Here is a 144,179-nt window from a genome sequence, read left to right as displayed (position 1 = left end):
ACGTGGCCAATAAACTAAATGAACAGAGAAGCAGATCCTTTTCCTAATCAAGCCCCAAATGAGAACCCTGTCCTGACTAACATCTTAATTACAGCCTTGTCGAGGACAAAAATAAGCTGTGAAGTCTAACCCACAGAAACTGTGAGGTCATAAATGTGCTTTATTTTAAGATGCTAAGTTAGCTATAATATTGCTATATAGCAATAGAAAACTAATGTATGATGGAAGTAAGAAAATATTTGAATCATATATTTAAAGTGTTAAAATAACTGCCAACCTATAACTATAAACCCAGTGAAAATAACTTTTCAAATGAAGGTGAGAAAGCATTAATGAAAAGATGAAGATTGATTCACTGAATATTAACACTAATTCTGTTCATCAAAAGATGCTGTTAAAAGAGTAAAACAAGTCACAGAATGAGAGGAGATATTTGTAATAATTATAGCTGATAAAGAACTCTTATCCAGAAAATATAATTAATTTACAAATTAACAAGAGAAAGGCAAACGGCCTAATAGAAAAATGCGCATGGACTTCCCTGCAAGAATCTGCCTTGCAATACACGGGATGCAGGTTCGACCCCTAGTAGGGGAACTAAGATCCCAAGTGCCTGGAGCAACTAAGCCTGCAGGGACTCGATATGGCCAAATAAATAAATAATTTAAAAAAGATATAAAGAAAAATAGGCCAAAGACTAAACTGGCAATCTACAAAATAGAGTACGCAAATAAACAAAAAGCAGGTGAAAATGTTCTCAGCCTTAATTGTCATCAAAAAATTGCAAATTGGACTTTGCTGGTGCTCCAGTGGTTAAGAATCTGCCTGCTGATGCAGGGGACGTGGGTTGGATCATGTTGCGAAGCAACTAAGCCTGTGAGCCACAGCTACTGAGCCTGCTGCACCCAGGAGTCCGTGATCTGCAAAAAGAGAAGCCACAGCAGTGAGAAGCCTAGACACTGCAGGGAAACAGGGCTCACCTCTCAAAAATACAGAAATATTTTTTAAATATAAACTGAAACTATAAGTGGGATAATACCAAAACTCACAAAATGGCTTAAAATTTTCTTAATGATAATACCCAGGATTTATGAAGCTGTGGAGCAACTGGACCTCACACATAGCTGGTGAGAATGTAAATTAATTTGGGAAATGTTTTCACAGTATTTTCTAGATTTGAAAGTATCAGAGATTTCAATCCTAAGTATATACTTCATATACATGTAAATGTATGTACACCAAAAGACATGTATGAGAACATACATAGCAACTTTATTTGTAAGAACTTCAAATAGAAGCAACACATCAGCGGTAGAATGGATAAGTAAAACCCTGAAGCACTCTAAAGGAGAGCACTGTTGACAGTTTGAGCGAGATAATTTTTTGTCATGAGGATTACAGTTTTTTTTCCTATTTTTAAAAAATATTTTAAATGTATTTTTGGTTGCGTCAGGTCTTAATTGTGGCTTGTGGGACCTTTTGTGGCTGTGCAAGGGCTCAGTAGTTGCAATGTGTGGGCTTAGCGGCCCCACAGCACATGGGATCTTAGTTCCCTGAACAGGGATCCAACCCATGCCCCCTGTAGTGGAACCAGGATGTCTTAACCACTGGATGCCAGGGAAGTCCAGGATTGTAGTATATTTAACAGCACCCTGGGCCTTTGCCCACTAGATGACCATGGCACTCTCCTAGTTGTGAGACCAAAAATGTCTGCTGCTGCTGCTGCTGCTACTAAGTCGCTTCAGTCGTGTCCGACTCTGTGCGACCCCATAGACGGTAGCCCACCAGGCTCCCCCGTCCCTGGGATTCTCCAGGCAGGAACAATGTCTACAGATATTGCCAAATGCCTCTGGGAAGGATTACTCCCCCGCTCTCCCCAACTGAGACTCACGTGCTGTATGATTTCTAAGACAGGGTGAATTCAACCTGTGACAGAAGCTGGGGTTTTTGTTACCTTTGTGAGAGTAATGACTGGAACGGGGTACACAGAAGGGGTTCCTTGGTGATGGTCCATATATATCCTGATCTGGGTGATGTGCACATGAGTGTGTTACTTTGAAAATTCATCAAGTTATAAAGCCTTATGATTTTGCTGTATGTTCTCTGCTTCCAGAAAAGTTACTTAAGAGAAATACATATTTGCAAACCTAGAGATGAAGAGAAATAATTCTAGAATATAGAGCAAATGTTAAGAGTTACTTTAAAAATACAAAAAAGGACTTCCCTGGGTCCAGTGGTTAAGACTCTGAGCTTCCACTATAATAAGCAGGGCCCGTTCCCTGGTCAGGGAACTAAAATTCCCACAGCCAAAACAAATGAGAAACAAAAACCAGAAGGGAGCCTGATATCTTTAATTGGAAGATAAAGAATAATTGGGCTTTGTTAGAACAAAAATGGCTGAATTTAAAAAAACAAAGAAAGGAAATCTTATTTCCAGTCTAGATTTCTAAAGTAGTTAAAAGCTAAGCAGGGAGACAGAAACATTACAGTTTAGCCAAAAGTAGGTGATATGGAGGAAAGATCTTTGGGTCAGGAAATAAGCAATCTGGGTTCCCAGCCCAACTTCATCAGTGGCTGGGTGTGACATCTGGGCAATTATTTCATTTCCTTGGGCCTCAGTTTCCTTGTCTATAAGACTAAAATTTGGGCTGAACAGTCACTTTCAGTCTAATATACTGTGAATGCATAAACTGCCTCTCTGAGATTGAGGGGAAACTTATTTATCTTTGTGGGCTCACTACCTAGCACAGAGTATTTAATAAAACTTGTGAATAAATAAGTGAATGAGGGCCTCCCTGGTGGCTCAGTGGAAAAGAATCTGCCTGGTAATACAGGAGAAGTGGGTTCAATCCCTAGTCCAGGAAGATCCCACATGCCTGTGTTCTGGAGCCCAGGAGCTGCAGCTACTGACGCCCACGTGCCCTAGAGCCTGTGCTCAGCAGCAAGAGAAGCCACGGCTATGAGAAGTCTATGCACCGCAACAGAGGAGCCCCCGCTCTCTGCAACTGGAGAAAAGCCTGTGCAGCAGAAAAGACTCAGCACAGCCATTAATAAGTAAAATAAAATAAAAATCATTTTAAAAAGATAAATAAGTGAATGAAAGAATAACAGGGCAGCTAGGGCAACTGTTAGATCCATTCAATACCTGAGTTACATGATGTCTTTAAGGCCACATTGCTAGGTAGTAGACGAATTAGGTTTTATGCTCAGTGTCTGAAGATGTGATAGAAAATAGAGCAATTCTTCCTCTCAATGCAGTGGAGGCAGGCGGTCAGCCCACAACCGCCACTGCAGAATGGAAGTGAAAGTGAAGTCGCTCAGTAGTGTCCGACTCTGTGCGACCCCATGGACTGCAGCCCACCAGGCTCCTCTGTCCATGGGATTTTCCAGGCAAGAGTACTGGAGTGGGGTGCCATTAGGAAACAGTAAATATGAGGTCTGAGCACTGTAAGATAAACCTGAAAATAAAAACCTGCGTAGCATGAGAGAAAGCTGTGCTGATATGAAAAGCACATCCATGCATCATAGCACTAAATAAAGCTGGCAGGGCCGCCTCTTTGGGTGGTGTGTCATCAAAACCTGGACATCAGCAGTCCTGGCACAGGGTCAGAGCCAGGCTATGGCGAGCTGGCTCTCACGTGCTCCTGGGATAACTCACAAGAAAAAGTTCCCCTGGCAACCAGACAGGCTCCAAGGACAACCCCACACAATCCTCAGTCTTCTCTTAAAATAGCCTCAGACACATTTAACAAGGGACATCTCTTCATTCAAGCTGACTTCTTACCCAACATTCAGTTTCACATTCTTCCCAAGGAGCAGAAGTTGTAATAGCTAATTCCATTCTGCTGGTAACTCAAGCCCCAGCTGAGGTCATGAGTTCTTAATTTAGTATAGGCAAACGCAGCTCTATGGACAGCACAGCCCCTCCAGGAGGGCAGAACTTTGGGCAAAGGATAGTGATGCTGCAGGGCTTGGACCACTATGTGCAAAAGTCCCTACATTTGTACCACCCTGACTGAACTCACTCAGATGAATTGGGAGGGAGGGGTGGGAAGTTTCACAGACCTAGAAATGCGGGTCTAATAAAACAGGCCCATCTAGTCAAGGCTATGGTTTTTCCAGTGGTCATGTATGGATGTGAGAGTTGGACTGTGAAGAAAGCTGAGCACCGAAGAATTGATGCTTTTGAACTGTGGTGTTGGAGAAGACTCTTGAGAGTCCCTTGGACTCCAAGGAGATCCAACCAGTCCATTCTGAAGGAGATCAGCCCTGGGATTTCTTTGGAAGGAATGATGCTAAAGCTGAAACTCCAGTACTTTGGCCACCTCATGGGAAGAGTTGACTCATTGGAAAAGACCCTGATGCTGGGAGGGATTGGGGGCAGGAGGAGAAGGGGACGACAGAGGATGAGATGGCTGGATGGCATGACTGACTCGATGGATGTGAGTCTGGGTGAACTCCGGGAGTTGGTGATGGACAGGGAGGCCTGGCGTGCTGCGATTCATGGGATCACAAAGAGTCGGACACGACTGAGGGACTGAACTGAACTGAATAAAACAGTAAAGGCAAGATGGTCAAAATCAGGTATCAGAAACTTCTGGACCCAGGTTTCCTGGCTTTCTAACCAGTTTTGTGTTTTTTTTTTAAACCATCAATCTTTTTGGAACAAATAACCAAAGGGGATTCACTTTAGATTCTGGAAACAAGAGGATATTAATAATAATGCTATATCTCTTAAGACAGACACAACTACATACAATGTATGATCTTGGATTGGAAAAACAATTTTTAAGACGCACATAAAGACAACTGCAGAAATTAGAGTATGAACCACATATTAGTTAATAAAATCAAAGTTAAATTTCCTAAATTTGATCATTTTGCTGTGATAATCCAAGAATCTCTCTGTGCTTTGGAGATAAATGCAGAAGTATGTAGGGGTGGGGTTCTCATAGGCAGACACGCAGTCAATATTAGAGATGAAAGAGCAGAGGGCCCCTCTCATTGACACACACCCACACGTATGGGTATATCTGATATTTCCAAGAAGTATGCAGTTAGAGACCTAGAAGTGGAATTAGAGCAAGAAGGTTTAATTAGGGACTGCTTTAGATGCTTGCTTGCTCACACCTCACATCACTCTTGCACATCTACAAATAGACAGACTGTCGGCCTGAGCCAGGCCCCTGACTCCTCCAGGACCTAGTCCATTTTGCCCTCTGGACTTGGGTTTCCTGACTTCCTAACCAGCCTTTTTTGTTTTTAAACCACTAATCTTATTGGAACAAAAAACCAAAGGGGATTCACTTTAGATTTTGGAAACAGAGGCTATTAATAACAACGCTATATCTCCATACTTAAAGATTTAGATGAGGGACTTTCCCAGAGGTCCAGTAGTTAAGTCTCTGCACTTTTAATGCAGGGGACGCACATGCAATTCCTGCTCTGGGAACTAAGATCCTATGAGCCACACAATGCTGCCAAATTAAAAAAAATTAGACGACAAGGTAAATTTCCTAGTTTTTTATTTTTTAAAGAACCACTCTTGGCTTTTTGGTGTTCTTCTCTATTGTACTCATTTTCTGTTTCATGCTTTTTTGCTCATATCTTCATTATTTGTTCATGATAGCTTTTTGGGGTTTATTTTTCTCTTTTCCTATCTTTCTGGCATGGATGCTCACTTGACTATCTCCATTTGGAAATAAAAATAGTTTTACTTCTTCCTTCCTAATCTGTGTATCTTTTCTTCAACAGCTTTATTGAGATATAATTCATACACCATACAATTCGCCTATTTAAAGTGTATATAATTCAGTGGTTTTCTATATATTCATGGACCTTTGTAACAATTAATTTGAAAGGAACTCTGTACCCTTTAGCTATTACCCTCTACCCTTCATCCCTCAGCCATCAATTTGATTTCTATCTCTATATATCAGCTCAGTTCAGTTCAGTCGCTCAGTCGTGTCCAACTCTTTGCAACCCCATGAACCACAGCACGCCAGGCCTCCCTGTCCATCACCAACTGCCAGAGTCTACCCAAACCCACGTCCATTGAGTCTGTGATGCCATCCAACCATCTCATCCTCTGTCGTCCCCTTCTCCTCCTGCCTTCAATCTTTCCCAGCATCAGGGCCTTTTCAAATGAGTCAGCTGTTCGCATCAGGTGGCCAAAGTATTGGAGTTTCAGCTTCAACATCAGTCCTTCCAATGAACACCTAGGACTGATCTCCTTTAGAATGGACTGGTTTGATCTCCTTACAGTCCAAAGGACTCTGAAGAGTCTTCTCCAACACCACAGTTCAAAAGCATTAATTCTTTGGCTCTCAGCTTTCTTTATAGTACAACTCTCCCATCCATACATGACTACTGGAAAAACCATAGCCTTGACTAGATGGACCTTTGCTGACAAAGTAATGTCTCTGCTTTTTAATATGCTGTCTAGGTTGGTCATAACTTTCCTTCCAAGGAGCAAGCATCTTTTAATTTCATGGCTGCAATCACCATCTGCAGTGATTTTGGAGCCCCCCAAAATAAAGTCAGCCACTGTTTCCACTGTTTACCCATCTATTTGCCATGAAGTAATGGGACTGGTCTAGTGGTTTTCCCTACTTTCTTCAATTTAAGTCTAAATTTGACAATAAGGAGTTCATGATCTGAGCCACAGTCAGCTCCCAGTCTTGTTTTTGCTGACTGTATACAGCTTCTCCATCTCTGGCTGCAAAGAATATAATCAATCTGATTTCGGTATTGACCATCTGGTGATGTCCATAGGTAGAGTCTTCTCTTGTATTGTTGGAAGAGAGTGTTTGCTATGACCAGTGCGTTCTCTTGGCAAAACTCTATTAGCCTTTGCCCTGCTTCATTCAGTATTCCAAGGCCAAATTTGCCTGTTATTCCAGGTGTTTCTTGACTTCCTACTTTTGCATTCCAGTCACCTATAATGAAAAGGACATCTTTTTGGGGTGTTAGTTCTAAAAGGTCTTGTAGGTCTTCATAGAACCATTCAACTTCAACTTCTTCAGTGTTACTGGTTGGGGCATAGACCTGGATTACTGTGATATTGAATGGTTTGCCTTGGAAACGAACAGAGATCACTCTGTCGTTTTTGAGATTGCATCCAAGTACTGCATTTCGGACTCTTTTGTTGACCATGATGGCTACTCCATTTCTTCTGAGGGATTCCTGCCTGCAGTAGTAGATATAATGGTCATCTGAGTTAAATTCACCCATTCCAGTCCATTTTAGTTCTCTGACTCCTAGAATGTCAATATTCACTCTTGCCATCTCCTGTTTGACCACTTCCAATTTGCCTTGATTCATGGACCTAACATTCCAGGTTCCTGTGCAATATTGCTCTTTACAGCATCGGACCTTGCTTCTATCACCAGTTACATCCACAGCTGTATATTGTTTATGCTTTGGCTCCATCCCTTCATTCTTTCTGGGGTTATTTCTCCACTGATCTCCAGTAGCATACTGGGCACCTACTGACCTGGGGAGTTCCTCTTTCAGTATCCTATCATTTTGCCTTTTCATACTGTTCATGGGGTTCTCAAGGCAAGAATACTGAAGTGTTATGCCATTCCCTTCTCCAGTGGACCATATTCTGTCAGTGGAAGTGAGAAATAGATTTAAGGGACTAGATTTGATGGATAGAGTGCCTGATGAACTATGGACGGAGGTTCATGACATTGTACAGGAGACAGGGATCAAGACCATCCCCATGGAAAAGAAATGCAAAAAAGCAAAATGGCTGTCTGGGAAGGCCTTACAAATAGCTGTGAAAAGAAGAGAAGCGAAAAGCAAAGGAGAAAAGGAAAGATATAAGCATCTGAATGCAGAATTCCAAAGAATAGCAACAAGAGATAAGAAAGCCTTCCTCAGCGATCAATGCAAAGAAATAGAGGAAAACAACAGAATGGGAAAGACTAGAAATCTCTTCAAGAAAATTAGAGATACCAAAGGAACATTTCATGCAAAGATGGGCTCGATAAAAGACAGAAATGGTATGGACCTAACAGAAGCAAAAGATATTAAGAAGAGGTGGCAAAAAAAAAAAAAAAAAAGAAAAGAAAAAAGAAGAGGTGGCAAGAATACACAGAAGAACTGTACAAAAAAAGATCTTCATGATCAAGATAATCATGATGGTGTGATCACTCATCTAGAGCCAGACATCCTGGAATGTGAAGTCAAGAAAGGCCTTAGAAAGCATCACTACAAACAAAGCTAGTGGAGGTGATGGAATTCCAGTTGAGCTATTTCAAATCCTAAAAGATGATGCTCTGAAAGTGCTGCACTCAATATGTCAGCAAATTTGGAAAACTCGGCAGTCGCCACAGGACTGGAAAAGGTCAGTTTTCATTCCAATCCCAAAGAAAGGCAATGCCAAATAATGCTCAAACTACCACACAATTGCACTCATTTCACACACTAGTAAAATTCTTCAGGTCAGTCTTCAGTAATACGTGAACTGTGAACTTCCAGATGTTCAAGCTGGTTTTAGAAAAGGCAGAGGAACCAGAGATCAAATTGCCAACATCCGCTGGATCATGGAAAAAGCAAGAGAGTTCCAGAAAAACATCTATTTCTGCTTTATTGACTATGCCAAAGCCTTTGACTGTGTGGATCACAATAAACTGTGGAAAATTCTGAAAGAGACAGGAATACCAGACCACCTGATCTGCCTCTTGAGAAATCTGTATGCAGGTCAGGAAGCAACAGTTAGAACTGGACATGGAACAACAGACTGGTTTCAAATAGGAAAAGGAGCATGTCAAGGCTGTATATTGTCACCCTGCTTATTTAACTTATATGCAGAGTACATCATGAGAAGTGCTGGGCTGGAGGAAGCACAAGGTGGAATCAAGATTGCCGGGAGAAATATCAATAATCTCAGATATGCAGATGACACCACCCTTATGGCAGAAAGTGAAGAGGAACTAAAAAGCCTCTTGATGAAAGTGAAAGTGGAGAGTGAAAAAGTTGGCTTAAAGCTCAACATTCAGAAAATGAAGATCATGGCATCTCGTCCCACCACTTCATGGGAAATAGATGGAGAAACAGTGGAAACAGTGTCAGACTTGATTTTTCTGGGCTCCAAAATCACTGCAGATGGTGACTGCAGCCATGAAATTAAAAGACGTTTGCTCCTTGGAAGGAAAGTTATGACCAACCTAGATAGCATATTGAAAAGCAGAGACATTACTTTACCAACAAAGGTTTGTCTAGTCAAGGCCATGGTTTTCACTGTGGTCATGTATGGATGTGAGAGTTGGACTGTGAAGAAGGCTGAGCACTGAAGAATTGATGCTTTTGAACCGTGGTGTTGGAGAAGACTCTTGAGAGTCCCTTGGACTCCAAGGAGATCCAACCAGTCCATTCTGAAGGAGATCAGCCCTGGGATTTCTTTGGAAGGAATGATGCTAAAGCTGCAACTCCAGTACTTTGGCGACCTCATGCGAAGAGTTGACTCATTGGAAAAGACTCTGATGCTGGGAGGAACTGGGGGCAGGAGGAGAAGGGGACGACAGAGGATGAGATGGCTGGATGGCATCACTGACTCGATGGACGTGAGTCTGGGTGAACTCTGGGAGTTGGTGATGGACAGGGAGGCCTGGCGTGCTGCGATTCATGGGGTCGCAAAGAGTCGGACACGACTGAGCAACTGATCTGATCTAATATAATTGCTTTACAGTTGTGTTTCAGTTTCTGCTGTACAACAATGTGAATCAGCCATATGTATACATATATCCCCTCCCTCTTGGGCTTCCTCTCAAACCCCATCCCACCCCTCTAGGTTATCATGGAGCACTGAGCTGAGCTCCCTCTGCTATGCAACAGCTTCCCACTAACTATGTTTTACATACAGTAGTGTATACATCAGAGAAGGCAATGGCACCCCACTCCAGTACTCTTGCCTGGAAAATCCCATGGACAGAGGAGCCTGGTAGGCTTCAGTCCATGGGGTCACGAAGTGTCGGACATGACTGAGCAACTTCCCTTTCCCCTTTCACTTTCATGGATTGGAGAAGGAAATGGCAACCCACTCCAGTGTTCTTGCCCGGAGAATCCCAGGGATGGGGGAGCCTGGTGGGCTGCAGTCCATGGCGTCGCACAGAGTCGGACACGACTAAAGCGACTCAGCAGTAGCAGCAGCAGCAGTGTATACATGTCAATGCCACTCTCTCAATTCTTCCTACACTCAGTCCCCACAACCTCGCCATGTCCACAAGTTTGTTCTCCGTCTGCATCTCTGTTCCTGCCTTCACATGTGTTTTCATTTCTATTGGATATACAGCTGGGACTTAATTTGCTGGGTCATATGATAACTCAATAGTCATTTGAGAACCTGCCAAACTGTTTCCAAGATGATTGTACCATATTACAAGCCTACCATTAGTGTATGAGGGTTCCACATCCTCATCAACACTTGTCATTATCTGTCTCTTTTATCCTTCTTAGTATGAGACAGTATCTCATTGTGGTTTTGAGTTTTATTTTCCTGATAATCAATGATGTCAAGCATCTGTTCATGTGCTTATTGGGCATTCATACACATACACACACACACACACACACACACACACTGGAGAAATGTATTTTCAAGTCCCTTACCTATTTTTAATGGGGTTATTTTATTATTGAGCTGAAGTTTTATAGATTCTGGATATAAGTCCCTTATCCAACATATGATTTGCAAATATTTCCCCACATTCTGTAGATTGTCTACTCACTGGCTTGGTGGTATCCTTTGAAACACAAAAGTTTTTTATTTTCAGTAAGTCCAATTTAACTGTTTTTTTCTTTTGTTGCTTGTGCTGTTGGTTTCATATCCAAGAATCCTTTGTCAAATCCAAGATCATGATTTGTCTCTAACTTTTCTTCAAAATTTTTTATTTTCATTCATATCAAATGTTTTATTTTGAGTTAGTTTTTATATATAATGTGAGCTAAGGGTCTGACTTTATTTTTTGCATCTAATTGTCCCAGCAACACTTGTTCAAAACTCTTCTTTCCCCAAAATCATCTTTGGATGATTTTGGCTTTTTTATTACCATGAACTGTCCATCTTTATTTCCTGTTCTAACATCTATTTTGATAATACTGTAAATTTTCTTTTAAATTGTGCTTTTTAAATTTGTTTATTTACTTATTTTTATCTTGGTTGTGCTGGGTCTTTGTTGCTAAGCACTGGCTTTCTCTAGTTGCGGTGAGCAGGGAGGGGCTACTCTCTAGTTGGGGTGTGTTGTTTGTTGTTCAGCTGTTCAATCATGTCCAATTCTTTGCGACCCCATGGACTGCAGCACGCCAGGCTTCCCTGTCCTTCACTATCTCCCAGAACTTGCTCAAACTCATGTCCATTGTTAGTGATGCCATCCAACCATCTCATCCTCTGTCACCCACTTCTCCTCCTGCCCTCAATCTTTCCCAGCATCAGGGTCTTTTCCAATGAGTTGACTCTTCGCATTAGGTGGCTAAAGTATTGGAGCTTCAACTTTAGCATCAGTCCTTCTAATGAGTATTCAGGGTTGATTTCCTTTAGGATTGACTCGTTCGATCTCCCTGCAGTCCAAAGGTTTCTCGAGTCTTCTCCAGCACCACAATTCGAAAGCATCAATTCTTTGCTGTTCAGCCTTCTTTACGGTCCAACTCTCATTTCCATACATGACTACTGGAAAAACCATAGCTTTGACTATCTGGACCTATGTCAGCAAAATGAAGTCTCTGCTTTTTAATACACTGTCTAGGTGTGAAATAGCTTTTCTTCCAAGGAGCAAGTGTCTTAATTTCATGATTGCAGTCACTGTCTGGAGTGATTTTGGAGCACAAGAAAATAAAGTCTGTTACTGTTTCCATTTTTTTCCCCCATCTACTTGCCATGCAGTGATGGGGGCTTCTCATTGAGGTGGATTCTCCTGTTGCGGGGCACGGGCTCTAGGACACTTGGGTTTCAGCAGTTGCAATGTGTGGGCTCAGTAGTTACAGCTTGTGGGCTCAAGAGCTCAGACTCAGTAGTTGTGGCACACAGGCTTAGTTGCCCCACTGGCTTAGTTGCTCCACAGCATGTGGGATCTTCCCAGACCAGGAATAGAACGGGTGTCCCCTGCAAGGCGGATTCTTAACCACTGGATCACCAGGGAAGCTGTAAACTTTTAATTGCTGTTTACATGTATACATTTTTCATGATTTTACTTTTAATCTATCTGTATCTTTATATTTAAAGTGGGTTGGGACTTCCCTGGTGGTCCAGTGGCTAAGACTTCAAGCTCCCAATGCAGGAGGCCCAGGTTCAATCCCTGATCAGGGAACTAGATCTTACAGGCCACAACTAAGGGTTTCCATGCTGAAAGTAGGACATGATGCAGCCGTGTAAGTAAATAAGTGAGTATTTTTAAAAGAATAGTATTTAACTGAGTCTTGATTTTTTTACTCAAGCTGAAAATCTCTGCTTTTTAATTGGAGTTATTTGTATCATTTGCATTTAATGCCATTATTGATATGGCTGTGTGTAAATCTACCATCTTGTTTTCTATTTGTCTCTTCTTTTTATTTCCTGCCTTCTTTTGGGCTGAGCATTTTTTATGATTCCATGCTAACTCCACAACTGATGTATTAGCTACCCCTCTTTTTGTTTTATAGCTATTGTTATAGGACAGGAGTTTGCAAACTACTGTATGTGGGCTAGATCTGACTTGTCATCTGTCTTTGTAAATTAAGTTTTTTTGGAATACAGCCATTTCCATTTGTTTATGTATAGTCTATGGCTGCCTTCATGTTGGTATGGGTTTTGAGCTAATTCTCACCACCAAGGCAAATAATCTTCTGAGGACACTACTCGGTGTTCTATGGAGCAGGAAGTAGCTCCACTCTGGCTCACAGGAACATGAGATAATCCCAGTCTTTTGCATGTTCCAGGAATTTTTGTCTGTTCCTTTCCAGTGGCTCTTTCAGTGGCTTCAGGTGATTTCCTCCTGTGTGTGCAAATCAGTTTAGACGAAGATTTGAATAAATACCTCTGCAGACCTGCAGATATTTTCTGACATTTTCTTTTGATTTTCTCAATTCTCATCTCTCTCTCTTCAACTAGGCAAGATCACCAGGCTGTTTGGGTTCTCCTTCTCTGAGTTATGAACTTGAAAACCCTGCCCATCACTAAGCTGGGTCTATCACAAGGCTCACCTTGTTTCTTTCTCTTACGAATTAATGTCCTAGGCTTCTTTGTTACTCAATGTCGAACACTATAGTTTCCTATTTTTGTTTTTCTATTTAAAGCCATCTAGTCAGTGTGATCACTCTTATTTCAACATGGCCAAAAGCAGAAATCTATAAGTTTCGATATATAGAATTTTCATCGCCAGTTCTAAATATTTTCTAATTTGCAATTTTTGATTCACAGTTTTAGAATGTATTTCTTAAATTCTAAATGTACAAGTTTTCAGTTATTTATTTTTATCTAATTGCATTGTGTTGAGAGAGCATTCTGTGTATGGTTTCAGTCCTTTTGTAATGGTTGAGATTTCTTTAACTGACCACTAGTTGGATGATTTTTGTAAATGCTCTGGATGCACTTGAAAAGAACATGTACCTGTGGCAGTCTGTAACAGGATTCTTTATATATCCATTATCAAGTTTGTTAATTGTGCTGTTTAAATATCCTGTATCCTTGCTGATTGTTTTTCTGCCTGTTCTATCAATTACTAAGAGAAGATGTAATCTATCTACTATGATTGTGAATCTACCTATCCTCATTTTAAGACATTTTGTTCAAGTACCTTAAATAACTGGAGGTGTTTTAAAAACCTATTCTTTCAATCTTTGTCTTTTATCTAAAACAATTTTCTTACTTACTTTACTATTCTATAAAATTACGTAGGTTTTAGGTTTCTTTTTGATTCTCATATTGTACATGTTTTGCTTTTTTCTTTGAACATAAATTTCAGGTGTTAAGTGTTAGTCACTCAGTCATATCTGAATCTTTGTGACCCTTGGACTGTAGCCCGCTAGTCTCCTCTGTCCATGGGATTTTCCAGGCAAGAATACTGGAGTGAGTTGCCATTGCCTCCTCCAGGGGATCTTCCCAACCCAGAGACTGAACCCATGTCTCCTGTGTCTCCTGCACTACAAGCAGATTCTTTACCTGCTGAGCCATCGGGGAAGCCAAAAAATAAATTTCAAAGGTTACTTTTATCAACTAGCTGCTACAGCCAACAATCAGCCCCAAATTTAAAATAAGCTTCAAACAACAATCATTTATTATTTCTTATGATTCTACAGGTTGACTCTGTGAGCTTCTGGCCTGGGACAGCATGGTTGATCTATGCAGTGTGCTAATAGGGCTGGACAGTACAAGACCTCATTCACATATCTGGCAGTTGGCAACCTGTTTGGTCTTGGGGTGGGAGCAGGGCTCAGCTGGAATTACCTTTCTTTGCTCATCCTCCCATAGTCCAGGTTTCTTCACATGGTAGTCTCAGTAAGAGATGGCAAACTCCAACACATAACAAGTTTTTAGTCCTTGGTTTTGTCCTATTTGCTATTTGTCTCATTGGCCAAAACAAATCATAGGGCCAAACCAGATACAATAGGTGAAGATACAGACTCCACCTCTTGATGCGAGAAGTAGCAAGGTTAGAGTACAAAGGGGGAGAGCACAAGGGTGGGAGGGATTTCGGTGGTTATTTCCACAGTTGACCCATCAAGTCACCTTACCAAAAGCACTGCAGTTAAGAAACAAATGACAACCTTGGAAAATATTCACAATTCAAATTGTAAAAGATTAATTTAGCTAACACACCAGAAGCACCTATAAACTGTTAGGAAACAGATGAAACAATCATACCTAAATGGCTAAAGAATATGGACAGTCTCCAAAAAAGGAAATACAAATGTCTTTTGCATTATATTTAGCCACATATTTGTGGGAAAGGAGAGGGAAATTTTTAAGGTCAATTAGGTAATCTTTAAAAAACTAATTGATTCTTGATCCCATGGTACAAAATTTTTAAAAGTACAAAAAGGTGCAAAGTGAAAAATCTCTCTTTTCTTCTTTAGACTACATTTATCATGGTTTGATTTTATTTATAAGAGATATTCCCATACAGGAAGTTTTAGTGTTTCAAAATTTTAAAATATTTCATTCATTTTATTTATGGCTCCTGGATTTCAGTCATAAGTTTCTGACTCTGATAATTTAAAAATCAAAATATTAAAATTCCTCTATGATTTCTTTTACTGTCTTTTGAAAAAATATTTAAATCTTTGATCCCTTGAAATTATCCTGATATAAGGGGTAAAGTATAGATTTAGCAGCATGTGTTAAATTATCCATCTCTCTATTACTGATTTAAAAGGTCATCTTTTTCATAAACCAAACTCCTGCATATACTAACATTTGGAATTAGGCAGGTAAGCAGATCAGAAAAAACAATAGCAAATCCCAGGAGAAGGGGGCGTGGGAGGAACATAACTGAAGCTGCAGAATCTTTCCCTTTCATTTAGCTGACCTCGTGAGTGACTACATGATGACTGTCATGAGTTCACCTAAGAGAGCTACTGAAGGACATCAAGCCACTAACAACATCGAAAACCAGTTTCTTCATATGAAAACTATGCATTTGCACATAAAAATTCAATACACAACCAGACACCACTATTTCATCAATAATGACATTATTTCATCTAAGAACACAGAAATTAAGTTATAGGAATGTCACAAGGAAAAATTCTTTAAAGTCCTATTCGATCTACTTTGTTAAGAAAGGTGAAATTTATTTGGCTCTGGTCACAGTTCCATCATGTTTACTCTCTTTGTAAGTTCAGCTTCAATAGTATCCTAAAGGAAGAAAGAAACACCATAAATATTATAACTAAGGACATATAAAAAAGTGCTCTAACTTGTAAAGCTCTTTAAAATCAGGGAAACAAAAAGGAAAACCACTAAAGCAGAAATTTTAAAAAATATCATTATAAATGAGATTTTCCTTGCTTTCATATCTTTCCCACTTCCCACACTCCAAGTTTTCAGACTCCTAATAAACATCTAAGGAGGGGGAAAAAAAAACCCTTTAGAGGGGTGAATGACATGCTACATGAATAGATTTTCCTGACCTGTACTCCTCAAGCAATGTACTTTCACAATGTCTCTCACATCGCTCTTTTCCAGTCTCACTGTCACTGTTCTCATTACTTCTCATCTGGCCTAAACAGGCCAACTTGTTTCTGCAATTTTCTTTCTCTATCCTCCAAGCTATCTTATACACTGATTCCAGAAAAATCTTCCTAAATGACTGCCCTGATCAAAAAGCATAACCTTGATCACACTTCACTTTAGCTTAAAAAGCAAGGCAACTCAGAGCAACTTTCAGTGGTCCCCTGCAACAGCAGTCCCCAATCTTTTTGGCATTAGGGACCAGTGGAAGACATTCATGGAAGACGTTTTTTCCGTTGGGATGATCCAAGTGCATGACATTTATTGTGTACTTTATTTTTATTTTGTGGCAATCTCAGCATATTCTGCCTTGACTTTAGGGTTGGCTTTCACACTCCTATGAGAATTGGATGCTGACGTGACGGGGGCAGAGCTCAGGAGGTAATGTGAGCAGCCGTAAATACACATGAAGCTTCTCTTGCTCACTCTCTTGCTGCTCACCTCCTGCTGTGAGCCTGGTTCCTAACAGGCCATGGACCAGTCCTGGGGACCTTTGCCCTACAGGCTCCAAGTTCAACCTTCTTTACATTTAAGGCCCTTCACCTCCTAAACCAATTGACCTACTTCAGTCCTATCTTCCACTGCATACCCCTAAGCAGGCAGATTGCTTTACTTGCAAAAGCTTGGAAAAGTCCTCCATTTTTCAGCTCTTATGGTTTTGTTATTTCCTGACCTCCCTGGTGGCTCAGACGGTAAAGCGTCTGCCTATAATGCAGGAGACCCGGGTTCAATCCCTGAGTCGGGAAGATCTCCTGGAGAAGGAAATGGCAACCCACTCCAGTACTCTTGCCTGGAAAATCCCATAGACGGAGGAGCCTGGTAGGCTGCAGTCCATGGGGTTGCAAAGTTGGACACAACTGAGTGACTTCACTTTCACTTTGTCTAGAATATTCTATGCCTCTCAACTCTCCTTTTCCATCCAGGAAAATCTACACAAAAATTTAAAAGACCACTATGTATTTTTTATGACAAAAAAAACACAAAAAACATATATGCCCCCCCCCAAAAGTATTAAAAGATGCTTGGTAATGATATACCTCAAGTTTGGGACTATGCTTTACCTTTACCTCTGAGTAGAAAGGAAAGAAAGAGGAGGAAGGGAGTTTTAGCTTTATCAGCATTTATCTTTTAAAGTCTGAAGGAAAAAAATGGAACTACTTACTAATTCTCGCTTTGCTTCTTCAATTTTTACCTGAGCAAGAGATGGATTCTTTTAAAGAAAAATAGAATAAGGAAAGGTTATATTGTCTCAGCTAGGAAACAAGGGAAAAAAATATATAACAACCCTTTTCAAAAGGCAAAAAAACTTATAGAAAGTATATACCAACTACATACAATACTGAAATTCAATAAAGACTTTCAACACAGACCCTTATACAACCTAAAACCCCAGAATTGCATTCTATAAGAATTTGGAGCTTATATTTTACTGAAAGAGAAGAGGAGGACCTAGGTCCTTAGACATGGACCCAGTATTTTCATGATCATTTAGTGCCCTTGGAGAAAGCTGGAGGAGATAAACCTTTTTTTTAATTCATAAAAATAATTACCGGCATTAAATCTAAATAGGACTCCAATTTTTTCTTCAAAGGCATAGTCTGTCGTTTTAGTTCTGCCAATTTCTGAGGGTGAAAAAAAACACACAGAATAATAAAGATATTCACAATACAATTAAACACTGCACATAAATAAAACGTGACAAAGCATTAACACTAGGACATTTTAAACAATGTAACAAATAAAAGAGCTTCAAAGGTAAATGGATAACAAATGGACACAATCCTTAGAAGATGTTAAAACAGGAAAGTAATACTCCCATTTATTCAGACTAATATGCTGTCTGGGAATACAAAATAATGTGATTAAGAGGCATCAGAACATCAGGAAACAAGAGTCTCAAACACATATTTATGAACCGTCAATTTTAGATTCCAAAACTCAAAGTACCAAAAAATCTTAAGAATAAAACCATAAAACAAATCTCCCCATTGCTCCCTCTTCCCACAAAAATAGATAAAACTCTTACAGAACCTAAACCCCAGAATTGCATTCTATAGGAGTTGGGAGCTGGTATTTTACTGAAAGGGAAGAAAGATGAATACTTACGTGGTTTAGCACATAATACTTCAATACATTTATTCAATAGATAAATCAATAATCATTGACTCCAACAAATAAAGAAAAAAACAAACAAATGTAAATATATATATAGATAAACAAGTAGTAAAGATATAAATACTGGTAAACATAAAATACAGAGGTAAAGAAAAAGAAATCGGGTCAATAGTGAAAAAAACTATAAAAAGAAACAAGCACATCGCACACTGACGTTTTAAAGGAAGCTAAGTTGGGTAAAGTAAGCGAACCTCTGAAAGTGCTACCAGTGACTGATGAGACAGAGAGGCATCCATTCCTCGGGCTGAAAGCTGCTCCTACAATGACAAAAAAGGGAGCTCAGTTTAAAAAATTATTTTGCAAGTGACCATCATTAAATATTTTCAATATATAACACAGTAAAGAGCTATGTAAAGAGCTATAACATAAAAAAAGAGCTTTTGTAAAAGCTACAAAAAAAAATCACAGATGAAGAACAATACCTGCTTCTAAGCACTTTTTATGTTGCATGTGAGTTATTTCAGACAGTCTGAGATTTGAGACAAGACGGTGACAATATGGGTGCAGGGCTTAAGAGCTTGAGCTTTGGGACCTGCATGTGAGGTGGGATCTGCTGCTCGACGGCTGTGCAACGGTGATGGACAGGGAGGCCTGGCGTGCTGCGGTTCATGGGGTCGCAAAGAGTCGGACACGACTGAGCAACTGAACTGAACTACCTTCACAGTATCCTTGTCGTGAAAAGAGAATGATAATACTGCCTAGTTGTGAGGACGAAAGTTGCAAAGAAGTGTGAAGAGAGCTAAATGTATTGAGTCTTTCATACGAACCTCCGCAGTTCTAATTCCAGATCTGAACTCCTCCGACTTGGCTTTCAGGAAGTCCATGTTCTGAAGACGACTGTCAACTCTGGCCCTTTCCGTACACAGATGTAACTCTGCCTTCTTGAGGTCCCTTGAAAAAGTAAAGTTGAGAACATTTTCTTCTTGATGAAATTATTATGAAAAGCAAACTACTTCTTCTTTTGATTCAAAGAGTAGATAACATACTTGCTGGATTTTCTAGCTTAAATTTTATATCCCAGACTGGCTACTACCACGCATTCTTCCAGGTCATCTTTCTCTCCATGTTGCCATCTGGGATTTTTCTCAAGGAATACTGAATAACTTTAAGATTAATCTATGCTGATTATTCTTGGAGAAAGTAGATCTGCTGCTCAAAAAAGTGACTTAATGGATACTAAATACAATTTGAATTATGGAGGTCACAAAGGCCTCTCATCTAAATGTAACATGACAAGGTGCTTTGCACATACAGAGTCAATATTTATGGGATAAATTTATACAATATCATATTACTTGTGCATATACATACTCCTGTTTCACAGCATCTAACCTCTGGGGCCATAGGGACCTAAAGAAGAGCCAGAACATCAAGAGGGATACCAGAGTTCTAGTAACAAAGGGCAATAAGATAGAACATGACTTTAAGTTGTACCATAGTTTATGACACAGTGGTGGAAGGAGAGAGTGGGACAAATTGAGAGAACAGTATGGAAACATACACATTACCATGTGAAAAACAGATAGCAAGTGAGAATTGGTTGTGTGACACAGGGAGCTCAACCCAGTGTTCTGTGACAACCTAGAGGGATGGGATGGGATGGGAGATGGGACCGGGGGTTCAGGACGGAGGGGACATACGTACACCTGTGGCTGATTCGTGGTGATGTGTGGCAGAGGCCAACACAATATTGTAGAGCAACTGTGCTCCCATAATTGTATTTTGTTCTTTATTTCTCAATATTGTATAATTATGATCTTTGATAATTATTAGTTACTCAAGAACAATTATGAGTATTGTTCAATTGTCATCACCAATAGAATGATACTCAGATGTATTCTTTCTGTAAAACTTTATAAGTAATAAAAAAATTTAAAAAAAGGGAAAAAAGAATCTACTATATAAAAGATAAAAGTATGTACCCAACCACTCCTATCTTCATCCAAGTCATTTTCTACTTAAAAACACATTTTATCTTACCATTTTCTAATGTGTTGTTTTAAATTGTATCTATTGGCCAAAACTAAATCTTACAATGTCCTGTTATTGCCTTTGTAGTAAAAATTGCCACAACTTCAAACTAATTACTTACTCTCGCAGACATTTTTCTAATACTAAAGTTGCTGTTAGATTTTTCTCAAGTTTTGCCAATTCAAGCTTGATTTCTTCATTTTTGGATTTGGTGCGAAAAAGATCAGAGGTCAAATCATTCACTGCAGGGATAAAACTAAAAGAAGAATCTGGTCATGTAAACGGACATTAAGGACAATAATTACAATTATTACAATTATTCCTCACTTCTAAAAATGATTTTACTTCTATGTGAATTCTTCCTTAATCACGCTCTTTTACACCTCTATACTATTTTACACACTGTTCTCATTGGAATACCCTTCCTCAGCTGGCAAATTTCCTTAAAAACTATATTTACTCCCATTCTGGAAGTCACTACCCCTTTCTCTGTGCTTTCTACCTACAACCTGTACATTCCTATACTGTTGCAGCTGTCTTACTATTTTATAATTTTACAAGTCCATCTTCTGCAATTTACCATGAGTGAGATAGTCCTTGCCAGCATTCATTATTTTATTCTATTCACTTCATTTCTGCTTCCCCAGTGCCTACATAGGTAGCTATACATAAATATATATATAGGGAGGGATGGAAGAAGAGAGGGGAACAGAGATACAGAGAGTTATACATATATTTAGTATTTGGTGTCTGCTGACTTTGCTTAATTCAAGTCAATTGATTGAATTAAGATTTCTACTGCCATATAGCCTATATGAACTTCTAGCTAAAACACTTTTGCTTAAATATATATATATATATATATACATATGTATGTATATATATACTCCAAGCTTTTGCATTAGCAGTTAAACAGAACAGCTATACAGTTCTCTGATTATAATCTGTAATGGTAGTCCCTAGCTAAGATTCATCCAACAGGGATAGTCCTAGGACTCTGAAGTCAGATGGGGTTTGAAACCCAACTCTGTCATTTACTAGCTCAGAGATATTATCTAACCCACCCCTCTGAGCCTCAGTTTCTTCTTAAGGTTGTTAGAAGAATAATGTCTTTACACAGGTAAGATGCCTGTCAGAAGGAAGCCTACTCTATCCAGTAGGGTGGGAACATGACTAAAAATCATTATGCTCAACAGTAGGTGATTTAGCCTACTGCTTTTCTTACTGTTTAGGGGAATAATCAGTCCTGAATATTCATTGGAAGGACTGATGCTGAAGATGAAGCTACAATACTTTGGCCACCTGATGTGAAGAACTGACTCATTGGAAAAGACCCTCAAGCCGGGAAAGATTGAAGGTGGGAGGAGAAGGGGACAACAGACGATGAGGTGGTTGGATGGCATCACCAATTCGATGGACATGAGTTTGAGCAAGCTCTGGGAGTTGGTAATGGAAAGGGAAGCCTGGTGTGCTGCAGTTCATGGGGTCGCAGAGTCGGACATGACTGAGCGACTGAACTGACTGACTGAGGGGAATAATGTGATACCTAATCCCTCTTCAAATATACATGAGAACCTACCTTTACAAACCTAATTCTGAAAGAAGAATACATTATAAATTTAACCAAGTTTATCTGAAATAATCAAACATACTAGCAATGATAAGGAGTTGACTAAATTTAGTGTTTCTGCGTATATTTCCTATATAAATATAAAATTATTTCCTATAATTTCTTATATAGCATTACCCTGAGATAAAAAAGCTCCGTAGGTCAACACCTGATAGCATATATGACTGCAGAAATTAAAACAATCATAAGAATTACCTAGCTAGAGAGGTGTCCTTTGTTTCAAGGGCCACTGCACTGTCAACCAAAGCATTCAGATACCTGGAACCAGTGCTGGAGAGACTGGCAGGGGAAAAATTTACACTCTCCATGAGAAGGTCTTGAAGATGCTTGGCTGAAAAGAAATAAGAGTTCTATGGTGACTAAGATCTTTGCTTTGCTTTAATTTTGCAACAGTTTTATTGCAACCACCCACCTAAAACATAATGGCTTTTACTATATTCAGAGTTGTATACCCATCCTTGTAGGTGTGAAGTGGAATGTGGTTTTGATTTGCATTTTCCTGATGGTTACTGATGCTGTGATTACTGGCAGTCCCTCATCATATATATGATTCGCAAATATTTTCTCCCATTCTGTGTGTTGTCTTCTCATTTACTTGATGATAAGAAAAAAATTGAGATAAAAAGTTTTGAATTTTGATGATTTCCAGTTTGCCTACTTTTTCTTTTGCTGCTTCTGTTTTTGGTATCACAGCTAAGAAACCATAGCCAAATCCAAAGTATGAAGATGCACATCTATGCTGTCTTCTGAGTTTTAGATTTAGCTCTTACTTTTAGGTTTTTTATTCATTTTGAGTTAATTCTTGTTCTTTTGTTTAAAACTCATATATATATATATATAAATGAATATATATATATAAATATATATATATAAATGAATGTATTTATTCATTTATTTGGCTGCATCTGGTCTCAGTGGCAGCACTTGGGATCGTCACTGCTCCACAGAATGTGGACTTCCAACAGTTGTAGCCCACAGGCTCTCTAGTTGTGGCACTCAGGCTTAGCTGCCCAGTGGCAGGTGGGATCTTAGTTCCCTGAATAGGGATTGAACCTGTGTCCCCAGCATTGCAAGGCAGATTCTTAACCACTGGACCACACAGAAGTCCCTTAAGTTAATTCTTATATATATTATGAGGCAGGGTCCCACTTCATTCTTCTACATGCGGATATTCAGCCATCCCGGCCCTACTCAGCAGACACCAACTTATAGTTGTTGCTCAGTTGCTCAGTCATGTCTGACTCTTTGCAACTCCATGGACTGCTGCATACCAGGTTTCCCTGTCCATCACCAACTCCCGGAACTTGCTCAAACTCACGTCCATGAATTGATGATGCCATTCAACCATCTCTGCCTCTGTCACCCTCTTCTCCTGCCGTCAATCTTTCCCAGCATCAGGGTCTTTTCCAATAAGTCAGCTCTTCGCATCAGGGGACCAAAGTATTGGAACTTCAGCGTCAGCATCAGTCCTTCCAATGAATATTCAGGGTTAATTTCCTTTAGGATTGACTGGTATGATCTCTTTGCTGTCTAAGGGACTCTCAAGAGTCTCTTCCAGCACCACAGTTCAAAGCATCAATTCTTCAGCCCTCAGCTTTCCTTATGGTTCAACTCTCACATCCACACATGATTACAAGAAAAACCGTAACTTTGACTATACAGACCTTTGTCAGAAAAGTGATGTCTCTGCTTTTTAATACCGTGTCTAGGTGTGTCATAGCTTTTCTTCCAAGGAGCAAGTGTCTTTTAATTTCATGACTGCAGTCACAGTCTGCAGTGATTTTGGAGTCCCAGAAAATAAAGTCTGTCACTGTTTCCATTTTCTCCTCATCTAGTTGCCATGAAGTGAGGGATGCTATGATCTTAGCTTTTTGAATGTTGAGTTTTAAGCGTTTTTTCACTCTTTCACCTTCATCAACAGGCTCTTTAGCTCCTTTTCATTTTCTGCCATGAGAGTGGTGTTTTCTGCATATCTGAGGTTACTGATATTTCTCTGTGCAATCTTGATTGAAGTTTGTGCTTCATCCAGCCCAGTATTTCACATGATGTACTCTGCATACAAGTTAAATAAGCAGGGTGACAACATACAGCCTTGACGTACTCCTTTCCCAATTTTGAACCAGTCTGTTGTTCCATGTCTGGTTCTAATTGTTGCTTCTTGACCTGCATACAGGTTTCGCAGGAGGCAGGTAAGGTGGTCTGGTATTCCCATCTCTTTAAGGGTTTTCCATAGTTTGTTGTGATCCACACAGTCAAAAGCTTTAGTATAATCAGTGAAGCAGAAGTAGATGTTTATTGGATACTTTCGTATGGATAATTGTGTCAAAATTTTGTATATATTAGTAGAAATATTTACAGTTTAATGTGTCACCCTAAAAGGTGCTTTACGACAGACATAAATAATCTTAACTTTTAAAATCCTTAGAATTTTTGGTACATATTAGTATAGACAAAAAAAAAAATAGCTTTTGCAAAAAAGATTTTTCTGGACTCAAAGCCCCTTTCTTCATACTGTATTTTATTTATTTTTTAAAAATTAATTTATTTTAATTGGAGGCTAATTACTTTACAATATTGTAGTGGTTTACTGCCATACATTGACATGAATCAGCCATGGGTGTACATACTGTATTGTAATAATTACTAAAATAAGACTTTTCTGGTCCACCTGCCAATGCAGCGGACACGGATTCCATCCCTGGTCTGGGAAGATCCCACATGCGGTGGGGCAACTAAGCTCCTGCATCACAACTACAGAGCCTGCACCACAGTGAAAAGCCCATGCACCACACCTAGAGAGTAGTCCCTGCTCACTGAAACTACAGAAAGCCCAAGTGCCTCAAGCAAGACTCAGGGAAGCCATAAATAAACAGATTAATTAAAAACCACAGGTATCTTATATGCTTCTTGGAAGAAAAGTTATGACCAACCTAGACAGCATATTAAAAAGCAGAGACATTACTTTGCTGACAAAGGTCCATCTAGTCAAAGCTATGGTTTTTCCAGTAGTCATGTATGGATATGAAAGTTGGACTATAACAAAAGCTGAGGACCAAAGAATTGATGCTTTTGAACTGTGGTGTTGGAGAAGACTCTTGAGAGTCCCTTGGACTGTAAGGAGATCAAACCAGTCAAACCTAAAGGAAATCAGTCCTGAATGCTCATTGGAAGGACGGATGCTGAAGCTGAAACTCCAATCCTTTGGCCACCTGATGCGAAGAACTGACTCATTTGAAAAGACCCTGATGCTGAGAAAGACTGAAGGCAGGAGAAGGGGACGACAGAGGAGGAGATGGTTGGATGGCATCACTGACTTGATGGACATGAGTCTGAGCAAGCTCTCGGAGTTGGTGATGGACAGGGAAGCCTGGAGTGCTGCAGTCCATGGGGTCGCAAAGGCTGGACATGACTGAGTGACTGAAATGAACTGAACTGAACTGATTTTATATGTCAGGCTAATAAGTTTAGACTTATATTTTAGCGGTTAGTATTTTACCATCAGAGTACCAATAAAATATACTATAATGACACAACATATTGTTATTGTTCTTTAGTCACTTAGTTGTGTCCGACTCTTTGCAATCCCATGGACTGTAGCCTGCCAGGCTCCTCTGTCCATGGGATTTCCCAGGCAAGAATACTGGAGTGGGTTGCCATTTCCTCCTCCAGGGGATCTTTCCGACCCAGGGATCTAACCTGTGTCTCCTGCATTGGCAGGCAGATTCTTTACTGCTGAGCTACCAGGCAAGCCTTGTAATATATTAGGTTGCTATAACAACACAGTTTAAGACAAATCTCGGTAAAATAAAGAAGCAATGCTAAAAAGCTGTCTACACTAAATCAATCTTGTGTACTCTACTGTTAGGGCTTTCCAGGTGGCACTAGTAATAAAGAACTCCTGCTAATGCAGGAGACATAATGAGGTGTGGGTTTGATCCCTGAGTTAGGAAGATCTCCTGGAGGAGGGCATGCAACTCCCTCCAGTATTCTTACCTGGAGAATCCCATGGACAGAGGAGCCTGGTGGGCTACAGTCCATAGGGTCACAGAGAGTTCGACATGACTGAAGGGACTTAGCAGGCATGCATACTTTACTCTTTTAAAATCTGGTTACCTCTAGTTAGTATCTCATTCAAAATTCTGTAATTGATCTCACCTTCTGATTCATATTCCTTTGCTTTCTGTTTCAAGTCCTCTGTTACCAGGTAGACATCCCTGTCTCGGACTCTGTTGCGTTCTGAAAGGTTATATAAAATCTCTGTTGTCCGAGCATTCACCTCATATTGTGGAATGGGATGATCTCCAAATATTTTTTTCAGCCATGCAGCGACCTAACCATTACAAGGGACACGAATTTAATAATCCTTGTTTATTTCAATGGCATGAAGCAAATAAGACCAAGTAATGATCAATAGCAAACAAAATGCTTTCTATGAATATTCTGGCATCCTACTAACTCCACATCCTAATTTGTCTTTAGGGAGAGAGAGATCAGATGTCAGGAGATTAAAAAGTGAGCAGGCACAGCACAATCAACAAAATTACCAGAAAACAATCTGTTCTTCCCCAAAGCTACGAAAGCAGTATTAGGCAAGTATTTCCATAGGAAGCTCAATATGCAAGTGCTAACCATTATTATGGGCGCAAAGTCTGAAAAAAGAGTTGTCTCCAACACATCACAAGTCCCTCAAAGCCGGAAAGCTCCTAGAGTTGGGATGCGAGATGCGGAAAACAGGTTGTGTGTGCTAAGTCGCTTCAGTCCTGTCCTCCTCTTTGCGACCCCATGGACTGTAGCCCTCCAGGCGCCTCTGCCCATGGGATTTTCCAGGCAAGAAAACTGGAGTGGGTTGCCATGCCCTCCTCCAGGCGATCTTCCCGACCCAGGGATCGAAACCGTGTCTCTTACACCTCCTGCATTGGCAGACAGGTTCTTTACCGCTTGGTTAAGAGTGAGAAATTTAGTAAAAAGCAGCGGTGAACGGCGAGGTCTGGCTGGAAACTGAGTTTAGGATCAGAAGTCCCCATCCAGTGTCCAGGGAGAGGTTTCACACGATAGGGCTCCTCAACCCTTCTCCAAGCCTGAGTTCCAGCAGGGAAGGCCGGGAAAAGAAGGGAAACTCCCTTTTCAGCGTTGGGGTGGGGTTAGGGGGGAGAGGGGGTAGCTCACAGATGGTGAAAACCGGACTAAAGATGGATCAGCAGAGGAACACAGTAAGAGTGGCTCGCCCAGGAGATCCGCCGGCGGGGCGGGTGTGTCAAAGACGCGGTTTCCCGGAGGCCGCAAAGCCCAGCTCCCGCCCCATCACCTGCGCCTCTTTCTCCTCTAGAGCTTCCATCGCCGCCAGTCCCGCCACTTCTCCAGCAGCTCCTCGCGGAAGCAGCGCCCCGCTTGCTCTGACGGCCCCGCCCACACACCGTTGGGCCCACCCCCTTTGGGATCCGGGATTTCTGGGAGTTGTAGTTTTTACTAGGACTTCAGGGCGCGGAGCTGTTGGACGAGGCTGATCCGAGACTCTAACCCTGCAAGCCCTTGTTCCCTTGCGGCTTTCTCCGCTCTCCATGGTTATCACCTCCAGGAGAAGCAAAGCCGCATGGAACCAGGCTGTGTTTTCTTTCTTTTATATTTTTATTTCTCACTTGAATCACTCATCTTAAAAAGAAAAAAAACAACCTGGAACTTGTTTTTTGATAGCAGATGTTTATTTCTTCCTCACTTACAATTTTAATTTTACCTTGGCAATATGAGCTGGAGCAGTCTCACTCTTTTTATCCCTTAGTTTCCACTACTAAAGAGCTAAATGTGCTGGAAACTGCTTTAAAAAGGTTTACAGCATACAACTCCTGCACTGTCACTCAGCCATTGTTTCATTCATTTCTTTGCCTTTCCTAAAGTTCTCTTCTCCTTCCATCACTCTGTAGTTAACACCTTGAGAGGTTCTTTATATTTCTATGGTAATGTATAGTTTTCTGTGTTTTCCTATTTTTGTTTCATTCTTACAGGAACCCTGCAAAGTACATGGGCACACATTATTTTACCTATTTTCACATTAAAACCACACACATGGAGTATATGGCTTGACCAAGATTAGGTGGTAGACCTGGAATCTGACCATGGTGTTCTGACTCCAGTTGGGTGTTTCAGTCTCCTCAGGTCATACCATACTGCTGTGCACAACCTGCTGTAGTATACTATTACATTAGGAAAAATAGGTCCTGTACTCAAATTTCTGTGGTGATGGTTTGTTCGCTAAGCTGTGTCTGACTCTGTGACCCCATGGACTGCAGCACCCCAGGCTACCCTGTCCTTCACTATCTCCTGGAGTTTGCTCAAACTTGTGTCCACTGAGTCAGTGATGCTGCCTAACCATCTTATCCTCTGCTGCCCCCTTCTCCTTTTGCTTTCAGTCTTTCTGTGACAGGTTTCAATATCAAATTGTGGATCACTTAGCACCAAATATCTTTCTCTTAAGTAATATGGATATTTTAAATGATGAAACTTTTCAATGAAATTTTAGTAAGTAGCCTATATCATATTGTGTGGCTTTCTTATTCTTTTCTTTTTTGTTTCAGTCATATATGTATCTGCTCATTTACTAAACTCCAGATAAGGGTAGGGAAGTTATCTTTATGCCCTTTGTCCACTTTCATCACTACAAATTTTACAAAATATCCTTGAACTTTATTTTTACAAACCCAAATTTTACCTAGTCCTACCCCTAATTCCCAGGAGGACTGTCATATTTACCCAAGGCTCACCTTGAAAAGGAAGTAGGATATTAGATAAAGGGATGGGTGATCATATATTTGCAAACTGTTTTAGGATATGACTTTTTTTTTTTTTTTTTTTTTAGGATATGACTGTTTTTAACCCAGATATTCATATGCCCAACACAAATTAAGATTTGGGGTATATGCCAGAATTTGGTGAATGAAGCTAAAAGATCCTTCTCAAAACAGCTACAAGTACAGTTAATGTAAATACTCTCCACTATCATAAAATGCCATAAAATGGCACAGTGGTTAAAAAAAAATCCACCTGCCAATGCAGGAGACACAAAAGACATGGGGTTTGATCCCTGGGTCGGGAAGATACCCTGGAAGAGGAAATGACAACCCATTCCAGTATTCTTGCTCAGAGACAGAGGAGCCTGGTGGGATACAGGCCATGGGGTTGCAGTCTGATAGGACTCAACAAGCATCACAAAATACCTAATATTTTCCTTCCCAACCCAAATTCTGCACATTTCACAATTATCTCAGTATCTCTCTCTCTCTTTCACACACACACACACACACACACAATCTCCTTGGGGGGAGCAAAAGTCCTGCCCTGATTTCATTGGGTAGGTATAGAAAGTTATTGTCATCATTGCCGTTTTACTTCAAATGAAAGTAGTGTCTATACTGTCATGAAAATAGCTACTTTTAAAGGAAAAATTGAGCCCTAGCTCTTTCTGGAGTGATTCTGGACAATTCTTCCCAGGATTAGCAACCACTCTATTCAAATTTTTGCTTGTTAAACATTTTAATGTTAAACATTGCCCTAATTGGCAGACATAATTCTTTCAGCGAATCTAAAAGAACTACGATTCTTCAATTTGAGTGCTTATCACAGTGAGGGTGCTTTTCAAACGTTCAGCTTGCCCCGAGTTTTTGCCTCAGTCTCTGGGGGTGTGGCTAGCGAAGATTAATCCGCGTTAATTCGCACAGCAGGAAATGCTCTGCTGCCTACACGCCCAAGAAGAGTAACTACTGCACCCACATCACCAAGGTTTAATAGCTGTATCTTCGGGACCCGCCACAGTCAACCCCCCTGATGGTCAAGCTAGCCAGCTGCGCCCCAGGACAAGGTGACGGCAGCATCGTTTTTCTACCAGGATGCGGCCTGGAAACTGCTTCTCAGCCAGTTCCGCTATAACCATGTGGTCGCCCAGGGCAACCACAAGGTCGATGAGAAAGATCAAAGTAAATATGTAACCAGTGCCTGGGTCGAAGCTGGCAAACGTCTGATCAGTCATTTGGAGGTTCAAAATCTAAAAATGATACTTAAAGGAAGAAAGTAATTAACCTCCCACTCGCACGCTGGCAGATTCGCGTCCGGGGGTGAAAGCGAGGGGCGGTACATCCGGGTCACGTGGGTTGACTGCTTTGACCTTCCCCGCAGCTCGGCCATTTTGTCCCAGTCAGTCTCGAGGCTGCGGCTGCGGAGGAAGCACCCGAGGAGGAGCTGCAAAGATGCTGTCCGTGCGCGTCGCCGCGGCCGTGGCCCGCGCCCTCCCTCGGCGAGCGGGGCTGGTGAGCACGGGAGGCTGGCTGGAGAGAGGGTCCAGTCAGCGGCGGGTGGCGATTGCATGGGCTCGGGCTCTTTCTCTGTGCAGAGGGTGAGGGGCTGTGGCGGGCGGCGCCATCTTGCCCCGCTGGCCTCCCGGCCTGGCCTGGGCTCTCGTCGAAGGGCTCTTTTGCTTGCCCGGTGCCGGAGGGTGCAGGGTGCTGCAGGGGAGACAGTGACCTTTGTGCTGTCTGGAGATGGCCCCTCGGGACGATTCCAGTCTTCGTCAGAGAGGCCGGAGAGGGGCCTTGGATGAAGGTCAGGGCTGGGGCGCTAGTTTCTCGAGGCCTGCTCCGAAACGGGGAGCCTGGGTCCCACTGACTCTCCGGACTTCCTCGCTGAAGGTCAGAGTACTGTTGTCAGCCCGGGTTGAAGCAAGGTAGGGAGCATTGCGTGAAGGTCAGCAGGCCCGGCATTTCACCTCCTCCCGAGGTCGGTTCAGAGAAAAGCAATAAATGAAGTTGCCTTTAAGAATGCTTCAATATGCGATCTCTTAGTGCCGAATAGTGAAACGATCGTGAAAACACCGTACAGGTGCAAATATGCATTTCAGTGCGGGCGCCACCCTGACAGCCGAGGAGCTGGCTTCCAGATTGTCTCAGACTGGCAGACTTTCGTTGGTGGTGCTTTGACTTGTTTTAAGATTTCATCCTTGAGGAATGTTAGTGATTGAAAACTCAAGTAAAATAGAACATAGGTTGGGAGATTCTTTTGAAGGTCACTGCCCTTCATCACCTAAATCCCTTGAAGTTAAGGACATTACTCCTAAAGGTTATGTAAACGCTTTGACATTTACTTGTGTTTTCATCTTCAGGGTAATCTCAGTTTGGAAAGACAAATAAATTCGTTGGCCATTTACTGCCCTAACACAACCGCTGATACCATCTTGGATTTCTATTAACAAAAACAAAAAAGAAGTACTCAAGGACATTCATCCTAGTCCTGTAGAAGGGAATGTCTTCAGAATATGCCTTGACCAACCACAGCTGTAGGAGGAGGGTCCGGATTCCAGCAGGATTTGTTGAAGGGAGTTTTTTTTGAAAACAAAGTGCATATTGCCATATCTCTTAGTTTCTAACCAAACTCAACATTTAGAGGCTTTTTAAGATTAGAATAGAAAATCTATTGAGATTTGCCCCTTTTAGGAAGCAGTTTATAAAATTGAGGATTTCCACAACTCAATTGAAATACATTTAAAGTCAAAATAATATTTATCTGGTGCCTTTAAAAGGAAAGATACTTTGTTAGCGGTTGCTTTTTAGAATATGCTTTTTTTTTTTTTTTTAAATGTACTTACAGTGTACCTGGAACTGCATTAACAAATTTTCACGTATATTGATAAATGCTTTCTCACGTGATTAATATTTGTGCTGATAATTTGATCATACTAAGTCTGCATTTGTTTAAGCTTGCTAGTTTTATAAAGGGCTTTTTTAAAAATCAGATTTTTAAAGAAAATTTCTTGCACTAGGTCTCCAAAAATGCTTTGGGATCATCCTTCATAGCTGCAAGGAACCTGCATGCCTCTAACTCTCGTCTTCAGAAGACCGGTAAGTCATTATTTCTGTGTCTGGACCGCACTTACTACCTTGTTACTAAATGAAAAATGTCACGTAGGTTACATACCTGCTGGGAATATTTTTTTGGATTTTTTCCATTAGTGAATTTTTTTCTCAATTTTAGTTACTGTGGAATTTTAGATTCTGAACCCATAATATGCCATTTAGCTCTATTTTGGTAGGTTCCCTTCTAGTGAATTGAACTATATTTATTTCTCTTGATGGGAACACAGATTCTTTTTTTGTTATAATGAATACTTCTTGGTCTGTATCAGTATATGTCAGGTGGTAGGCTCCTTTTTGACCTATGAACCCTTTCCTAATAGACATTGGGAAAACACAAGTAATTTTTATGTGTTTCAAAAACAGGAACTGGTAACCTATACCGGGCAGTCTGAATTTGCACACTGTAAATGCAATAGAGAAATGAGGAGGTAAAGTTAAGAAGATTCTGTAGGTTGGGAAATTTTTTTGAGATGTGCATTAGGGCTTTTGAAATAGTTAGGTATCATCTGTATGCCAAGATGAGGAATATAGTACATGCTTCCCTTGAAAGGGAGAAATACAGCTTTTCATCACTATTTGAAAGTGGGTATTCTAATGAAGTTTTTCCTTGGCTGAAATGATTAAAGTGTGAAGAAGAAATTACCCTTTTTTGTCAAAGTGAAGTGACATAAATGAACTCTCAAAGTGCAAGGGCTATCCGTACTTATATTTTGTTAAACAGTTGGGTTTTTTTTTGTTTTTGTTTTTGGCTGAGTGACTTGTGGGATCTTACTTCCCCCAACAGGGATTGAGCCTGGGCCCTTGGCACTGAAAGCATGGAGTCCTAGCCGTTGGACTGCCAGGGAATTCCTAAGCTGTTGCCTTTTAAGATATACTTTTTATAGAATTTAGCCAAAAAATTCAAATTTCAGATTTCTTAAGAGATTAAACCAAAGAATTAGGAGATAGAAAATATTTATTTTAGGGATATTGCTTAATTTGATTAGCTCCTTACCTGATTTATGTTTGTCTCATGAGGTTTTCTCTCAGTCACTTAGATTCGTTTTCATACTGGTAGGTATCAAGCTTTTTTTAAAGAATGTTAACTTTAGAATACAATTTGATTATTCTGATCACAGCTATAGTTTATATGTTGTTGGGGAAATGAGTTTTGAAAAGATCTTTGGACCAGGCTGTTTTTTGTAATGGAATTGTCCTCTCTTAATAGGCACTGCTGAGGTGTCCTCTATTCTTGAAGAGCGTATTCTTGGAGCTGATACCTCTGTTGACCTTGAAGAGACTGGGCGTGTTTTAAGTATTGGTGATGGTATTGCTCGGGTACATGGCCTAAGAAATGTTCAAGCAGAAGAAATGGTAGAGTTTTCTTCAGGTTTAAAGGTAAATTGTAAAATGAGATTTTATAGTTTTAGCATTGGTGTTTACTCAGTTATTCATTTAGTAATTGAGAGATTGTGTCACATTTTTTTTTTTTAACTTTGAATCTAAATCTGCTTCAGTGATGTTTGTGTTTGTCATTACTATAGATTGTGAAAAGAATATATATTTTTGTTAACCAGACTTTTACCCTCTGGACTGATTTACACATAAGTTGTAACCATTAGCACTGAAATACAAAATTGGGTAAATCTTCAACCAGATTGTGAAAAGCTCAAGTCTGTTCGTAGCTGTTAAGATCATTCTGTACAAAAGCATTTGATGAGTTAAATTCATTTTTGGCAGAAAGTTGGAAGTCATTGACTTTGTGTTTCTTGTAGGAGTAGACCTGTTGTTGAGAGGTGAGCTAGTGGTACAGTTATCAGAAGCACTAATAATAGAAGTGTGCTTTTTTCTATTAGATTATCGTAGTTGGCCAGTAAGGTGAGAAGTCAAAGTTGTAGGAGTCATGGGTTCTCTGACAAAAGCAGAGTATGATATCCAGGTGGACCAGGGGCAGTAGAATTTGGTGTCCAGTATGGAAAAAGAACCTGTTGGTGTGAAAGACTAATTATGGAGCCATATGTTTTATCGGTAGCTCTCAGACCTTAGCTAAAAATTTACCCTTTGATCTATCGTTGTGTGTAACTTTGAATAGGCTGAAATAGAGGAACTCATTTTCGTTTAACTTTTAAAATCTAGGAGTCCAGACTGATACTGTCTGAAATAACTTTTGCCATGATGGAAGTGTTTTATAGATACGGTAACTACTGACTTGGGTAACAGGGCAATTACTAATTTCAATTTTAAATAGCCATATGATGTTAGTGACTACTCTGTTGAACGTTAGAGATTTAGACTAAAGATTTTGTACCTGCAATGGTATTCCATGGTACTCCTCTGTATTTACTCTGTAATTCTTGAGAGCTTTATTTATTGACCAGATTCAGTTCCTGGACTAGCCTTTTTGCATTGATTATGTATGAGCTAGGGACCTAAAATCTTACCATTTTGAAATACGATGAGATGACCCAGCACTGTTCTGTTGTTCAGATTTGTTCTTGATTAGGTAGCTTTTAATTTAATTTTTTACTGACTTGATGGATATAGGTTCTTACTAGATAATCTTTAAAAAAGATTGTTTATGAGTTCTCACAGATGTAAATCAAGTGTGTCTTCCTAGTTGACCCTGACACTTTACTTTATACTGGTCACCTCATCCAAAAACTGTAGTCAAAGGAAATGCAGTGGAAGAAGCTTAAGCAGTTCAATTTCTTTGCTTATTTTAGTTTTTAGAGGATGTGATAAGGTGCATGTTTGGCTTATAATTTTAAACTCTGATTATTCGAGGGAACTTGACAAGTGTTTACTGAAGATTGTTTGGTGGAAAAATAGAAGTGAACCAGATCTGAAAAGTTGGTATTGCTCCCCCTTCCATTTTCATATGTAGTGTAGGTATATGGGAAGAAGTGCCACTCAGGCTTCATGGATATTCAATTATGTCTTTTGTATAGGGTATGTCTCTGAACTTGGAGCCTGACAATGTTGGTGTTGTCGTGTTTGGAAATGATAAACTTATTAAGGAAGGAGATATTGTGAAGAGAACTGGGGCTATTGTAGATGTTCCAGTCGGCGAGGAGCTGCTGGGTCGTGTAGTCGATGCCCTTGGTAATGCCATTGATGGAAAGGTAGGTTTAACTTTATTGGATTTGGTTGTAGCTTCAAAACAAAGAGCCAAATTGATTGTTCTGGGGTTTCTTCTTATTGTTTAACAGGGTCCAATTGGTTCCAAGGCCCGAAGACGAGTTGGCTTGAAAGCCCCTGGGATCATTCCTCGAATCTCTGTGCGGGAACCAATGCAAACTGGCATTAAGGCTGTGGATAGCTTGGTGCCGATTGGTCGTGGTCAGCGTGAGCTGATTATTGGTGACCGACAGACTGGGTAAAGACTTAACAGCTTGTTTAAAAGTTCTAACTAAAACATGCTCTATTGAAAGGTTACTTTTAGACTTGGAATGGTAGATATAAAAACTTTGGCTATACGGCGAGAGTAGACTGTAATATGAGAGTAACTTGTAGTGGAATTTAAGTTGGGGAATTCTTTGAAGTACTTAGTAAGGTTTATGTTTATTTTTTCTTAAAGCAAAACATCAATTGCTATTGACACAATCATTAACCAGAAACGATTCAATGATGGAACTGATGAAAAGAAGAAGCTGTACTGTATCTATGTTGCTATTGGTCAAAAGAGATCCACTGTTGCCCAATTGGTGAAGAGACTTACAGATGCAGGTATTAAGGAATTTCAGTCTCATTGCGGTTATCTGGGATGCTGCAAATCTTAGAATAGCTTATGCTTAGAATGAAGTCTGATTTTAATTACTCCCTAATGAACTCAAATTTCTACTAATACAAGTCAATAAAAAAGTAATAAGTAAAAAACTATATCGGTAGTATAAAGCAGCAGTAAACTGAAGGTTTTGTTAGTTTCTTTAAAGTAGAAGCTATTAGACTGGTAATCTTAATAGTAATGACAGTAGTAAAGTACTTAATTTTTATTCTAGTAATCTCTAATTTAAAATCACAGTATTAATAATCATGTAAAACTTAATGTTTATTTTCTTCTCAGATGCCATGAAGTACACCATTGTGGTTTCAGCTACTGCTTCAGATGCTGCCCCACTTCAGTACCTGGCTCCTTATTCTGGATGTTCAATGGGAGAATATTTTAGGGATAATGGCAAACATGCTTTGATCATTTATGATGACTTATCCAAACAGGTCAAAATAAATGTATTTTTAGACGTGTTTATGTTTGTATGTGGTAGTTGACAAATGTAGCTCCTATCTAATAGGTGCACACTTTTCTATACTGTAGGCGGTTGCTTATCGTCAGATGTCTCTGCTGCTCCGCCGACCCCCCGGTCGTGAGGCCTATCCTGGTGATGTATTCTACCTGCACTCCCGACTCCTGGAGAGAGCAGCTAAAATGAACGATGCTTTTGGTGGTGGCTCCTTGACTGCTCTACCAGTCATCGAAACGCAAGCTGGTGATGTGTCTGCTTACATTCCAACAAATGTCATTTCCATCACTGACGGACAGGTATTATTTTTATGATTAAATGTGGAAACTTTGGGTGATTTCAAGGCAGTAATTGAGACTGGTAGTTTTGAACTAATTTGTTAAATTCCTTTTACTTTGCATTATGGAAAACCTCAATTGTAAAGAGAATAGTATAATGAAACCCCACATATCCCAGCTATTTATGTATTGATGGTATAGTATACTTCATTCTTGCTTTCTTTTTCCCCACGGTTCTCTTGTGTGTAATTTTGAAGCGAATCCTAGAGAGATCACATCACTTCACCAATTTAAGTTTTACTGTAAATATGGTACCTAATTTTTTTGCATCTCATATCTCCTCATCTCAGCAATGGAATATACAGGATGATTTTGAGTTGTGAAAGATTTAAGGAGCTCTTTAGGATAAGAAGCCGTTTAGCATTCTTCAGTTTTGGGGCTTCAATTTTTACTGTAGTGACTTAATTGTGAAAATGATTGATTTCTTTAAGCTTGCTAATATGCCTCTGTATTTTCCTTACATTGTAGATCTTCTTGGAAACAGAATTGTTCTACAAAGGTATCCGCCCTGCCATTAATGTTGGTTTGTCTGTGTCCCGTGTCGGATCTGCTGCCCAAACCAGGGCCATGAAACAGGTAATTTGTATCACTTTGTCATTAGGTTAAAAATAAAAATGTATTTGTATGGTGGTCTGTGTCATTGAAGTATTTTTGTATTGTTTGAGTTAACCATTTCTATGTTTCAGGTGGCAGGTACCATGAAACTGGAGTTGGCTCAGTATCGTGAGGTTGCTGCTTTTGCCCAGTTCGGTTCTGACCTTGATGCTGCCACTCAACAACTCTTGAGTCGTGGTGTGCGTTTGACTGAGCTGCTCAAGCAAGGACAGTATTGTGAGTTGTACATTTGGTCAAGTTCCTACTCTATGTTAGGACCTGGGAATATCACATAGCTCCTTACAAACTGTAGTATGTGCCATTACCTTTGATGAAAGATGTTGCCTTTTGAATGTGATTGATACCTGTTTTAATTAAAGTACAGTCATTATTTCAATGGAATTCCTAGGAAGGGTATAATAATACCTTTCTTTTGGAAATTAAGACATGGTAGATTCTATGTCTCCCCACCATTGCCTTGGCTATATATGTGTGGAATCTGGCAGATTTAAAAGAATGTTGAAGGTGAAGGTCGCTCAGTCTTATCTGACTCTTCGACCCTATGGACTATACAGTCCATGGAATTCGCCAGGCGACAATGCTGGAGTGGGTAGCCTTTCCCTTCTCCAGGGGATCTTCCCAACCCAGGGATTTGAACCCAGGTCTCCCATATTGCAGGCGGATTCTTTACCACCTGAGCCACAAGGGATAACTAATAGATAACTAATATAGAGTAACTAATTAAGAATGTTAGTGTTGGGAATTCCCCAGTAGTCCAGTGGTTAGGACCTCTGTACTCTCACTGCCAAAGGCCTGGCTTCTATCCCTGGTTGGGGAACTAAGATCTCGCAAGGTATGTGGTGCAGCCAAAAAATATATATTATTATAAAATTTCAGCAAGTTATTTATACCCAAAACAATCTCGTTGGGTGATGCATAGTGCTCATGGAATAAGTGCAAAGATTGTACTTCAAGGCTTACCAATAAGAGGAAAAAACTGTTTCTCCAGGGAGGTGGGAAAGAGTACTAATACGGAATTTCTACTTGTGAAATTCCGTGATCTATGGAGACATGTTAATAATTTGTGAAAAAAATAAGTTTCTCTAACTCTGGAAACAATGGCATGCATTTGTTGAGCAACTTACTTCTTTCTTTTCAGCTCCCATGGCTATTGAAGAGCAAGTGGCTGTTATCTATGCTGGTGTCAGGGGGTATCTTGACAAGCTGGAGCCCAGCAAGATCACAAAATTTGAGAACGCTTTCTTGTCTCACGTTATCAGTCAACATCAAGCCCTGTTGGGCAAAATCAGGTATGAACACAACTGATGTCTCCTTTTTTGTAAGCTTTAAAATAGAAAGTCTTGTTAAAATTCTTTTGAATTCTGTAATTAGGTTAATCATTGAATTTTTGCCCAGGTCGCAACTGATCTGCTTTTGTTTTCGAATAGGACTGATGGAAAGATCTCAGAAGAGTCAGATGCAAAGCTGAAAGAGATTGTAACAAACTTCTTGGCTGGATTTGAAGCTTAAACTCCTGTGGATTCACATCAAATGCCAGTTTGGTTTTGTCATTGTTTCTTCTAGTTCCATTTGTAAAAGGATTACTCCAATACTGCAGATGTACAGTAATCACATTAAAATAAAGGTTCCATGTTGCTTGGTGGTTTTCTATAGATTGATTCTTGAAAAGAACTGAGATTACTTTGAGGAATTGGTAAATATGTTTCTTAGCTTTTTGTACTTTATTAAAGTTAGCAGGCCTACATAATATTTATGATTGAGTTCTTTGTACAATTCCAGAGTGTTTTGTGATTGATTAAAGAGAAATTCACTAACTGGCCATAAGAGGCAAAGTTCATATTTGATAATGTGAAAAGCCTGACTGGCTTCTCTGCCCAGAAGACTGATCTGCATGAAGAGGTACTGTAATCAGTTAAAAAAAAAAATAGGGCAACTAAGGTTTTCAAAGAAATGAAAAAAATGCTAAGTGAAGAATAAAAGGACAAAAATTGCAAAAGTAGGTATCAGAATGAATAAAATTGTCAACATGTCAATATCTTTGCTTTAAAATACCTTTCGTACGCTGCAGTTCTTAATTATGAAGTGATCAGGTTTTCATGGTTAGTATGTTTGGTCTTATTTGGGAAATTTTTACAGTCACAAAGATAACTATATTTTCTGTTGAGAGTTGTGAAGATTTGCTGTCACCTATGAGCTTAATTCACATATTAGAGTTCACCAGAGAAATGAAACGTAAGTGTAGTTGTATACAGAGATTATAGTGTTGGCAAATTTGAAAGTGTAGGTGGGCAGGTTGGAGACTTAGGGAAGTGTTCCATTTGGAAGTACAATTCCTTCTCCCACAGTAGACCTCAGGTTTTTCAATGGCAATGAGACCCACCCTTACGGAGAGTAATGGACTTCACTCAGAGTCTAATGCTTTTTTATTAAAGTGTTAATCATCTAAAAAAATACCTTCACATGGGACTTCCCTGGTGGTCCAGTGGTAGATTGTCCTCCCCAACCAAAAAGAAAAACAAAAAACAAACCCTTCACAGCAATACCGAAACAAAAATTGGGTACCATAGGCAGAGTGAAGGACAGGGCTGTTGATGAAAAAAGGGCAATCTGTTGTTTGTCTACCCCCAACTTTTCTGCTCTCTAAAAGCAGCTAACTTTATTTCTTCTGTCAATTGTATATTGCGGTTTTCATTGTGCCATTTTTACATTATGTGTGTGATCTATTGATTTCACCCAGTAGTTAAGAATTTTGCATGTGGACACACTACACACCCATATTTATCATTACAGTATAGATTATGATTTGGGATAAAGAAATTTTGCTTATATAACAGCTGAAGAAAGCCAAAATGTTTATTTTTACCTTCCTCTCAGAATCTGTATAAGCAGAATATTTTGAGATCTAGTTTGTAAAAATGACTGCATTGGGTCTGTGTTGGTTGGCTCGGGCTTTCTCCAGTTGCATGGCATGGGCTTCTCTTGCACAGGCTCTAGGCGGGTGCACTGTAGAGCATGGGCCCAGCTCTGCTGCATGTGGACTCGACATGGTCCAGGGATTAAACCCGTGTGCCTTGCAGTGGCAGGTGGATTCTGATCCACTGTACCACTAAGGAATTCCCTGAACAGTTGTAGTTTGATTTGTCTGATGGTAGTGAGACACACCAAGTATGCCATGCGGAAAGAGTTTGTGAGTTTGCTCATGTAGGCCAGTTTCTGTTGATAAGCTGTATGAATTTGGAAAGTCTTTGATCATGTGGATTAAGAGTTGCGGCCCTTTCCCTGATTTTATTTACCTAAAGATCAGCTCAATCTATTGCTTGCTCAGGCTCATGTCCATTGAGCAAGCCATCCAGCCATCTCATCTGTCGTCTCCTCTTCCTGTCTTCAATCTTTCAGGTATACTTAGTCGCTGAACAACTATAGTTGTTCATCATAGTGATGAGAAGAATTCTGCCTGTGTGATTCAAGTATCACTTGTTTGTAAGTTCCAACACGCCTGAACTCAGTTTAAACTCAAGCCCAGAAAAGGCCATTATTTAACTGGAGCTGATTTCACACATCTGATAGGTATGGAATAGCCCGCAGGTGTTTTACTCCTGTGCCTTGTACAAACATGAGTTTCTGAAGACTGTATACTGGTGCCATGGAGGTGTGTTAATGTGAAGACTGAGTAAAGATTCACGTTACTGCGGTAACCTGAAACCTTTTAAAACTATCAAAATAGCCTGATACTTTAACAAACTCTAGAGCTAGGAAGGAATTTGAAGTGATGCTGTTTATCCCCTGGTTGCTGAAGACCTGTCATTCTATGCTGGAATCACTGAAGGACGATGTGAAACTTCCCACGTGAAATGTACTTTGCTGTAGCTCCTAGTTAAGAAGCTTTGTTTATATCTTGCTGAAATCTCTTTTGGGAAGGATCCAACAGAAACCATTTGTCGTTTCTTTATAGGAAGAAAACTAGAGCTGTCAAATGCCTGTTCTGTATTCTAGTTACAACACAGGGTAGGCTCAGTGATATTGAAAGAGGAATCGCTTATATATAATGCATTGTTTGTGATTGTAATGTTAGGTTGGTGCAATAATTGTGGTTTGCATTGTTGAACTTTGCTCTTAGATATTGGAATACATTGTTAAATGTGGTTATGTTATACATCAAAAAAAAAAAAAAAAATTACAGCAATGAACCAGGAGCAACAAATTCTGAGACTCAAGTGCAGTTTTTTTAAAACCACTCAAACTAATGTGATGGGTTACCTAATGGGCACCTGAATCTTCTGGACAGGCAGGCCTGAATACTTTGCCTAACAGCCTTCCTGTGTGGCAGCCAAGTGGCCTGTCAAAATGTATTTTGTACAGCTTATAGAGGAGTGGTAAATGTCTTAAAAGGTACTTGACCTTTGAAATTTGAGGTTTTATGGCTTTCAGATTTATATTTTAAAATCTGTTTATAATGAAGTCTTTTCATGTCTTTTTCAAGGGTATAATTTATGATTATAGGAATATTAAAAGAGGCATATTTTAAATAGTGCTTAGTTTATGGAGCATCAACTGAGATTAACACTAAAGAACATGCAAAGTGAGCAAGACTAGTACCATTTCATTTAGGTTATTTAACATTTAGAGTTATGGTGGGAGGGCAAAAGACATTTAATGACTTTGTAAATATTGTGCAATTACTACACAGAAACACATACTGAATGCAGTAGATAAAATACCTACTGGTAGAACTGGAAGAGTTCATGGATGAATCGGCTTTTGCCCAGAGGAAAACTTGTTTTATGTTGTTCAGTTGCTCAGTTGTGTCTGACTTTGTGACCCCATGGACTGCAGCATGCCAGGCTTCCCTGTCCTTCACTAACCTCCTGGAGCTTGCTCAAACTTATGTCCATTGAGTTGGTGATGCTATCCAACCATCTCATCCTCTGTCTTACAGTTGATTTACAATATTGGTGTTTTAGGTGTACAACAAAGTATTCAGTTATATTTGAAATTCTTCTGCACAAAAGATTTACATATTGTTTATATATTGTTACCTACTTAAGTCAGTATAAATTAATGGTTAATTATTTTGTACTTTGAATTATAATCCAATGTTATATATTTTTGTTGTTCAAGTTCAGCTTATTTCCTGCCCCAGCTCTAGAAAGTCTTGGTTTTTTATTTTTCTTTTTGATTTTATAAGCTTTATACACACACACACCATACATGTACATTATGTACATACTGGATATGAGTTCTTAACAGGATAAAAGTACCATAAATTTCCTCTTTTTTTTTTTTTGGCCACACTGGGTCTTTGTTGCTGCGTTGCGGGCTTTCTCTAGTTTGGATAAGCAATGGCTGCTGTAGTTGTGCTTGGGCTTCTCATTGTGATGGCTTCCCTTGTTGCACAGCACGGGTTGTAGCACAGACAGGCTTCAATAGTTGTGGTTCTTGGGCTTAATTGCCCTGCTGTATGTGGGATATTCCTGGGCCAGGGATCAGTCTGTGTCCCCTGCATTGGCAAGTGGATTCTGAACCACTGGGCCACCAGGGAAGTCCTCTTCTGTTCTTCAGCTTGTCTGTCTGAAAAAGGTGGCTTTTGTTGGAAAAAAAAAAAAAGTCCTATAGACGGTAGTCTTATGTAACAGTGAATATCAAACTTCTTCCGTCTTTAAATTACTTCAGTCAGGAACACATCTGAGTTCCTTACCTCACTCAAGAAAATTCTAAACTTAAAAGGTGTCAAGAAGGGGGAATTTTTCCCTAGCATTCTGTTTGACTGGCCTACTGATAAAGTTGACACCAGACAGATTAATGAGAGAAGTAACAATTTTAATTGATGCACATGGAGGTCTCAGAAATGGGATATAAGATGTGGCTAAAGCAGGTAAATGTTGTATGCTTTTTAGACAATAAATTTGAGAGGAATTATCAGGACAAACTTAGGTTATGGGTGCTTAATAAATGAGTCTAAACAGAGTTTGGATTTGGGGTTGTAAATAAAAGAAGCATAACAAGTTTTGTTTATACAGACTTGGCCCTGAATTTCCTATCTCTGGGGACAAGGATGTCTTTCAACTGGTACACAAAGGGGACCTTTCAAATGGGAGATTTATTTCCTGATTTCAGGGAGACAGGTGTTACAGTGTCCTTGGATTTGCAATTTCTTAAGTAACATTCAAAATCATGCTCTTGAGGATATTTTGGGGGTGGTCTGCCTTGTGCCCCAACAGTGCAAAGGGCAGACCACCCTCACCCATGCTTTGTTGCAGACAGCTAGCCCCTGGGTACTGAAGCCTCCTCCTGGAAGTTTTCCCTTTGTATACTATTCATGTCCTGTTTTGCCCCTCTGCTCCACTCATGAATCTACTCAGCTTCTAATCTTAGTGATGAAATCCAACCTCTCTGCTTTTGACATTGACTTACTGCTGCCCTCTGTCCCCTGCTTGGCCAGGTCCTGCTTCTCAGATCCTGGCTTTAGCTCCCTGGCCAGGTTTGCGTCTGTCTCCTGGAAAGGAGGGATCAGGCTATGGGAACTGAAGTAAAAATTGGTACTGACTGCTGTTTTTTTAATGAATTAATTTTTGTCTGCACTGGGTCCTTGTTGCTTTGCACAGGCTTTCTCTAGTTGTGGCAAGCGGGAGCTATTCATTGTCAAGAGCGGGCTTCTGACTACAGGTAGTTTCTCTTGTGGAGCTGGGGCTCTAGGCTCACAGGCTTCATTATTTGTGGGGCATGGGCTTAGTTGCTCCATAGCATGTGGAATCTTGCCGGACTAGGGATCGTGTCCCCTGCATTGGCAGGTGGATTCCTATCCTCCATGTCACCAAGGAAGTCCAGTACTGCTGTTAATGATCAGGGAGAGGTTGTTGAATTCCCTGTCTGGTACTATCATTGTCTAATCCATGAGAGTGCATGAGAAAATAGCATCCTTATCTTGAGGGGCTTTGCAGTCTTCTTGGGGAGGTAAGCTATCCACGAGGAACATAAATTAGAGAAAAAAACATAAATATGTCATATTTCATCAAGGGCTAGTTAGTGTAATAAGGATGACATGTTCTAGAAATTAAAGAAATGAGATGACTAAGGGCTGGAGAAGGTGGGGAAGTGGTGCTGAGATAGAATTTGAGAAGAGAGACGAGCAGCGCCCAGGCAGCCTGCAAAGAAGCAGCACAGTTGGGGTGGCAGAAAAGCCTGATTGGCCTAGGGTGGGGACAGGGGAGGAAGCCGGGGAGTGAGGTGGGAAAGGTCAGGGTAGGGAAGGTCTTGACGGCCACACAGGGGCATTTGGGACTTAATTCTGATGGAGAAACATGGCTTTGTGAAGAGAGCAGAGAAAAGAAGCAGGCAGTGCTTCAAGAAAGAACAACTAAGGCGAGTTGGCAGAGGAGGAAGAGGAATGCAGACTGATTTTTTAACGTGTGAAAGGAAAAGTGATTTTAGTGGGCATTTGTTATTTTTGTCACTCACCATCCATTTATCCTATTTCAAGGGAAAGATCCCTAATTCCTTCTGGGGAAGCCTCCCTTTCCTTTACAACTCTTGTGGAAAACAATTTGACAGCTTTATTTCAAAAACCTTAAAAATGTATATTATTTAACCTGTGATTATGAGGAACTTTGTTGAGGTATAGTTGATTTTCAATGTTGTGTTAATTTCTGCAGTACAGCAAAGTGAATCAGTTATATGTGTGTGTGTGTATATATATACACATATACACACATTCTTTTTTAAAATCTTTTCCATTATGGTTTATCAGAGGATATTAAATATAGTTCTCTGTGGTATTCAGTAAGACTTTGTTGTTTATCCATTCCAGTATAATAGCTTAAATCTGCTAAACCCTACCCTCCCACTTCATCCCTCCCCAAACCTCTCCCCCTTGACACCACTAGTCTGTTCTCTCTGTCCACGAATCTCTTTCTGTTTTGTAGATAGGCTCGTCTGTGTCATATTTTAGATTTCACATATAAGTGGTATCATACTTGTCTTTCTCTTTCTGACTTCAGTTGGTATGATAATCTCTAGTGGCATCCATATTGCTGAAAATGGCATTATTTCAGTCTTATTTATGGCTGAATAGTATTCCATTGTATATATGTACCACATCTTTATCCATTCATCTGTCATTGGACATTTAGGTTTCCATGTCTTGGCTATTGTGAATAGTGCTTCTGTGAACATTACATTACGAGGAATCTTAACAAAAATTTATGTAAAAGATTTGTCACAGTAATATTTCTAAAAGCATTAAGAGAATGCTAAGAAAGTATTGGTATATCCACTTGATGGGAAATTATGCAAAAGTTAAAAAGTGATACTGAAGATTTTTCTTTTTAATTTTTTGGAGGTTTGAAATACACTCACATTGTATAAACTCAGAGGTCCAGAGAGCATGAAGTGAAAAGTAGGTTTTCTTCCCTCCTATGTCCCTCTGCCCCATTCACCCCCGCATTAGAGGAACATTTAAAACACACATGTCTATTGTTTTTCCTCCTTACCCAAATGGCAGTTTGTTTCGCATCTTGTTTTTCCCCCACTTTATAGCTGGTGATTGTTCCATATCAAAACACAGAGCTTCCTCATTTTTTAAATGCTTGAATATGATTTAATTGTATAGATATCTTACAATCTATTGAGCTAATCCTCCACTGATGGCATTTAGTTCTTTCAAATCTTTTGCCAGAATAACCATGCTGCTATAAATAATTATATACATATTTCAGTTTGCACATATGAGGATATCTGGATAAACTCTAACATGGAATTGTTGGATCAAAACATAGGAGCACTTAGGAAATTCCTTGGTGCTCCAGTGGTTAGGACTCAGTGCTTTCACTGCAAGTCTTGTGGCCAAAAAAAAAAAAAAGGAGCATTAAAAATTTTGGCAATATGGCAAAATTTCTTTTCACAGAGATTTTCAATTTTTTCATGAAAGACTGTCCTGTCCAGCCAGCACCATGTGCTATCAAACTTTATGTTAGGAAAGGTGTATTAAAGGATTTTAGAAAATAGTAATGAAGTATTGTTAAGTTACAAAAGCAAGACTCAAATCTGTACAGTACAAGCTTAAAAATGCAAATGTAGGACTTCCCTGGTGATCCAGAGGTTAATAATCTGCCTGCCAACCATGCAAATGCATATTATTGAAAGAGATAATGCCAAAATGTTAACAGTGGTTTATATTAAATGCATTGACTCATTGTTCCATAATTGCTGTAGTCCGACTCTTTGCAACCCCATGGACTGTGGTCTGCCAGGCTCCTGTGTCCATGAGAGTCTCCAGGCAGGAAGACTGGGGCGGGTTGCCATTTCCTACTCCAGGGGATCTTCCTGGAGTAGTGTTGTTGCTGTAGTAGTGTTATTTAACTTCATTAGTAAAATGTCCCAAATTTGTTATAGACCCTTGGGGGCTTCCTTGGTGATGCAGATGGTAAAGAATTTGCCTGCGATGCAGGTGACCCAGGTTCGATCCCTGGGTTGGGAAGATCCCCTGGAGAAGGAAATGGCAACCCACTCTAGTATTCTTGCCTGGAGAATCGCCATGGACAGAGGAACGTGGTGGGCTACAGTCCATGGGGTTGTAAAGAGTCAGACATGACTGAGCGACTAACACACTTCTGCTGTAAAAACAATTCAAAGCAAGACCCATGGATATAGTACAAATATTACTTGTCTTTTTATTCCCAACACGTGTTGAGGTGATGAGGTTTATAAATTAGGAATGAAGGAGGAATGTTTTCTTTTCCTTTTTTTTTTTTTGAGGAATGTTTTCTGACAGTGTGGACAACCATTTGAAATTTCCAATCTTGCCACCAGGTGGTGGAAGAGAGTTAAAATTCCGGGGACCTTGTGGGATCTGAGCCACGAAAATCAAGTACAATGTACCCTCAGAGGTTAAACAAAATGTTAAAAATGAAAGTTTAAACAATTAGAATTATATTTAAAATATTTGTTCCAAAATATGCAAAACTCCCAGGAAAAACCTTGATGCTATCTGTGGCACTTCAGCATATTTCCTCAGTTGGCACTATTTCTTACCCCTCCTTCTATTGAGCCTGTTCTCCTGGTGCCCCTGATGATGCTGTCAGGCTTCCCTTTCTTCCTTCTAACCTCACTGCTTTCCAAAGAGTTGACCAACCAGATGAATGGATGCATGTCCTGGGAGTGACCCAGAACTGAAGGCCACCTCTCCATCTCTGTTTTTGCAGATGACTCTTGGTGGGATTTCATCACGGGGGTGGGTGAGGGCTAACCCAGCTGCCCTTCAAATCACCCCAGCAGCTGTCTTCACTTTGTCTGTACCAAGCTAGAACCTGCTCAGAGGCACAGTTTGCCTCTCCAGGTCTGAGGCTGGGGTCTGGCTCTCTTGACCTTCATCCTCCCCTCCTTGAGTGGATCTGCCTCAGGAATGACCTCTATCTTTGGCTCTGATTCTGTTTAGAGGGGCAGAGCTGTAATCGAGCTCCTCATACTTTAAATACCTTGTGATCTTGGCCACGTCAATCAGCCTCTGTGGGCCTCAGTTTTGGTTCAGGGCAGGTAGCGCAGGTACTTTGCCCTAGAGTGCCTTATCACTGCAAAGCGGGGATGGGTCTGACTTGCCCTGGGTTATGTTTACGAGGGTATTCTACTAGGAGAATGTAGGAAGAGGAAGGACGCTGGGACATCATACTTCTGGAGGGATTGGTGGAGAAGGGTCTTGGGTCTGGATCCTAAGAATGCGGAAGGGTTGGGGAGGAGCTGAGTTCCTGGACACCTTGTAAGGACCCCACTGAAGGACATGGAGTCAAGGGCCAATGACCTTTCCATGACTTTTGGACTAAAACATGCTTACCTGTGGCGGGTGCCTCTGGGGTCCCGCACTTCACTAGCTGAAGCGTCCACACCTGACGCGGCCGACAGCGTTGTCAGTGCTCAGGCTTCACGGAGGCCACGCGCGGTCCCAGGGACCACCTCGGATCCGACGGGGGCTCCTTCCACCAGCGCGCAGAGCCTGGATATCTCCGCCAGGAACTGGGTCAAAGGAGGAGGGAGCTGTGGACAGGAACCGAGCCGAATTCGGGGAGGCGACAGAATCAGTTCCTTCCAATCTTTAAAGGTCTCCCGAAGGAGGGGGACGTAGGGCTAACTGACTGACTCCTGACACCGCAGGGTCTAACCCGCGGGCCGCCTCTCTCTTCCGCGCGGGACGAGTGCAGGGTGCGGGCAGACCCGGGACGCGGCTCGGGCAGGAGTGTGGGGTGCTGGGTGCTGCGGACCGCTGAGGGGTGTGGGGAGCGGGACGGGGCTCTGGATGTGGGGGGCGGGTGCTTGGCGCGGGGGTGGGGTGGGGGCGGGGCCGGGCGATGCTGCTGGGGCAGGCGGGTCGGGGCAGATGGGTGGTGTGGGGCGGGGCGGAGCGGGGGAGCTGGGCGGGGCGGGGGCCGGGCCAGGGCGGGGCACGAGGGTGGGCGGGGCATGCGGTGGTGTGGGCGGGGCCGAGCGGGGTAGCTGGGCGATTGCGGTTCGGGGCAGGTCGGGCGGGGAAGTTGGGTAGGGCAGAGCGCAGTGCGGGGGCGGGGCGGAACGGGGGGAGCTGGGCGGGGCTGGGATCGGGGGGCGGGGCCGGGCGGTGAGGCTCGGGGCAGGCGGGGCGGGGCAGATGCGTAGTGTGTGGGGCGGGGCAGATGGATTTGTGGGGGGCGGGGCGGGACGCGGAGCGGGGCGGGGCGGGCGGTGGCGTGGGCGGGGCTTAGTTTCGGGTGCGCGGCCAGGCTGGCGGGTCCTGACAGTCCTCGTCCCCGCGCGCCTGCTCTGGTACTCCTCGCTGCTCGCTAGCCAGCCATGACAGGCTCACTGTTCAAGGGGAACTTTTGGGTAAGTCAGCGAGGCGAGGGGTCCATCGCCCGGCTTGGGAGCTGGGGGCCCCGAAGGGAGCCGTGGGCCCCTGTCCGGAGCAGAATCCGATCGGACTGGCCGCCGCCGGCCCCTCTCTGCGCTGCCCCCAGCCCGCCGCGCGTCCGCGGGTCCCCGGGGTCCGGTTCGTAGGGTCTCCCTCGGCCGTCCGCGCCCCGGGTCACCGCAGACAAGTGTAGCCTTATAGCTAGGACGTTCACCCCTCATCTCACACCTGGGGAAACCGAGACCCAAAGGGAGGAGCCACCCGTCCTGGGACAGTCGCAGGGTGGTCCCGGAGGCTCCGCTGTGAGCAGATTTGGGGGGGGGGGGTAACGTGGGTCAGAGAACGTGCGGTAAACTTGGCTGGGTTGTTTGGCTTTTCCAGGTCCGTGGAAATGTACAGCCTGTCCGAGCCTGCAGACATTAGCGGGGTTCTTTAGCAGAAGCTTTGCCGGCCTCATAGCCCCGTTTCCTGAGCCCCTCCCAGCCTTTGCCCCCTGTCCCCCTATCCGGGGGAGGCTGGTGCGTGTGTAAGATCCTGCGAGCTGGTGGGGGCATCTGAGCCCGAGGACGGGCCCAACCAGGAGGCGTCAGCTCAGTCCTCTTCTCCTCTGTCCAGTCCTCTTCCCCCCTGTCCTCTCGCTCCCCAGGTGCCCCTCAACAGTCTGTACCCCCTCATTTAGAGGAGCCACCCTCATCCTTTTAAGGCAGGAGCAGAAAGTCAGCTTGTCTCCAGACTGAGCTACTGCTGCCAAGCCACCCCATCTCCTTACCTGCAATCCCGATGTGAAGTGAAAGTTGCTCCCTCTGTCTGACTCTTTGCGACCCCATGGACTACAGTCCATGGAATTCTCCAGGCCAGAATACTGGAGTGGGTAGCCTTTCCCTTCTCCAGGGGATCTTTCCAACCCAGGGATTGAATCCAGGTCTTCCACACTGTAGGCGGATTCCTTACCAGCTGAGCCACAAGGGAAGCCCAATACTGAAGTGGGTAGCCTATCTCTTCTCCAGAGTATCTTCCTGACCCAGGAATTGAACTGGGGTCTCTTGCATTGCAGGAGGATTCTTTACCAACTGAGCTATCAGGGAAGCTGAAAGGAAAGCAACCCTGATGGCTCGCCCTTTAGCCTCATAGCGCCTAACAAGTTCCTGTCCCCCATGGAGAGTGCTACATAGAGAAACTTGGCCCTGTGACCTGGGGGACACAGTTTACACCCTGCCTTGAGAAGTCCCTTTTCCTGGAGTTTATGGGGTTCTCCTTGGGCAATGTCTACCTGTGGGGTATGGTCCTCTCACCCCAAGCAGCTTCACAGAGAGGGTGCATGGCCTTGGAGCTGGCCCCTGGAGGAGGCCTGTGAATTCTTTGGGTGGAATAAAGGATCTCTGGGTCCCATGCCAGGCGCTGTGGGAAAAAAAGAGCACAGAGAGCCCTGTTTTTCTTCCCCTCAATATGTAGCATTCAGTTTTCAGGTCTCTGCCCAGTGTCTTCTCTTCAGGGAAGCCCTTCCTGATTGCGCCCGATAGTGCATGTTGTATTCCTTCATAGTTTTTGTCCTTTATGGTTTTGAGGTTGGGGGCCTGCAAGCATGTGAGCACCTTGTGGACAGCTGTTGTCTGGCTTTCAGTGCCACTGCCCCTTGCACGGGCTGATGCCAATGAGATCTCAGCTGATAGCTGTCGAATGAATACAGTGGATCTATAAAACGGACAGGGCATGTAGTGGGTTGAGAGCTGCGGCCTCCATCCTCAGAGGGCTCCCAGGCCACAGGAAGGCAGCCCCCCAGCTGCTCCCAGAGGCAGTCTTGCAGGAATGGTTAGGGGAGGGGGCAGACATGAGGTCTGTGTTGGGAGTTAGAGATTGGATAAGGTCCAGGGTAGAGAACTTTCTGGGTTTTTACTCCCCCCTCCCACCCCCGAGCTTTTACTTTCAAAAGATATAAGATCCTGAGAGATAGTTTGCAAAGATATCTTCCATTTCTAATTTCATGTGATTTTTATGTCAAGTAATAAAAACAGTAATAGCTAACATTACTGTGTATAGAGTCTGTGGCAAGCACTGTGCTAAACACTTTACATATACCACTCGTTTAAGTCTCAGCTACCCTGTGAGGTACCTTATTGACTATCCCATTTTACAGATGAGGAAACTGAGTGGCAAACAGGTTGAGCAACATTCCCAAGATTGTAGAGCTATTAAACAGTGCAGCAGGACTCTGCATAGACCAAGTGTTCACTGAGTGCTTTCAATGAGGCTGGTGCTCAGTGAGAGTGTCCTTTGGCACCGTTAGATGTAGATGCTGAGACATCATTTGACTCTTCATGTGGCTATCTTTCTCCTTCAGCTCCAACCATGAGCTCCTGGGGGGTCTGCGCTGAGTGCCACCACTGAGCCTCCAGCACTGCGATGGTGCTTCTCATACGGATGCTCAGGAACCAGGCAGATGGGACAGTCAGCCCAGATTTGAGAGAAAAGGGGCAGAAAGGAACTATTGGAGACCTTAGGGGCTGCCTGAGATGCTCTCATATTCTCAGGGATGGGTAGAGAGTGGGGAGCAAGGCTGTTGTTATTACTGAGGGGATGGCAGCAACTCACGTTTCAAGGACAAGAAGGTTGTGATGGTACAAGGTAGAAAGCTTTGGAAACCCGAGTGGGTATCAGCTGATTGAATTGAACAAATATTTGAGAAAATACGTTCTCTGTATAGAGGTGGCATTTGCAGGGATAAGAGCACTGTCTTGGGTTGAAGGTACATTCATCATTAGGAAGCCAGCAGGGAGGGTGGACTTTAGTCTTGAATGCCTGTCCTCTGGGATATAGAGGACAAAGGGGCTGGGGGATGGGAAAGTTCTAGCAGGGGCCAAGGGGCAGAAAGAGTCTGTTCCAGGATGGAAATCATAGGGAAGGGACAGGAGGAGACCAATGAAAGGAATGGCAGAAGGTGAGAGAAGTCAAAGCCACGGGACCAGGTCACCAATTGAAGCCGGCAGTGGGGGAGAGGAAAGAAAAGCTCGGAGCAGGCTCTAAGTAAGGTGAGCAGGAGAGTGGGGTACTGGCCCCAGAAAGAAGGAAGTCAGATGAGGAACTGGTTTGTGGGGAGAGAAGGAGGAGGAGGCAGAAGTGATATTGACAATATTAACCACAGGGGTAGCACTGGTGAAGACCGAGACTCCCAGCATCCTGAACCCCCTGCAGCAGCCCTCAGCTTTCAGGACACTGCCAGGGTTGCTGGATATGGGGAGGCCCTGGGGAAGGAACAGGGGCCAGACAGTAGGCTTTGGGGATATGTTAATATTTGAACAACCAGTACAAACAATGAATGTGCCCTGATCCTAGGTTTGAGGACTTGGTGGAGGTGGCCCCAGTGCCTGGGAAAGGATGTCCAGGAAAGACAGTGCCCGGAACAGCAGAGGCTCTCAGGTGGCCTCAGTTCAGCTCAGTTCAGTCTCTCAGTCGTGTCCGACTCTTTGCGACCCCATGAATTGCAGCATGCCAGGCCTCCCTGTCCATCACCAACTCCCGGAGTTCACTCAGACTCATGGCCAGGTTTAAATCCCCATCTGCCCCTTATAGCTGAGTGACCTTGGGCAGTTAACTTCAACTCTCATTTTGTTTTTCCATGTCGAAAAATGAGGATAATACCAATGTTGATACTCTAGGACTGTTGTGAAGATTAAATCAGAGTTCTGTGCATGCCTGGCACATAGCGAGCACTTGTGATTGTCAACTATTATCAGCACAGAGATGACAATTAAAGGAAGTGGTTGACAGTTACTCAAGGAGAAAGAATCAAGAGATAAGAGGACCCCAGAGAAGCACTATTGGTGACTACCTTGTTTAGGCAGGAGTAGAGAGTGGTCAGAGAAAGAGGGGCAGAAATGTAAGGATTGAACCCTCACAGGAGCCATCACAGGCCCAGGAGAGGAATGTTCCATGGAAGTTGAGAGGCCCATGGTCAAATTAGGTAGATGTTCCTGAAAAGGTATGAGTCAGCGCATACTGTATAAATAATCTTCAAATGCCCCATGGGAAGTTCATTTAAAGGAACCTTTCAGTGGATCTATTTGAAAAGGGAATACTCTTTAAAACTGGGATAGTCCCCAGCTGGGTTTGCCCATGTGCTTTTTCCCTCCCAGCAGTTGTATGGTTAAGCCATGCTGTTATTTATCCCGGTTAATGCTGATGGTATCTTGTTGAAATAAGACGGGGACCGTGGGTGTGGTTTCCAGGGCTCCAGGGAAGGTGGCCACAGAGGGACAGTCCCAGCCTTTGGCCTGTGGTCAGAGGGGCCTTGCACAGGTGACCTGTTCCGGGAGAGGGAGATGCTCCCCGTCTCAGGACAGTCCCACATTCCTCATGAGGGTGTGACCCCAGCCTGACCCTGTGTATCTTCTAGATCCCTATTTTGACCTGGTCTTCCTGATTCTCACTGCTCTAAGCTCAGACCAGCTTCCTATTGCCTGTCCTATCCTCTTCCACCCCTGTGCCTACGGTGGGCGAGGTCTCTCTGCTTGGGGAGTGACTAGGGGAAGGCTTGGGGCCCCCTGAACTTGCTCGTTGCCCCTGACCACCCAGGGCTGTCCCTCTGCTTCAAACCTCTGACTGCTTTGGAATCTGTTCTTTCTGGGTCTTACCAGATCTTGAGTTGGTACTGTCCTGCCTGGTGGCAAAATGCAAGGTAAAGGCGTTGACTTTTGTCCCTTCCAGTTCATTCTTTCTAGAGCAGCCACTGGGGTCTAGCTTTCAAATAATTATTACAAATCTTTTTTTCTTGTTTTAGCATTGTAAGAATTTAATAAGAAAGTCATGGGATCTACCTTCTAAGGAAAATAAGAAATTCTTCTCTTTTTTTGGCCATGAGGCATGTGGGATCCTAATTTCCTCACCAGGGTGCAAACCCAAGCTCCCTGCATTGGAAGAGCAGAGTCTTAGTCACTGTGACTGCCAGAGAAGCCTCCAGAAAAATAGGAAATTCTTTTTGAAATATATGAAACAAAATCTGAACAAGTGGAAAGAAGACAAAAGTTTGTTACCAAACTTTAAAAAAGTCTAGATGATGCAAGCATATTCTTTAAAAATCCAAATATTCCCAATGATTTAGAATGAAAAACAATATAAATATTATTTATGTTGTCACAGTGTTTATTTTATTTTTCTTTGCCATGTGACTTGTGGGATCTTAGTTCCCTGACCAGGGGTGGAACCCATACCCTCAGCAGTGAAAGTGCAGAGTCCTAACCACTGGACTGCCAGGGAATTCCCACAGCATGTAAAGGTTTTTTGTTTTTAAAGATAAGTGTGTGTGTGTGTGTGTGTGTGTGTGTGTGCGTGCGCGCACGCTTAGTTGTGTCTGACTCTTTGCAACCCTTTGGACTGTAGCCTGCCAGGCTCCTCTGTCTATGGGATTCTCCAGGCAAGAAATACTGGAGTGGGTTGCCGTTTCCTTCTCCAGGGGATCTTCCCAACCCAGAGATGGAACCCGTGTCTCCTGCATTGCAGGCGAATTCTTTACCTGATGAGCCATCAGGGAAGCCTGAAGTAGTATATTATACTTAGATCTCCATTCTTATTTTTCCTGGACTTTCTAATTCTTTCTTCTTTTTTTGAGAGAAGACATTATTCACTTTTATCAGAAAAAAAATTTTTTTTAAAGCATTTATTTAATTTTGGCTGTGCTGGGTCTTTGTTGCTGTGCGGGCTTTTCTCTAGTTGCAGAGGAGCGTAGGCTTCTCTTTGCACTGGCTTCTCTTGTGGAGCTCTAGAGCACAGGCTCAGTAGTTGTGGCCCACAGGCTTAGTCGCTCCAGAGTATGTGGGATCTTCCTGGATCAGGGATTGAGCCCATGTCTCCTGCGTTGCAAGGTAAATTATTTACCACTGAGCCACCAGGAAAGCCCCAGAGCCTTTTTTTTTTTTTCAATGCTCCACTCTATCAGTTTTTTCCCCTGCATAAACAACAGTTTGTTCCCAGATTAGATTTACACAGTGAATGTAGAATTCTGAGTTTAGTGTCTCAGATACCCATTACAGGAACACGTACATAGATAATACATAGTTAAGTTCATTCTAAAGTCAAAAAAGACTTGGTGTGTGCAAACTTGGTATAAGTGTATATGGATGCATATTAATTTATGGATTTTTCTGGTAAAAGCAACTATAGATGTCATTAGCCAGTCAAAGCAAAATATTAGTTATATCCAAACATATACAATATCCAAAGTACCTCTGTTTGTACAACCAGTAGATGTTTTTGCCGGAGAAGGCAATGGCACCCCACTCCAGTACTCTTGCCTGGAAAATCCCATGGAAGGAGGAGCCTGGAAGGCTGCAGTCCATGGGGTCGCTCAGGGTTGGACCCGACTGAGCAACTTCACTTTCACTTTTCACTTTCATTCTTTGGAGAAGGAAATGGCAACCCACTCCAGTGTTCTTGCCTGGAGAATCCCAGGGACGGGGGAGCCTGGTGGACTGCCGTCTATGGGGTTGCACAGAGTCGGACACGACTGAAGCAACTTAGCAGCAGCATCAGCAGATGTTTTTGCAATTAACTTCTGTAATTTTCATTTACTGTCTCTTAAGTATAATCAGAATGTCCATTTTTGGACATATTTTATTATAGCATAAATATCATCTAAGTTTCAATGTTAGTGAAAAGCTCATCTGAGTAGGAAGGGGCTGACATTTTTCTTTCCTCCGCTATACTAGAAATCTCCAGCTTTGACAAAAGAAAAGGTGGGCTGGGGGTGGTGTTAAATAATAGGAATTGTTGGTTAGCTTTATAGAATGACATGTCACTGTTTTTAAAAATATTTGTCTGCTTATTTATTTATTTGGCTGCATTGCTCTTTGTTGCCACATGTGGGATCTTTGTTGCTGTGTGCCAGAGCTTCGTTGCAGTTTCTGAGATCTAGTTCCCTGACTAGGGATCAAACCCAGGTCCCTGGTCTTGGGAACCTGGAGTCTTAGGCACTGAACCATTGGGGATGTCCCTAGCCATTGTAATTTTTAAAAATATAAAACTATCAGACTTTTCCAACTCTATCAATGGGACTATTTAAGGTATGGTTGCCAAGAATTTAAGAACTCTTGCATGTTATGAAAATCCATGAAGACTGAGAGCTATATGATCTCACTCTGGAAAAGTCAGGCAACAGGAAACCAGATACTTTGGACACTGTGTTCAGATAGGTGTTGTTGTGTCTCACAACATTCAACACAAGCTTCGGAGCCTTCCTCAGAATCAGGGGCTTCTAGCTTCCCAAACAGCCTGTGTGTGAGGAAAGTAGGAAGAGCAGGCTTCAGAAAGACACAGTAGGCTCTTGACATGTTGGTTTAAAAACTTGCCTTCTAGCTGGAATTAGCTGTATCTTTGTGTGAAGGTTAGACAAAGGTCAAGCTGCAGATTTCAACACAGGAGATAACGGTTTGTTCTTGAGAAGAGGAAAACTTTTCCCTAGCTGACTCTAACGCTCTTGTCTTAAACACTTTACACGTTTGTATGTGTAAGGAGGCTCAGGGTAGTTCAGTTCAGTTCAGTGGCTCAGTCGTGTCCAACTCTTTGCGACCCCATGAATTGCAGCACTCCATGCCTCCCTGTCCATTACCAACTCCTGGAGTTCACCCAAACTCACGTCCATCGAGTCAGTGATGCTATCCAGCCATCTCATCCTCTGTCATCCCCTTCTCCTCCTGCCCCCAATCCCTCCCAGCATCAGAGTCTTTTCCAGTGAGTCAACTCTTCGCATGAGGTGGCCAAAGTATTGGAGTTTCAGCTTTAGCATCAGTCCTTCCAAAGAACACCCAGGACTGATCTCCTTTAGAATGGACTGGTTGGATCTCCTTGGAGTCCAAGGGACTCTCAAGAGTCTTCTCCAACACCACAGTTCAAAAGCATCAATTCTTCGGCGCTCAGCTTTCTCACAGTCCAGTTCATATCCATACATGACCACTGGAAAAACCATAGCCTTGACTAGATGGACCTTTGTTGGCAAAGTAATGTCTCTGCTTTTCAATATGCTATTTAGGTTGGTCATAACTTTCCTTCCAAGGAGCAAGCGTCTTTTAATTTCATGGCTGTAATCACCATCTGCAGTGATTTTGGAGCCCAAAAAATAAAATCTGACACTGTTTCCACTGTTCCCCATCTATTTCCCATGAAGTGATGGGGCTAGATGCCATGATCTTCGTTTTCTGAATGTTGAGCTTTAAGCCAACTTTTTCACTCTCCTCTTTCACTTTCATCAAGAGGCTTTTTAGTTCCTCTTCACTTTCTGCCATAAGGGTGGTGTCATCTGCATATCTGAGGTTATTGATATTTCTCCCGCCATTCTTGATTCCGGCTTGTGCTTCATCCAGCCCAGTGTTTCTCATGATGTACTCTGCATATAAGTTAAATAAGCAGGGTGACAATATACAGCCTTGACATACTCCTTTTCCTATTTGGAACCAGTCTGTTGTTCCATGTCCAGTTCTAACTGTTGCTTCCTGACCTGCATATAGGTTTCTCAAGAGGCAGGTCAGGTGGTCTGGTATTCCCATCTCTTTCAGAATTTTCCACAGTTTATTGTGATCCACACAGTCAAAGGCTTTGGCATAGTCAATAAAGCAGAAATAGATGATTTTCTGGAACTCTCTTCCTTTTTCTATGATCCAGAAGATGTTGGCAATTTGATCTCTGTCAAAGAGTTCAGTTCAGGGCAACTTAAATCCCGGTGCACAGATCCATACCATTCATCAGTATTTATCTGTGGAAACTCTTATATGGCTTCCTAGCTTACCGGTCGGATATGGCTCTATTGCATTAGCATTGATCAGGTCACACCAGGTGAAGACTTTCTTATTTTAAAGTTTGTTTATTTGGCTATGTGGGTCTTAGATGCCGAGTACTCTCTAGTTGTAGCCCAAGGACTCAGTTGCTCCAGGGATATGTGAGATCTTAGTGCCCCGGACAGACATCGAGCCTGAGTCCCCTGCATTGCAAGGTGGATTCTCAACCATTGGACCACCAGGGAAATCCCAAGACTTTCTTTTTTGACAGAAATGATCACAGCTGAAATATTTGGGAAAGTAAATTAAAAGAATATTCTTAGATATTTAAATCTGTTTTTTAACAGAAGGTTAGACAAAGGTCAAGGCTGTGGCGCTTTATACCCTCTCACCAGCCCAGCACTGCGCCTCCAACAGAGAGTATGACATAGAGTACCGTTTTTTCTATTTTTTAAGGCTACATGATCTTAAATATTTTTTTTTCATAGATCACTGTCCATCTTTTAAACATATTACTCTTTGTGCCTTTCAGATCCCTAAGAATGGTACTGTAAGTGTTGCATACCTCAGGGACATCACTGCTTTTACAACTGTATTTTAGGAGAGGGAGACACACACAGAGGATAAAAAATAAGGAAAGTTGGAGTGACAGAGGATGGCTGACCCTGCCTCATACCCTCAGCGTTCACACTGTGAGGTGCAGCCACACAAGACCCTCAAAGGGTTGGAGGTCGGAGAAGGGGGTGGGAGGTTTTAGTTGACTTTGCACTGATCTCTACTCCTCCCTCCTGGTCTTGGGGAGGAGACTTTTTCTACAAGTCTGTTGCATATTTCTAACAATACGCTTATCACTCCATGTTTGTTTGTTTTTCTTCCTTGGTAGACTGTGGTCAGCTTCTGTATTGTTTACCTCTGTGTCCCTAGAGCTTGACTCAGTTCTGAGGACAGAACATGTGCTCAGTAAACGTTTAACAAGTGAATAAATGAACACTGAAGTCTCAACTACTTGATGTTAAGAGGCATCCCCCTACTCTCTACCCCCTGTACAATACCTAATATTTAGGGGCCAAGCAACTAAATTCCACATATTTAACTAATATTTGTTGTCTTTTAAAGTGTGATGCCACATTTAAAAAAAATTGTGATACAACGCACATAACAACATTTACCACCCCCCCGCCCCAACCTTTTTTTCCGTCTAGTCAAGGCTATGGTTTTTCCAGTGGTCATGTATGGATGCGAGAGTTGGACTGTGAAGAAAGCTGAGCACTGAAGAATTGATGCTTTTGAACTGTGGTGTTGGAGAAGACTCTTGACAGTCCCTTGGACTGCAAGGAGATCCAACCAGTCCATTCTAAAGGAGATCAGTCCTGGGTGTTCTTTGGAAGGAATGATGCTAAAGCTGAAACTCCAGTACTTTGGCCACCTCATGCGAAGAGTTGACTCATTGGAAAAGACTCTGATGCTAGGAGGGATTGGGGGCAGGAGGAGAAGGGGACGACAGAGGATGAGATGGCTGGATGGCATCACTGACTCGATGGACGTGAGTCTGAGTGAACTCCAGGAGATGGTGATGGACAGGGAGGCCTGGCGTGCTGCAATTCATGGGGTCGCAAAGAGTCGGACATGACTGAGCAACTGAACTGAACTGAACCTTTTTTCAGTGTAAGGTTAAAACTTCAATACTTTGGCCACCTGATGTGAAGAACCAACTCATTGGAAAAGACCCTGATGCTAGGAAAGATTGAAGGTGGGAGGAGAAGGGGACAACAGAGGATGAGATGGTTGGATGGCATCAATGATACGATGGACGTGAGTTTGAGTAAACTCTGGGAGTTGGTGATGGACAGGGAAGCCTGGCATGCTGCAGTCCATGGGGTCGTAAAGAGTTGGACATGATTCAGTGACTGAACTGAACTGAAGGTTCATTGGTATTAAATACATTCACGTTATTGTGCAACCATCACCACCATCTGTCCTCTAAATTCCTTTCCTCTTGTAAAACTGAAGGTCTACATCCATTAAACAACAACTCCCCAATCTCCCTTCCCCCAGTCTCTGGCAACCACCTTTATACTTCTGTCTCTATGATTTTGACTGCTTTGAGTACCTCACATAAGTGGAATCATAGAGTATTTTTTATGACTGGCTTATTTCACTTAGTGTAATGTCCTCAAGGCTCATCTGTGTTGTAACACATTTCAGAATTTCCTTACTTTTTAAGTAGAATATTCTTCCATTGTATGTATATACAACATTTTGCTGATCTGTTCATCCATCAATAGATATTTGAATTGCTTCCATGTTTCACTTATTGTGAATAATACTATGAACATGGGTATACAAATATTTCTTCAAGACCCTGCTGCTAATCCTTTTGGCATATGCCCAGAAATGTAATTGCTGGATCATATGATAATGCTATTTTTAATTTTTTGAGGAACTGCCATATGTTTCCTATAGCAGCTGTACTGTTCTACCTTCTCACCAATAGTGCAGAGGGTTCCTGTTTTCTCATATCCTCACCAATACCTTTTATTTTCTCTCTTTTTTCTTTTTTTCCACTCTACTCAAACCTCCACTTCACTTCCTCATTCTTTCTCTGTTTTGATGATCTTTGCCTCCTGCTCCATTAAGAAATCAGACACCAGCTGGTGAAAGCTCACTTGTCTTCTGTATAAATAAGATGAGGTGTAGCCATGAGTAATAGAAAAACCCAAAACAACAGTAGCCTCAACAAGGACAAAGTTTTTCTTTCACCCACACAAAGTCCCCAGCCATTCATTCCAGGGATGGCACGGCCACCCACAGTGCCAGGGCCCACACTTCTGTCTCATTCCTCTGGTGGTACCTAGGTTAATGCCTGGTACATAATGGATTCACAGTAATAGCTGTTGAATGACTGAAAATAGGGTTTATTAATAATAGGACATTTAAAAACTTGATATGTAGCACCAAACTGATTTCCTAAAGAGGAGACATAGTTTAAGTGTCCCTGATAATATGTGGAAATAATCAGTTTCACTACATCAGCCATGGCCAGTTTAATAAGCAAAAACAGATGCCTTATTAAATTTTTGTTTGTTTTTATCACCGGGGAGAGTGAACGTTATTTTCTTGTTGTATTTCCCCATTTACAAATGGTTTTAATTCCTTTCTCATTCTTTACTTATAAATCTACATAAGTCTTTTGAAATGATAAATATATTCTTTGTCATTTAATACAAATATTTGAATGTGTATTCTTGTATATATGTGTGTGTGTATGTGGTTGTGTATGTAATTCACACGTTCTAGCCTTGATTCACACGTTCAGCAACTAGCGTGCAGCAGGGAAGGACTTTCCTCATGCCCTCAAACTTTTGCCTTGAACATTTCTGGGTTGCAATCCCAGCTCTGCTCTTTTCAAGCTGAGGGATGTGCCCTTGTTCAAATTACTCAACCTTCCTAAGCTTAGTATCCTTGTCTGTAAAAGGATCATTGTACTTAAACATGTATAATGTATTTTGAAAACACTTTATACAGTCAAGTTTGCTGTAATTTTGTAATTTCATCTCAGCTCAGTTCAGTCAGTCAGTCATGTCCGACTCTTTGTCATCCCATGGACTGTAGCACGTCAGGCTTCCCTGTCCATAACCAACTCCCGGAGCTTACTCAAACTCATGTCCATCAAGTCGGTGATGCCATCCAACCATCTCATCCTCTGTCATCCCCTTCTTCCACCTTCAGCCTTTCCCAGCATCAGGGTCTTTTCCAGTGAGTCAGGTCTTCACATCAGGTGGCCAAAGGCTTGGAGCTTCAGCATCAGTCCTTCCAATGGATGTTCAGGACTGATTTCCTTTAGGGTGGACTGGTTTGATCTCCTCGCAGTCCAAAGGACTCTCAAGAGTCTTCTCCAGCACCACAGTTCAAAAGCATCAATTCTTCGGCTCTCAGCTTTCTTTATGGTCCAACTCTCACATCCATACATGACTACTGGAAAAACCATAGCTTTGACTAGATGGACCTTTGTCGGCAAAGTAATGTCTCTGCTTTTTAATATGCTGTCTTGGTTTTTCATAGCTTTTCTTCCAAGGATCAAGCATTTGTTAATTTCACAGCTGCAGTCACCATCTGCAGTCACCCAAGAAAATAAAGTCTGTCCCTGTTTCCATTGATTCCCCTTCTATTTGCCATGAAGTGATGGGACCAGATGCCATGATCTTCATTTTTTGAATGCTGAGTTTTAAGCCAGCTTTTTCACTCTCCTCTCTCACTTTCATCAAGAGGCTCTTTAATTCTTCGCTTTCTGCCATAAGGGTGGTGTCATCTGAATATCTGAAGTTATTGATATTTCTCCTGGCTATCTTTTTATTTTTTTTTCTCCTGGCAGACTTGATTCCAGCTTGTGTTTCATCCAATCTGGCATTTCGTATGATGTACTCTGCATATAAGTTAAATAAGCAGGGTGACAATATACAGCCTTGATGTACTCTTTTTCCCAATTTGGAACCGGTCTGTTGTTCCATGTCTGGTTTTAACTGCTGCTTCTTGCCCTGCATATAGATTTCTCAGGAGGAGGAAATGTGATCTGGTATTCCCATCTCTTTAAGAATTTTTCACAGTTTGTTGTGATCCACACAGTCAAAGGCTTTGGCATGGTCAGTAAAGCAGAAGTAGATGTTTTTCTGGAACTTTCTTGCTTTTTCTGTGGTCCAATGAATGTTGGTAATTTGATCTCTGGTTCTCTGCCTTTTCTAAATCCAGCTTGAACATCTGGAAGGTCTCTGTTCATGTACTGTTGAAGCCTTGCTTGGAGAATTTTGAGCATTACTTTGTTAGAGTGTAAGATGAGTGCAATGGTGCGGTAGTTTGAACATTCTCTGGCATTACCTTTCTCTATTGCACATCAAGGTTTCAAAACTTCTTTGCATGCTGAAACTCGATAAACATTCAGGTTCTTTTTTTCTGAACTCTTTTTTTATGATTAGAGTTTTACTCAGTATTTAATTGTCTTTTTCTATGAGCCTTTGGGGCTTCCCAGGTAGAGCTAGTGGCAAAGAACACACCTGCCAATGCAGGAGACATAAGAAATGTGGGTTTGATCCCTGGGTTGGGAAGATCTCCTAGAAGAGGGCGTGGCAACCTGTTCCAGTATTCTTGCCTGGAGAATCCCCATGGACAGAGGAGCCCAATGGTCTATAGTCCATAGGGTCGCAAAGAATTGGACACGACTGAAGCAACTCAACACGCACTCACGCATAAGCCCTTAGGTGTTCCAACATTTGCAGAAGCTAGAGATCTGTGTGGACCTGTAAAGTCAGGAGGAGACTGATCCCTGCCCTTGGGGGGCTTTGTTGCTGTTGCTGTTTTGTCCCTCAGTCGTGTCCAACTCTTTGTGACCCCATGGACTGCAGCATGCCAGGTTTCCATGTCTTTCGCTATCTCCCAGAGTTTGCTCACACTCATGTCCATTGAATCAGTGATGCCATCCAATCAGCTCATCCTCTGTCGTCCCCTTCTCCTCCTGCCTTCAATCTTTCCCAGCATCGGGGTCTTTTCCAGTGAATCAGCTCTTTGCATCAGGTGGCCAAAGTATCGGAGCTTCAGCTTCAGGATCAGTCCTTCCAATGAATATTCAGGGATGATTCCCTTTAGAATGGCTGGTTGGATCTCCTTGCTGTCTTGTTAAGGGACAAACACAAGTGTATGGCACTGATGGGAAACAGGCTCACCTAGTCTGCTCATGCTGCAAGCAGTGGGTTAGCCGGATAGGATTATGGGTCAGGCTTAGCTGGAGCACCGTTTCCTAAAAAGTGCTGAGATGGTACTGGCCATGTGATAAGATGGAGAAATCTGTGTTTCCAGAACACCTCAGAGAAAGTGGTGGCATGCACAAGGGTAGAAGTAATACTTGAGTGAGCTGCTTAGGGTAGGGAGACTGGGACTTCACCTGGAGGTCTTGCTTGAGTGAAAATAGCTGATAGTCTGGCCATCCTCTGAGGGGCTGGGGTCTGGCTCATTTTCAGGCTTAGTTTTGCTGTGTGACAGATGCCAGCCGAAATGCTGAGAAAAGTCACCGCTGTCTTTCCTCTCCGCTCTGGTCCTGCACTGCTGAGTCCCCACTCCTGTATGAACATGACTTTTTCTATTTTAAGAAGCAGGATCTGCTTAAAGCGACAGGTTCAAAAATGGCCACAAACACAATTCCTTCACTGCACCAGGCCTTGGTTGCCCCACATCTTGGAATCTACTCTGCAACTGCACCCTGTTGTCAGAAACAAACATGGCTTTCTTGATCCCGTGTCACGGTCTTCGTAGACCGGGACATGGGGACTGGAGTCAATGAGTAGAGGGATGCAGGGGACCCAAGTCTCGAGTGAAATAAGAGTGCTTTATTTGCAGAAACGCATATTTATATATCTTCATACAAGGCAGCTTTAGGCAGTAAAAAAATTGAGCAAAAACAAAGGCAAGCAAATAACAATCTTCAAAGGGCCAGAAAGCATTCCATATCCTGAGTAAGAGGGGCATAACTGAATAGACTACCTCTAAGTAAAAGGTCACTGAAGGGAGTCACTGAAAGGAATCCAAGCAGGTGCCCTTCTCATGATCTCAGTCCTGAGAACTGCATGCAGCTCTGATCGCTCCTGTTTTCCAGGAACTGATAAGGAATAGAGAGTCCTTGAGAAATGGCACACAAAAGAAGAAAATAACATATTGGATCCCTTAAAGTTGAAAGTCCCCTGACAATCCTGCAAGTCAGGTCCTGAACTAGGGGTGCAGAAAGACCTAAGCTCTGAGGCATTCATCAGTACCTCTGCTGCTGGCCAGATCTGGACAGTTGATGAGTCCTATGGGCTGTCTGCCCCAGATCAGGCTTCCCCCCTGTCTGTCCGGTGTTTGCGTGTACCTGTGCGAATCAGGATTCCCACGTTAATTCCTGCTCAGAAGGTTGGCCAGCTTTGATTCTGACCAGCCGTGGCTCAGGGCTGGTGTCCTGGCGGGCAGGCCTCTCCCTGGCCAACCCTGGCTGATGCTGCCCTTTCCTGGGGAATCTGTACATGAGGGACCCTCCTGTTCCTCCCGGCCATCCTCAACTCTGAGTCACAGGGAGCAGACTTGCTGAAGATCCAGGCACCTGCATGTGAGCCGTGCAGCCCCTTCTGCAGAAACTAAACTGAAAGGTCCCGGAGTCCAAGGGCTCAGGAAGCCACGAGCCTGTCTGCTATCTGAGGGTAAAGGAATGAGTCCAGTCAGGGTCGTTGCAGAGAGGGAAGCTGGAAGCCTGAAAAGACGGGGGCCCTGAGAGAGGCTGAGTGAACAAACCACAGCTATTCAGAATTGTGATTGATTCCGAGAGCAGAGGATGTGGGGAGGGGGAGGCCAGCAGCCGCAGTCCTCCCAGCCAGGGCTATGTATCATTTGGGGTCTGCACCCCACTCTACCTCAGACTAAGTGGGTGACTCCCCGGAAGCCACCCTGCTAACCACTCTGGTTAGCTTGGGCTTCCTGTTTAGCAATGTGGATAATACTATCTGGCCGGCCCACTGCTAGCTAGGGCCATCGTGTCTCGGATGGAGGAGGTGGAATCGTCGGGGATGTGTTAATGTCAATAGTACAGTGTTTTCATGTTTTGTTCGTTTCTTTGGCCGTGCTGTGCAGCACGTGGGATCTTAGTTTCCTGAGTAGGGGTGGAACCTCTGCTCCCCTGCAGTGGAAGCCCAGAGTGCTAACCACTCTGCCAGGAAGTCCCAATATTGTAGTGCTTTCTGCAGTTAAATTAATTTTTAAAATTGAGACCATGAGTGAAAATGATGAGTGGAAATCACTTGAAAAAATCTCAAGAATTGTTAGAACAGGCGAAATATAGTCCCTAATCCCTAAAAATTATGATTTTAAACAAGCAGGGGTCCCTGTACTTCTGTTATGAAGCTAATTCCATAGTATTATCCTCAGGGCTCAGTGGCACAGGTTTTAGCACTGAGTGAACATGGCTTTGAATCCCTGCTCAGCTGTGTATGCTTTTGCTGTACGACGTTGGGCCAGTGGTGTTATGTCTCTGGGTCTCTGTGTCTGCATCTGTAACATCTGGGTGATAATACCTCTTGGATATCATCACCTGGATGATCTCTCCATCTCAGGGTCCTTAATTTAATCACAGCTGCAGAGTTCATTTTGCCATGAAAGATAACAGAGTCACAAGTTCCAGGTATTATAGCTTGGCACCACGTAAGGTGGTTGGGTCGTCACTGGACGTGTGCAGGGGGATGGAGTTGTCATCGGGGACGTCTTTGAGAAGATGCCATTTGAACTGAGAAGTGAAAGGTAAGGTCCACCTAGCCTTGCAGGTGGCCAGAGGAAGGGGAGGGAAAACAGCAAGCCTGGAAAGGGCCTAGTGTGTTTGAGGGATAGAAGGATCAGCGCTTCAGCAGGAAGCAGGTTGAATTGCTGAAACTCAGCTTGACAAAAACCCGTTTGCTGAAATGATCATGTCACTAAAAACTTGTTTTTAGTGATTACCCAGAATCTAAAGAGTATTGTATTATCAAGGGTAGTTTCAACAAATTTTTTATTTAATAGGCTTTATTATTATTTTATTAATAGGCTTTATTATTTTGAACAGTTTTAGGTTTACAGAAAAAAATTGAACAAGGTATAGGATTCCCATATCACCTCTCTCTCAGTTTCCCCCACTATTAATATGGGGTGAGAAATCTTGCCTTTCATGAATGTTTACTGAGCAGCTACTCTGTGCGAGACATGGCAGCAGATTTTGGGACTTCATACTCTAGTCTGTGAGATCCAAGGTGGCCAAATATTACATATGTTACACAGTTAGGGATTTTGGTGACTTCAGTGAAGGAAATAGAGTGTATGAGTTTCCTATTGCTGCTTTAACTAACTGCCACAAGCTCAGTGACTTAACACAAATTTACTGTCTCACAGTACTGGATGGCAGAAGTCTCATTGGGCTAATGTTGAAGTATCTGTAGGGCTGTATGCCCTCTGGGGGCTCAAGGAAAATCTGTCCCTTGCCTTTTCCTGATTCCAGAGGTTCCCCTCATTCCTTGGCTAGTGGCCGTCTTTTATCTTTAAACCCAGCAATCACATCGCTCTGCTTCTCTCTTTTAAGGGTTCTTGCGCCCACCTGGATATCTTGCATTACTACGTTACTATTGCTGCACTAACATTACTAGCTAAAGTCCATGCTTTACATTAAGGCTCACTCTTTGTTTTCTGTGGGTTTTGACAAACGTGTGATGCCATGTATCCACCATTACAGTATCATACAGAATGGCTTCACTGACTTGAAAAATCTTCTTTACATCCTTGCTTGCTTCCCCTGAACCCCGGGGCAACCAACAACCTTTTTATTGTCTCCATAGTTCTGCTTTTTCCAGAATGTCATGTAGTTGGAATCACATATGGTATGTAGCTTTTTCAGACTGACTTCTTTCATTTAGCAATATGCTTTTAAGATTCTCCCATGTCTTTTTGTGGCTGGATAGCCCATTTCTTCTTATCAATGAATAACATTCCATGGTATGGATGGACCACACTGTTTATTTGTTCACCTATTGAGGGACATCTTGGTTGCTTCCAATTTGGGGCAATTATGAGTAAAGCTGCTACCCACATGTGTGTGTAGTTTGCATGGACATAAATTTTAAACTTGATTTAGTTTCATTGATTCAGATTTATTGATCTAGCCCAGTCGGATGTCATTTTAACACGTGTTTCACATCTAATATGGCTGAATATCCTCTGTGCTTCAAATTCATGCAATTTATTCATTGGATCAAACTGAATGAGAAGTAGTGAGTTAGAGAAGGAGAAAAGGCAGTGGGCTCAGATGAACATGTAGGGAGAACTACTTATTTGCTTCTAAAATTTGCTTCCAAAATCCTAACATTTATTATTTGCATATATCTGAAATTTGAATATGAAAACATTCTCATGACCAAATGTCATGAACAGAAAGTATAGAAAACTTTAAAGATGCTGAACTTGGGCTGGTGTCAGTGAAATGGCAGTCATGAAACTTAAAAGTAAACTAAATCTAAAATTTAACTACATTTAAATCAAAACTTTGAAAAAGCCGTGAGGTCTTTTATAGACTATGAAATTGTCTATTTTATAGTCAGTAGGAACAAGTAGAAACTAGAGGCACATGTTTCAGGGGTGAGAGAGAGCTGAATCACTGAGACACAGAGGATGAGTAATTTTGGGATGAAAAAAATGGTATTGATGTTATTCCTCAGAATCAAAGTTAATCAACCTGGTCTTCAGATATGGAGATTATTGCATTTATTTACATGGTGCTGGTTGAGTAACACGTTTCGCATTTATGTATCCCTAGTTGTGTTAAGAATATAATGACTGGGACTCAGTTTCTTCATTAGTTGCAGGATGGAGACTGCTTTCATGGTTGAGCCCTGAGATGTCTTCTGATGCCTCAGCATGCCCAGGCTGGAACAGCGTGGGAGAGCAAACAGACTCTGATTGCCTAGACTGTTTAGGAAATGGGATAGATATTCTGATTAGCAGTGCTTTCTCTTTTTTAAAAGCTTTTTATTTTGTGTTGATTTTGTTGTTCACTTGCTAAGTCACGTCTGATTCTTTGTGACCCCATGAACCACAGTACGCCAGGCTTCCCTGTCCTTCACTCTCTTCCTGAGTTTGCTCAAATTTTGTATTGGAGTATAGTCAATTCACAATGTGATAGTTTCAGGTGCATAGCAAAGGGACTCAGCTGTACATATATACATGTATGCATTCTCCCCCAAGCTCCCCTCCCATCCAGAGCAATGCTTTCTGGTCAATTGATAATTGACCCTGATTCTTTTTTTTTTTAATTTATTTTTTTGGCTGCTCTGGATCTTATTTGCTGCTCGAGGACTTTCTCTAGTTGTGCCGAGTAGGGGCTACTGTCTAGTTGCAGTGTGTGGGGTGGGCTTCTCGTTGCAGGGCTTCTCTTGTTGTGGAGCACAGGCTCTAGGGTGCAAGGGCTTCAGTAGTTGTGATGCAGGGGCTTAGCTGCCCCACAACATGTGGGATCTTCCCAGACTAGGGATCGAACCCATGTCCCCTCCATTGGCAGGAGGTTTCCTAACCACTGGGCCACCAGGATAGTCTGACCCTGATTAATTTTTAATTCAAAATTTGTTAGAATTTATAAATCTACATTTGCTTTGGATAATCAAAGTGCAGAGACTATAAGGGAATTTTTTTCGAGGACTTTTCTGATTATGCATTGGGGTTTCAGAAAAGGAGATAGATAAGACGGAAGAAACTGATTATGAATGGATGTACTGAGGCCAGGTTTTATCTTAAAAAGTTATTAACAGTAAATCTTTTCTACTGACCTGCAGTTTCTTTACTTCAGATAAATTGTCATGGAAAAAGACCCAGGCAGCTGATATCTGGATGACTTAAGTCAAGGTTTTCCAGTTAGCTGGAGCCATTGTTTCTGCAGGGATGAGACTGCCTGAGTCTCCACAGTGGTGTATTGTTTTGAGACCAAAATTTATTCTCCTTTGAGTATATGGTTTGCCTAGTGGGTCAACCAGAAGGATAGTAGAGATTCAGTCAGTTTAGTCTCTCATTCATGTCCGACTCTTTGTGACCCCATGGTCTGAGCTCGCCAGGCTTCCCTGTACATGGCCAGCTCCCGGAGCTTGTTCAAACTCATGTCCATCGAGTCGGTGATGCCATCGAACCATCTCAACCTCTGTCGTCCCCTTCTTCTCCTGCCTTCAATCTTTCCCAGTGTCAGGGTCTTTTCCAATGAGTCAGTTCTTCGCATCAGGTATCCAAAGTATTGGAGCTTCAGCTTCAGCATCAGTCCTTCTAATGAATAGTAGAGCTTAAAGTCCTTCAAGATTGTACTGCAGAGGCTGTTGGGAATTTTTGTGGATTGGACCCAAACTTTCCACTTGCAGTGAGAATACAGGTCAGCTGGTGCAGTGACTGTGGATGTTCCCTGGGTTGGATCTACTTTGGATTCCTGGCTCTATTTGCTTTTTTTGTTTTTAACAGTAGTGGCAGTACATTTGGTTTTGAACTGGCCTGTTTTCTTGGCTTTTCTGGCGGAACTGCTGGAGTTTGTTGTTCCCTTGAAGTCTGTTCATCCCATAGTTGAGGACTTACTTTCAGTTTTAGGAACAACCTCTTCATCCTGGTGCTTGCTTGCCTCCCAGGCCTGGACAAGTGTCTTGGGCATGTCTGGGAATTCTCAGGAATGCTGTGGGTGAGGAAGACGACTTTGGGGTCTGTATTTCTGGTCATTGACATATCACTGGTTTTACCCTGTGATGTGTAAAGTCATGCATCTCTTAGGGGTAAGCTTCAGTCCTTCAACTTATTTTTATTAACTAGAAAAGTCATAGCACTGACATTAGCAGTGCTCTTGGGGGCAATCTAGTGTTCCTTGTGAATTGAAATTCTCAAATTTTCTCTGCCAGGAAATTTGTGTTTTCCCTTAGGTTGTGTGTTCTGTGTATGTGCATGCGTATGTGAGAGATTTGGATCATGTTAAAGGTTAAATGAGTAATGCTGGACATGAGCCAACTTTCTGAATATTATCTTTTAAACTTTTGCCTTCTATGTTAGATTTACAGGGATAAGTATCTTTCAAAAAGTCATGATCTCACCGTTGCCTAATATGAATTAATCTGTATTTAGTAAAATAGAACTTGTTTCTAGTTTTACACCAGTTTTGTTAGAGCAGTCCAATCAGTTCAGAAATAGAGGTTGCCACTAGTAAATGTGAGGTATGGCTCCTTCTAGACTTTTATCTTTGCTGTTATATATAATGTAGCTATACATTTTCTTAACATATATAAGCTCCCCTATTATGGGCTCATATATGCAACTTTCATTTTTCTTGTAATGATATATGTGGATATCTTTTTATGTTTCTATGTATAATTCTGCTTTATTCTCGTGTCTATTCAGTTTTCCACTGTATGATTATCAAATTTACTTAAACAATTTTTGTTGCTGGATATTTAGGTTGTTTCCAGTTCTTTGTCATTACAACACCTTTGTATATGTATCTTTTCAGATCTGTGTAGTTATAGAGAATGAATTTCTACTAGAAGAAGCTATACACATTCAAAATTTTCATTAATATCATCTATTTGCCTTCCAAAAAGGTTGTACTAATGTACAGTCCTGCCAGTAGAATATGACAGTGACTGTTTTGCTATACTTTTGTTTGCCAGTGCTGGGTATTTTCAACCTTTACCAATCTGATGGGTGAAAACTTATGTCTTGTTTTTTGTTTGCACTTTTTGATTGTTGATGATATTGATTCCCTTTTTACAAAGTGCTTATTGGCCATTTTAAGAGCACTGTCTCTATATCTTTTACCTATTTGAAAGAAAATTGGTTTTGCTTATTTTTTGGTTGCCGTGGTCTTCACTGCTGCGCACGGGCTTTCTGTAGTTGCAGGAAGTGGGGGCTACTCTCTAGCTGCAGTGCATGGGTCCTCATTGCTGTGGCTTCTCCTGTTGCGGTGCCTGGGCTCGAGGGCGCTTGGGCTTAGTGTTTGCAGTGTGCCGGCTACATAGCAAGGGCTCAGTAGTTGTGGCGCATGGGTTTAACTGCCCCGTGGGATCTTTCTGGACAAGGGATCGAACCTGTGTCCCCTGGATTGGCAGGTAGATTCCTAACCACTGGACCACCAGGAAAGTCTGAAAGACTGTTTAAGATTTACAGAAAAGTTGTAAAATAGTACAGGGAATTTCTAGAGACTTTTCACTTGAATTCCTCAAATATTAATACTTTGTTCTTTCTCTCTGTTTGTACCTAAAATACATATGCACACATTTATTTTTTCTGAACCATTTAAAAGTAAAGTTGCAGGCATGATTTCCCTTTGTCCAGAAATTCTGCATTGTGTATTTCATAAATATAAGGATATTTTCTTGCGTAATCACAGTATGATGATAATATAATACTGTTAGCTAAAGTATAGACCCTACTCAAATTGTCCCAATTTCCCTGGATAATGTCTTTATAGCAAAAGAAGAAACACTCCTTTTAATCCAGGGTACTGTGTTGCATTTAGTCCAGTCTTTTCAGTCTTCTTTGATCTGGAACAGTTCCTTAGTCTTTTGTTATTTAAGACTGAGATTTTTGAAGCATATAAGACAGTTATGTTGTAGAATGTCCCTCAACTTGAGTTTGCGTGTTTCCTTATAATTAGATTCAAGCTATTTTTGGCATGAGCTATGCAGAAATGGTGCTGTTTTATTCTCGGTATCAGGGGCATGTGATATTTATTTGTACTGTTACTGCTGGTGTAAACTTTGACCCTTTACAAAGGGTTCCAGTGGTTATGTTGGTTTCCGGTTGCTGCTGTAACAGATTGCTACAAATTTAGTGGCTTAAAACAGCACAAATTTATTATCTTATAGTTTTGGAGGTCAGAAGTCTGAAATGAGTTTCACTTGGCTAAAAATCAAGGTGTTAGGAAGGCTTGCTTGTTCCCTCTGGAGGCCCTGGAGCCTCTGCTTGCATTGTCCAGTTTCTAGAGGCTGCCTGCAATCACTGGCTTGTGGTCTCTTCCTCCCTCCAAGTCAGTGGCACAGCCGCTTCAAATCTGTCTCTCTGACTTTTGTACCTGTCATTCCATTTTTGACTCTGAGTTTTCTGCCTCCTTTTTATGAGGAGCCTGGTAATTACACTGGGGCCACCTGGATAATCTAGGATACTCTCTGCATCTCAAGATCCTTAATTTAATCACACCTGTAAAGTTCTTTTGTCATGTAGGGAAACATACTCACAGATTTGGGGATTAGGTTGTGGACATGTTTCAGTTCAGTTCAGTTCAGTTGCTCAGTCGTGTCCAACTCTCTGTGACCCCATGAATGGCAGCACGCCAGGCCTCCCTGTCCATCACCAACTCCCAGAGTTCACTCAAACTCACGTCCATCGAGTTGGTGATGCCATCCAGCCATCTCATCCTCTGTCGTCGCCTTCTCCTCCTGCCCCAAATCCCTCCCAGCATCAGGGTCGTTTCCAATGAGTCAACTCTTCGCATGAGGTGGCCAAAGTATTGGAGTTTCAGCTTTAGCATCAGTCCTTCCAAAGAACACCCAGGACTGCTCTCCTTTAGGATGGACTGGTTGGATCTCCTTGCAGACCAAGGGACTCTCAAGAGTCTTCTCCAACACCACAGTTCAAAAGCATCAATTCTTCGGTGCTCAGCTTTCTTCACAGTCCAACTCTCACATCCATACATATGGACATGTTTAGGGGGCCATTATTCAGCTTACTGTAGTGGTGTGTTCTCAGTTTCTCCACTGTAGAAGTACTGTTTTCCTCTTTGTAATTACAGGAAGATACTTTGAAAATATATAAACATACCACTTTGCTCAAGCTTTCATCCATTAGTTTTAATATCCATTGATTATTCTTGCCTGAATCAAATATTACTAGGATGGTTGCTAAATAGTGATTTTTAAATGTTAGCAATTTTATTGAAGAATAATTTACATACAATAAACTGCCTATGTTTAAAGTATACAGTTTAATAGGTTTTAACATGTGTGTACCACCTATGAAATTCCACGGTTGAGATAGTGGATAGTAAGCAAATCCATCATTCCCAAACTTTACTCTTGCCCTTTTGAAATCTCTCCTACCTCATCAGTCCTTTTCCAGGCAACCACTGATCTGCTTTCTGTCACTATAGATTAGTTGTATTTTCTATTATTTACATAATTGGAACATAGTAAGTACTCTTTTTTGCCTGGCTTCCTTCATTTATAATTATTTTGAGATTCGTCCAAGGTGCTGCTTGTGTTAATAGTCTGTTCTTTTTTTTTTTTTTTTAACCACTGAGTAGTATTCCATTTTATGGACAGATCAGTTTGTATAATCATTTATCTTTGACAGACTTTTGGGTTATTTCCAGTTTTTGAAAATTACAAATGCACCTGTTGTGAACATTCAAGTCCAAAGTCTTTGTGTGGTGATTTTCTAACTCTATCTACATAATAAAGTTGGCATTCTCTGTAAGGAAGAGCCTTTCTCTCTTTCTCTTTGCCTCTCTGTTTCTGTCTTTGTTAGTATGGATTTATGGATTCTTATTTTGTTCAATGGATTATAATATGTTGCTGCTGCTGCTGCTGCTAAGTCGCTTCAGTCGTGTCCGACTCTGTGCGACCCCATAGACAGAAGCCCACCAGGCTCCCCCATACCTGGGATTCTCCAGGCAAGAACACTGGAGTGGGTTGCCATTTCCTTCTCCAATGCATGAAAGTGAAAAGTGAAAGGGAAGTCGCTCAGTCGTGTCTGACTCTTAGCGACCCCATGAACTGCAGCCTACCAGGTTTCGCCATCCATGGGATTTTACAGGCGGTTATAATTTATCTTCATGCTTGAATCATCCTACATTTGGACTGTGGGGATCCCCTTTACACTGGATCCTGTGTCCTTTTGATATATCCCATCATTCTTTGAGCACTTCCATGCTTTCTGGCATAGGATGCTATAGGACATTTCTCCACCCCAGTCCTGGAGAATCTTGTTTCTCCAAAGAGCCTGGGTTCCTTTTAGTAGAGAGCAGGACTTAGAAACCAGGATTCCAGTGCTCTAGCTATGCCTATTGCCCCTTATTGTCATTCTTTCTAGGCTCTCTCCACACACAGAGTAAAGAAATACATATATACACATGATTCCTCCATTTCCATTCCAGCATCACAAGGTTTTTCTTAAAGATAGTTTTATTTCTTGGTTACTATATTTCTCAGTCCCTTCCAGGGGTGTGGTGGTAAATGGTTAACAATTGTTTCTCCAGTGGATAAAACTAATTTGCAGCCTTTGCCAATTTCTATGGTGTAAAAGCTTGCCCTTTACCTTTTTTCAATTTAAAATAGGAGATCATATTAATTCTAGAGACATTCCACGCTAATTCATAGAGATATTCCTCATTCTTTTCATAGGTGCATGTAACTCCATTGTGTGGATGAGTGTTTATCAAACAGTCTCTTGTGTATGAGTACTTAGCTCATTTCCAGAATTTCCCAGTTACAAACAGTACTGCAGTGAATAACCTGTGCAGGTGTATTTTGGTTTTGCTGGAGGTGTATCTTTAGGGTACATTCATATAAGCAGGATAGCTAGATCAAAAGATAAACATGTATGTGGTTGTATGTGCATTGGTTAGATATTGTTGAGTTCCTACTCTTTGAACCATTTTTTTCTTCTCACCAGCAATGTATGGGTGGCTGTTCACACAGTCTTGTGAACAGAATGTGTTGTTGCACTTGTTAATTTTGCCGTTCTCATGGGTGAGAAATGGTATTTCAGTTAAGTTTTCATTTGCGTTTCTCTTTTCTATGGGTGAGCTTATTTATTTTTCCATATGTTTAAGGAACACATACACACAAAGTAAATCATCTGTTCATATTTCCTGCCCACTTTGGGGGTTCTTCTCCATTAGTTTTAAAGAATTATTTATATATTAGGTATATTAGTCCTTTAGCTATTGCATAAAAGTTAGCTAATTCTCTTTTTTCAATTATCTTTATGTTGCTAATTATCACTTTTGCTATGAAAAATTTTTTATTTTTAGATGATAATTTTTTTTTTTTGCTGCTCAGTTCCCTGACCAGGAATCAAACCCATGCTCCCTGCATTGGAAGCATGAAGTTCTAACCACTGGACTGCTGTGATCAAACTTATGAAACTTATTGAAGTTAGATTTTAAGTTATGATTAGAAACCCTTTATGAATGTTTATTTCTAGTACTTGTATGCTTTCATGTTTTTCCACTTAGATCTATGATCTATTTTGAAATTCTTGTGTATGGGGTTTAGATCTATTGTTATAATTTTCTAAGTAGCTAACATTTGTCCCAGAACCCACTTATGAAAAATTCCATTTTTGCCCCAGTGATGTGAGAAGCTACCTTTAGCATATATTAAATTTCCCTGTGTACTTGGGTCTATTTCTGGACTTTATATTCCAGTCTGCTGGCTCGTTGACTGTTTATGCACCAGTACTGTGCTGCTTTAATTATGAAGGATTTATGATATGTTTAAATGTCTGGTAGGGCTGGCTTCCCTCATAACTTTTGTCAGTTTTTGCCTTGCTATTTTTTCATTTTTGTGTTTTCCATATAAACTATGTTTACTACATAAAAAATAACTTGTTGGTATTTATTAAGATAGCATAATTTTTTGTTTAGTTTTTCTTTTTGTTTTTTTGGCTGCATGGCACTGCTTCGGGATCTTAGTTCTTGGACCAAGAATCAAACCTGGTCCTGGCTGTGAAAGCGCCAAGTCCTAACCACTGGACCACCAGGAAATCCCCCAGCATTATGTTTTAAAATTAACTAAGAATTGATATGTTAATGATGAGGAAAATCTTTGTATTATACTATCTTTAAGTAAAGATGGTTTTATTTCTTTTCTGTCTCTTATGTTTCTAATTGATTTATCTTCTCAGATTGCATTGGTTAATACCTCCAGTATAAAGTAGTGGAAATATAAGCATGAATATACATGCATATGTTAATATATATAGATATATAAATTCCCATTTTCTCCACTGTCTTTTAAAATCAGAGATGGGTGTTGAATACCGCCAAAAGCTTTTTTTTTGGCCTTGAATTACTTTTCTATGGCTGCTGTAACAAATCATCACAAACTTGGTGGCTTAGAACAACAGAAATGTATTCTCTTACGGTTCTGGAGGTCAAAACTCCAAACTCAGTATCACTGAGATGAAAAGATGTTCAACATGGCTACTCATCATGTAGGCCGTCTGCATTTCCTCTTTTGAAAAATGTCTATTCAGTTCTTCTACCCGTTTTTTATTCTTTTTCTTTTATGTTGAGCTGTATGAGCTGTTTACATAGATTGGATATTAACCCTTCATTGTTCATACCATTTACAAATATTTTTTCCCATTCAGTAGGTTGTCTTTTTGTTTTGTTGATGCTTTCCTTTGCTGTGCAAAAGCTTTTTAAGTTTAAATAGGTCCCATTTGTTTATTTTTGTTTTTATTTCCTTTTCTTTAGGAGATAGATCCAAAAACATATTGCTAAGATACTGTCAAACAGTGTTATGCTTCTGTTTTCCTCTAGGAGTTTTATAATTTCCAGTCTTATATTTAGGTTTTCAACCCATCTTGAGTTTATTTTTGCATCTGATGTTAGAGAATGTCCTAATTTTGTTCTTTTGCATGTAGCTATCCAGATGATTTTTCTTTTTATTTATTAAAATGATTTTTTAGGTTAGTGGATTTCCTTGTATTCAATAACTTTCCCTTCTTGGAATAAATCCCACTTAGTCATGGTATAATCTCTTCTTACTGTGGTATGGATTATTTTTGCTAATATTTCACTTAGTACTTGATTAATAGTCATAAGTGATATTAGTAACTATATTTTTTATACTCTATTGGGTTTATGTATTGTTTTATACTTGTTTTATAAAGTGAATTAATAAATTTTCTTTCATTTCTGATCAATTTATGAACCTTAGGAATACCTTTTTTTCCCTGAAGGAAAAAAAGGGTTTCATTCTCCTGTGAAAACATCAATTGCTTTTTTCTGCTCCTTAATCACTTTCTCTGTTTCTTCTAAGGAAATTGGCCTGTCTAAGCTTTTTATCTCAAGTGGGGTCAATTTTGGTAAACTGTATTTTCAGAACAGGCTAGCCTGTTAATCTTTTCTTCTATTTGGAGTCATACTTAGGAAAGAAACTCTTACCTCAAATATGTTTAAAACTCTTACCTTAATATGTTTAAAATATGTACATTCTGTATTTTCTTCTTACGTGTTTGTGATTTCCATGTTTACATCTTTAATTTATCTGATATTTATTGTAGAGTGCTATGTTAGAAAGGACTCTATATTTAGTTTTTGGCAGAATGAACAGTCATCGTTACAATAATATTTATTGAACAAGGCATTGTTTTCTTTCTGGTTGTAAATGCTTCCTTTATCATATTAAATCCTCAGAGGTATATAAAGCCATTCTTGGACTATTGTTTGTATTTTATGTTTCTGATCATTAATTCTCAATATAAATAACATAGAACTTTAAAATTTTTTTGGATACTTTGTAGTCCTTTTTATATGGTAGGGTAAGTCTTCACTTATCTTTTCAACATTTTAGGGTCTGTTTTCATTCACTTATTCTCTTTATTTTGGCTTTAGAATGAACTTAAATTTAAAAAGAAATTCCACTAAAATTTTGATTGAAATCATTTTAACTTTATAGGTTTACATGGGGAGACTTGAATCTTTCCAATATTGGACTTACCCATTTTGGACTAGGATACATTTCTTGATGTTCTGAAATCTTTGCATTTTTTTAAGTAATGTTTTATAGTTTTCCTTCAAAAAGCCTTATTCCTAGATATTTTATAGGTTTTATTGATATTGTGAATAAGATTTTGCATTTTAAACTACATTTTTAAATGATTATTGTTGACATACAAGAAAACTGTTGATTTTTAAAAAAAAAAATTTAACTCAGTTCCTGCTTTTCATTTGATAATCTCTTGTTTTCAAAGTAAGTAATTATATAATCTAAAAATAATGACGATTTCTGATATTTTTGCCTTTGTCTGGAGTGAAAAAGTGGAAAGGTGTCACCCTGAAAGCAAAGGGCGTTTACAGAACTTGAGAACCGCGCCAAACCTCTTTTTCTTTCAGTGTTTACTGCGCAAGCTTTGATGGTGCCTAGGGACAGTGGCCTGTTGCTGTTCTGGTCATCGTGTCCTTGCGAGGAGCCTGCTGCAGGGTGGAGTTCTCACCAGCTGTGGTTTTGGCACAAAAGTCAGAATTAACTGCTCTGGGCAGGGCACTGGCCGAGTTCCTGGTGTCCAACAGACACCCTTCCCATATCTTTGTGGCTGCTCCAGTTTCAACCCCTGCTGATCTGAGCTTAGGGTTTTCATGACTCTGCTGGGAAAGTTTGTGGACTGTCTTCTGTTTTGTGCAGGTTGGAATACTGACTTCTGACTTCTATCCTCTGCCCATCTAGTCCTATCTGCTTTTTTGTATTATGGAAATTCCTTCAACATGCACCTTCTTCCTCAGTGGGCCCTTTCCTATTTTTCTGTTGTTGCTGTTGGTGGTTTGTTATTTTAGTGGGGCCTGGGAATAGATGAGACAGAAACAAGACTTCAACAAGACTTCATGTTTAAGGGATGAACATAGGCAGAAAGGGGACTTCCTAGGTGGTGCAGTGGTAAAGAATCTGCCTGCCAATGCAGAGAAGCGAGTTCAGTCCCTGAGTTGGGAAGATCCCCTGGAGTAGGAAATGGCAACCCACTCCAGTATTCTTGCCTGGGAAATCCTATGGACAGAGGAGCCTGGAGAGCTACAGTCCATTGGGTCACAAAGGGTAGGATGCAACTGAGTTGCACACATGTATACCCATAGGAAGAAAGACTTCAGATTGTAAAATCTATGCAATATTCTAGAAAATGTAAAAATATAGAAGCATGCTAAGAAAAGAATTGCTTTTAACCTTTGGGTGCCCATCCTTCTAGTTATTTTTTTCCCCTTATTCAGTTTTTGCACTGTACACTTTCTCAGGTTTTGCTTTCACTGAAAATATTTTCAGTTGAGTGAAGTTGCCTTTGTAATTGACTTGATGACTTGACAGGAGGAATGCTTAGACATGTGAAAACATCATGTGGACCCAGGCTAGACAGAGGTGGGGCTGTCTAATTGAGGATTACAGGGGTCAAGGGAAGCATGCTGTCGGCTTGTAGAACAAGGCAGGTGTGGAAACTGGGGTGGGGTTTCATTCTTGGCTTCATAATCCATTATTACTGCTTAAGAGAAGGCTTAAGGGCACAACCAGTGTAGTGGCTTTGATTTTAGGTTTAGGAAAATGTGGCTGAAAATGGCAGTTTCCATATCCTTTGCTGAGGTATCCCTGACACTTTTCCAGTTGCTTTCTCAGATGACGACACACTTATTTTTGAATAGCTAACAGCTACATTTATTTCACTGTTGTCTGCTTTCAATGAAAAAAAAATCATGTTGTTCATTTTTTGTTTATGTGTCCATTAAAAATCTGGATGTGCCTCCCTCAATTCCTTTAGTTTATGAAGCACTTGGCAAACTCAAAGTTCATGATCTCATTTGGTCCTTCCAACATCCCCATTTTATAGTCTAGTAAGTGGCACCCCACTCCAGTACTCTTGCCTGGAAAATCCTATGGATGGAGGAGCCTGGTAGGCTGCAGTCCATGGGGTCACTAAGAGTCAGATACGACTGAGTGACTTCCCTTTCACTTTTCACTTTCATGCATTGGAGAAGGAAATGGCAACCCACTCCAGTGTTCTTGCTTAGAGAATCCCAGGGACGGGGGAGCCTGGTGGTTTGCCATCTATGGGGTCACACAGAGTTGGACACGACTGAAGTGACTTAGCAGCAAGGAGGGATTGAGCTATTAGCTCCAGGTCACATATCTTGTTTGTGGTATAACTGGGGCTCAAACCGAAGTGTGGCATTAAAGCCTGCGAGTGTCTCATTTCAAACTGTAGAGAAGTAGGCCAACTGGCAAAAAGTTAGATTTGGCTCTTATCCTCAAACAGAAGAAGCTGTGTGGTTGAGCTGTTTCAGAATACAGAGCCATTGCTTTTTATCCTGTAAAATGGAGATAATTAATTATACTTACGTCGGTAGGATTGCTATAAGAATTAAGCAATATGTCCCATGCTAAATACTTGGTGTGCTATTTGGAATACAGCAAGCATTTGATGTATATTAGCCCAAGTTATTAATATTAACTAACAATACTTAATCTATATTTGCTGGAGAAGGCAATGGCAACCCACTCCAGTACTCTTGCCTTGAAAATCCTATGGACGGAGGAGCCTGGTAGGCTGCAGACCATGGGGTTGCGAAGAGTTGGACACGACTGAGCGACTTCACTTTCACTTTTCACTTTGATGCACTGGAGAAGGAAATGGCAACCCACTCCAGTGTTCTTGCCTGGAGAATCCCGGGCACAGCGGAGCCTGATAGGCTGCCATCTATGGAGTCGCACAGAGTTGGACACGACTGAAGTGACTTAGCAGCAGCAGCAGCAGCAGCAGCAATCTATATTTTCAGATAAGGTGAGTTTGAGCCATTTAGCTTTACCTCTTCTGATAAAAGAGATAGAAAAGAAAGACCGAGGTTGAGAGCAGAGAGAGGTAAAATGAAGTCTTTGGTCTTTTCCTGTCTTCTGTCACCATATAGCTTTTAATAAATAGTGAAGATTTGGATAATACTGTTAATTGAGAGTTAAAATCTTTCACTGTGGTTGGAGGAAGTGATAAGGAGAACTTCTCTTCCTTCTTATTTTCTTCAGCTGTAAACATGGAAATAGCTCCTGGTTCACTGTGTTTATATTCAGCATGTTGCAGTCCATTAATGCAAAGTACACCATGTTAACACATCCTAAGGCCAGTCTTCAAACAAATGCAGCCTTTGTGTGTAATGCAAAGTTAGTGCCTTCTCCCCATTCTAGGGGGCTCTCTGGGCTTCCAATGGGCATTATGCCAATTTGCACTTTTTACTCAAAATTGGAGGTTATAAAAAGAAATGCAAACCATGAGAGTCTTCTCTGGCCTCTTCTCCTTTGCGTTTATTGATAAAAACAATCGTTCTTTCCCGCCCCATTCTGCTGTATTCTCTAGTTTCATGTGCAAGTATCCTGCTTTCCTTGAGTCAGGAGTCATGATTATTCTTCCATCTTTTGTAATTTCTATGGCGGCAGTTCTCAAGCAGCATTATAGTTTTTGAAGTGTTACTGAGGCCAAGCTTTCTCTGCTTGCTGCACAACAGGCCAATGAATCTGAGAGACAAGGAGTTGAGGCAAGGAACACAACTTTATTCAGAAAGCCATCACACAGAGAAGATGGCAGACTAATGTTTCAAAATAACCATCTTTTGGGGTTTGGAAGCCAGGCTCTTTTATAGAACCAGAGAGAAAAGCAATGAGGAACCAAAGTCAAAAGGTAGAATAGAGAGGTTGAGGCAATGAGAAAGTAAAAGGGCCATCAGTCTTATAAAACATCTCTGTGAATGGCCAGCATCAAGGAAGGGTTGTGTTAATCTCTTCTTTCTTGCAGCCATTCACAGGTGGGCAGGGTCAGATTGTCTCTCTGTGAGATGAACAAAGACACTTTAATAGTCAGGCAGAGGGACAACATCTTCTGAGGCATGCCCTTATGTATGATTATAATAACAACAGCAACGAAAAGCAAATCAAATAAACAGTTCCAACATGGAGTCACAATTGGTTCTTCTCTGCAACAGGAGGAGTATAAAAGGTGGGGATTTCCCCACCCCAGATCAGAATCACCAGGTCTGGGGTAAGACCTGGGGGTCTGCCTGTTTACCATGCTGCCTGGGTGATTCTGGCATTAGGTGGTCCTTGGAGCCCACATCTAGAGAAACAAATTGTGTAGCAGATGTCATGATAAGATGGATGTGAGAAGCACCACCGAACTGAATGTGTGGATGCTCTGTGTGTGGTAGCACATGTCATTCTGATGGTAGTTTGGAGACTACAGGTATCCTTTGCTTCCCCTCTGCCTTGTCTTTCTGCCTAGCATCCACATGGTGGAAAAAGATCACTGGAAACAAATTCTCAGAGGTCCCTGCAGAATGAGCCTTAGGATTGGGCACATAGGAGGAGTACATATACCTGGATTCATTGAGACTAGACCTGAGTGTTAGGGGTGGATTTGAGGAGATGCTGCCAGTGGAGTTACCTTCCATCAGGCAGCCCATGGAGATTTCCTTCTCCTCTGAACCCACACCCCACCTGGACTGGACACCCACTGGTGTCACAGCAAGACTGTTTTTTTTTTTATTATTCTTCAGCTCACACATCTCCTGAATATGGCACACTTGTGCTGGAAAATTTTTTGTCTTACAGAAATTGAAGTGGTTTTATGATTAAAGTACTGCTGCTGCTGCTGCTGCTAAGTCGCTTCAGTTGTGTCTGACTCTGTGCGACCCCAGAGACGGTAGCCCACCAGGCTTCCCTGTCCCTGGGATTCTCCAGGCAAGAACACTGGAGTGGGTTGCCATTTCCTTCTCCAATGCATGAAAGTGAAAAGTGAAAGTGAAGTCGCTCAGTCGTGCCCGACTCTTAGTGACGCCATGGACTGCAGCCTACCAGGCTCCTCTGTCCATGGATTTTCCAGGCAAGAGTACTGGAGTGGGGTGCCATTGCCTTCTCCGGATTAAAGTACTAATCCATTGATTAAAACTTGAATACTTTCTGTTATGGCTGGCAATTGTAATTATCTTTTATTTTTTGTCTGGCTGTTAATTGCGAAAACTGATAAACATCTTTTACTGTTGTGATTATGCAACTAGTGTTCATTTTAATATTGTAGGAAGGGGAACCCCTTCCAAGGCCTGAGAGCGGACTCTTGTCTAACACTCAGAAATGAATTGTCTGAGGAGACACACCTGCTGACAAAGCAAGAGACTTTATTGGGAAGAGGCACCCAGGTGGAGAGCAGTAGCGTAAGGGAACCTAGGAGAATTGCTCTGCCATGTGGCTCACAGTCTTGGGTTTTGTGGGGATGGGATTAGTTTCCAGGTTGTCTTTGACCGATCATTCTAACTCAGGGTTCTTCCTGGTGGCGCACACATTGCTCAGCCAAGATGGATGCCAGCAAGAAGGATTCTGGGAGGTGGCAGGACATGTGGTGTCTCCTCTTGACCTTTCCTGAACTCTTCCCGTTAGTGGTGGCTTATTACTTCCGTGTTCCTTACCAGGACTTTCTGCTGTGAAATAACTCACGCAAATGATTACTATGGTGCCTGGCCAGGGTGGGTGGTTTCAGCCAGTGTGCTTCCCCTAACATTAATACCATTGCATCATGATTGGTCAACAGAAAATAATAGAATTCTGTATCACTAAAACTACCATTTAACAGAAAAGCCTGTAACCACTTTTTAAAATCCAGACGTACATTAAAATTATCTTGGAATATTTTGCAAAATATATATGCCCAGATATTGTTTTTTTCTCCAAACTCCAGATGTGATTCTAATGAGCAGCCACATTTAAAAACAACTGGAAAAATATTGGACTATATGATGATCTTTTACCTTTATCTAGTTTGTTTCATTTTTTCTATTTCATATTCAGTGCTCCCATTTCACCTGGGTTTCCCTCGTAGCTCAGTCGGTAAAGAATCTGCCTGCAGTGCAGGAGACCCAGGTTTGATTCCTGGATTGGGAAGATCCTCTGGAGAAGGAAATGGCAACCCACTCCAGCATTCTTGCCTGGAGAATCCCATAGACAGAGGAGCCCGGTCGACTACAGTCCATGGAGTTGCAAGAGTCGGACACGACTTTGCGACTAAATCAGCATCATCACCATTTCATTTAGCTTTTGTTTTCCAATTTTCTATCTGTTTTTGTTGTTCTTCCTCAAACTTTTATCAAGTGTAGTAGAAAAGCTTTTGTACACATATATGTGCTCGAGCTCAGTCATGGCTGACTCTTTGTGACTCCACGAACTCTAGTCCACAGGGCTTCTCTGTCCATGGGATTTTCCAGGCAAGAATACTACAGTGGGTTGCCATTTCCTTCCCCAGGGGATCTTCTCGACCCAGGGATTGAACCTGCATCTCTGGCACCTCCAGTATTAGCAGGTGGATTCTTTACAACTGAACTGCCTGGGAACCTTACACACACACACACACACACACACACACACACACACACGCTATGAAAGTCGCTCAGTCATGTCCAACTCTTTATGACCCCATGGACTATAGCCCGCCAGGCTCCTCTGTCCATGGAATTCTCCAGGCAAGAATACTGGAGTGGGATGCATTTTCTTCTCCAGGGGATCTTCTGGACTCAGGGATCAAATCCCAGTCTCCTGCATTGTAGGCAGATTCTTTGCCGTCTGAGTTACCAAGGAAACCTATATATATTATATAATATATATACATACATGTATAGTAGGTATAATATGTATATATATTTAGAAAACATGAATTTTTGCTTAGCTAAAAAATTTATGACATTTTGCTTCCACTTATTTGACTAAGTATGAATAGAATGCTAGATTTCTAATTTATATTCACTCAAAACTTTGATATAGTTCCATTTATTCTGGCATCTCATATTACTGTTAAAATTCTAGAAAGCTTATTATTTTAGTGATTTTTAAAAAATTTTGAATGAAGCTTGAAACTTCTAACCCAATTCTGAAAATATAAAGAAATATTATATTATAAAAAAAACAGGAAATTAAAATGTGATACAGTATTTATTAACTAAAGTACAAATTTAGTTGCATTGATCAACTTTATCTGCATGCAACAAATTCTGATAAATTCTCTTTTCATTTTTATTCTGTTACAAATATTTTCTAATTTTCCTTGTCATGGCTTCTTAGATATACCCAACATTTAAAAGTGTACATTTAATTTCCAAACACATTTAAAGTATCCTTGATATTAATTTCTCATCTAAATGCTTTCTTCCCTGCAATCACTCTCTGTGATTTTTTCAGTCTTTTAACTTTCTTGAGGCTTTCACTGACTAAGTCAAAGATCTTTCTGGGTAAAGTCACATTGTACTGGAAAATATGTGGGTTATTTTCAAATATCTTTTGATATTGATTTCTAACATCATTCCACAGTGATAAGAGAACAGACTCTATGATCTCAGTACCTTTAGACCATGATATTTTTGCATCTTGTTTTATGTCCCTGGATATGTTCCAGTGTCTCCTGGTTTATAGCCTATGGGAACTTGGATAGAATTTGTACCCTGATGTTGTGTGAAACTTGTATAAATCTTAATTATGTGGAATCGGTTCATAGTGCTTTTCAGGTCTATTATATCCTGCTACATTTCTGTCCATTCTATTAATTTTTGAGAGTTTGATATTGAAATTCCAACTAAAATCTTAATTTATCTACTTAAAAATAATTGAAAAAAATAATTGTAATATGTAGTGGAACTGGTGCTTCCTTGGTGGCTCAGATGGTAAAGAATCTGCCTGCAATGCAGGAGACCTGGGTTTGATCCCTGGGTCAGGAAGATCCCCTGGAGAAGGGAATGGCAATACATTCCAGTATTTTTGCCTGGAGAATTCCATGGACAGAGGAGCTTGGCGGCTTCAGTCCATAGGGTCACAGAGTCAAACATGACTGAGAAACTCACCCACATAGTGGAACTATATGTAACTTTGTTCTGTATTTTCCAAATCTCCTGTACATGCATTATCATGCTTTCATAATTTAAAAAATAAAAAATTTTGAAAAGTTGAATGCTATTTACCTCTATAATTTGAGCATTTTCTTTTCTTTTTTTAATTTGAGCATTTTCAACCTTGTATTCTGGGTCTTCGGGAGGTTGCTGGGTTCTTGAATCTGCCCCTCCTTCTTTTTCATTTCCCTGCCTCACCTGGGACTCCAAGACCAGATCCATTTTTAAGGCTGTTCCTTCCAGTGACTGCCCCCTCCCTCCCATTATTTTCTGACTCCTAATCGATTTTTCTTTTCTTTTTGTTTTTAAGTTTTTGAGGTGTCATTTGCCTAAGATGAAGGGCACAGACCAACAAGTTTGAAAACTGCACATACTGGTACAACTCACACCTCCATGGAAAGATTTTTTAAACAATTTTTAAATTTTTAATTTTATTGATTTTAGTTATTTATTTTTGGCTGCTCTGCGTCTTCACTGCTGCACGTGGGCTCTCTCCAGCTGCTGCCAGCGGGGACTGTTCTCTAGTTGTGGTGCGTGGGCTTCTCACAGTGGTGGCTTCTCTTGTTGCAGAGCACAGGCTCTAGGGTGTATGGGCTTCAGTCATTGCAGTGTACAGGCTCAGCAGTTGTGGTGGACGGGCTTAATTGTCCTGAGGCATGTGGGATCTTCCTGGACCAGAATCACACTGGTGTCCCCTGCATTGGCAGGCAGATTCCCAACCACTGGACCACCAGGGACGTCTGGAAATATCTTGATTGGATGCATTGCTATCATTCCGGGAAGTTCCCTCATGTCTCTTCCAGTCCACCTTCAATTTCTCCCCTGAATTAGGCAATCCCTGTTCTTACTTCCTTTACCATAAAAGTAAATCCTAGAGTGCTTGCCTGTCCTAGAACTTCATATAGATGGGATTATACAGTAAACACTTTTTGTATCCAGCATTTTTCATGAACATAATGTTTTTGAGATTCATCCCCGTTTCACTGTCAATAGTTCTTTCCTTTTTATCGCTGAGCAGTATTCCACTGTATGAATATACCACACATTGTCTATCATCCATCCATTGTTAGACGTTGGGTTATTTCCAGTTTGGGGCTATTGTGAATAGAAGTCCTGTGAACATTCTTATACAGGTCTTTTTGTGACATATACTTTCCTTTCACTTGAGTAAATGCTTCAGAGTAGAACTTTGGGTCATAGAGTAGCCCATGTTTAGCTTTTTGAGAAACTGCCATTTTTCAAAATGATTGTACCATTTTCACACTCCCAGCAGGAATAAACGAGAGTTCTGATAGTTCAACATCCTTGCTGACATTCAGTGTTGACTTTTTAATCTCAGCTGTTCTAGTGGGCACGAAGTAGATATCCTTGTGACTTTAATTTGAATTTCCCTGTCATGTTAAACAACTTTTCATGAACTTTCTGGTCAAAGGAATATCTTTTATGAAGAGTTTATAAAGTTTAAGTATTATGCCCAGTTTTTTTTTATGCCCAGTTTTTACTGGATTGCTTATATCTTTATGATTAATTTGTTGAAGTTATTTGTATACACTGGTTACAAGTCCTTTGACAGACATATGTACTGTGATTATCTCCTTCCAGCATGCAGCTTGCCATTTACTTTTCTTAATAATCTCCTTTATGAACAGAGGCTTTTAATGTTGATTAAGTCCAACTTTTCTGTTTTTTTCTTTACCAGTATGTATTTTTGTCCTCTCCAGGAAATCTTTTCCTGCCCCAAGGCTTGAAAGGTATTTGCCTGTATCTATAAACCAAAGCTTTTTATTTTGGTTTTGCATCTGAGTCTGTGACCCATCTTTTACTAATGGTGTGTGCATTAGTAAGACGTAATGTTACTAAACCTTTTAAGCATTAATTTCTGAATATTTTATATCTTTAATGCCATGTAAATCATGTTTAATTTTTTTGCTGCTGGTATATGGAAATGTAATTGACTTCTATGTATTGATCTTGTGCCCTGCAATATTGTTAAATGTATTAGCTTTAGTAATTTTGAGGGGTAAATTTCTTAAGATTTTCTGAGTACACAATCATGTTGTCTGAAAATATAGGCAGTTTTATTATTTCCTTTCCAACAAGTACGTTCTTTGTTTTTTTTCTTTCCTTATTTACTCTTTATTAGAAGGAAAGTATTCAGTCTTTTGCCATTAAGTTGTTAGCTAGGTTTCTGTAGATGCCCTTTGTCACAGTAAGGACATTGATAATTTGTGTTCTTTTCTTTCTGTTTCTCTTATTTTTTGATCAACCCAGCTATAGGTTTTCTGATTTTATTAAACTTTTCAAGGGACTAACATTTGGTTTCACTAATTTGCTTTATTGTTTGCCCATTTCTGTTTCATTGTGTTCTATTATTTTTATTTTCTTCCTTCTACTTATTGCAAATTTAAATTTGTTCTTCTTTTTGTGGTTCCATAAAGTAAAAGTTTAGATCATTAATTTTAAAACCTTTTTTTTCCCCTTTTCTAACATTAACCTTTGAAGCTACAAATTTCCCTATAAGCACTGTTTTTCTGCCTCTCATAAACTTTGATGTGTTGTTTTCTTCACCATCAGTTGGTTTGAAATATCTTTTGATTTCTAGTGTGAATCCAGTCGCTTTAAATGACTCAATTTAAATCTTATATCTTCTCCTTTCTGATGATCCTAATGTATTTTCTCTTTTCCACCTCATTTATTTTTTCTCTGGTGGGAAATAATATATATATTTTCTCTGGTGGGGGTGGTTTAGTCGCTAAGTTGTGTCCGCTTCTTGTGACACTATGCACTGTAGCCCATCAGGCTCCTGGGTCCATGGAATTTTCCAGGCAGGAATACTGGCTTGTCAGTTCCTTCTCCAATATATTTTCTCTGTGTAGTCTTATATTCTGTCTCAGTCTCTAATTTTTTTATGCATACACATTTGTTTTGTGTGTGTGTCTTTTACTGACTCCCAAATGAACACTAAGGGACTCCATCTTTGTAACCTTTTTAAGTACCTTGTCTGTAGTTGGTATACAGTTAACAGATTTCTTAAGCCATTGATGTAGGATCTATTGTGGGTGATGAAGTTTGGGTATAATCTAGATATACTTAAAGTTGACTAATTTTTTAAAGACTATTAACTAATGATGCAAAATAGTATGTAATCAGGGCTAAAGAAGAGGAATCATCATTAAACACACCAGGTACTCAGAAGAGGGAAGGGAGACTGTAGGATAAATTGTCTGAGGAGGACCTCAGAGAGGACTTGGGATTTGAATTGGCCCTGAAGTGAGGTGGGATTTAAGTGAAGAGGAGGAGATGCCATTCCCATGGTAGGAAAGTCCTGTGCAGCGGTCCTGGGGTATAAATGTACACCACCCATTTGGAGGATGTGGAGAGAGCAGCACGGGAAGAGCTAGGGGAGAGAAGTCAGGATGCTGGAAAGCAGTATATGGGGTTACAGGCTCGGCTCGCTCATTTCTGACAGCAAACCTGCTGTGTTATCTTGGTGCTCATTGCTGCTTACGCAGCTACATCTCTTCTTTCCTCCTTGGCCTTCTTATTCTGCACCTGCCAGTCAGGGCTTCTCAGCACTGCTTTCCGAGGAGCATGGGAAGGAGTTTCCAGGCCATACTTCCTGCCACTTTGTGCTTGGGCTTGGACACTCTTTGTTTTCTCTTGGAGATTTTCTTTCTTGAGAACCTCTGGAGTCCAGTCACTCCTCTGAAGCAGCAGTTCTGGTTTTTTAAGGCTGGTGGCCAGGAGGCCTGGTGATTTGGTTTGTTTCCAGGAAATCCTAGTCTAGCTCCACCCTCCCTACCCAGCTCAAAGAGTGTCCGCACCCTTAATTGAGAAAAAGGAAACCACCTTTTCCAAATGAATATCATAAAACAGAGAACCCAAGAGTACTTCCCTGGGAAGACCAAAGCACTTCTGACTACAAATCAACATTGACATTGACCCTTTGTACCCACCCATTCATTCCCTCATTCCCTCAGGAGTCTTTGTTTTCATTGTTCTAGTGCATCTGGCTGGGAACACAATAGGCATTTTCATCCCACAGAATGTTACTGTAGACCTTTGGTGTGCATAATATTAAGCTAGATTTTTGGTGTGTGTGTGTGTGTGTGTGTGTGTGTGTGTGTGTAGGATCTGTGTAAGACTCAGAAGAAGCTACAGGCACTTGGAGTGGAGTTGGGCCAGCAAGGCTACTCCCAAGGAGGGGTGGCAAACAGCAGATTCAGGAGCTGGAGAATCTGAGAGCCCAGAGGAAGAAGCATTAGGGCTACTCAGAGAAGGCTTCCAGAAATCCTGGGGCTGGAGGGTTTGGACCAAGACCAAGCATCGTCTCGGGGTTGCCATTGAGCTCTGCACTCCGGGGGCAGGTAGAAGGCTCCCCTGCTGAGACACAAGAGGTGTATGGAGCAAGGAGGGTAGGGAAATGAAGCTTCGGTGGAAGCTATTTCTTTAGGCTTCCCAAGGCCTAAATCTATGCTGAAACAACAGCCAGAACCCATAGAACTAAGTGTATTTCTAACTAAGATTTATTTGTATGTCCATGTGTAAAATTTACTATACTTTCAATAATCCATTTTTAAAAAATGCAATGTGAGTTATAGCCAGTTAAGTTTCTGAATCCATGTTGAAATCAGCCTCAGGCCTTGCTCTTGCGGGGTCTCTCTGGGACCCCTGTTTGTTCAGCCAGGCCATGAGGAGTTGCAGCAAATGGAAGAGAGAAATTCTGCTTCTCCAGTGTCCTGGACTGGGCAGGCAGGAGAGAGGAATCTTCAGGAGCCCCCTCACCCCCACCCCACCCCCCATTGGCAGAGAAGTACTTTCCACAGCAGACGGAGGGTGGTGGGGCTGGGCTGGGGGTGGCTCAGTTCAAAGCTCCCCAGGACACACCAAAAGACCACCTAACCAAGCTCCCTAAGGGCCTGGAGTCTGGATCAGACCACCTATTACATGTTCGTGTGGAGTAGGAAGCAGGGAGCCAGCTGCAATAGGAGACACTTTAGCGGGTATTCTTCAGAGCTCCTGGTTTGTTGGTTTGGGGAGCTGAGGAGACTTTGATTTTTAAAAGACACTACTGCTTTGGGAGACTTGGACAGCTTCCTCCAACCTCAGAGCACATAGTAGAGTAAAATGGGAATAAATGGCTCACTCGATGGACAGGAGTTTGAGCAAGCTCCGGGAGTTGGTAACGGACAGGGAAGCCTGGCATGTTGTAGTCCATGGGGTCGCAAGGAGTCAGACATGACTGAGCGACGGAGCTGAACTGATTTGAAATGACTCGCTTAAAATGTAAAAAAAAAAAAAAAAATTCCTTTCCCCCAAATTGGGGCCAGGCCATCCGGGGCCCGCTGGCTGCTGGTCTTCCCTTCCTGCTACAGTGGGAAGCCGGCCCCTCCTCCCTCTCCTGGGGCCTGGCTCAGTGATGCCCTTGCCCCTCAGACCAGGCTTCTTGGCTGCAGGAAGAGCTTTCAGGGTCAAGCTCTGAGACAAGGGGGAGGCCAGAGTGAATGCTGTGTAGCCCTCGTTATGAGGACCTGTGGCGTGAGTGAGTTTCCCCCTGCAGGATGGAGCTCACTCAGCAGAAGGCTGGAGGGGGGCTCAGTTCCTGCTGCCTGCTTGGCCTGATCAGGGCATGGTGGGGACCCAGGGAGGGGCCCCGAGCCAGCCAGCTCCCTCGACCATGTGCCTCTCAATGCTCTGTCACTTCCTTCCTGTTTTGTGACCCTATAGTTTCATAATTCTAAAAAGTCTTCCACAGCTACAAGAACTCTGAACTTCTGTTTTGTCCTTTTTGGTCACATGTGCGTTGGAGGTAAGCATCTCGAAAAGTCCCCGTGGCCGGCTTCCCCGGGTCCCCGCCGCCCCGTCCTTGCTTTAGACCTCAGGGCTGATGTCACCCGGTTCCCCATCTCACACAGTGTTGTTTTTCCCACCAGACTTCAGACATCCTCAGCACCATTGGCTACGACAGTATCGTCCAGCATCTGAACAATGGCCGTAAGAACTGCAAAGAGTTTGAAGACTTTTTAAAAGAAAGGTACCTGCCGTTTTTTTTTTCTCTGAAAACACAGTGGGCAGAACGCTCCCACACCGACAAGGACAATTTACGGGTTGTGTTTGTTTTCAGTGGTTCACAAGGCCCGCTGCTGTATGTTACAGAATGATACCCAAGAAGTAAAGGATGTCTTGGTCCTAAAGCTCTTAGGAACTCCATGGAGAGATAAAGTTTATGAATGAAACGACAAACAAAATGTAACAAAGTGCTGTGCTCTGTGATACCCGTGATACTGAAGGACCTCATGGCAGAGGGGGAGATTGTGGAGGACTGGCTAAAACGGGGGGCAGCTTCATGGAGGAGGAGATCTCAAAGGGTCCCTCAACTCGAGGTGGCTTGGATGAGTGGAGGATCATGGGGGGACCGCAGGCCAGGCCTGTGTGGTGAAGGGAGACAGAGCCTGGTTCAGAGACCACTGAGCTGGGGGATTGGTGAGAAGGATGCAGAAGCAGGCCCCTCCGGATGGTGATGGGCTTGGAGGTCTGGGGGGCTCTGTCATGGTTTAGAGGATTCCCTCCCTTCCTCTTCCCTTCTCTTCCTTTCCTTTAAGATTAAAAACATTCTATACTTAATGGCTAAGTTAGTTTGTGGAATATCTCATTCATCTGGAATCCTCCATTTCCCAGTGATTCTGGATGAAGGAGTGGTTTAGGAGGATTTTTGGCCAAAGATCTGGGTTGTTGCCAGGACCCAAACTGATGAACCTGTTCTGTTTGTAAGGCAGTGAGTGAGAGATCTGTACTTGGAGGTACAGACAGCAAAATGTTTTCAATCAAATCTTTTATTTTCCACTCAAGAAGACATTGTTGTTGTTTAGTCACTAAGTCATGTCTGACACTTTTGTGACCCCATGGACTGTAGCCCACCAGGCTCCTCTGTCCACTGGATTTCCCAGGCAAGAATACTACAGTGGGTTGCCATTTCCTTTGCCCAGAGGATCTTGCCAACCCAGGGATCAAACCTGTGTCTCCTGCATTGGAGGATTCTTTGCCGCTAAGCCACTAGGGAAGCCCAAGAGAACATTGTTTAGTAGCTAACTTGTATCCAACACTTTCGTGACCCCATGGACTATAGCCCACCAGGCTCCTCTGTCCATGGGATTTCCCAGACAAGAATACTGGAGTGGGTTGCCATGCTGTCCTCCAGGGGAGAACATTAGGGTAACAAAGCTCACATTGGTTGCCCATGCTCTGATGGTGAGGCATCTCCCTCTTAAACTGTTTCAAAGGTCCCGGGAAGCTGAGCACTGACATACTGTGCGTCTCAGGAGAGGTGGACAGAGAGAGGTCTGTCCACTGTCAGGCTCCATGGAGCTAGTCACTGTGCCTCCTTTGAGGGACCAGCCTCCATCTTCTACCCAAGCTGGTAGAAAGTGGTGATGCCAAGTTACAACTTTCCTTTCTCTTGGCAGGCACTGGAGATTGGCTTCCTCCTTTCTTCAACAGAGCTCTGACAAAGTAGCAAACACACAAGAGATTCCCCACTGCACAGGGTATAGAGATTTTAGAACATCCCTTGATTTTGTATTTCTCCTCCAGTAGGGCATCTATAAATTTTCTCCTAGAAGTGAAATAGCTCTGCCTCTCATACACGAAGGAGGTGTTGGCTACTGGTCAAAGCTTCTGCTGCCCAGGCAGGTCGAGTCAAGGATCCCCTGATACAACCAGGATGGTGGTGTGTATCAGTGGTGTCTGGATTTTTTTTTTTTTTTGACTATACCCCTCAGTAACAAAAAATCATTCCCAGGTAGCTCAAACGGTAAAGAATCTGCCTGTAATGCCGAAGACTTGGGTTCGATCCCTGAGTCGGGAAGATCCCCTGGAGAAGGGCATGGCAATCCACTCCAGTATTCTTACCTGCAGAATTCCGCGGACAGAGGAACCTGGTGGGCTACAGTCCGTGGGGTCACAAAGAGTCGGACACGACTGAGTGACTAACACACATTCTATAAGAAATACATTTTACACTGCCACCCCGTACAGACATGCATAAAATAAAAGTTTGATTAAACATTAGCATCCTATTATTTTGTTCAGTTCTATTTAATTAAAAACTGCTGGTCATAATCCAGTGAATTGATTTATGGTTTACAAATGGGTCATGATGACCCATGGTTTGAAAATCACAAGTCCAAACAGAACTAAAAAACTAAGATCTTCACAGAAATATGTGGGTAAGAAGAGAAAGCATGTGCAAATTAAAACTTATTGAATATTTATGTGGTATTTCTAGTATATGGTCATCTTTCTTCAGAAGTTTCATAACAAAAGAAGCCAGTCCCGTATCCACCGGTCTGGGGGCAGAATCTGCTGGCATCAGGTCAAGGTGTTGGATATGTCTGCCCTAGGTGGGGGGCTTGAGGCCCCTGAGCAAGGGGGCTGCTGGCTTTGGGCCTCCTTTCCTGCTGGTATGCTTGCCAGAAGGAGACTGCTCCATCAAGGGCGCGTGTTCTGTTCATGGTTAACTCCGGAGGGGAGGTGCCATCCTCTTCAGCTTTGGGGGTCCAGCCTTTCTTTTTTGCTGTCATAGGTGTGGGGTGTGTATGGGGCCTGGGCCTCAGTCTGGGCCGTGGTCTGATATTGCTGAAATTCCCTCCTCGGGTCTTGAGCATTACTTTACTGAGCTGCCATAAATTTCAGGTGGAACCCTGGGATGTTTGGTATTCCTATGGACTAGAGAAAAAAACACACACAGGGAAAAGATAATAGCAGTTTGTCATGTATTATTTATTATTTTATCCCTGGATTGGGAAGATCCCCTGGAGGAGGGCATGGCAACCCACTCCAGTATTCTTACTTGGAGAACCCCATGGACAGAGGAGCCTGATGGGTCCATAGGGTCACAAAGAGTCAGACAGAACTGAAGCGACTTAGCATGCACACACATTTGTTATTTTTGTTCATGAAGTGTGAAAGTGAAACTATTATTTGCTCAGTGTCATGAGGTGTAATCACATACATTTATAACATATCTATGATATGGGACTAAATATGCCCTATATCTAAGGTGGTGGCCTTCTATCCCCCCAAAATGTTGAAGCCCCACCATGAACCTCTCTGGAATTTCTGGTAGGTGGCTCTACCTGCACAGGGGCAGCAAGGGTTAGGGAGAGATACTGCACTCCCCGGGGGACCTCCCTCTCCCTCTCTCTCAGATGCAGCTAGGACTGGGTCCCTCCGTGCTGTTTCAACCTGCATCTTGGAAGCTAGAAAGTCCCTGTCCTTGGTTGTACCAGATGGATTGCAGTAAATCCGTCTACACTCGTTTGCGCATGGACAGAACAGAGGCATGTCACACACTCCTCTGGAGTGGGCAGGAATGCTACCTTTCTTGATCTATATTGCCAATCCGGGGGCTGTGTCTCAGTGTGTGCCCTGTAGCTAACGAGTCCCCAGTAAGTCCCGGTAAGTCCTGGATGACTTACTGTAACACAGCAAGTAAGTAACAAAGCAGAGAAGCAATGTATCCAGTAAATTATAAATTGCCTTATCTTCTATCAGTGATGATATAGTTGATGACAACCACAACCAACCTCTGAACAGCCACAAAATAACAAATCACACACTGAGCACTTGCTGTGTGCTGCTCTCAGAGTTTTGTCTCAGGATCTTTTTATAATTGGGGTTTACAGATCCCTTTGAAATGGCCTCCTTTGACACAGTCAACTGCCTAAGGTATTATTATTTCCATTTTCTTTGCATGAAAATGCAGCTTTTTGAGATGAGATTGGATAAGTAACTTACCATGGGAACCTAGAAAGTCACAGAATCCAGAACAGCTCCAGAGGCTTCTCACGCAGACCCTGTGTTGATGACTTATCCACCGCAGGCAGAAGGGCAGGTGATTTCCAGGAGGCTGGGCTTGTTCTCAGCACAGAGGTTTCTCTCCCTCCCTTTTCCTTCTGTTTCATATTCTCACTCACCACACCCACTCCATCTATCCCAGCCAGAGAGATTATTAGTGAGTGTGTTTTGGATGTCTCTGCCTCTCCATCTTTACTCCATATTTCCCCACCTAGAATGTTCTCTTTTTTCTGCGACTCCTAAGTAGACTCTCCCCATCCTTCAAAGTCCAGGTCAAATTTCCTTCTCCTCCTCTTCTTCTTTTTTTTTTTCCTTTAAAGGCAGCATTCTACATAACACTCCAGCCTGAGGTCTTCCACTGGCTGGCAATTAAAATGAGCCTGTCTTATCTCTGGTAGCCCAGGCTTATGGACTCTCCTGCCCCTGAAACCCTTGATGGGGCCAGACATTACGTACTGAGCTCCTGATACGAGCAGGAAATGAGAAATATGAAAATGAGGATAGGGACTTCCCCGGCAGTCAGTGGTTAATAATCTGTCTTCCAATGCAGGGGATGTGGGTTCTTCCATCCCTGTTCAAGGAATTAAGATCACACATGCTGTGGGCAACTAAACCCATGTGCCACAACTCCTGAGCCTGCATGCTCTAGATAGAGTCTGTGCTCAGCAACGGAAAAAGCCTGCATATCTCAGTGAGAAACCCTTGAGCCGCAACAAGAGAGGCTTGTGTGCTGCAACTAGAGAAACCCCACGGGCTGCAACAAAGAGCCCAGGGCCTCAATGGAGACCCAGCGCAGCAAAAATTTTTTAAAAATGAGGCTAATCCTGCCGCAGAGGGTGGCTAAGGTGACTCAATGAGATTATATCCATAGTTGCCATTTACTGAAGGCGTATTAGTTATAATGGACAGAGGAGCCTCGTGGGCTACAGTCCATGGGGTCACAAAGAGTCAGCTACGACTGAGCGACTGCACAACAATAACTATTAGTTATAAGCTCCAACATTATTTAAATATATTATCTCATTTAATTCTCAAAATACCCCTGTATAGCAAGTTTTATCATCATTATTTTACAAGTGAAGAAACAGAGATTCAGAGATGTTATGTAACTTGCCTAAAATCAGACAGGTACTGAAGGGTTAGATCTGATTTCAAACCTAGGAAAGTTGGACCCTGGAATCTGTGCTGTTAACTGCTTCAGCATGCCAAGTATAGTACCTGGTACAGAGTAAGTGGTGGGTGAATGGTACCCATTACTAATATTGTTATATTAAGCCTAGAAGGTAGATAGAGAATATATCATTAAGTCTGTTTTACAGATGAGAAAGCTGAGGTTCAGTGGGGTTTGACTTGTCCAAGATTATGAAAGCAGTAAATAGTAGAGCCAGGACTTCTTGACCCCACGTCTAATTTTTTTTTCCACTTTATTTAGTGGTCTCCTAAGAATGTTGTGCATATATTCTTTGAAAAGAGGTTTCTCTGGGAACTGGGTGGTCAGATCAGCCCTCTTAACTGTGTGTTGCAACATGATGCTGAGTGGGGAGGAGGGAAGCGTGCTTGTGGAACCGCTTTGTGTGTGAAATTAGCAGCTGTAAGTATGGACTGAGGGATCCTAGCCACAGTGCTTTGGGGCTCTGGGCTCCTTCCACAAGCTCCTGTACTCCCCCTGTTCTTTTTCAGGGATAAGTCAACCTATCTTGATTACAGCTGTCCTTCTGGGGTCCTCACTGTAGGCCAGCCATCTCTCAGGATGGGCTTGAGAATGATAGATTGCCAAGGTGGGCGTGACGAGTTCCCTTAGATGTTAGCTTCTCATGATCAAGTTATAGCCAAACTATTATTACTATATGAGTTTCCTAGGGCTGCTGTAGCAAATTACCATGAATTGGGTGGCTTTAGACAACAGAAATTTATTCTCTCCTAATTCTCAAGGCCAGAAGTCCAAAATCAGGGTCTGCAGGCTCATGGGCTCATAAAGGCTCTAGTAGAGAGACTGTGTCTTTTTCTTAGCTTCTTGTGTTGAATGAATCCTTGGTTTGCAGCTTCTAACTCCAGTCTCTCTTATCATCACATGTCATTCTTCTCCTGTGTCTTCCTGTCATCTTCATATTGAATTAAGTGAAAGTGAAAGTTGCTCAGACGTGTCCAAGTCTTTGTGACCCCTTGGACTATACAGTTCTGGGAATTCTCCAGGCCAGAATACTGGGGTGAGTAGCCTTTCCCTTTCTGGTTGGGGATCTTCCCAACCCAGGGATCAAACCCAGGTCTCCCACATTGCAGGCGGATTCTTTACCAGCTGAGCCACAGGGAAGCCCTCTTCTGTTACGTATATATTATTTTGTACATTTTTATTACAGCCCTTGTTACATGGACCTCATATTCAGATGAAAGTACTGGTTTACGTTCCTTGCTGTCCCTCACCCATGCGCTCTTCTAGGCAGGCCCCATATTTTGGCCACCTCTATGTTCTCCCAGTGTGATGCCTGGCACATAGTAGATGTTCAGTAAATGACAAATTAATGAGCAGATGAGAGGGAAATTTTGGATAGTTGGTAGGAGGGTGATCTAGATAAAGCCTACTTATTTGGGTGTGATTTTTGCAAAGTCCTAGTGATTCCTTCATTGGCTGCAGGTCCCTGGACTCCACCACTTCCCATTGGCAGTGTTTCTCAATCTTGTGGTTATTCACCTGATTTCATGAAGATGAAGTTGTAGGTTCATTTTTATCAAAGCTTCTTGTTTTCTTCAAAGAACACACTGTTGTGCCTGCTGGAACTCATTACCGTCATCATTCAGTATCTGTGGGGGATTTTTCCAGGATCCCCCAAGATCTACAGCTGCTCAAATCTTGTATAAAATGGGGTACTATTTGCATATAACCTACGTACACCCCCCTGGATACTTGAAGTCATCTTTGCTGCTGCTGCTGCTGCTAAGTCGCTTCAGTCGTGTCCGACTCTGTGCGACTCCATAGATGGCAGCCCACTAGGCTCCTCTGTCCCTGGGATTCTCCAGGCAAGAACACTGGAGTGGGTTGCCATTTCCTTCTCCAATGCATGAAAGTGAAAAGTGAAAATGAAGTCGCTCAGTCGTGCCCGACTCTTAGCGACCCCATGGACTGGAGCCTGGTTACTTATAATACCTAATCCAATGTAAATGCTATGCAAATAGTTGCCAGTATGTGCACATTCAAGTGTTGCTTTTTGAAACTTTCTGGAATTTTTCCCCCAAATAGTTTTCATCCTCGGTTGGTTGAATCTGTGAATGTGAAATCTGCAGTTGCAGAATCCAAGGTTGTAGAGGGCTGACTATACTTGTCAGATTCTAGGACTCTCCATGGGATCAGATGCTGTCTGAGGTGAGTTCAGATTCCTGGTGCCTTAGTGCTAGAAGAAAGGAATTGAGTAAATTCTGCTCCTGGAAACCACAAAGGATTATCAAGAAATCTTCAGGATATAATTCTGAAAAGATAAAATATATGTATTCTATATAAATATTTTTAATGAAAATAGCCTTAATTCCTTTTTACATGTAAAAATACTAAATGTTCATTGCAGAGGATCATAAAGAGCCTCATTCAGGTTAAGTTATTTAATTAATGAAAGAATACTTTAAGTATCTAGGAAGGGAAACAAGCCAAATTCCCAAAACAGGAACGGACAGCAGGGAAACTGGATCGCCTTGGTCTTCTCTTCAATGACAGAAGCCAATGGAACAAGTTTAACAGAGTTCTGAGGGAAAGTTTTAGAACATTCATTACACCAGCAAGGGTATCATTTAAATATAAATGCCACGCCATCATCAAAAAGTCTGCAAATAATAAATGTTGGAGAGAGTGTGCAGAGAAAGGCATTCTCACACACGGTTGGTGGGAATGTAAATTGGTGCAGGTACTATGAAGAACAGTATGGAGGTTCCTTAAAAATCTAAAAATACTGTGTGATCCAGCAGTCCCCTTCCTGAGCATATATCCAGAAAAGATGAAAACTCTAATTTGAAAAGACACATGTACCCCAGGGTTCATTGCAGCACAATTTACAATAGACAAGACATGGAAGCAACCTAAATGTCCACAGACAGAGGAATGAATGAAGAATACGTGGTACATACACAAACGGAATACCACTCAGCCATAACAAAGAATGAAATAATGCCTTTTGCAGCCACATGGATGGACCTAGAGATTATCACAGTAAGTGAAGTAAGACAGAGAAAGACGAATATTCTATGATATCACTTACATGTGGAATCTTAAAAAATATGATACTAATGAGCCTATTTACAAAATAGAAACAGACTCACAGACATAGAAAACAAACTTAAGGTTACCGAAAGAGAAAGGTGGGGAAAAGGCAGGGAAGAAGATAAATTGGAAGTATGAGGTTAATAGTTATGTATTACTATTTATAGAATAGATAAACAATAGTCACCTCCTATATAGCACAGGGAACTATATTCAGTATCTTGTAATAACCTGTAATGGAAAAGAATCTGCAAAATAATATATAGGTAGATGTATAACTAAATCACTTTGCTGTATGCCTGAAACTGATACAACATGGTAGATCAACTGTGCTTCAATAAAAAATAATAATTTCAAATATGAAGGCCGTAGGTAGATGGCCTCAAATATGAAAGAACTCAGGAAATACTGATGCCCTCCCTTCTGAGCCATTTTGGTGAAAGATCATGAATTGATGAAATCCAGCCAACCAAGAAATGAACCAGAATACAAATTGTAGGGATGGAAAAGTGATGGTAACAGGACTGGTAGTCAGCATCTCATTTATTTTAATAAACAACTAGGGGAATTATGATTGGAGAACAGTGTGTGTTATAGATGCAAATTAAGTAAAAATAATGTAAAATTTTGAGAAGGAGATGGAGGTACAGTAGTGCTAATCCTTTCACCACAGGCTGTCAAGTGTCTGAAACTAAGACTGAAATAGATCATTAAAACATTTTAATGTCTCAGTCCCCTTAATTATTTTCATAAACTCCTTTTTAACTTTGGAAGGGTCTTTTAGGAATTAATTTTTCCTGTGCTAGAGAAACGACCGTTTGAAATCCAGCAATTCCTTCAGCTTCCTTTCAGTTTCCTTTTCTTCTGTGAAATTTAGCTAAAATTAGGCTTGATACTTTATTTTTATATTATGTTATTTATTTTTAAAATTTTTGCTGTGCTGGGTCTTTGTGGTGGTGCATGGGCTTTCTACTAGTTGCAGTGTGCGAGGGCGTCTCCTGTGGTGGAACACGGGATCTAGCGTGCGCAGGCTCAGTAGTTACGGTCTGCAGCCTCTCGAGTTGAGGTGCATTGGCTCCATAGCCGCAGCATATGCGCTCAGTTGCCCCGCACTATGCGGGATCTTAGTTCCCTGAGCAGGGATTGTACCCATATCCCCTGCATTGGAAGGCAAATTCTTAACCAGTGGACCACCACGGAAGTCCCAGTACTTTATTTTTAAATAGTGTATAGAATATAGCTTTTAGAATTGATGCTTTTGAACTGTGGTGTTGGAGAAGACTCTTGAGAGTCCCTTGGACTGCAAGGAGATCCAACCAGTCCATCCTAAAGGAAATCAGTCCTGAATATTCATTGGAAGCACTGATGCTGAAGCTGAAACTCCAATACGTTGGGTACCTGGTAAGAACTGACTCCTTGGAAAAGACCCTGATGCTGGAAAAGATTGAAGGTGGGAGGAGAAGGGCATGACAGGATAAGATGGTTGGACGGCATCACCAACTCAATGGACATGAGTTTGAGTAAGCTCCAGGAGTTGGTGATGGCCAGGGAAGCCTGGAGTGCTGCAGTCTATGGGGTTGCAAAGAGTTGGACACGACTGAGCAACTGAGCTGAACTGATAGAATATAGTCTCATTCTTTTAAAATTACTCATGCCTATCTGTCCATCCATCCTGCTTGCATATCTGTGTAAAGGAATGCCCATTACAATCATCACCGAATGTTAATACTAATTATTTTTAGTTGGTGGATTTTGGACAGTTTGTTGCTTTCTTCTTGTATTTTTCTTTTTGCTTATTTTTGAGCAATAAGCATGTATCATTTTAATAAAGTGGATAAGGTTATTATTTAGAAAAGACAGATGAGAGTGGGAGAAACTATATAACATGTAAGAATAAAAATTGATATGTATAATATATGAAGAACTTCTACAAAACAATAGGAAAAAGGTAAAATGTTCAGTTAAAAAATTGGGGTGATATGCCTATGTAACTCATAAAATAACATACAGAAATAAATATATAAAATGCATAATCACTGAAATCAAGGAAAAGTAAATTTAAATGAGACCTTTTTTTCAAACCTCTCTTACTAAAGTCTAGTGAGGACTGATAATATACAGTGGAGAGGGTTTCTGGGAATGGGAGTGCTTGCACACTTTTGGTGAAAATATAAATTGAGAAGGCTCTTTTGGAGGGCAATTCAACACTGTTTTCCAACATTTAAAAGATATATTCTTCTGATCTAGTAAATCCACTTTCTCAGAAGTCCTAGCTTAGCTAGAGAAACATTCTCAGAGATGCCCATGAATATCTGCCTGAGGATGTTCATTTAAGTCTTCTTGGCAGTAGTGAAAAGCAAAGCAATTAGGGTGATCTTGAACTGTGGAAGATGCCTAATTATGAACATGGTAGCTGGCATGTACTGATAAAGAAAGATCTATGTGACAGATCTATTACTAGGTGAAAAACAGAACAGCAAATAATAGAATGACCTCAGTTATGTAACTAGAAAAAGCTGAGTGTTTGTGAGAGATGACTATGGAAATGCAGAGAAAGACTGGGAGGATACACAGCAGTCTTAGCAGTGGTTCCTCCCAGGGAGGGCCGTGGGGTTGGGGGAGAGCATGAAGGGAGGCGTTTGTGTTTTATTTCATATGACTTTGTGTTGTTTGAATCTTTTGGTGTGAGAATGTATTCATATAATACTTTAAAAAAATGTTTAACTTGGGTATATGAACCTAAAGGTCCATAACTTGATAGTAGGATTTAGATAAAACTGGGGCTGAGACACAACGTGGAAATGGTGACAGAGGCTGTGGGGAGCAGGAAAGGGGGAAAGGGGATATTTTGTGCTTTAGACAGACCCATAATACCACACCAAGTAACAACGTTCCTGTGAGACATGCTGACTGCAGGGTTTCTATTGTGAAATTCTCATCTCCTTGGTACAGTTTAGTTACATATTTGAATTGACCGTGAACAGAGAACTCTAAGGGCTTCCCTTGTGGCACAGCTGGTAAAGAATCTGCCCACAATGCGGGAGACCTGGGTTCGATTCCTGGGTTGGGAAGATCCCCTGGAGAAGGGAAAGGCTACCTACTCCAGTATTCTGGCCTAGAGAATTCTATGGACTGTATAGCCCATGTGGCCACAAAGAGTCAGACACAACTGAGCAACTTTCACAACATAAGATGTCCTTCAATAGGTGAACAAATAAACAAACTGTAGTATAGCTTTACAATGGATTATCATTCATCAATAAGAAGAAATGGGCTATCCAGCCACAAAAGGACATGGGAGAATCTTAAAAGCATATTGCTAAGTAAAAGAAGTCAGCCTGAAAAAGCTACATACCATGTGATTCCAACTATGTGACATTCTGGAAAAAACAGAACTATGGAGACAACAAAAAGGAGAACTCTATGGGGCTTCCCTGGTGACTCAGTGAGTAAAGAATCTGCCTGTAATGCAGGAGACCTCTTAGGTTCGTAAAAGGATACTCATAGAGAAGATGGGAGGGGTGGGCCTAAGGAGTGCAGCATTTGACGGCAATATCTTTTACTTCACTTAAAATGTATATATTTCATATTTGTATAGATTTGTGTAAACTATAAACATATATATATACATATATACCACATTACAGAATAATTTTCAAAACTCTGATCCAAAAAGATGTATATATATATATATATATATATATATATATATATATATATAGTTTTGAAAATTATTCTGTAATGTAGTAACCTGTGCTGGTCAAGGGACTGTACTTGGTTTGGCCTTAATTATTCATGCTATACACTTTTTGCTGGAGAAGAACACCATAGAGATGGAAGTCACTGGTCTTTTACAATTCTTCCTGGTTCTGTAGTAGGAGTTTCACATTTTAGAGAATTGTGAGCTTCTATGTAAAATGTGCAGTTTTGCCTTCAAGGGAAGTGCCATGTGTCATAAATAAGAATCAGCCCTGAGAAGGACTCAGAACTCTCTCTCCTGTTCTCCTTAGGGCATCAATTGAAGAGAAATATGGCAAAGATCTGCTCAGCCTCACTAGGAAGAAGCCATGTGGACAGTCTGAGACCAAGTAGGTTCCATGTTTCTTTCTGGTTTCCAGGTTGTCTGATACCACTCAGGAGCCCCGTCACTTCATCAGACAGACCTGGCCAGTAGAGTGAAATGTGTTGGGTGAAAAAAATGTTTACTTCTTTTTCTTATTTCTAGTTGTGAAAAATAGAAATACAGAAAGAAATCTAAAATGAACTACGAAGCCATAACTCAATATTTTCTAAACTTTCCTTTGAAGTCCTTTTCTGTATATACTTTTTATAGGTAGAATTATGCATAATTTTATGCTAGAAATCCAGTAGAGTGTATTATTGTTTTGTATATATATTTGTATATGTGTACATATTATATGAAACACATAGTTTGTAATTGTTACGAGAGACTGTCTTTGCATCATTTCATAGTTCTCACCGTTGATGTGAGGATTCTGTACCTTGATTATTCATTCTTCCATCATTCGTTGAACACTTTTGAGGATACAGAGATGTCCAGACATGGTGCCTGTTTTGGGAATACAGTCCCTCATTTGCAAGGCTGACTTGGGCAATCATATGGGATCGCAAATGTAGATAGCTTCAGAACTGGTTTACTATCTTTGTGTTGATATGTCATGTCTGACTCTGTGCGACCCCACGGACTGTAGCCTGCCAGGCTCCTCTGTCCGTGGGATTCTCCAGGCAAGAATACTGGAGTAGGTAGCCCTTTTTTTCTCCAGGGATCCTCCCGACGCAGGGATCAAACCCACATCTCTTGCATTTCCTTCATTACCAGGAGGATTCTTACTCTTTGCTGTCACTATTTGAAATTCTTAGTGATTTATAAACAAAGAATGGCACATTTTTGTTTTGCAGTGGGCCTCACAAGTTATGTAGATATTCCTATGCACGTGGAAATTTCTAGATTCCTTCCATACGTAGCATACTGAGGGAGACTTGGGGAAAATCGTTTAGGCAGACTTTTGCAGATCTCTGCAAATGTAATCGTACCTCAGGCTGTCGTGCACACTGCTTTGTGCTGTAGACAGCGGCAAACCTGCCTTGAGGTCTGTGTCTGCTCAGAGGCAATATTGGGGCAGACAAGACATTGCCCTTCCCTTTCTCTTCTCTTGATCCTAAGACACATACACCCACACCCGCACACCCACTCATCCCAGGTTGCAAAGTACTGGATTACTGAGGAGGAGGAAAACATTGGGAGATATTCAAAGTATTAATAGTTACTATAATAACTATTATATATAATATATATATTATATTATATATATTATATATATTATATATATATACAAATTATATATATATATACAAATATATATATACTGCAAATTATATATAATAGTTAAGTCTTAAAAAGGGGCCGCTGCATCTGTGGCTCAGTGGTAAGGAATCTGCCTGCCCATGCAGGAGACTCTGGTTCAATCCCTGAATCAGGAAGATCCCCTGGAGAAGGGAAGGGCAACCCACTCCAGTATTCGTGCCTGGAGAATTCCATGGACAGAGAAGCTTGGCAAGCTACAGTCCATGGGGTCACAAAGAGTTGGACCCAACTGAGCGACTGAGCATGCTGCAAGCCTTAAAAAACATGTTACCCTCAAACATAGGTCATTAGTACATGGAGAATTTTTTGTTGATTATATTATTTGATTATATTATTTATCTTTCTGATGTTTTAAATGTAAAAACACACTGAAAATTAAAAAGGCAAACATAATGAATGGCTGTGAATCCATCACTTAAACTTAACAATTATTCATACTCATCATATTTTCTTAATGTAATTTTTTTATGAATTTAAATCTGGAGTGAACTAGATTTTACTAGTAATTAGCCATGTTTATAGACCCAGATAATCACGATGGTGTGATCACTGACCTAGAGCCAGACATCCTGGAATGTGAAGTCAAGTGGGCCTTAGAAAGCATCACTATGAACAAAGCTAGTGGAGGTGATGGAATTCCAGTTGAGCTATTCCAAATCCTGAAAGATGATGCTGTGAAAGTGCTGCATTCAATATGCCAGCAAATTTGGAAAACTCAGCAGTGGCCACAGGACTGGAAAAGATCAGTTTTCATTCCAATCCCAAAGAAAGGCAATGCAAAGAATGCTCAAACTACCGCACAATTGCACTCATCTCACATGCTAGTAAAGTAATGCTTAAAATTCTCCAAGCCAAGCTTCAGCAATATGAGAACTGTAAACTTCCAGATGTTCAAGCTGGTTTTAGAAAAGGCAGAAGAAACAGATCAAATTGTCAACATCCTCTGGATCATGGAAAAAGCAAGAGAGTTCCAGAAAAACATCTATTTCTGCTTTATTGACTATGCCAAAGACTTTGACTGTGTGGATAACAATAAACTGTGGAAAATTCTGAAAGAGATGGGAATACCAGACCACTTGAACTGCCTCTTGAGAAATCTATATGCAGGTCAGGAAGCAACAGTTAGAACTGAACATGGAACAACAGACTGGTTCCAAATAGGAAAAGGGGTATGTCAAGGCTGTATATTGTCACCCTGCTTATTTAACTTCTGTGCAGAGTACATCATGAGAAACGCTGGACTGGAAGAAACACAAGCTGGAATCAAGATTGCCGGGAGAAATATCAATCACCTCAGATATGCAGATGACACCACCCTTATGGCAGAAAGTGAAGAGGAACTCAAAAGCCTCTTGATGAAAGTGAAAGTGGAGAGTGAAAAAGTTGGCTTAAAGCTCAACATTCAGAAAACGAAGATCATGGCATCGGGTCCCATCACTTCATGGGAAATAGATGGGGAAACAGTGAAAACAGCCTCAGACTTTATTTTTCTGGGCTCCAAAATCACTGCAGATGGTGACTGCAGCCATGAAATTAAAAGACGCTTACTCCTTGGAAGGAAAGTTATGACCAACCTAGATAGCATATTGAAAAGCAGAGACATTACTTTGCCAACAAAGGTCCGTCTAGTCAAGGCTATGGTTTTTCCTGTGGTCATATATGGATGTGAGAGTTGGACTGTGAAGAAGGCTGAGCGCCGAAGAATTGATGCTTTTGAACTGTGGTGTTGGAGAAGACTCTTGAGAGTCCCTTGGACTGCAAGGAGATCCAACCAGTCCATTCTGAAGGAAATCAGCCCTGGGATTTCTTTGGAAGGAATGATACTAAAGCTGAAACTCCAGTACTTTGGCGACCTCATGCTAAGAGTTGACTCATTGGAAAAGACTCTGATGCTGGGAGGGATTGGGGGCAGGAGGAGAAGGGGACGACAGAGGATGAGATGGCTGGATGGCATCACTGACTCGATGGACGTGAGTCTGGGTGAACTCCCGGAGTTGGCGATGGACAGGGAGGCCTGGCATGCTACGATTCATGGGGTTGCAAAGAGTCGGACATGGCTGAGCAACTGAACTGAACTGATAGATGAAACTCTGAGTTCTATCGTTGGTCATTGTCACAGACATGTCACTGTTTCTAGGCTCTTTCAGGGGACAGATTTTATTTTGTTTATTATTTATTTATCTATTTGGCAGTCTTGGGTTTTAATTGCAGCCAGCAGACTCCCTAGTTGTGCTGCATGACTTAGTTGCTCCCTGGTATATGGGATCTTTGCTCCCCAACCAGGGGTTGAACCCATGACCCCTGCATTGCAAGACATATTCTTAACCACTGGATTACTGGGGAAGTCCCAGGGGACAGATTTTAAAAGCTTGAGTTCATATTGATATGTCTAATTCAAATTTAATTTATAATTCACTTCTTTTATTTTATATTTATTTCCTCTTAACATAGAAAATCTTGGTTCCTGACAACATTAGCATAATTATTGGCTTTCTATGACAATATATATTAAAATGTTTCAAAATGATATTAATACAGCTACTAACAATGAAACTTCTGAATGAAACATTTCTTTACAGTGCTTTTTGCAGTTCCTCTTGCAGTTCCTCTTGACCTTGTATACCACTAAGAATATTGTTTTCTAAGGTCACTTACGGAGAAGGCAATGGCACCCCACTCCAGCACTCTTGCCTGGAAAATCCCATGGATGGAGGAGCCTAGTAGGCTGCAGTCCATGGGGTCGTTAAGAGTAGGACACGACTGAGTGACTTCACTTTCACTTTTCACTTTCATGCATTGGAGAAGGAAATGGCAACCCATTCCAGTGTTCTTGCCTGGAGAATCCCAGAGATGGGGCAGCCTGGTGGGCTGCCGTCTATGGGGTTGCACAGAGTCGGACAGGACTGAAGTGACGTAGCAGTAAGGTCACTTAAAATACTATTTTCTCTGTGTGATTATGTAAGCAGTTTCATATACAGTTAAGTTTGTTTGTTTGTTTTAAATGTTCAGATCACATGAGATCAGTCACTCAGTCGTGTCCAACTCTTTGCGGCCCCGTGAATCGCAGCACGCCAGGCCTCCCTGTCCATCACCAACTCCCGGAGTTCACTGAGACTCACGTCCATCGAGTCAGTGATGCCATCCAGCCATCTCATCCTCTGTCGTCCCTTCTCCTCCTGCCCCCAATCCCTCCCAGCATCAGAGTCTTTTCCAATGAGTCAACTCTTTGCATGAGGTGGCCAAAGTACTGGAGTTTCAGCTTTAGCATCATTCCTTCCAAAGAAATCCCAGGACTGATCTCCTTCAGAATGGACTGGTTGGATCTCCTTGCAGTCCAAGGGACTCTCAAGAGTCTTCTCCAACACCACAGTTCAAAAGCATCAATTCTTCGGCAGTCAGCCTTCTTCACAGTCCAACTCTCACATCCATACATGACCACAGGGAAAACCATAGCCTTGACTAGACGAACCTTTGTTGGCAAAGTAATGTCTCTGCTTTTGAATATGCTATGTAGGTTGGTCATAACTTTCCTTTTTCTTGCATGGTTTAGCTTCATGTTTTTGAGTATGTAAAACATTTCCATATTCACATCAGACCTACATACTATTAGGGTTAGGTAAGTTTCATTCAAGGACAGTTTCTGTAGTTTCAAGGAAGAAGGGGCCAAAAAAAAAAAAAAAAAAAGAAGAGGTCAGTGGATCTAAAGTCTTGTTTATCATAAAGAAATCATAAGTCATTTGGAAAGATATCCAAAAAGTTTTTAGGTGATGTGAGGGAAAATAGCCATGTTCTTTCACATAGTATTGCTTGGAAAACATATTTAGCAGAATGAGTCTGATGCAAAGTGGTATTTCTTATATTCTTGTGTGTTTGATTTATAACTTGGTAAATTTTTCAAGAGACTCTAGCACCAATCTCTTCTGTGAAAAAAGCTCGTCAGTTTTCCTTCTAAGAATTTCTCAGAGAGGAAGGTGAATAGGATATGAGACCTGCAGACTATGATTCCAAGGTTGAAGTGAAAGGCCATTCAGGTACTTCCGGTTTTGTCACCTCCAGGATGCTCTTTAGGAAGATTTCCTCAATGAACGTGCACAACTTTGCTTGTTCAGGGCCTAGGTAGGATTTTTTTCTGCCTCATCGACCACTTTGAGAGACTTCGTAGCTTCTGGTGGGCCCTTTTAGGGTTTAAGGCCAAAGTGTTTGTAAGAGTGGCGGGATATTTTCTCTTCCCACAGTTAAGGAGAACACCTGGGAGGAGGGGGCAGGGACACTGTGAGAACACCATCCCCAAAGTCCACATTCACTCCTCGGATTGTTGTCACCATCTAAACGCAGGAGCAGCAATGAAGTGATGTTGCAGGACAACAACTGCTGCTGCTGCTGCTAAGTCACTTCAGTCGTGTCCGACTCTGTGCGACCCCAGAGACGGCAGCCCACCAGGCTCCTCCGTCCATGGGATTTTCCAGGCAAGAGTGCTGGAGTGGGGTGCCATTGCCTTCTCCGGTGGGACAACAAAGCTGATGACAAATAAAGAGAGTTTGGGCTGCTCTATTAGTGGCCTTTTAACCAGTCACTTAGGTTGGGGGAAAAAAATTTAGACTCTGAACAGACTTCATCTCTGTCACTTTCCAGCTCCACAGCTCATTATGGGGAAAGACTTCCAATTCTATCTGAGGCCAAGACCAGCTTTCTCTCTCACTAATTCCAGTCTTAAGTCTGCTCTTGAGTGAGGCTCATGCATCTTACTGGACCAGTTGTGCGTTTGTTTAGATATGGACACTTTCTAGTGCATTTTCCTTGAGAAATTGTATCATAAGGCAGGGAAAGTGTACAGAGACTGTGCAGTTAACGTTTTTCTGCTTAATGTGTTGGTAATAATTGGGAATGTTTGTATGAGAAAAGGCAGGGCGACATAAGGACTCTTTGTTTGAGGTGAATAAGCAGAATGGGAAAAATGAGGTGTAGTTAAAAAGAAGGGGCCAAAAAAAAAGAAGAGGCCAGCCGAAAGATACAAGGCTTTTTAGTTTGTAAGATAGCAGAACTTGCCACCTACATGTATATGTATAGAATACAATCCGTGATCCTACGCTGTTGTGGCTATGGGCTGGGACCATGACTTCACTTAGTCCCATTTCTTCTTGAGTGGCTGGAGTGATCCCAGTGAGGTCTGCATTCGTGAGGGCAGTGATGAGCAAGAGAATCCCGAGAGCCACTTCACCTCAAAAGGAAGCTTGTTAAGAAAGTGTAGGACGGGAAGAACTAAAACCACGGGCAAGGGGAGCTATAAGGGAGGAGGAGCCATGGGAGAGAAGGGAGGAAATTGAGAGAAGGTATGAACGGTGAGTCATGGTCTTCTCCACAGAAACTGTGAAGTAAGAAATGTGTCTTGTTTTAAGCTGCTAAATTTGTGGTAGTTTGTTCTTCTGTGATAGAGCACTGTATTCATGACTGTCTCTTCCGTTGAGACTCTTAAGTCTGTGGCAATGTCTGTCTTGTACCACTGAATCACCAACATCTGACACCATGCCTGGTCCATAGTTTATGTGCAATAAGCATGTGAGGACTGAAGAATGGATGGAAAAGGAGGTGATCGGGAATCCCTCTTTTATTGGCTTTTATCCATATTTTGGGCTGGATGAATCACAAGCTGGAATCAAGATTGCTGGGAGAAATATCAGCAACCTCAGACATGCAGATGATACCATGGCCGAAAGTGAAGAGGAATTAAAGAGCCTCTTGATGAGAGTGAAACAGGAGAGAGAAAAAACTGGCTTAAAACTCAACGTTCAAAAAACTAAGATCATGGCATCTGGTCCCATTATTTCATGGCAAATAGAAGGGGAAAAAGTGGAAGCAGTGACAGATTTTATTTCACCGTGCACGGTGACTGAGGCCATGAACTTAAAAGATGCTTGCTCCTTGGAAGGAAAGCTATGACAGACTGAGACAGTGTATTTAAAAGCAGAGACATCACTTTACCGACAAAGGTCTTTCTAGTCAAAGCTATGGTTTTTCCAGTAGTCATGTATGGATGTGAGAGTTGCAGCATAAAGAATGCCGAAGAATTGATGCGTTCAAACTGTGGTGCTGGAGAAGACTCTTGAGAGTGCCTTGGACTGCAAGGAGATCAAACCAGTCAATCCTAAAGGAAATCAACCCTGAATATTCATTGGAAGGACTGATGCTGAAACTCCAATACTTTGGCCACCTTATGCAAAGAGCCAACTCATTGGCAAAGACCCTAGTGCTGGGAAAGACTGAAGCAAATGGAGAAGAGGGTGACAGAGGATGAGATGGTTAGATAGCTTCACCAACTCAATGGATGTGAATCTGAGCAAACTCTGGAAGATAGTGAAAGACAGGGAAGCCTGGCGTGCTGCAGCCCATGGGGTTGCAAAGAGTTGGACATGACTTAGCAACTGAACAACAAAAACAACATCCATATTTCTAATTATCATACTTTAAGGAATAATTTGTATCATTATGAGAAATGGATCATAACTCCTATATTATCCTTGGGGAAAATGAAGCATAAAGAATTTTGGCATCTGGCTCTACCCAGATGGACAGTAAAGCATTTATGATGCTTGGGCCTGGGACTGAGGGGCAATAGAGAGGAAACTGGACTGAAGAAGCATTGATCTTTTGTTGTCTTCTCAAGCTCATGGGCAAAGATCAGATCACAGGCTATCAGTTAAGATGTAGGCTGGGAGAAACATGCAGTGGCATTATAATAAGGTTATACAGCCAATTTCCAGAACTGAAGCTATACATGTGCTTTTATTTTTTTTTAGCACCCTGAAGCGAGCCCTTGAAGTCTTCAAGCAGCGTAAGTGATTCCTTAAAAATGCATTTGCTGTCCTTGGTGAGCTCTGTGTTTGTCATTGCAGCTGCGTTTTAACTTGAACAGCTCATACTGGTTTAAAAAATAAAATAGAGCGACTTGGTGATAAATAGCCCTTCAGAATTGAAATGAGTTGGAGAACTGTCTACACCTGCATTTCATGATGTGCATTTGACTCATTTCAGGCAGTGGTTCTCACACTGGGAATCCAGGGTGAGGCCCTGGCACTGGTCTTCAGGGGGTCCTGTCCATTTCTAGCATTCCCTGGGCCTGTGACTCAGAGTTTAAGGCCTTTAAATTTTCTGTTCTTAGTGCCTGCAAGCTAAGGACTTTAACATGGCACAGTATGTGCTTAACATGTTTCTGTAGCTAGTTGAGTGGTGCTAGATATCTTTCCATTTCATTTCATATAGATCTGCCTCACTCTTATATTTAACTTTTTTTATTCTACAAAATGCCATGTTTCCTCTCAAAAAGTGGTAAATTTCCCCCCACCCACAGTACTGTTTTTTTCCTATGCTTGCCAATACCAAGAATGTTCGAACTTTAACAATTTTTTTCCAAACTGAAGGATAAAAAGTGATATATTTCTGGATTTTAAAAATTTTGTGTTTTTTTTTTCCAGTAATTTTAAGGCTGAATATGTTTTCAAATGTTAACTGGCCATTTGGCCAATCTTTTTAAAAATTTCATGCTTTTTAACCATTTTAAAACCCTGGAATATATATATTTATTTTGATTTGAAGTTCTTTTAATATAGCTATTTACTCTGTTGTGTAAATTGCAGTTTTTTTTTCTAGTTTTTTGGGTCTCTTCTAACCTTATTCCAAGTTATTTTGACACACACAAGTTCAAATTTTTTTCTTAGATCATATCTGTCAATCTTTCTATCTTTAATGCCATCTATAATTTGTATCCTTGGAACAAGAAAAATAAAAATTTCAGTTCTTCTATTAGAAAGGTAAGTCATGCTCTTTACAAAGATCTCAGAAAATAAAGGGAAAAATACCAATAATCATTCTATCCAGAGAGAAATTTCTTACAGGCTCATGAGATGTTAGAGATGGGAAGAACCTTAGAGTCCTGTAATGAGAAATAGGATTGAATTTGAAATTGTAGTGGGTTTAGTACTGTGTGCTAGCATGCAAGCTCCGTGAGCTTCTCCCCTGCCTTGGGCACACACCAGGTTAGTGCAGCTCGTGGTGGAAAGCTACACTAAAGCTTTGCTGGCTTCAGGGTAATGCTGGGTATGTGGAGGGTCTTAATAAATGTTGGTGACCAAGTGAAGCAGGTTAACTTTACCACGTGCCCAAGAGTTCTGTCTGTATTTTAACTTTTTATATGGTTTCTTTGATTTGAATTCAGACATGTGGGGTTTGTTTTTTATTCTTTTTGCAGAAGTAGACAATGTGGCACAAAGTCACATCCACCTTGCACAGACTCTAAGAGAAGAAGCCAGGAAGATGGAGGAATTCAGGGAAAAGCAAAAGTCACAACAAAAAAAGGTTAGATTTATGTGTTATATGGTTTATGCGGCTGGGTTGGGTTTATGTGTTATATCTTACATGTATTAAGATGTTGCCTTTCTTCCAGCAGAAAACTCCAGGCTTGTTTTCTCACTGACCTCCTTAGCTCAGCTCCCAATCTCAAGCGTCCACACTCGTCTTTTAACCTATGAGATTATTTATCAGGAACCATGTGGGCACTCAGTCTAGACAGGGATGCCTCTGTGCCCATTTACATGCTAGGGCAGTTCTTTTTTAACTTGTTGCAAGAATCAGAGGTCCAGCTTGCTTTCCTGTTCTATCGGCTGCTGCTGTTTAAACTATGACTGGAAAGGGGAAGCCCTGTTTTCATAAGGGTCTAACACATCCAAGGTGGTGGGTGTTCAGTTCACATTCCTCCTCCTGGTCAAGGTGATATGGATGGGTAAGAAGTGGAGGGGACTCAGTTCTCCCTGGAGACCAGAATGTAGTCCAACTGCCCTATTTTACAAATAGGGATACAGAGGTCCTGGGAAATTCAAGTCCTTTTGGCTTCAAAACGGATGTTATACAGGCTCTTTTTCCTTGATGGGCAGGAGGTGGGAGTGAACAAGAGTTAATAAAACTGGCAAACATTTAGGAAGTTACAAGGATCAAGACAAGAAGTGCAGATTTATATTAAAGTGTTCCTTAGACTAGACCAGCCTCTGTTTTGTCTCCCTTCTGTTTTGGTCCTAAAAGATTTGATTTTTTTCGCTGTGCTGAGTCTTTGTTGCTGCAAGGGCGTTTCTCTAGTTGTGTTGCATGGGCTTCTCATGGCAGTGGCTTCTCTCGTTGTGGAGCATAGGCTCTAGGGCCCGCAGGCTTCAGTAGTTACAGCTCGAGGGCTCTAGAGCGCAGGCTCAGTAGTTGTGGTGCGTGGGCTTAGTTGCTCCAAGGCACATGGAATCTTCCCAGACCAGGTATCGAACCCGTGTCCCTGCAAAGGCAGACAGATTCTTATCCACTGTGCCACCAAGGAAGTCTCCACAGAACTTTTCTTTAATATCTTGTCTCCAAGGTTGGCATGAACTTCATGTGAGAGAGAAACTCTTCACTATGTAGCATCTGAACACGCCCACCCAGGTCTCTCCAGACAGCTCTGCATGGACTTCTTGGCGATCTTTCTTCATCCTGGCCCTTTACTGTCTGGAAGTCATGTCTGCAGTGTATATATCCAGTTAACAGCTGATTTTACCCATGCCTCAATCCCAGCAACTTTGCCTGTGGTTCTAAATCAGAGTCTAATTCCAACCTCCCTTGTGGCGACTTGACATTTGGAGTGGGCGGAGGCATCTTAAGAGCCTGACTACCTTCTATATACTGTCATTTCATAAGCCGCCCTGGCAGCTGTGCCTCTTCTCGGAAGGAAGGGTAGAAACTAACAATTAAGGAACACCATGTCGGGTGTTTTCAGACAAATTCAAGGTTCAAGTATCAGGTTTGAGGGGCACATCTGGCCCAAAGTATATGTGTATTACACCCATCTATCTATTGGATGGTCAGACTCTTTATGTCTGCCATTGCAAACCCTGCCTGTTCTCCAAAGGGTTTACAATTTTTCAGCCTTCGACAGCCAGTGTCTGTGCACACATGATTTCCACTAAGAGAAGAAGAGACTCGTTTCCTCACAGTCTTAAGTGCCCTTGGTTTCAGGGAGAGTTTTGTTAATTTTGCAAGGCTTCTGAAACTTCCCTTCCTCATAAGTTACAAAGACCAAGTTCTCGCAGCTGGAACTGTTTTGAATTCTCTTAAGCAACAGTGAAGCCTGGACTCATTCCACTGCAGTCATCAAAGTTCCCCACGCTGTGTGCTCTCGACAGCAGGAAAACAGCTTCTGAGCTTTCTTTGCCAAGTCCAAAGTTTATTCATAAATTTACAGTTACTTGTATCACAGTGAACTATGGATTGTTCCACTTCTGTATTTAGATACTTTGAAAAAAAAATCAGACTTTTAGAGAATATGTGTCAATGTTAACTTCTCATTTTCACTGGTCAAACCCTGCACATGTTGGTCTCTCACTTCTTGGAAATTAAGCCATTTCCGTTTATCAAGGAAATCCATCAGTTGGTTTCTTTTAGCGAACTGGGGCAGGGGAGGTATGGCTGGTAGAACCTTTCAGTGAACTAGCTTATAGAACTAGGAGAAGGCAATGGCACCCCACTCCAGTACTCTTGCCTGGAAAATCCCATGAACGCAGGAGCCTGGTGGGCCGCAGTCCACGGGGTCACGAAGAGTCGGACACGACTGAGCGACTTCACTTTCGCTTTTCACTTTCATGCATTGGAAAAGGAAATGGCACCCCACTCCAGTGTTCTTGCCTGGAGAATCCCAGGGACGGGGGAGCCTGGTGGGCTGCCGTCTATGGAGTCGCACAGAGTCGGACACAATTAGCAGCAGCAGCAGCAGCAGCTCGTAGAACTAGTTTTCTGAGGGTGGTGACAAATGCTGCCGTGGCCTTCCGCCCACCCCCTCCCCAAGCATAGAGCTTGGCCAGAGAGACTGATGTGACAGTAATCATGTCGGTGGAATGAGCCTTAAAAGATAAGGAAGTGAAGCTGCCAGCCGAACCTACAGTGGGACACCTAACCTAACTGGTAGGCCTGGGGAGCCTCCTGGAGGCAGTGACCTTGAAGCTAAAGCCAACAGAGTGAAAGATGGTATGAGTGAGGGCAGAGACAAAGAAGGTTCTCAGCCCTCAGGCAGGGAGGGATCTTTGGAGCCACGCTCAGGAGGTTTGACGTTTTAGGTGCTGAGGTGCTTTCCCAGCCCAGAGCATCCTAAGCTGAACAAAGGAAGCACGTGGTCAATCACTCTGTCTTCCGGTGCCTACATTATGCTTTACTGTCTCAACTAAGACAAGGATGATCATGGCAGAAGGCCCTGTGTCGAGAGCGAGCTCCGAGGAAGGGAACCTCCTTGGTCACATAGGTTGTCACTTCCAGTTTTCAGAGTATAGTCTGAATGTAGGTAAACAGACAGACCATTCAGCAGCTCAGTCAGCAATTTACTGCAGGCCATTATTTTACATCTCTCCTTCCTTTTCCCCTTCCTCTTGCCTCTCCCCACTTGATAGCATGCAGGGCTGTGGCTTTGCACTATTTTGTGTTACTGATAAAGCATAATCAAATTTCCAATAGAGTCAGTCTAAACAGAAAGAATGAGTCCTAGAAGAAAAACATCCCTAAGGAGCCCTGGAAGAGGCTCCCTGGTAGTCCAGTGGTTAAGGCTCTGTGCTTCCACTGCATGGGGCACAGGTTTGATCCCTAGTTGGGGAACTAAGATCCTGCATGCTATGTAAGTCCTGAAAGAGAACTCATGACTTACTGGGGTTACCATGGAAAGGCCACCTTACAAGTGAGTATGGACATGAGGAGACTTAAATCAAGGTGGTAGCAGACAGAGCTGGACTGGGTGTCACTGAGTGGTCTTGAGCTATAGCCCTTTGTGGGCTCTAGGGATCACACCAGTTAGCTTAGAGCTAGACTGCTGCTAAGATCCTGCTGATATACAAATACAGGAATCCTTGAAGCCAGAGAGAAGAATGGCATGAAGTATAATGGAACTTTGTAGCCACATGAGAGGTGCATGATGCTGGTGTTACGTAGAACTTGGAGATAAGGAGGCCTGGCTTGGGCCATAAACTATAAAATAATAACAGCTCCTGAACTGGAAGAATGGCACTGTGTGAATTTGGACTAGAAAGGACCATGGACAGACCAGCATTGCTAACTGATCTGCTCTGTGGAGCCTGGGAAATCAAGAAACATTATGAATAAACTCTGCCCTCCTCACAGAGGCACATAGGTGCTCACATGAGCCACACAGCTCTCTGTCTGCAATGGCAGGGATCTGCCTGTGAGTCATTCCCCGTGGGGTCATGTTTCTGTCCTCCATTTCTTTAGAGCCTTAACCTCGTTACCTCCTGGTCCTTCCATTTCAGCTGGGCTGGGAGATGGGTGCTTCGTTCTCAGAGGGCCCCTTGGGGGCTCTCCCAAGGGAGTTTCATATATTCTACAAAGTTCATATCTGAAGTGAGGCCAGCCCAAAACATATCCAGATATCTTGAAAATCCATCCATATTTGTGCATTATGGTAACGGACAAAAACCTAGTTTTCCTGAAGAAAGAGACATATTTTAATATTCTTAGTATTATTTTGCATTATGTCATCTTGTACAAGGGCAATGCCATAACTCGTTTTGTTGCATTTCTTAGCTTTTATATACCCATCTGATTTTAGAGGGCTATCATGTGGTTAATGGTAGTTTTGGGTAAAGATTAGGAACAAGGACACGGGAGTCTGACTGTGCCCAAATCCCAACTCTGCTACTTGCTGAGAACATCACCTTGGGTGAGGTTACCCAGGGGATGGGGATGAGTACTCACAATCGTGATGCATGAAAGTCACTTAGCACATAATAGTGTGGGAGCTGCCACTATGTCTGGGCTGTGCTTAGTCGCTCAGTCATGTCCAACTCTTTGCAACCCCATGGACTGTAGCCCAGGTTCCTCTGTCCATGGGGATTCTCCAGGCAAGAATACTGGAGTGGGTTGCCATGCCCTCCTCCAGGGAATCTTCCCAGCACAGGGACTGAACCCATGTCTCCTGCATTGCAGGTGGATTCTTTACCATTTGAGCCACCAGGGACCCCACTGTTATGTCTGAGAGTTGCATTTTTATTATCAGTCCCATTATTTTGACTAATAAAAGTATTGTCACAGCCACAGCAAAGAAATTGCTCCCAAGTGATCTCAACCAAGTAGCTTACCTTTCCTTTTAGATGGTGTACAATGTAGGACTGATCAGCTGTTCCACAAACATTTCTTCCCTTCATACTGCCTGGGCTCCTTGCTGGTGATGGGAGTGCCTTTGACAGATGCCACAGAAGTGAATGTTTCTGAGTCCCTAACTGCGCTGACACAGGCTTACAGAATAAAGAACCCTTTTAAAATGAGCAACATTTTAAAAATCCCTTTTTGAAACTCGAGGCTTCCCTGGTGGCTCAGATGATAAAAAATCTGCCCGCAGTGTGGGAGACTTGGGTTCAATCCCTGAGCCAGGAAGATTTCCTGGAGAAAGGAATGGCTACTCCCTCCAGTCTTCTTGCCTGGAGAATTCCATGGACAGAGGAGCCTGGCAGGGTCACAAAGAGTCGGACATTACTGAGTGACTAACACTTGAAGCCTAAGTTTCTTGATTCCAGATTTACTGATGAGAATAAGGTGATCCCTGATTCTCAGTAGTGGCTGGTGGCCACCCAGGTTCAAAGGTAGGCAAATTGTTTAGCCTTTCTGTGCTGCACTCTCCTTATTTGTGAAATAGGAGTAATAATAAATAGCACATCTACCCTCTGGGTTGTGTGAGGACTAAACGAGGTAAGCCATGTTAAACGCTTAGCCTTCAAAATAAACTGGTGTTAATAATTATCTTTATTAATAGTGCTTGTGCTCTCTTCACAGACGGAGCTTATAATGGATGCTGCCCATAAACAAAAGAGCTTACAATTCAAGAAAACCATGGATGTAAGTCTTACTATATTGCTTAAAAAAAATGGTGACATTTTTTGAAATCCTGTGCTGTGTATCAACATTTTCTTGAAAATAACATTTGTGCAGTCTTTTAGAGAAAACAGCCTTTAGTGGTTTGGCTTTCTTTCCTTTTAAGGCCTTGGAAAGATCGAGGATGAAATTAGAAGAAATACAATGATGTTATCTTTTCAGCAACCTGGGAAAATATAGCAAGTCAACTTAAATATTTCAGACTAGAGCATGTATACTATATGATACCTTTTATCTTGTTGGATTTGAACTTCTTCCCTGTAAGACTGTTTTGAATCTTGATTTCTTACCTTTTTTTATTGAGTTTTAAGATATCTGCAAACTGTAAAAGCCATCTTTGCTTTAAGTAATTTATTTTAAAAAGCTTATCAAGATAGAACTGAGACAAGTTGCTGGGATCTCACACTAGCTTTTCATGAATCCCCTACTGTTGAATTGTGTTACTGAACATCTGTGACTCCATCTTTGTACAGAAGTATCATCATATATTCTGTGACTGTGACATCATACCTGGTTACCTGGTCAAAAAAGAAAATGCCACCAATGTTGATGGCATATGCAGTCTATTCTGCATTTTTTCTTTTGTTGGGGAAGTGTGAAATTTCCTCGGTTCTGTCTTGCCACAGCAAAGATTTGAAACGGCAGACCAGTGTTACAGCTCGGTTACAGCTCAGAGTTTTATTCGGCAAGCAAAGGAAAGTATACCCTTGAGGTATGAAGGTGGGCTGACCCCAAAGGAGAGGCCTCAATCCATCTTGGCTTCCTCCTTTTATGCGTGTGTCTCCTCCCTACCTTGAGCCTGCCCTATGCAAATTGGGCTAGCCAAGAAGAGGGTGTATTTGTTTGTGAGAACTGAAGTTCTCACTCCAGTCTGCAGATATTCTTTTGTTCCATTTTTGCAGGCTTTTCCCTTTCTTTGTCTTTTAGCCACTGCCGTTTCGGACTCCTTTTTCCTATTCTAACTACCTAACATCCCCCCCTCAAGAGATGGGAGGCCCAATTCTCTGGGAGTAGGGGTGTTGAGGTCTCTCTGGCTACTACTTCCTGCTGAGCTGGGATGGTGAGGGGCATTGGGCCTCCCCCTCTCTTGCTAGTCTCAAGCCTCAGAGTCCTTATAGCAGTGTCCATCTAAAGGTGAGTGATATTTTCCATTGGTCAGGTTGTAGCTTTATATATCCTTGTTGAACTGGCACTGCATAGTGTAGTTTGTTGACCTGGGCAGAGACAAAAACAGGTTAGACAATTGATAATACATGGAGCAATCACAAGCAGCATTAATATGGTGATAACAGGGATTAGTAGGGATATTAGCCAACTCCAAATTCACCCTTGCCTGGAGAAGGATCCCCCAAAGAGAGATTGTAGCCACCCCAAGAACTCTCCAGCTCATTCTTTGAGATCCCGTAGGATCTGAATGTTTTTCTTGAGGACTGTGAGACTTTCTTTAACTTGGTTGGAGGTATTTACCAGAAACAACACGTCTCATTTAAGATGGCTCAAGTTCCTCCTTGTTCAGGGATCAGGAGCTCTATCTCCTGTCTATTTTGGAGTACAACCCCTGCCAAGCTGTGTTGGCTCTTTAGAGCTATCCTGAGAAATCTTGTCCCCAGAAAATTAATTTTGGGGGTGTTCATTAGAATGGCACTCATTTGTAGTCCTAAATAGGTATCTGAGATCTACCAGGGTACACTGAGTATCCTCTTCTGTTTTCTTCCACAGCTTAACTAGTGATTAGTGAATCCAGGAGTTGTGCCCTGGTATCTTAACTGCTGTGGGGGTAGAAAATATTACAGGGTAGGGGCCCTTCCGTGTGGCCTGGAGTGGAGCCTTTGGGGACCCATCTTTCCAGACTTTAATTAGGACTTGAGTCCCTGGAGCATATAGTGGTGGCTCTTTAGAATCTTTTGGGTCTTGGTTGACACCCCACAAATGTATATGCTGTTGGAATTGCCCAATGGCCATGGTATAAGACCAGAGAGTCTGAGCCTCTGGATCTAGGAAGAGGTCATTGATATAAACAAAAGGTCTTCCATATAGCATCTCATAAGAACTAAGACCAACCTGTTCCTTAGGGGCAATGCCGGTGCAGAGGAGAGCTATTGGTAAAGCCTCCTTCCATCCCAGGGAGGTCTCCTGGGTTATCTTTTTTTATCACTGATTTTAAGTATTGGTTGGCTCTTTCTACTTTTCCTGAAGACTGAGGCCTCCAGGCACAATGGAGATAATAAGTAATGCCCAGTGCTTTCGAGACCCCTTTGGTGACCTTAGAAGTAAATGATGTCCCATTGTCACTTTGTAATGACCCGGGCAGACCAAATCTTGGAATGATTTCATGGAGCATTGTTTTTTACCACCTCCTCAGCCTTCTCAGTCCAGGTGGGAAAGCCTTCAATCCATCCCGTGAATGTATCTATCATGACTAGTAGGTATTTAAACCCTTGAGAAGCTGGCGTCTGGGTGAAGTCCATCTGCTAATCCTCTCCTGGGTAGGTCCCATGCCATTGGATGGGCTGGGTCAGCTGAGGTCTTCGAGCTCTTTGGGGGTTAATTGGCAAGTGGGACGAAAGGTGACCACTTGCCTTATAATTATTTGGAGGCCTTTTCCTCTGAAGGACCTTTCTAGTAATCTTTGGAGGGCCTTCTCCCCTAAATAAGTGGTGGCATGTAAGGAGTTAATCAACTTCAATTGGAGCTTCCCAGGCAGAAAAAGGAGTCTCTCCTCTTGGAACCATCCCATATGATCTTCTTGAACGCTCTCACTCTTAGCTTTAAGAGTCTTACCTTCAGTATATGAAGGAATTTCTGACAAATCAGTCTGTGGAACTAAGGTGGCAACCCCTATTAGGTCACTGTTCTGTAATGCTGCTCTTAGCTGCCTGATAGGCTTCTTGGTTCCCTTGTGCCACTTTCGTACTCCCTTTTTGGTGTCCTTTACAGTGGGAGACTAAAACCTCAGTGGGCAGATGGACTGCCTCCAAGAACCTAAGGATTTGATCACCCTACTTGATTGGGGACCCTCGGGTGGTCAAGTGGCCTCTTTCTTTCCAATAGCAGCATGTGCATGTAGCACCAGAAAGGCATGCTTGGAGTCAGTGTAAATGGCTACTCTTTTTCCTTTTCCCGCTCTAAAGCTCAGGGCTATGAGCTCAGCCAATTGGGCTAAAGTACTGGTGACAAAGGTTTAGCCTCTATGGTCTCAAAATTGGAGACTACTGCATATCCAGCTCTTCTTTCCCCATCTAAGACCAAGCTACTTCCATCAGTGTACAATTTCTTCAGGATTGGTCAGAGGAGCTTCTGACAATCCTTCTCAGGGTTTTGCCCAGTGGTCCAAGGTTTCTAGGCAAGAGTGAAAGGGGAGAGAGCCCTCAGGGATAGGTTGGAGGGTAGCTGGGTTAAGAACCTCACAAGGGGATATAGTTTGGCCTGGATTTTCCATCAGCACTACTTGATACCTGAGGATCCTTTGATCAGACATCCATAAATGGCCTTTCCCATTAAAAAGTTGTTTCACTTGGTGGCTGGTAAAAATAGTTTGCCCCCAAGAGAGAGTTTTAAAGCACCTGCCATCAGAACTGCAATAGCTGCAAGATTTCGAAAGCAGGGAAAGATCTCTTCCCAATAAGGGAGTAGGACACTTAGGGACCCCCCGAAGCTGGTGGGAAAGTATTTGCCCATCCCAGCAACAAAGAAGTGCTTGGGTGAATCTTTTTGTAATTGTTTTTCCTGTAGCACCCAAAACAGTACAGGTTTGGGAGGAGATGGCTCTGGAACAGGAGGTCAGGACAGAGTAGGTAGCCCGTGTGTCCATCAAGAAACTCTCGGACCTATCAGCCACATCCAGTTGCACCCTTGGTTCCATCCCTGTTGGTGGTTATCTGTGGCAGGCGGGCTGGCTGGAGCGGCCGCTTCAGTCCTGTTGAACTATCGTGAGGGAAGGCTTGGCGCTTGACCTTGAGGCTCTTGGATCCCGAGGGCAGAGTGCCACCCAGTGTCCCAAGTGATGGCATTTGTAGCAAGCCGTTTTAGGAGACTTGCCACGGTTTGAACACTCTTTGGCCCAATGTCCTGCCTGTCTACAGGTTAGGCATTTGTCTCATGCCTTGTCCTTCAAGGACTTGGGGTTTGCCATAGGGCTTCCCTGGAGGGTGGCCAGCATCTGGGCATGGCTTGTCTCTTTCATTCTCTCTCTTTCCTGGGCCTTGGCTCCCCTCTCCTGTTCTCTGTTATAAAAGTTATTGGTGGCTGTCTGGACCATCTCATCTAAAGAGGCAGCAGAGTCCTGATGCTGTAGCTATTGTAACTTTATCCTGATGTCTGATGCACATGGGAACAGGAATTTGTCCTTAAAAATCACCTGTCCTTTGTAAGAGTCTAAGTCCAAATTGGTAAACATTTGGAGGGCCTCTTTTAGCCTTTCCAGAAAGGCAATGTGGTTCTTGTTGGGCTCCTGAGTTATTGCTGAGACTCAGCACAGTCCCACAGTAATAGGCTTCCTTCTATTCCATGGGTGGACTTCCTTAGGGGTGAGTCTTTCTGAAGCTTATCCTATCCAGTACTGTTGCAACCTGAGAGCCAGGCATCCCCGGGTCAGGGTTCAGATCCCCAGGCAGATTGAGGCATGACAGCCTCCTGGAGATCAAATCCCTGGGCAGGTCAAGGCATATCGACTTCCTGGGACCAATGGACTGGTGGATTCCGAAGCAGGTTGAGGTGTGACAACCTCCCGAGGACCAGATCCTTAGGCAGGTTGAGGCAGGTCAACCTCCTGGGATCCTAGGCTGGGTGAATCCCCAAGCAGGCTGAGGCGTGACAACTTCCCAGGGAATAGATCCCTAGGCATGTTGCAGGAAGAGGGACCCCTTCCAGGACCCATAGTGGGCTCTTGTCTAACACTTGGAAATGAATTGTCCGAGGAGACACATGTGCTGACAAAGCAAGAGATTTTCTTGGCAAAGGGCACTCAGGCAGAGAGCAGTAAGGTAAGGGAACCCAGGAGAACTGCTCTGCCATGTGGCTTGCAGTCTTATGTTGATAAGTTCTTATGTTGCAGTTTTATGTTGATAGGATTAATTTCTGGGTTGTCTTTAGCTAATCATTCTGATTCAGAGTCCTTCCTGGTGGTGCATGCCTTGTTCAGCCAAGATGGATGCCAGCGAAGGATTCTGGGAGGTGGTCAGACCTGTGGTGTCTCCTTTTGACCTTTCCTGAACTTTTCCAGTTGGTGGTGGCTTATTAGTTCCATGTTCCTTACCAGGACCTCCTGTCATAAAACAACTCACGCAAATGGTTACTATGGTGCCTGGCTAGGGTGGGCGGTTTTAGTCGGTGTGCTTCCCCTAATAGGCGGGTCAAGGCAGGTTGACCTCCTGGGACCCCCCAGGCTGGAGTTGGGCATCCCCAAGGTCTCCAGCGTGACTAGTCCTGGGTAGGATTGGGGGTGTAATCTTAACTCATTGCCGGTTTGTCCATCACGGATGGGAATAGATACCATGATGTAAAGCAATCTAAGCCTGTGCCCTGAGACTGGGAACCTGGTGAAACCTTATCCTCTTATTGCTCTGAGGGAATAAGTAAGTCAGATTTCTTTCCTTAGTCCTTTGTAAGAGTAGTTTAGGGTGTTTCCAATGGTAAACATTGTATTGTCATAGACCCATTTTAGGTAATAACAGGAGTAATGACATAGGAGTGGGTTATCTGGTCCTGTAGGGGCATTAAGAGTATTTTAATAATAAGCAAGGTGGAGCAATGTTGCCTATGAGGGGGGAGGGTCCTGGTTGTAGGAGTTAGTAAGTGGCTTAAGAACAAATTGATAAGAGGCAACAGACCAGAGGACTTCCCTGGTGGCTCAGAAGGTAAAGCCTCTGTCTACAATGTGAGAGACCTGGGTTCGATCCCTGGGTTGGGAAGATTCCCTGGAGAAGGAAATGGCAACTCACTCCAGTACTCTTGCCTTGAAAATCCTGTAGATGGAGGAGCTTGGTGCAGGCTACTGTCCATGGGGTTGCAAAGAGTCAGGCATGACTGATCAACTTCTCTTCACTTCAACAGACCAGATGTTCCATAAAAGTGGAGTGGAGATTTGATCTGGGGGTATGTTTGTAACTTTAGGAGAAGGGTGGTAAGGGTTTGGGTCCAAATGGCCTGAAGGGCTAACTCCCAAAGAAGCAAACATTATCCCTGGAAGCCCAATTGCCCTTGAAGGGATGCCACCAACAGATGGACTTTTAGCAGGCATTGTGTGCCTGTCACCTGCCCTAGTGGGTTCACTGAGAGATGCTGTTGCTGCACATATTGTAGGAAACATGGAAGATGAAGGCCTGAATCTCTAGAGGGATTGGATATTATATAATATTGCCCTCCCAAGGGTCAGTTATTTTCTGGTTGTCCCTCCAGAAGATTGTAGAGGCAACACTGTGGGCCCACACTGGGCTCAGGAAAAGAGCATGAAACAGGAGGGAGGGGGCAGGGCACAACTGTTGAAAGAACGACATAGCCCAAGGGTACAACATAAACCGATTAAAATCAAATGGGTCCAAGATGGCAGACAAGTCAAATTCTACTAAATTTTGATCCTCAGTCTGCAAGCTAAACAACACACCCAGAGGCGCCATGACACGTCCAAGGCACTATCAAAAGACCGAGGAGTGGGTGATTCCCCAATTGTTGGAATGATCCTCCCATTCACTAGCATATGAAATTGCCCAGCAGATAAAAAACTAACCACACCACATTTCATGGCTGCCTCACTCGCCCTCTGTGATGGCCCACTCTTGGAGTGTGCATCTCTCTGAATCTGAACAAATCCACCTCTTACCTATCGCTGTGTCTTTCACTGAATTTTTTTGGCAATGAGACATCAAGAGCCTGAGCTTCATTAGGTCCTAAAACCAGGCACCATGGGTTTTGGCTGGGCTCAAGTCCCAGTTGAATATGACTGAGTGACTAAGCATAGCACAGAGTCCCTGCCACGTGGGTTTGAATCCCAATCTTAGGTATAAACAGTTTCATACACAATTTTCAGAAATGGAAAGATGACGACCTGCCCAATACTTTGTAAGCAGTGGCATAGTTGGAGAGAGGAACTGAAGGACAGGAGGAAAAAGCAGTGGGAAAAATGTGCTGAGGAATCCCCTTCATAAGCTGCTGGAAAGTCTGCTAAATACCTGACCCGTGCTCACATTTTCATTGGTCTGATCCTTGGCACAAAGATGATTAAGGACAGAAGAACCCTCACCCCCTTGGGCAACAGCTACCAGGGCATAGCAGATAGTAGAGCCTTTGTGACATACTGGGGAGGAGTCCCTGCTAGAGCCCCCCAATTGCACCCACTGCCGCTTGCCTATTTGCAGGGGGTTTGAGGAAACAAGGAATGAGAGATTATAAAGGAATTAAGATTTTGTTAGCCATATGTCCTTCCAGCTATAGGGGTGAGTACCTCCTACCTTAACTGGAGGTCTGGAATCTGAGGCTGAGCCGTGTGAGCTTTCTGCTGAGTTTGTTTTTTGCTGTCCTGGTTTCCAGCATGCTGGGCTTCTTGTCACTTCTGTTGCGCTGGGTTTGTTCACGTTCAGCTTCCACAGAGAGAGCTTTCACCGAGTTGGGCTTCTGCTGTGCTTGGCCACTGCCTCGCGCATGCTGAGCCGAGGTTGTTTCAGCCAGGTTAAATCCAAGAAATGGCACCAGATATGTCGGGGGAGTGTGAAATTTCCTTGGTTCTATCTTGCTGCAGCAAAGATTTGAAACAGAAGACCAGTGTTACAGCTCAGTTACAGCTCAGAATTTTATTTGGCAAGGAAAGGAAATTACACCCTCGAGACATGAAGGCCGGCCGACGCCAAAGGAGAGGCCTTAATCTGTCTTGGCTTCTTCCTTTTATATTTTTGTCTCCTCTCCATCTTAAGCCTGCCCTATGCAAATTGGGCTAGCCAAGAAGGGGGCCTATTTCTTTCACCTGAAGTTCTCTCTCCAGTCTGCAGATATTCTTTTGTTCCATTTTTGCAGGCTTTTCCCTTTCTTTGTCTTTTAGCCACTGCCATTTTGGACTCCTTTTTCCTATTCTAACTACCTAACACTTTGATGCAGAGCATGTGAAAAGTGATTGATAGAGAATGATGTCAGTATAATGCAGAAATGGTGTTGGTTGATATATGATTACTCCCAGAATTTTTATGTTTTGAGCAATCTAGGGAAAGCTCACAAATAGAAAGTCTTATTGAAATATAAATTTCCTACTTCTTCTGCCTACATTTAGAACTGTAACATTGTTAAAATTTTTGCTTCAACTGTCAAAAATTTAGAAAACACAAGAAGAAAAAGGAAGAGTATTGTATTTGCCCATTTTTTGCTGTTTTTTTTCTTCTAATGTTTCAAGGTTTCTTTTTATAATTTTGTTTTGCTTAGAGAACTTCTTCAGGCATTTTTTTAAGGTATGTCTGCCAGTATTAACTACTCTTGTTACTGAAAACACCAAGCCCATGTGTCTGACACACACCGAGGGCAAACAATACTAAAACATTGGAGTTTGGAACAAAGGTTTATTGCAGGGCCATGCAAGGAGATGGGTGGCTCATGTCTTAAAACCCTCAAACTTCTTGAAAGCTTTTAGCAAAGCCCTTTTATAGAAAAGGTGAGGGAGGGGTGTGGTTAGTTGTGGCAAACTTCAAACTTCTGGGTGTCAGATCCTTTGTTCTTGAAGTCAGGTCATGGTCAGGTAACAATGTACCTGTAAATTTCTGCCAAACAAATGTTTTTCTCTGTCCTGACAAGAAAGGGCAGGGTCCCAAGGCACAACTTTCAGCCACCAAGGTCCCGGTCCTGGCTAAGAGGAGGCAGATCTCAGTTGGCAGCTCCCTTGGGGCCAGGTTCCCACACCTTGCCCAGCTATCATCACTGAGGCAGCCAGGTGACCAAACCAACTGGCCCTCAGGCTCCTCTGGCTGCCCAAGGGGGGTGGGGGGCAGGTCCCACAGACTGTGATGCACACAAACTGCTGCTGATATTAGGTCACAGAGACAAGGATGGGGGAGAGGTTCAACACTGCTTTAAGGCCTGGGCCAAGGCTATCAGAGAAGCCAATGGCAGCCCACTCCAGTACTCTTGCCTGGAAAATCCTATGGACGGAGGAGCCTGGTAGGCTGCAGTCCATGGGGTTGCAAAGAATCAGATACAACTGAGCAACTTCACTTTCACTTTCATGCATTGGAGAAGGAAATGGCAACCCACTCCAGTGTTCTTGCCTGGAGAATCCCAGGGACAGGGGAGCCTGGTGGGTTGCTGTCTATGGGGTCGCAAAGAGTCAGACACGACTGAAGTGACTTAGCAAGGCTATTGGGTGGCCTTGGTGAGGGCTTTTGGCCCTGCATGACACAGTACCCACCCTGTTTCCTTGGTCCCCCATCACCCACTGGCCCAAGACCAGGGAACAGGCTGGAAGGCCCAGGGGAGAAGGCAAGCATCTAATCTACCTCTTACCTCACTCTCCACCTGATGACCACCACCCTACTGACTGCTGGCTGAATCAAGTCCCTAATGGTGTCTCACTGACAGTTGGTTGCTTGTGGGAAGGGTCCATTGTGGTGCTGGCCAATGGCTGAGCAGGACCCATTGCCTGGTAACAGTATGGAGTAAGGATCCACAGTAACGTCTGTGTGCTAAGGGCTGCCCTGCTACTCTCTGTTACACTCTTAGCTTTCCTTTAGTGAATTCCCTTTCATTCTTGAAGGATATTTTCTCTGGATATAGGATTGTGTGTTGACAGTTTTCTTTTAGTACTTGAAAAATGTTGTGTCACTTCCTTGTGACCTCCATAGTTTCTAATAAGAAAACTGCTATAATTCAAACTAATTTTCTCTTATGGATAAGGTATCATCTCTGTTTTAAGATATTTTCTTTTTTTTAGTTCTCAGACGTTCACCTCTGTGTCTTATCATGGATTTCTTTGGCTTTATCTTGTTTTCAGTTTGGTCAGTTTCTGGAATCTGTAGGTTTATTTCTTTTGCCAAATTTGGAACGTTTTCAGCATTTATTTCTTCAGCCATTTTCAGCCCATTCTCTTCTCCTAGGATTCCAAGGACATGAATGTTAGATCTTTTGTTATGGTGTCAAAGGTTCCTGAGGCTCTGTTCATTTTTTTAAGCTTATTTGCTCTGTTTTTCAGATTAGATAATTTCTATTGTATTGTCTTCCAGTTCACCAGTTCTTTTTTCTGTCTCTTCCATTCATAAGTCTATCCTTTCAAGTAGTAAAATTTTCAGTTCTAAAGTTTCCATTTGGTTCTTATTTATATCTTCTGTTTCTTTGCTGAGGTTTTCTTTTTCTTTGCCAAGACTGTTTTTTTCATTTTCCCACTGTTTGCAAATGTTTATTGAACATTTTTATGATGGCTGCCTTAAAATCTTTGTCAGATAATTGTAACATCTCTGTCATCTTGATGTTGAAATCTCTTGATGGTCTTTTTTCATGCAGTTTGAGATCCTCCTGGTTTTTGGTATGATGAGTGATATTCAACTGATATTGGACATTTTAGGTATTCTGTTGCAAGACTCTACATCTTATTTAAATCTTCAGTTTTAGCTGCCTTACTCTGATACCACTCTAGCAGTGGGGTGAAGTGCCACCACATTAGTGCTATGAGGGGGTGAAATCCAGGTTGCTTTCCTCCACCCCCCAGGCTCTACTGACACCATAGGGTCAGTGTTACTACTGGGGAGTGGTGCAAGTTCCTACTCTCCACTAGAACACCCCTGACGCCACTGCAGCAGGGAGGTGCTGCACCTCATTATGCCAGGTGGGGATGGTGAAAGTCCAGGCTCCTCACAGAGTCTCTGCTGGCTCTGTGTGTGCTGCTTCGTTATCTCCGGATAGGAATGAAAGTCCAAGTCTGATATTTGTCCTTCTCTGATACCGCCTTAGCAGGGGAGTTGGGAACCTCAGTATAGCCTGGTGAGTGTGGAAGTCCCCACTTGGCCTTTGCTGGATGTGTGGTGGGTGGGAGAGGGCACAGTTTCTTCATGTGGTGTGTGGCTGCTGTAGAACTTGGAGGATTCTTCCTGTCCTACTGTGCTGTCCCATTTCTGGCCTTTTGGCCAGAGAGAGCAGCTTTCCACTGGGACTATTTTTTGTCTATGCCCATCGGCATGTCTTGGTTGTCTGCTGCTTTGGCACCCATTCTGTGAAACATGAGGCCAAAAGAAAACTCAGGGCAGTTGCTTCTGGGTTACTGTCTGAGACCAAGGACGTTAGTCAGTCTGTCTTCTCTCTACCTTTTAGCATATTCTGTTTGTTTTATGTAGAATGCTCAGAGGTTTTAGTTATATTTGTGTGGAGGAATAGGGAAGAGTAAATCTGCTCTATCTTCCCTGGAGCCCATATACATTTTTAAAAAGACATTTTAATATGCTTTTAGAGTCATAAATGTGATCATACCCCAGCAAAGAATCTAAGACTATAAAATCCTCCAAAATGAGAAAAACAAAGTGCACTACTGTGTTCAGTACTTATATGAAAACTGTAAATGATTTAATTACCAAAAAATGGAGAAAGATTAAATTGTATAACCTTTAAAGATATGATTATGAGGACTAGGTAGCAACCGAGAACAAAGTCCCTAATATGTCGTATTAAAAAGTAATACAGAAAAGAGAAAGGTGGATCACTGACAGCCTTAAAATTTAAGACTTCTTTAGAGCAAAAGAAAGACTATCATATGGTGAGAGATGACATGGAAGAAAAATATTAGTACCACATGGGGCTTCCCAGGTGGCGCTGGTGGTAAAGAGCCCTCCTGCCAATGCAGGAGACATAAGAGATGTGGCTTTGATCCCTGGGTTGGGAAGATCCCCTGGAGGAGGGCATGACAGTCCACTCAAGTATTCTTGCCTAGAGAATCCTATGGACAGAGAAGCCTGGCAGGCTACAGTCCATAGTGTCACAAAGAGTTGGCCATGACTGAAGTGACTTGGCATGCATTAGTAACATATAATTTACAGCCAGTTAGTGTTACTAGTATAGACTGAGCTTTTAAAAATCAATTAAAATTATAATGCTCAAAAAAAAAAAAAAGGGTAAAAGACATGGAGTAGAAAGGATATCAGAGAAGGCAATGGCACCCCACTGCAGTACTCTTGCCTGGCAAATGCCATGGACAGAGGAGCCTGGTAGGCTGCAGTCCATGGGGTCGCTAGGAGTCGGACACAACTGAGCGACTTCACTTTTACTTTTCACTTTTCACTTTTATGCACTGGAGAAGGAAATGGCAACCCACTCCAGTGTTCTTGCCTGGAGAATCCCAGGGACGGCGAAGCCTGGTGGGCTGCTGTCTATGGGGTCGCACAGAGTCGGACACGACTAAGTGACTTAGCAGCAGCAGCAGAAAGGATATACCGCCTTAGCAATGAGATAAAATGCAAATTAAAAAGGGATATGCTTCTAGTATTAGAAAAGGTTAAAAACATTGTCCTATTTTAGTGTTGGTGAGAGTATGAGGCCACCATACCCTCACATATGTGTTTATAGGAGTATAGATGAGGGCAACCATTTTGGAGGTAAGTATGTATATATTTTTTTATCAAACAATTATGCTTCTAGGAATTTGGTCTGTAAATTCACACTACCCACAGTAAAAATTAGAGTGTTTTTATGTAATAAAAATAGGAAATAGGATAAATGTCCACCAGTAGAGAGTAGGTTAAGAAAATTATGGCATATATATATATATTATATGTATATGTGTGTGTGTTAACCCCAATTGAATTGCAGGGGAAGCTGAGAAATGTAGGAAAGCATGTGAGATACTTGACGAGCACAAACCAGCTCTGAAAAGGTGTCTTCATTCTTAGTCAAGCATTTTTGGGGTGTTTATAATTTTTTATTTATTAGCCAAACTGATTCACAGCTTTGCTTTGTTTGAACAAGTTAAGTCTTTGCTTCAAGAGTTGAAACACAATTATTTGATTCAGTAAGTGTACTTTGTGAACTGATTACACACTGCTAATAGTAATGGTAGCACAGGAGAGACCACACTTACTTTTAAACTACTGAAAACAGAATTCTTTAAATCAAGGAGCATGACCACCTTGGGCTACAGAAATGATGAGATCGGTGCCTCCCCACTGGCGCATGCTGTAACGAGGCACATGAGAATACTGAAGCATTGTTAGTTACAGTTCTCAGGACCAAATCATTGCATCTCAGTTCTGAGTGTAATGAATAAATGTTGGATTACGCATCCTCTAGTTACATCAGTATTTGATTTTGCCTAATTCATATTCAATCTTTTGTTTCAGTAAATTTTTAAAGTTCATAGACTTTGTTTTTGCCAAATAGGAATTGTTAGTTCCTTGATCAGGTTGCCACTACATACATGATTTGGAAAGGGGATGGAGAAACCTTCCAGAGATAGATTAAAAAGAGCAGCTGCTCTGAGCACACACAGTCTAGAGGTGATCACAGCCCTAATCAGTGTGCCCTCTTATTTGCTGGGTAGGGGAGGGGCGGTTAGGGTGGCTGTTCCTCAGAGTCACAGTCTGCTTATCTGTTTTGATCCTCTTTTGTCTCATAACTACAAAGGCAAAGAAGAACTATGAGCAGAAATGCCGAGATAAAGATGAAGCAGAGCAGGCTGTCCACCGCAGTGCCAACGTGGCAAACCCGAAGCAACAAGAAAAGGTACCTGGGAGAGCCAATATCCTGAAAAATCCAAGATTCGCATATGTCAAGCTAGAGCCAATTAATAATCTTAACAAACAAACAGAAAATGGACTTGCACTCTAAGCCCCTGGCAATACCCTCCTTCAGGCTATTAGAGTCCTCTGAGCCAGAAAAACCCATGTCCTATTTTGAGGGTTAGGGAAGAGCTAGAGAAACCTGGTCATGGGGGAGGGGTTCTGATGTTTTCATCTTTCTTCAAAACTCCATCTCATGTGTTCCTTATAGCAAGGCTGCCTCCTGCTTGGGTCTTTTATAAATTGAATTTTATGAAATCTGGATAAAGATTGTTAGCAATCAGAAGGTAGGGATATGTTTTAGGAAGATTAAAGAGCAAGTTGAGTGATTAACTTACAAGAGAAACATAAGTATGACTTAGAACTTGTCTCTTCACAGACTTTGCTTTTAAACCTGTTTTGCCTTTAGAAGCTTGGCCCAGCATTCCTAACTTCTTCTTCTTCTTTCTTGTTTTTTTCTGGTCCTCACAGCTTTTTGTGAAACTGGCAACTTCAAAGACTGCGGTAGAAGACGCGGGTGAGGGGTGTGCTCCAATGGATGGGGGAAGATGGTGGTGGGGCTAAATCTGTCTGAGAAAGGTAGTTTTATATACCTTACAATAGTGAATATATGCTTGTACCATAGGGTTAGCAAGGTATCTGAAGGAAAGAAGGGAGGGACAGAGGGAAGGAAGAGGGGTATATCAGAACCCTGGAAAGTGGGAGAAGCAAAAGAGGCAGCGGTTTCTGGCCCCTGCCTGCTTAGCTCATGCTGCCTGACAGGTGACTGAATGGCGTGGGGGCGTGGAGGGTTGGGTCATGTGACAGCTGCTTTGAAATCAGGTACTCGCTCTTACTTATCGGGTACAATCATCTTAAAACCCCATTTCATCCCTGATACGTTGTCTCTGCTGTGGAAGAAACAGCCACATTGTGAGGTCTCATCATCACTGAAATCTAAGGATCCAAACTGAGAGTTTGCAAAGGCTTCTAATTCCCAGAGTTCCCTGTGAGAGACAAACCTCTCACGACCGTGGTCCCTTAAGTCTCTAAATCCAAAACTGAAGTGACTTGCTAGTTCACTTTTCTGCCTGCCTCATTTAATTTTCCTCAAAATGGAAAGAGGTAGAGGGAAACCCTGGTGAGTTTTTTCTGGTTTTTTGTTTTGTTTTGTTTTGTTTTTTTGTCAGCCTTTAGTTCTCTTTCTTTGGAACATTTCTGGCTGATTGTTTGGTTTTTCTTTAGAAAGAAAGTGATGCCTGCCTTTGCTTATTTTTTCACAAAGCTATGATGAGGGTGAGATGTAATTGTGGCTTTCCAGCCTTCAGAGTCCGCAGGAGCCCTGTGAGCTCTCGGGAGGGGCCTGGGCTGGGTCTGCGAGCCCCGCTCCTCCCAGTTTCCAGACCCAGGCCCCTCCCCTCCATTGCAGACAAGGTGTACATGCTGCACATCAACACGCTGGACAGGGTCCGGAGTGAGTGGCAGAGCGAGCACATCAAGGCCTGCGAGGTATCTGGAAGCGCACGGGCGGGTCTTTCTCCCTCTACTTTTGTAGAATTGCTTGAAGGCAAATTAGAAATGTGGACTTTAAGGAGAGGATGGAAGGACTGGAATGTTTTCTTGCAGACCTTGTCTTTCTGCTTCTTGCCCATCCTGATCGTGCTGTCCCATTCTGTCAATGGCTTGCTCCGTTTGGGTCGCAGTTATGAAGCAGCTGAAATCAATTAACGCTTATTTTAGTGATGTCCAGGGCTTCTCTTGTGGCTCAGCTGGTAAAGAATCTGCCTGCAATGCGGGAGATCTGGGTTCGATCCATGGGTTGGAAAGATCCCCTGGAGAAGGGAAAGGCTACCCACTCCAGTATTCTGGCCTGGAGCATTCCATGGACTGTATAGTCTATGGGGTCACAAAGAGTCGGACACGACTGAGCTCCTTTCACTTTCACTTTCTTTGTGACTTCCCACTGAAAGCTTCTCCTTTCTCTGTGACAAGGCGGTGCAGGGAGCAGCAGAGCTGGCTTTAGAGATTTTTATTCTCACACCTTTCGTTTCGCCATGGCCCTCCTCATTTTCAACATGTGCCTCACAATGTCCCAGAGAAAATAAAGACTCCACCTGGAAACTTCCTCAAGTTTCTGTCACCCTGTCTATGCATTTTTCTTACCAGTGGTTCTCAAAGGGAGGTCCTGGGACCTGTACCAACACTCTTGTTAGATGCAGATCTTATTATCAGACCAATTCCAGGCCTCTGGAATCAGAAACTCTGGGCCCACAATGAGTGGGCTTTCTCAAGTCGAGGTTAATGGGGGCCAATCCCTAGTTTGTGGTGCCCGGGCTTCTCTCATTGCAGAACACAAGCTCTGGAGGGTGTGGGCTCCAGTACTGGTGGCTTGTGGGCTCCAGAGCTCAAGCTCAGTAGTTGCGGCTGACGGGCTTAGCTGCCCTGTGGCTGGTGGGATCTTTCCAGACCAGGAACTGAATTAGCATTGCAAATTCTGCATTGAAATCTGTCCTTCGATGCAAAGCGGACCCCCAACCACTGGACCATCAGGGAAACCTGAGGGCAAAACTTTGCATTGGAGGCTCTGGCAAGCTACCCACGTGCAGATGTCCATTCGGCGGTGGGAAATGTGAGCCACAATTCAGGTTAGAACACTGACGGCTGGGTTCACCATCACCTCTTATGTACAAAACTGTATCCAGTCCTATTTGTGTTAGTATGTTATTAAAATCCATTTGCTGGAGTTAAGAGTGTATGAGCTTCCTCAGCAGTGGGTGGGAGTACACTAAATGAGACTATAAGCTTACAGATAATTCAAGGTTGAAATTGTTTCTTACATCATAGGCAGTCTAGACCCTTTCTCTGCATGTATGTACATGTTTCTACAGGTGTTTGAGACTCAAGAATGTGAACGAATAAACTTCTTTCGAAATGCACTGTGGTTACATATGAATCAGCTTTCACAACAATGCGTCACAAGTGATGAGGTGAGTCGGAGTTATCCACGGAGGATGCTCTGCATATTAGATTCATAGAGTGGGAGGAGTCAGAGACATTTGTTAGTTCATCCCCTGTCATTAGAGGCCCAGGTAGGTACAGTGACTGCATACACAGTGAGTTTGGACCCAGAGAAACACCTAACCTGCCTGACTCCTGGCTCACTTTACCATCATGAGGCTCTCACTGAGAAATTCACATTTAGGGCAGGAGAGCAAAGAAAGGACCCAAATGCAGTTTAATTTATGGAAAACAGATGTCACAACATGAATGTGAGTCCCGGGGACTGCTCCAGTCTGGAACGGAGTCACTCCAGGACAGTAATAAGTACCAGGAACTAGCAGGCTGAGCCACGCCCAGGCTAAAGATCACTCCAGGGCTCAGGGTTTAATGTCAGCAGTGTTAAGGGCCATTAGTGACCCAGGTTTAACTCATGCACAGCAACTGTCCTGGGTTCCCAGGTCTCAGAGGGACCAGAATCAAATTATCACAACCTTCTTTCCTAAGAAATAGCCACTCTCACTTAGATGGGACATTCAGTTTTGAAAATAACACCCAGAAAACAGGTAGGATTGACTGAAGAACTTTTCTCCAGTTGTCTTTGCATTTGTGTGTAGGATTGGTCATGGGACTTCGTATCTATTCTCTTCATCCCATGCATTTTTTTTTAAGTCTTTAAGATTACTGTGCTGCTACAAAGATATTATTTTTTGTCATCTTTAAAAAAAATGTAATAGCAGATATACATCAAAGAAATCCCTCTATATGAGTCCAGGACACTGTGGTATCTTTTTTTTTTTTTCTTTTCAAGACAAAATTTGGAAAATAGCCATTCATCACACTTCCCGTATTAATACTCCATGCCACCATTTTTATGGACGTAGCTCTACCTTGATTTATCTTCTTTTTTGTTAGATGTATGAAAAAGTCCGTAAGAGTTTAGAGATGTGCAGCATTGAGAAGGACATTGAGTACTTTGTGAATCAACGCAGAACTGGACAGACTCCACCAGGTGAATGGAGTGGTGGGCTGGGGGATGTTATTTAAGCAATACTATCAGTCTTTCGTGTCACATGTCATTGAGAATGGAAGTCATCAGCTTCTTAATGTTTTATGTCTTGATGATTCCCTAGCACCCATCATGTATGAGAATTTCTACTGCCCCCAGAAGAATGCAGCCCCAGGAAAGGCTACAGGGCCTAACTCGGCAAGGTAATATCCAGCTTTCTTTCACATGAAGAAAAGTGCTGTTAGGGACTTCCCTGGTGATCCAGTGGTTAAGACTCCACACTTCCACTGCAGGGAGTTCAGGCTGCAGTGAGGCCAAAAAAAGAAAAGTACTTTTAATGAGCATTTTTATTTTTAGTGTTTCAATCCTAATACAAACATGTTAGAATCAGAATGTGTCACCATTGCATTTGTTTAGAGAGGTTTCTGGATTTTTGGAAATAGCGTTTTTAGGACAAATGTTAAATGGATTGTACTGGTCATAGTTCAAAGAGGATTGTGTCATGCTTGAGTGTGATTATTATTACTTATGCACGAATCCTATACTTTTCTATTAATAATATTTATTGATTTTTACTTATTTATTTATTATTTATTTGGTTGTACTGGGTCCTACTTGTGGCACACAGGATCTTTAGTTGCAGCATCTAGTTCCCTGACCAGGGATTGAATCCACACTCCCTGCATTGGGAACTCGGAATCTTAGCCGTTGGACCACTTGGGGAGTCCCAATCCTAGACCTTTCTTGTAGAAAGCAAGAGTTGGCAAACTCTGGCTCCCTGTGAATCAAATCCAGCCTACCTGTTTTGGTAGGGCCTACAAGTTAAGAACAGTTTTCATGTTTTTAAATGGTTGAGAAAAATTGAAAGGAAACTATTTTGTGCCATGTGAAAATTACATGAAATGTGAACATCAGTGTTCATATGGAGAGTTTTGCTGCACTCATCTGTTTCCTTTCTGTCTATGGCTGCTTGCATGCTGGAGATGAGTAGCACTGAGAGAGAAATGTCATGTGGCCAGCAAAGCCTAAATCATTGACTGTCTGGCCCTTTAGAGAAAAAACTTGCTGCCCCTGATATAAAGGATTCTGAGGGAAGAAAAGCCTCTGTTTTACATACAGTCACCCTGAAATCTAAGCTGTTGAATTTTCAGTCCAAATTTTAAAAAGATAGGGTAGTGTTTGAGTAGGAAGGAAGCCAAGCACAGGACTTCCCTGGTCGTCCAATGGTTAAGAATCCACCTTCCAATCCAAGGGACAGGGGTTTTAGCCCTGATTGGGGAACTAAGATCCCACATGCCATGGGGCAACTAAGTCTGTGTGCCACGACTAGAGAAGCCTGTGTGCCACAACAAAGACCCAGCACACCCAAACACATAAATAAATAATAAATGTTTATGAAAGAGAATGCTAAGTGCTGCTCAAAGCTGTTACTAGGAATTGTTTCCTTTAACTCTCAAGGCAAAGAAGGAGCTGTTTGACTTCCTGTTTTGCATGTGAAGACTGTCCAAGGTGATCAGGAACTCTGGCCCACACAGTAGATTCTGGGCTGTGGAGCAGAGCTCTGGGCATCCTGCTCCCTAGCGTAGGGTAGTATTTGTGGCCTAGATCCAGGAAGTCAGTGCTGCAGAGCTTTGCTTTCATCTGAAGTCTTCTTAACCCTCTAGAGCAGAAACCCAGTCTGACTAGCATACAGTATGTTTGTAGAGTGAAGTAGAAAATTAGAAAAAACAGCAAGAACTTATCTGAAAGATTTTGGTTTCCATTTCTTACAGGAGAGGACCTCTACCAAATCCTAAAAGCTTACCAGGTATGCCACCAAGAAAGATCATTTGAAATCTTAGGTCAGGTTTTGTTTAAGGTTGAGTAGCTAGAATTTTGAAATAAAAGGAGAGAAGGGAATAAATAGAATAAAATTTCCAAGAGAATGAACTTATTATTAGAAACTATAATACTCTTTGTCATAGTGGAATTTGGTAATTTGTGTTCTGTTTTATAGCTTATCCAAGAGAATTCAGTTACTCAAGTAACTTATACTCAAGTAACTTATACTCAAACTTATAAGGGATTTTTACTAAGAGACTAATTCAACTTAGGCCCTGAAAATGACAAAACTGAGATATAGTTTCCTTTGGATGACACTGAAATATAATTTATAAAAGATGTCTAGAAACATATAACCTACTATATTTTGTGCACCGCCCACAATTGGATCTTTCCAGAATCACTCTGGTGTCTTTTTCTTTCTGAACTCCTATAATACCTCTGGGGGAACGAAATATTTAGTGCTTTTTGTTAGTCTGTATTCCCTGGGTAATTACAAGATCCTTGAAGGCAGACATTTTGTTTTCTCCTGAATCAATCATGAAATGTAACACGATACTGGGCACATAGCCGGTTCTGAGCAAATACCTATTATTTGAATAAAAGATATACCTACCTATGTTCAAGGGAAGAGGGAGGAGACATCTTAGATTGCATTTAGCATCTTAGCAAAAATTTAGTGGCTGAAATTACCTCTTGAAACTCTGTAAGGATGTAAGTTAATTTATTTCTCATAACCTTTTAATTACCACTTGATAATATGGGACTTACTTTTGTCCATTTCTGAAGATGATTTTACTGTGGGTAATGATAGCTGGGCAAGGATGAAAAAGGGCAAATAAATTATAATAGAAATTTCCAGTATGTTTTCTGGCTTGTAGTTATGACTATTATTTGTCGGTTTTGTTGCCAAATATGTTGTCTTCTTACAAAATAGCAGTCACTAGACTGAGTGGAATGGTTTGATTTGAAAAGGGCTAAGATCTTATCATGAAGAAATGTTAACTTAGTGTTGCTCTCTGTTCTGCCCTTTGCAGATGACCCTGATTACTCTTTACTTGATAATAACTACAGTTTGATCTATCAGTAACATCAGTGGTAAGAACCTTTCATCTTCACAGAATCAAGTTGCATTTAGACTAGTGAATGTAGTTTTGAAGTCTTTGAAGCTTCCCTACAATATGGCTGCAAACGCCTTGCATCAGGTCTTACACTGGTGGGCATGGTGCACTTGCAGAATGGCCTCTCTGGTCCCACAGCTGAGAGGGTACCAAGACCATTCCATACCTACTTCAATGAGGACATTCCTCCTTTATTCCTGAACTCTTTATTTGCTCTTGTTAACCTCTTTTGTGGCTATTGCACACCTATGCTTAAGGCACTGCTACAAACAAATTTGAGCTTCCCAGGTGACTCAGTGGTAAAGAATCCACCTGCTAATACAGGAGACACGGGTTCAATGCCTGGGCGGGGAAGAGTCCCTGGAGAAGGGAATGGCACCCCACTCCAGTATTCTTGCCTGGGAAATCCCATGGGCAAGAGCATCATCATGCACCAGGTGACTAGTACTTTGACCTCGTTAGTAAAGCACAAAGGCTCCTGGAGCAGAACTGCTAAGCCCACAGTGGCTGCAAAGGTGATTCTTCCTGTTGGCACTCAGGTGCTGGCACTGGCACTCAACATGCCCCAAGTCAATATCAACCGGAAGGAATGTCTCTGAAGACAAAACAACATTACCAAATGAAATTCCTCGTGAACTGTAATTCTTTTAACCCAAATGGGCATATACATGTATATATGAGCAAAGAAAACCTCTGAAAGGATATCTTCATAAACAGATAGTAGGTTTTCTTTTCATCTATCCATGTGTGTAATTAGTCTACAGTGCTAATTTATTGTTTTTTTCATTAAAAACTCTTTTAAAGAGTTGATCTTCTTGCATGTTACTGATCTTAGTGTCTTCCTGGGAGTGACAGGAGGGGTGGGTAGGATTCAGAGAGTCACAGTAGAACTGGGAAAGTCTCTCTCCCACGCTTCTCCATTTGTTGTTGGTGAAATTCACTGTCTCTTATGAAACAAAATTGATTAGACAGAAATATTCAGCTAGTATATTATTTATGTTTACATGTAAGTCTTTAAATTTCTTAAGAAGTATGCTGCTGCTAAGTCGCTTCAGTCGTGTCCGACTCTGTGCGACCCCCATAGACAGCAGCCCACTAGGCTCCTCTGTCCTTGGGATTCTCCAGGCAAGAATACTGGAGTGGGTTGCCATTTCCTTCTCCAATGCATGAAAGTGAAAAGTGAAAGTGAAGTCTCTCAGTCGTGCCCGACTCTTAGCAACCCCATGGACTGCAGCCTACCAGGCTCCTCCATCCATGGGATTTTCCAGGCAAGTGTACTGGAGTGGGGTGCCATTGCCTTCTCCTTAAGAAGTATGTGTAGTATTTAAAGACCTTTGCTGTGAAAGATAGTGAATATTGAAGACATAAAAATCCTCATCCTCTGACTGTATATAATTTTCTGACCTACAAACAAATTGTAGTCAGCCAGTTATCACTTTTTCATTTCATAAACCTCTCTTCCTCGTGGAAAGAGACCCAGTGCATTTTAAAAGTAGAGTAGGAACATGGGAAATCAATGACTTGGCGTTCAAAGGTGGACCCTGCTCTCTAGAATACCAGGCAGTGATGACTATATGGCAGGGCACTGGCAACGCCACAAATTTCTTTTTTATTTTTTACCTCCCTCTCTTCCCTCCCTCTCTTCCTTTTTCTCTCATCCTCCCTGGCCCTCCCTCCGCTCTCTTTTCTTTCCCTCCCTCCCCTGTCTTTATTTTCCTTCCTTCCTTCCTTTGCTTTCTCTTTTCTGCTTTCTTTCTTTCCTTCACCTCTTTGGATAAAGCATACATTCTACCTGCTTAATAACAGCATTTGACCCAACAACTCTAGTTCCTCAGAGCCCAAGAATTTGCCGTTTGAATGCAAGATGTCCATACCAACACGTTTACTCAAGTTAGGTCATTTTACTGGGCCTCATTAGTGTTTGCAGCAGCTCAAGGAATAGGAATCCACATGTGTAATTGACCGAATTTAAGAGAATTTGAAAGAGAGAGTCTACCTTTATTAATAACTTAGTTAAATGACTTACCACAACATTTAAATAGTTTGAATAAAACTTTGGAAATGACATTTAAATAGGAAGGTTTAAGGATTTGCATTTGTTCTGCAATTGTTGATTTTAGCTGCTATTCCTGTTTTTAATCCTAACATGTTTAGGTAAAAATAGATTATAACCTTTGAATTAAAAAATATATATATCAAAAATATATAATTTTATGGGGACTTCCTTGGCGATCCGGTAGTTAAGACTCACTGCAGGGGAGCATGGGCTTGATCCCTGCTCAGTGAACTAAGATCCTACATGCTGCTTGGCCAAAAAAATTCCATTTTCCATCACTTGAAATACTCATCTCTCACTATTTATTCTCCTTGACCAAGCACATTGTTCTCATTGAATAAAATCACAATGTAGGAGCAGGGTGCTGATATGAATAGTTGATTCAAATGAAATGTCTTTATTATTTCTTTCAGACAACAAAGCTTTTTCTGGCTGGCATTTCTAAGGCATGGAAGGAAGCACTTAAAGCAGCAGAATCTGTAGAAATTATGTCAATCATGAAGACTTTGAAGTGAACCCTTGCTATGATTTTTTAATATTTTTAAGTTTATGGCAGTCATTTAGTTCAACTTAATCTAGTAGAGTTCTGCAGTTTTTAAAAGTTTGTAAATTGCCCAAGACTGAAGAATTATCCTTTCCTAATCAAGTTACTAAAATTGTATGTTTTCTACTTGATTCAGGAAAGTCTTTGGATTTAAAACTTTGACTTGCGGTTTGGGGCAGGGAAGGGTGAAGAGGAGTCTGAGCCAGCAACCCGCTCAAGAAGCTCCTTTGCCTTTGAGGGCAGTGTGGCTATGGAATTTCCATGGTGACACATAACTCTCAGTGGTGCAAGATTCAAAATCACCTTCCTTTTTGGCTGGAAGATTTAAAGGCCATCTGATAGCACTTTCTCATTTTGCAGATGAGGAAATGGGGCCCAGAAGTGTGAAATCAATCTCCCTACAGTTAGGGACAGACGCAGAAGTAGAGGGCAAGCTCATCTCACGTTATCGTCCTTCTAACGCTTCCTGAGGCTGTGATGCTCATGTTGAAATTTGAGACACCAAAGTTTTTGCGGGTTTGAATGTCAGGTTTATTTTTATATGGCTCACTATGTGTACTGAACTACAGAGCACCGTATTTAATCTAAGAAGCCATTCATTGTAAAACATCCCATTATTTGTATGCCTCTAAGAAAGTCAGTAGAGGAGCTGATGCTTGTGACAATGGCTAAGCCCACTGGAATTTGAGCTTCTAAAGTGTAGGGGACAATACATCCTAGAATCAGTGAAATACGGTATGTTGACTCTATCCCAGAAGAGCATTTTAGACTTACAAAACCGGTACTCAATCTTGAGTCTTCACAGAGAAGCTTTTCCTTGTTAGATCCTGGAATTTTTAAAGTGTCAATCTTACCCTCTCACAAGTATCTGAGTCTTTTTTGGTCACCCACACACAGCCCAGAGATTGTGTACCTTGTCTAATATTCACACTGAGTAAACTGCATTTTAGTTAATGACAAGTTAAAATCACACAGGCATGGTTGTAACATTCTGGTACCACAAAGAGCAAACACTTTCCTTTTCTGCTCTGTGCATAGCTTTCCCAGAAGCATGGACAAAGTGATTGAAGGAAGGCTGATAATTTCCCCTTTTTGCATAAGGTGCTGCTGGAAGAGGCAGCTTCTTGTCATGGCCGGACGCTTGCATCAGCTGGATATCCTTTTGAGAAACTGAAATTTGCAAAGGGCCATTGACTTCCCCAAACTGAACAGGCTCAGGAAATTTTCCTTTGAACTCAGAAGAGTCTGTTTTTAAGTATTTTATTTATTATTAGCAGGTCCTCAGGGATTTCAGTTTTCTCTCTATTGGTCAATATAACTGATGTAAAAAGTTTTAAGAATTGAAAATATTTTTATTTTATTGCTCTGCCAGTTTGATATGAAGTGAAATAAAGATTCTTGGTGATTTGGTGTTTATTTTGCATTTTCATGTTCATTGTACCTCTCTTCCAAACTGTTTCACTCCTTGTCACAATTGCTACTATTAGATCATGGAAGGACAAACTTCTAGTCAGGGAAGCCAGACAGAGACTGGCACCATGCCACTTCCTACTAACCCTTCAGGAGCCAGATGTAGGATCCCTTTTTTGGGGAGGTAGCTTCCCTGCCTCTGGGCTTGGCGGACTTCCACT

The 144,179-nt window shown here is 42.1% G+C and overlaps 3 protein-coding genes across 5 annotated transcripts; 2 read left to right on the top strand and 1 right to left on the bottom strand.

Annotated features, from left to right (window-relative positions):
* Nucleotides 1-14,225: 14,225 nt before the first annotated feature.
* Nucleotides 14,226-27,442, bottom strand: HAUS1 (HAUS augmin like complex subunit 1). Of its 3 annotated transcripts, XM_055559260.1 has the most exons (9): nucleotides 27,292-27,441; nucleotides 26,142-26,316; nucleotides 22,182-22,317; nucleotides 20,478-20,612; nucleotides 19,153-19,276; nucleotides 18,577-18,642; nucleotides 17,761-17,832; nucleotides 17,373-17,420; nucleotides 14,226-15,835 (listed from the first exon to the last, which is right to left on the bottom strand). In XM_055559260.1, exons 1-9 carry the CDS (start codon nucleotides 27,319-27,321, stop codon nucleotides 15,785-15,787), a joined length of 837 nt encoding a protein of 278 aa, XP_055415235.1. In that variant the 5' UTR covers nucleotides 27,322-27,441; the 3' UTR covers nucleotides 14,226-15,784. The 3 variants fall into 3 exon arrangements, with proteins under 3 accessions (XP_055415235.1, XP_055415237.1, XP_055415236.1); XM_055559262.1 differs by lacking the exon at nucleotides 20,478-20,612 and having other exon boundaries at nucleotides 27,292-27,442; XM_055559261.1 differs by lacking the exon at nucleotides 17,373-17,420.
* A 2,690-nt stretch (nucleotides 27,443-30,132) lies between these two features.
* Nucleotides 30,133-38,691, top strand: ATP5F1A (ATP synthase F1 subunit alpha). The gene is made up of 12 exons (XM_055558940.1): nucleotides 30,133-30,280; nucleotides 31,786-31,864; nucleotides 33,087-33,256; nucleotides 34,807-34,980; nucleotides 35,068-35,234; nucleotides 35,436-35,584; nucleotides 35,922-36,073; nucleotides 36,171-36,395; nucleotides 36,903-37,010; nucleotides 37,121-37,265; nucleotides 38,188-38,338; nucleotides 38,477-38,691. Exons 1-12 carry the CDS (start codon nucleotides 30,221-30,223, stop codon nucleotides 38,556-38,558), a joined length of 1,662 nt encoding a protein of 553 aa, XP_055414915.1. The 5' UTR covers nucleotides 30,133-30,220; the 3' UTR covers nucleotides 38,559-38,691.
* A 10,073-nt stretch (nucleotides 38,692-48,764) lies between these two features.
* Nucleotides 48,765-143,964, top strand: PSTPIP2 (proline-serine-threonine phosphatase interacting protein 2). Its single transcript, XM_055559629.1, has 15 exons — nucleotides 48,765-48,893; nucleotides 91,818-91,918; nucleotides 103,993-104,070; nucleotides 112,163-112,197; nucleotides 113,611-113,717; nucleotides 119,199-119,261; nucleotides 132,867-132,965; nucleotides 133,493-133,538; nucleotides 134,430-134,509; nucleotides 135,889-135,987; nucleotides 136,913-137,009; nucleotides 137,131-137,209; nucleotides 138,779-138,813; nucleotides 139,865-139,925; nucleotides 142,418-143,964. The coding sequence occupies exons 1-14, from the start codon at nucleotides 48,861-48,863 to the stop codon at nucleotides 139,915-139,917; spliced, it is 1,005 nt and encodes a 334-aa protein (XP_055415604.1). The 5' UTR covers nucleotides 48,765-48,860; the 3' UTR covers nucleotides 139,918-139,925; nucleotides 142,418-143,964.
* Nucleotides 143,965-144,179: the final 215 nt, after the last annotated feature.

The sequence above is a fragment of the Bubalus kerabau genome, chromosome 21 (genome assembly GCF_029407905.1).
Source record: "Bubalus kerabau isolate K-KA32 ecotype Philippines breed swamp buffalo chromosome 21, PCC_UOA_SB_1v2, whole genome shotgun sequence".
NCBI lineage: Eukaryota > Metazoa > Chordata > Mammalia > Artiodactyla > Bovidae > Bubalus > Bubalus kerabau.
Note: the sequence above shows the minus strand (reverse complement) of the source record. Positions and strands in the feature narration are given on the sequence as shown.

Coding starts and splice junctions, on each gene's coding strand:
- PSTPIP2 (XM_055559629.1), top strand. CDS start 48,861: ATGACAGGCTCACTGTTCAAGGGGAACTTTTGG. Junction 113,718..119,198: donor AAAAGTCACAACAAAAAAAG/GTTAGATTTATG, acceptor CTCTCTTCACAG/ACGGAGCTTATAATGGATGC. Junction 132,966..133,492: donor ACCCGAAGCAACAAGAAAAG/GTACCTGGGAGA, acceptor TGGTCCTCACAG/CTTTTTGTGAAACTGGCAAC.
- HAUS1 (XM_055559260.1), bottom strand. CDS start 27,321: ATGGAAGCTCTAGAGGAGAAAGAGGCGCAG. Junction 26,317..27,291: donor TAGAGGAGAAAGAGGCGCAG/GTGATGGGGCGG, acceptor TGTAATGGTTAG/GTCGCTGCATGGCTGAAAAA. Junction 19,277..20,477: donor TTAGAAAAATGTCTGCGAGA/GTAAGTAATTAG, acceptor TACTTTTTCAAG/GGACCTCAAGAAGGCAGAGT.
- ATP5F1A (XM_055558940.1), top strand. CDS start 30,221: ATGCTGTCCGTGCGCGTCGCCGCGGCCGTGGCCCGCGCCCTCCCTCGG. Junction 30,281..31,785: donor TCCCTCGGCGAGCGGGGCTG/GTGAGCACGGGA, acceptor TTCTTGCACTAG/GTCTCCAAAAATGCTTTGGG. Junction 36,396..36,902: donor TTTCCATCACTGACGGACAG/GTATTATTTTTA, acceptor CTTACATTGTAG/ATCTTCTTGGAAACAGAATT.